The sequence below is a fragment of the Mustelus asterias genome, chromosome 11, assembly GCF_964213995.1.
Source record: "Mustelus asterias chromosome 11, sMusAst1.hap1.1, whole genome shotgun sequence".
NCBI lineage: Eukaryota > Metazoa > Chordata > Chondrichthyes > Carcharhiniformes > Triakidae > Mustelus > Mustelus asterias.
The window spans coordinates 97,815,755-97,959,933 of NC_135811.1; the positions used below are offsets into that span (position 1 = coordinate 97,815,755).

At 46.6% G+C, this 144,179-nt stretch overlaps 1 protein-coding gene across 1 annotated transcript; it reads left to right on the top strand.

Annotated features, from left to right (window-relative positions):
* The first annotated feature begins 10,308 nt into the window (after positions 1 to 10,308).
* znf385c (zinc finger protein 385C) lies at positions 10,309 to 116,126 on the top strand. The gene is made up of 7 exons (XM_078222958.1): positions 10,309 to 10,422; positions 34,388 to 34,498; positions 74,904 to 75,063; positions 98,403 to 98,729; positions 104,871 to 105,058; positions 109,792 to 109,890; positions 114,106 to 116,126. Exons 1-7 carry the CDS (start codon positions 10,309 to 10,311, stop codon positions 114,316 to 114,318), a joined length of 1,212 nt encoding a protein of 403 aa, XP_078079084.1. The 3' UTR covers positions 114,319 to 116,126.
* Positions 116,127 to 144,179: the final 28,053 nt, after the last annotated feature.

The following is a 144,179-nucleotide window of genomic DNA, read 5'->3' on the forward strand; positions in this document are numbered from 1 at the left end:
TGATCTCCTGCCCAATGTCAATCCTTCAATCAACATTACAGATTATCCAGGCACTATTTGCTGTGTATAAATTGGCTGCCAGGTTTCCTACATTACGATAGTGACAATTCAAAAGCACGTCATTGACTTAAAAGGCCTTGACATGGCCGGTGGTTGTGAAAAGCACGATATAAAGGCCCGTCTATCATTTGTTTCTACTGACCTAACTGAGGTCTGGAACTGAGAAGGTGTGTGTGTCCTCGGAGACAAACTGCAATTGCGTCGATGTCGCACTGAGCGCAAAAATACGAAAACTGAATCCTCTGGGCATTCTGCAGAATCATTCTGATGAGCACTTGAAGCCAAGGACCAAGTGCTGGAAAATGGGATTAGAATGGATAGGTGCTTGACAGTCAGCACAAACCCAGTGGGCCAAAGGGCCTCTCTTTTTGTGCTGTGAAACTCTGTGACTTCTGACTATTATAAAGAAACACAGCTCTGGAAGAGCATTTGAGCTGGAAGGGAACATCAAAAGAAATCTGCCAAGAGCTTGACTTGCTCTTTGTGAAAGGAGCAGATTAACCCCGAGGCTTGACTCTGAACTGCATCTACTATCTTCGTTTCATCGTAATTAGTTTTACCAGTCATTAACTCTGAGCGTTGGAGCTGCAAACTCATTCTGAAAATTGCCCTTCCTCTGGTATTTAGCTTCAGCACCGATAACACAGTGGCGCTTGTCTGGAGGACCACCTGCACACACAGGTATATAGTTACCAGCAAATGAGGTCCAAACAATGCATTATTGACTCCAACTCAAATCTGTGGTAAAAAGCGGTGGAAGGTATGTTACCCTTTTTCTGGTGCCTGTTTTGTGATTCCCAGCAGTGGTAAAACTTTGGTTCATTTTTATTTTTCAGTAAATTGAGGTACATCATACCACTGAAAGTTTTTTCAAACTCTTGTTTAACATGTTTTCAATCCAGTTTAAAGTTTTTTTTTTAAGTTTATTTATTATTGTCACAAGTACATTAACACTGCAATGAAATTACTATGATGTGAAAATCCCCTAGTCGCCACACTCTGCCGCCTGTTCGGGTTACACTGAGGGAGAATTTAGCATGGCCAATGCACCCTAACCAGCACGTCTTTCGGACTGTGGGAGGAAACCGGAGCACCCCGGAGGAAACCCACGCAGACACGGGGAGAACGTGCAGACTCCACACAGACAGTGACTCAAGCCGGGAATTGAACCTGGGTCCCTGGCGCTGCGAGGCAGCAGGGCTAACCACTGTGCCACCGTGCCAGCCCCCACTTCTGCATATTGCAAGTTCCTGAATTTATAACACACTTTCACAGAGAGAGGAAGAAATAAAGCTGAAGATTCTTTTAAGCCTTTGACGCTCTTGTTGTGCAGGCGTGTCAAAAGAAAAAGCCTGCCCTGTTGGGTAGACATTGGTAGAGGCTCAGATTAATAGCATGGAGCCACATGTGTTTGTGAGGTTGTGCGTGGCCCTTGAATGGAACCCATACACCAGCTAAGTACTTAATGCCAATTTCTCCAAGCAACATTAACAGAGATTTCAGTCTTTACACACTGCAGTGTGGCATGTCACAAAATCCTGTGTAAATCCCACAGTAAATAAAAGAATATCACTCTCTCTCTCTGCACGCCACTGCATACTGTTGATATTTGATCGTTAACTTAATTTGCACACTTAACCCTACCTGCCGATAAAGACTACCGGATATCAGTCCAGTCGGTTTCATGGACAGGTTTTGGTGTAAATAACAACGTGGGATAGATTCTTACTCTTTACTGACTGTAATTGTTGTGTTTCCTGGCTTGCTGACGTGCAGAGATAACACATGAGTTTCTATATCTGAACAAGTTTCATCTGCAATGTTTCTAAAATGGCCACAGTAGCCATTAGCTTCCAGCTTTTTTTTTAAGTTTCTCTTTCTCAGTCACCCATACTGAGGCCTAACTAACAGCACACAGAAACAAAGAGTCAACAGACACACATAATCAAACAACGAACAATTGACTACTACTTGACTTAATTTTAAATACCAGCATTGATTGTGAACATGTGAACACCTTCTGAAGAGATGCTTGCTCAATTGGTACTCTTAGTGAATTTAATGGTCCTCCAACAGATTCCACCCCGCCCCCCACTCCACTGCTCCATATAAGCTCCTCCAGCACTACAGAAGATCTGTGCTCCCCTAATTTCTGGCCTCAAGAACTTCGTAAGAGTTTTAACAACACCAGGTTAAAGTCCAACAGGTTTATTTGGTAGCAAATACCATTAGCTTTCGGAGCGCTGCTCCTTCTCGAAGAACTTCCCCAGTTTTACTCAAGAACTTCCCCAGTTTTACTCACTCCAGCATTGGTGTCTACACCTTCAGTTGTCTGGGCCCTAAGCTTGAGAATGCCCTCCCTACACCTCTTTGCCTCACTTCCCTCCTTTAAGATGCTGCTCGAACCCGACCTCTTTGGCCAAGCTTTTTGGTCATCTGACCTAATGTCCGAAATTCTCCCGTCTCACACGCCGCTCAGCCAAATTCCCATTCACTGCAGCAGGACCGGAGAATCCGAGCTGTGGGCAAGATCGGGGATTTCCAGCCAATATCTCCTTCTGTGACTCGGTGTCATATTTTGTTTTGTAATGTTCCTGTGAAGCACCTTGGGATGTTTTGTGTCGTTTACCAGGTGCTATATAAATACAAGTTATTTTCTTTTAGTTTGATTTAAATCATTGCAATGACAATGTCAAAACAGCTTTATTTCACTGAAAACTTCTGGCATTTTCATAACTAAAGTTTATTTATTAGTATCACAAGTAGGCTTACATTAACACTGCAATGAAGTTACTGTGAAAATCCTTTAGTCGCCACACTCCAGCACCTGTTCGGGTACACTGAGGGAAAATTTAGCATGGCCAATGCACCTAATCAGCACTGTCTTTTGGACTGTGAGAGGAAACCGGAACACCCAGAGGAAACCTGCGCAGACGTGGGGAGAACGTGCAGATTCCCCACAGTGACCCAAGCCGGGAATCGAACCGGGGTCCATGGCGCTGTGAGGCAGCAGTGCTAACCACCCGTGCCACCCTAACCATACCCCACATGTTGGAAAACCTCCGTAACATTTGAGTGCTTGAGAAATGCGAAGGAACACTGTTGAGTGCGAGTATATTCTCACAGCACTGTCAACAGAGGAGCTTGAATGGTAATGTTGAAGAAAGAGGGGTGCAGAAAGCGGCATGAAGGGTTACAATTGGTCATGCCGCTTAACCGAGAGAAGGATACAAAAGCAGATTGTTGAAGTAGATCTGTGAAAAAGCATCACTTTTGAGGCAAGTTGAATATTTCCCCCCGATTTAAGAATTCTGAGCTCATTACTCGTTGAGAGAGGGACTGCTTTGATGGGAAATATTCTCAAGTTTTGTTCATTAACCACCAACTCACATGATGTGATTCACGAGGGGCTGAAGATGCGTTGTCCAGATTAAAAAAGAAATGTTGCTTCACTTTACTACCTTGTTACCACTGACAGGATTCATGCGGGGGGAGCAGGCGGTGGCACAGCGGTTAGCACTGCTGCCTCACAGCGCCAGAGACCCGGGTTCAATTCCTGGCTTGGGTCACTGTCTATGTGGAGTTTGCACGTTCTCCCCGTGTCTGTGTGGGTTTCCTCCGGGTGCTCCGGTTTCCTCCCACAGTCTGAAAGATGTGCTGGTTGGATGCATTGACCCGAACAGGCACTGGAGTGTAGCAACTAGGGGAATTTCACAGTAGTGTTAATGTAAGCCTTACTTGTGACTAATAAATAAACCTTAACTTTGCTTTAACTGTCCCTGCTTTTCACTTTAATGCCGTATGCTACATTAGCTTATGCGTGAGGTTATTTTTCAGATTTTTGCTCTTGCGTTGTGCCTGAATAAACACGTCTGAATTTCTACACAAAGGAACCTAGAATCACAACGTGGAGTTTAAAGTTTATTTATTAGTGTCACAAGTAGGCTTACATTAACACTGCAATGAAGTTACTGTGAAAATCCCCGAGTCGCCACACTCCAGCGCCTGTTCGGGTACACTGAGGGAGAATTTAGCACGGCCGTTGCACCCTAACCAGCATGTCTTTCGGACTGTGAGAGGAAACCAGAGCACCCGGAGGAAACCCATGCAGACACAAGGAGAATGTGCAGATTCCGCACAGACAGTGACCCAAGCCGGGAATCGAACCCCGGGTCCCTGGCGCTGTGAGGCAACAGTGCCAACCACGGTACCACCGCGATACATCACAAATTATGGTGCTATTCTCTCCATAACTAACATTTAACAATAAGTCTCAGTGAACCCGGTGCAATGCTGAATAACTATTTTATAGCTTCAATAAGTCTTCAAAAACTGCTGTCCTTTAGTGTCTCAGTCAGAATGCTGTAACTTGTTGGATCATAATTGCTCCTTTGATCTTCTGATTTCATACTTCTGACATCTGAAGATGAAAGGCATAGCCACTGGAAGTGTTAAACTCAGACAGAGCTTCAAAGCCCTTTCTTTTCTGTTCTATAATACACGTGTAGGGTTGACTATAACAAGATAGTTTTGATCTTTCCTATTTGAAACATGTGCCATCTTTCCCTCTCGCTTCTGTAACGCTGCTGACGGGGTCTTTTTCCATATTAAACGACTCTTTGCCAACTTTAATAGACGTCGACGCCCAAGCAGGGAGTGTGCAACCCCACAACATACCAGCTAACCACATGTAGAATTAAAAGCACAAAAGCGCTGGAGACACTCAGCAGGTCAGGCAGCATTTGTGACGAGAGAGAGAGAGACATGTCAACGTTTCAGGTTGATGGTCTTTCACCAGATGAAAGGCGCCAGACCTGAAATTCTGGCCAGGAATTCCTTGTTGGGGTTTTCCGGTGGCAGAGGTGGGTTGCCATCGGCCGGCCGGTTCCCAGGGTGGGGGAGGGGGGGGGTACAGCCGGGGAGCCACACAAATGACCATTGACTTTGGTGGGAACGGACGATCCAGTCAAAGGCGAGCCTCAGAAAACCCGCCGCTGGGTGGGAGTAAAACACCGTCCAATATCTATTTCTCTCTTCCAGTGAATGCTGTACGAAGTTTAACAACACCAGGTTAAAGTTGGCTACCAAATAAACCTGTTGGACTTTAACCTGGTGTTGTTAAACTACTGTGTTTACCCCAGTCCAACGCCGGCATCTCCACATCAGTGAATGCTGCCAGACCTGTTGAGTATTTCCAGCATTTTCTGTTTTAATTTCTGATTTCCAGCATCTGCACTATTCAGCTTTTATATTCGAGCAGGTATCATTGCAATCCTGACAGGAGGCCATTCACCCCATCGACCCTGCACCGATGACAATCCCACCCAGAGCCTATCCCCGGAGCCCCACATATTCACCCTGCTAATCCCCCTGACATAAGGGGCAATTTATCGTGGCCAATCCACCTAACCTGCCCATCTTTTGACTCTGGGAGGAAACCGGAGCACCCGGAGGAAACCCACGCAGGTATGGGGAGAACATGCAAACTCCACACAGACAGTCACCCAAGGCCAGAGTTAAACCCGGGTCCCTGGCGCTGTGAGGCAGCTGTGCTAACCACTGTGCTACCGTGCCATTTGGTTATTTAAATTGTGCCTTGATAACCTTCTGTATAGTATTCTGTTTATTGTAAGCCTCTTTTGTAGCGTCATCAGGCATTTATGGCGACACGTAAAATCACATTGAATAACCACTGGATGCCTGATGGGAAACAAAACAATATTCAATCGCTACAAGGAACTCAAGTCAATGAATTCATGTCCAGATGAAAGGCGTAGGTAGAGGTTCTCTCCTTGCTGTGAATTCTGCCCCCAGGGGAGAGCAGACTGGTTTCATGGTAAATGGAACAGGTTTCTGTGTCTAATGAATGCTGGGGCCCTTTGACAGGTTTCTCATTGAAACCAGCCCCATTCCAAACTGCTGTTAGAGGCTGGATTAGAGCCGGAATCTATCTAAAAGTAGCTTAAATTCTGGGAGGTTTTCTTTTTTTGAAACAGTCTTGGCTTTCAGGAAACCCAACACTTGGAGAATTTGCTCACTCGGACTAATTAGAGTTAAGGCTCTTTACGCATTTCCTTATTTTGTGACTCGGTTAACCCATCCATATCTCAGAAGTTGAAGCGAGAACACAAATCGAATTACTTTTGAAGCAATTTGTGTTGGCAAAAAGGGCAACCGTTTATTGTGCACCTATCCCACCAACAGTAAGAAAATTACTAGCTCTGACAAAGGGTCATCCAGACTCGAAACGTTGGCTCTATTCTCTCTGTAAGAGTTTTAACAACACCAGGTTAAAGTCCAACAGGTTTATTTGGTAGCAAATGCCATTAGCATTCGGAGCGCTGCTCCTTCATCAGATGGAGTGGAAATCCACTCCATCTGACGAAGGAGCAGTGCTCTGAAAGCTAATGGCATTTGCTACCAAATAAACCTGTTGGACTTTAACCTGGTGTTGTTAAAACTCTTACTGTGTTTACCCCAGTCCAACGCCGGCATCTCCACATCATGTCTATTCTCTCTCCACAGACCGGCTGAGATTTTCCAGCATTTCTATTATTGTGTGCGTAATAAGATGACTGATCAGTTAATCTGCTCTCTCATTGCATTGCTTGACTCGGGTTGCCAACTCTGTTTGGAGATTTGATCTGATTTATTATTGTCACGTGCTGTGATACAGTGAAAGGTGTTGTCTCTTGCGCGCTATACAGACAAAGGATACCATTCATTGAAAACATAGAGAAGAAGGAAAAGGAGAGGGTTCAGAATGTAGTGTTGCAGTCATAGCTAGGGTATAGAGAAAGATCAACTTAATATAAGGTAGGCCAAAAGTCTGATCGCAGCAGGGCAGAAGTTGTTAAGTTGGTTGGTTCGTGATCTCAGACTGTTGTATCATTTTCCCAACGGAAGAAGGTGGAAGAGAGTATGTCTGGGGTACATGGGGTTCTAAATTATGCTGGCTGCTTTTCCGAGACAGCGGGAAGTGTAGGCAGAGTCAATGGATGCGAGGCTGGTTTGCATGATGGACTGGGCTACATTCACAACCCTTTGTAGCTTCTTGTGGTCTTGGTCAGAGTAGAAACCATACCAAGCTCTGATACATCTGGAAAGGTGCATCTGTAAAAATTGGTGAGTGTCATAGCGAACATGGCAAATTTCCTTAGCCTTCTGAGAAAGTAGAGGCTTTCTAACTAGCGTCGGCGTGGAGGGGCCAGGACAGGTTGTTGGTGATCTGGGCACCTAGAAACTTAAAGCTCTCGACCATTTCCACTTTGTCCCCGTTGATGTAGACAGGCGATGTTCTCCACTACGCTTCCTGAAGTTGATGACTATCTCCTTTTATTCACATTGAGGGAGAGACTATTGTCACCGCACCAGTTTGCCAGATTCTTTATCTTTTTCCTGTACTCCGTCTCATCATTGTTTGAGATCTGATCCACTACGGTGGTGTCATCAGCAAACTTGAAAATGGAGTTGCCGTGGAATTTGGCCACACAGCCATAGGTGTATAAGGAGTATAGTGAGGGGGCTGAAGACACAGCCTTGTGGGGCACCGGTGTTGAGGATGATCGTGGAGGAAGTGCCATTGCTTATCCTTACTGATTGCGGTCTGTGGGTTAGAAAGTCTATGATCCAGTCACAAAGGGAGCTGCTGAGCACCAGGCCACGGAATTTGGAGATGGGTTTTGTCGGGATAATGGTGTTGAAGACTGAGCTGGAGACTTGATCACATGATGTATGATCACATGATGTGTGCCCAGAGTTTCTAAAAGATTGCATTTATCTTATAACTATTGGGTTTCCTGGAACTTTGACTGAAATGTTAATTTGGATTCTCTCTCTGCAGATTCTGCCTTACGTACTGAATATCTCCAGCATTTTCTGTTTTTACTCCTCAGGGTGAGGTTCGTCCCCTACCAGTATATTCAAAGGCGGGGAGCCCATAAAATTCCCCGGATTGCCTTCCCAATGCCCTCTCTCCCTGACTGCAGTGTTATGGAAAGACAAGCCAGGCCTTGGCCAGCCCACCCATCCTTGACCCAGTTGAGGCTCTTAAGTGGCCAATTAATGATCTCTTCCACCCCGCCTCAATTTTCAAGCTGACGGGAGGGGTTCAGCAGCTGCAGGGAAGTCTGAAGGGTCACCCTGCTCAGGTCTTGGGTGGGAGGAGGGGCCAAACCTCCATCAGCAGCCTCCTTCCAACATCACTGTCCTCGTTTCCCCTCCCCGCCTCGCCCCCTCCCCCCCAAATTTTCTGCTCCCCACGGGTACTCCCTCTTCCCCGGCCTCCCTATCGACACCCCACCAACTCCACCTCCCCAATCCCTCCCCCACTTACCTACTCTTGGACACTAGAGGTGGGATTCCCCACAGTCTCGTCTGTGGCCTGGCCCGTTACGAGTGAGAGTGGAGAATTTGGCATTCCAAGCAAAACTCCATTCACTTTCAGTGACACCGGAAAATCCCAGCCGCGCACGAGGAGACGAGATTTCGGCCCAGGACTTTGACAGCGGAGACTGCTTGGAGTTCCAGCAGTGGCCACTACGATATTTCAAACACCAGAATTCAAACCACGATCAAACCCCCATGCTCATCCTTATCCTGCCCCGTGATTATAGCATCGGCAATTCCTTTCAACACATCTACTGTTCAATCACTGCATTCACCTCCCTACTGCCTGACTGTTTGCACTTCCACATATTACCAACATTCCCAAGTAAACCATTTATTTGGCCTTTATGAGGCACGGTAGCACAGTGGTTAGCATTGCTACCTCACAGCACCAGGGACTCTGGTTCAATTCTGGCTTTGGACTGTGTGGAGATTACACGTTCTCCCCGTGCCTACGTGGGTTTCCTCCGGGTGCTCTGGTTTCCTCCCGCAGTTCAAAGATGTGCGGGTTAGGTGGACTAGCCATGCTAAATTGCCCCTTTGTGTCCATAATATATATGTTAGGGGAATTAGCGGGGTAAATATGTGGGGTTATGAGGATAGGACCTGGGTAGGATGCTGTACCGGAGTGTTGGTGAGGACTCAATCGGCTGAATGGCCTCCTTCTGCACCGTAGGGATTCTATGCCACACCTACTTGCAAGTAAGAGGGTACAAAATAAACCTGCAGACCTGTTGACAGAGAGCAGATCTAATTGGCAGTTCCGATCCCCGTAACAAGGACAGTTATATTTGACCCAGATCGTCAGAATAAAATTTCCTCTGGGTTTAACCCAGAAAGCTTTAAACGTTCATGTCAATTAATGTGTCCCAAAAAAAAACTGTGCTAATTGGTATCTTGAGTAACAACCCCAGCGAGAGCCAAAAAATAATAAATCAAGTTATTTAGGGGCGGCACTGTGGTTAGCACTGCTGCCTCACAGCACCAGGGACCCGGGTTCAATTCCGGCCTCAGGTCACTGTCTGTGTGGAGTTTGCATGTTCTCTCCATGTCTGCTTGGGTTTCCTCCGGGTGCTCCGGTTTCCTCCCACAGTCCAAAGATGTGCGGGTTTAGGTAGATTGGCCATGCTGAATTGCCCTTTAGTGTCCCAAGGGTTAGGTTGATTAGCGATGCTCAAGTGCCCCTTAGTGTCAAGGGGATTAGCAGGGTAAATATGTGGGGTTCTGGGGATAGGCCCTGGGTGGGATCGTTGTCGGTGCAGGCTCGATGGGCCAAATGGCCTCTTTCTGCACCGTTGGGATTCTATGATTCCATGAAAATCATCGTCCGAGACACACACACACACACACACACGCGCACGCGCACACTCGTGGGTTTTCCTGGACGGTTTTGAAAATTGTCATCTAGTTTTAATTCAAAACGATTGTACGTTTTTCAGGAGAGGGTTGATTTTTAAGGGATTATCGCAAATGTCATTCATGCAAGGATAAAATTCAGGAATCGGGATGAGCTGTGAATTAAATTAGATTTCCCAAACCGGCAAGGTTTGGGATGATTTAGAGATGGATGGTATTTGTCTCATTCTCATCCAGTTTGGGTGAAGAAATCCTCTGTACGTTTGATTTAAATCAATGGAGCAAAACTGTCCGAATGATTTTACATTGAAAATGTATTTGGAGGGGGGGAAGCTTGGTATTTAAAGAGGGCTCTTGTAGATTTGGCACAGCAATAACGTGTGCACTGTCACAATGTTTTCAAATTAACCAGACAGTAACAAATAGGCAGCCTGAAGGTTGGCATCCAGTGAGTTGAGGCAGCGTGGAGAGGGAAACGCTGCAGCAATTGGGTCCTCAAGCGGAATGGTCGCCCGCTTCAGTGAGCAGCTCCTGGAGTTCCTTGTGGTGGAAGTAACGAAGAGCGAGGCCAGACCTCTTAGGAGTGGCACGGAGCATCAGAAGCGGCACAATCACCAGGTCTATCCATTCCCTTGGAGCCAGTCAGTTTTAACAACCCAGTGTGTGAGAGGGTTGCAAAGTGACTGCGACTGTCGCTGCCAGAAGCAGGCTGTGGCCATCACTTCACTAAGGTGTTGGACAACTGGGTATAATCTTTTCGATACACAACTCCCGTTCAGAAGACAAGATTTTTGACCATTCAAGTGGACATGTGAACATCACTGGGAAACCTTGCGACAATACGGCTGCTGATTTGTATGGACATAGATCCATTTATTATACCCGTATATAATGGGTGGCACAGTGGTTAGCACTGCTGCCTCACTGCGCCGGGGGACCCGGGTTCAATTCCCGGCTCGGGTCACTCTCTGCGTGTGGAGTTTGCACGTTCTGCGTGGGTTTCCTCCAGGTGCTCCGGTTTTCTCCAAAGATGTGTAGCTTAGGTTGCTTGGCCAGCCTAAATTTCCCCTCCGTGTCAGGGGGATTGGCAGGATAAATACAAGGGGTTACAAGGATCGGGCCTGAGTGGGATTGTTGTCAGTGCAGGTTCGTTGGGCTGAATGGCCTCCTCCATCACCGTAGGGATTCTATTCTATAATATAAATATATAGCTAGAATTTATGGATATGTATACATAATACACATTTTATATATATATTTATAAATGCAAAAATGCTCCTGGGTAAAGAAAAAAGAAAGTGAACTGAGGGGGAAATAAAAAAGCCCATGGCATGTTTCCCGACAGTGGAGTCAGCTCATTAGTTTAAGTTTATTTATTCGTCACAAGTAGGCTTACATTAACACTGCAGTGAAGTTACTGTGAAAATCCCCAAGTCGCCACACTCCGGCGCCTGTTCGGGTACACTGAGGGAGAATTTAGCATGGCCAATGCACCCTAACCAGCACACCTTTTGGGCTGTGGGAGGAAACTGGAGCACCCGGAGGAAACCCACGCAGACACGGGGAGAACGTGCAGACTCTGCACAGACAGTGACCCGAGGCCGGAATTGAACCGTGGTCCCTGGCGCTGTGAGGCAGCAGTGCTAACCATTGTGCCACTGTGCCGCCCGTGGTTGGCTGCCTCTTTATACAGTAAGAAGCCTCACAACACCAGGTTAAAGTCCAACAGGTTTATTTGGTAACAAATACCATAAGCTTTCGGAGCACTGCTCCTTCGTCAGATGGAGTGGAAATGTGCTCTCAAACAGTGCAAACAGGCACAAAATCAAGTTGCAGAATACTGATGAGAATGTGAATCCCTACAGCCAGCCAGGTCTTAAAGGTACAGACAATGTGGGTGGAGGGAGCTGTTCTGTCTGGAGACAATACACATCTCTTTAACCTGTGTTTAATGCTCCCTCCACCCACATTGTCTGTACCTTTAAGACCTGGCTGGCTGTAGGGATTCACATTCTCATCAGTATTCTGCAACTTGATTTTGTGCCTGTTTGCACTGTTTGAGAGCACATTTCCACTCCATCTGATGAAGGAGCAGCGCTCCGAAAGCTTATGGTATTTGCTACCAAATAAACCTGTTGGACTTTAACCTGGTGTTGTGAGACTTCTTACTGTGTTCACCCCAGTCCAACGCCAGTATCTCCACATCATGCCTCTTTATAAACAGCCTCACAATTGCTATTGTCCAGTGGTTGCTCCAGAAAATAATGCAAAATAAAACCCACTATAAGGTCACTGCAATGTTATTTAAAGGAAAAGGTGTTTCAATCTCCTGCGTGTTGCTGCCTGTGCCGGTATGGTCTCAGCACAATAGCCTGGAGAGCCTCAGCAGTAAAGGTCACAGCCTCTAATGCCCCAGGAAATGGACAGTTATGGGACAGTCTGTTTACATACCAATAGAGGGTATTCACCGACCCATTTCTCAAGAAAGAAGAATTCCTTTAACTGCACAGTCATTTGTTAAAAATCCAAAGCAGCCGAACGCATTTGCTGTTCTAACATGCTGAGTGAAGGGGAGAGAAGGAAGATTGGCAGGTGCGCTGCCTGAAGCCATTCCTCTGCGCCTTCAAGCTGCCAGATCAGGAGCAATGTAGCAGAAGCCTGGGAAAAGGTCATTATCCTACCCAATCATTTGGGTTTTGCTTGCAGCGGAGAGCACCCAGAATAAAAGGGAGAAAACTTTTAAAACTACAGGTAAGCAGAGAAACAAGGAATGCCAGAAAGTGGAGTTAAAATGAGGGATTGCTACAAGTGAGAGCAGGAGAAAATTCAATATCGGTCCTAATGTTTGTTTTTCAGAATACCAATGCACTATTTTGTTTTTATTAGTGTCACAGGTAGGCTTACTGCAATGAAGTTACTGTGAAAATCTCCTAGTCGCCCCACACTCTGTTCGGGGTACACTGAGGGGGAATTTAGCATGGCCAATGCACCTAACCACATGTCTTTCAGACTGTGGGAGGAAACCGGAGCGCCCGAAACCCACGCTGACACGGGGAGAACGTGCAGACTCCGCACAGACACTGACCCAAGCCAGGAATCGAACCCGGGTCCCTGGCGCCGTGAAGCAGCAGTGCTAACAGCTGTGCCACCTTGCCACCCTATCCATTCCTTAAACTTTGAATTGCCGGGTGCGAAGAATAGTCAGAAAGATTAACATGCTGCTATGGTTTGAGTCATATATTGATTGAGGCTTAAGGTTTGTAGGTATGTAGCAATAAATTAATCCCCCTGATTAACAAGAACAAAAAATGGAATTTTGGTCTGGGGTGTGCCAAATAGAGTTTGGGCGGGATTTTCCCACCTCTCTGCGGCGTGTTTCCCAGTGGCGGAAGCGGCTCAACATTAGCCACTGGTGGGATCTTCTGTTGGTCCCACCAATGTCTACAGCATTTCGCGTGGCTTGCCCATTGTGTCTCCGGGAATCCCTCCCTGGTGAGGGGAAGGGGGTTGGATTGTATGTCGCCTTCAGTGGGACCGAAAGATCCTGCCGGTGGGAATGGCCAGAAAATCTCACCCTTTTTTTGATGTGCGAAATGACAACGAGAATTGATAGTATATTGAGCAGATTGAATTGTCTCAACGTCCTGTGCTCCTGCACCAGGAGGTGGAGAGGAGCTGGAACAGCTAGCTTTGTGGAGCCAACATCCTGGATATCCTGAAATTCTGCCCTTTGTGTTTTGGAGCACTAATCCCTCAGGATCTAAAAGGAATAGAATCCAAACCAAAAGGAAATTGGATGGGCACTTGTGGCAAGTAAGCTTTGTAGGGCTACGAGCATAGAATGGTCGGGGGAATGGGAATGATTGGGTTGCTCTACAGAGAGTGAGCAGGGACTCAATGGGTTGAGTGGTCTCCTTTCTGTATATATAACAAACGCACTTTCTCAAACCTGCTTTCATGGAGAGCATAACGACAAACTTCACAACTTTATATAACAGTTCTGGTGAAATCAAAATCTTCTTTTCATTATGCTGGCTGAGCTAATTGGTTGTTGTGATACACACTCAAAAAGGTGACCAAGAAATTTGCTCCTGGAGTGTATGTAAATAGTGGTTGGCTGAGGACAGGATTGGGTTTGGTTACGATGGTTCCCACATGAAAACAGGCAAATGCAAGTCTCTCTCTCAAGACTCAGAAAAGAAACATGGCCACTTGGGTGGGGCGTCAAGGCTAGTAGAACCATGGCTCAGCATGCATGAGTGTCTTCAGGAGAGATGGACGAGGAAGAAAAATGAATATCGGAAAAGAGAAGAAGAAATATAATTTTTATCTGGCAATGTAAACCAAGAAATTTAAGAGAGAGAGCAAACAGCTTCGGTAGCCTGTTACGATACAGAATAGTCTTGAATCTTTCTTCTGCTTGGTAAACACTCATAAAGGATGGCACGGTGGTTAGCACCGCTGTCTCATAGTGCCAGGGACCCAGGTTCAATTCCACCCTCAGGTAACTGTCTGTGTGGAGATTGCACATTCTCCCAGTGTCTGCGTGGGTTTCCTCCGGGTGCTCCAGTTTCCTCCCACAGTCCAAAAATGTGTGGGTTAGATTGATTGGCCAGGATAAATTGCCCCTTAATGTCAGGGGGATGAGGTGGGTAAATATGTGGAGTAACGGGGATAGGACAGGACCTGGGTGGGGCTGTTGTCGATGCAGGCTCAGCCTCCTCCTGCACTGTAGATTCTACTCTGTTGGCTGTATATTCCCGAGAAATGCTACTAGACCACGTCTGCTGCGGTCATTTTTTTAATGACAGATAGTTGCATTTTGACGTCTCATCTTGGACACATTTGACAATTTTCAGGATAATATAAAGCCAATGGGAGATGGAGATCTTTCATCTCAGCAGGAACCTGAGTGTCCTTTCTTTCCATCCCATTTGGTAGAATGCAGGTTTTATGTTGGAGCAGTCTCCATCATTTTTCGAGGGTTTCGTTTTCTTTAAAAATCTAGCCAAAAAAGAGAAAAATTAGAAATTGCATCTTTAAAAAAAAAAGCACTCATATTTGTGGCTTTAATGGATGGCACGGTGGCACAGTGGTTAGCACTGCTGCCTCACAGCGCCAGGGACCCGGGTTCGATTCCCGGCTTGGGTCACTGTCTGTATGGAGTCTGCAAGTTCTCCCCGTGTCTGCGTGGGTTTTCTCCGGGTGCTCCGGTTTCCTTCCACACTCCAAAAATGTGCAGGTTAGGTTGATTGGCCAGGATAAATTAGAAATCATAGAAACCCTACAGTGCAGAAGGAGGCCATTCGGCCCATCGAGTCTGCACCGACCACAATCCCACCCAGGCCCTACCCCCACATATTTTACCCGCTAATCCCTCTAACCTACGCATCCCAGGACTCTAAGGGGCAATTTTTTTAACCTGGCCAATCAACCTAACCCGCACATCTTTGGACTGTGGGAGGAAACCGGAGCACCCGGAGGAAACCCACGCAGACACGAGGAGAATGTGCAAACTCCACACAGACAGTGACCCGAGCCGGGAATCGAACCCGGGACCCTGGAGCTGTGAAGCAGCAGTGCTAACCACTGTGCTACTGTAATTGACCCTAGTGTTAGGGGGGGTTAGCAGCGAAAGTGTGTGGGTTACGGGAATTGGACCTGGGTGGGATAGTGGTCGGTATGGACTTGATGGGCTGAATGGTCTCCTTCTGTACTGTAGGGGTTCTATGAAACAATGTGTAATATTCTTGTAAAGTCATAGTTTTACACCAAAGACGATATCCATTGAAAGCAACACGACCCACGTCAGAGTGAATTGTTGATCCCTTGCATTCCCTTTCAATTATTTATGTGAGGCTAGAGTCCTAGTAATAAAGAGATAAGTGTGCTGAAATAATGGTCTTGGTGCAGATTAAAGCATTTAAAGGTGATGATGTCTTCCGGCAGTATTTCACAGGGAATGGGATGTCACTGGTTGACATCGTCAGTCTCGCTTTGAGGATGTGTATCCTCTAATCTTGTGTACATAGTGGAATAGATGCTGTTGCTGATATGTACTTGGATGTACTGTATTATTTGAATGCAAGTGAAGGGTGGAAACAAAGGTCAGAAGGATTGCGATAACACAGCCAAGCCTGTCCATTTTAGCATTTAATTTTTCATTAGTGAACTGACTTTGCCAAGGCATTTGCAAAAGAACAAAGAACAAAGAAAATTACAGTACAGGAACAGGCCCTTCGGCCCTCCAAGCCTGCACCGACCATGCTGCCTGACTTAACTAAAACCCTCTACGCTTCCGGGGACCATATCCCTCTATTCCCATCTCATTCGTGTACTTGTCAAGACGCCCCTTAAAAGTCACCACCGCATCCGCTTCCACTACCTCCCCCGGCAACGAGTTCCAGGCACCCACTACTCTCTGTGTAAAAAATCTGCCTCGTACATCTCTTTTAAAACTTGCCCCTTACACCTTAAACCTATGCCCCCTAGTAATTGACTCTTTCACCCTGGGAAAAAGCTTCTGACTATCCACTCTGTCCATGCCTCTCATAATCTTGTAGACTTCTATCAGGTCTCCCCTCAACCTCCGTCGCTCCAGTGAAAACAAACCAAGTTTCTCCAACCTCACCTCATAGCTCATGCCCTCCATACCAGGCAACATCCTGGTAAATCTTTTCCGTACCCTCTCCAAAGCCTCCACATCCTTCTGGTAGTGTGGCGACAGAATTGAACACTATATTCCAAGTGCGGCCTCACTAAGGTTCTATAAAGCGTCAACATGACTTGCCAATTTTTAAACTCAATACTCCGGCCAATGAAGGCAAGCATGCCATATGCCTTCTTGACTACCTTCTCCACCTGCATTGCCACTTTCAGTGACCTGTGTACCTGTACACCCAGATCCCTTTGCTTATCAATACTCCTAAGGGTTCTGCCATTTACTGTATATTTCCTATCTGTATTAGACCTTCCAAAATGCATCATCTCACATTTGTCCGGATTAAACTCCATCTGCCATCTCTCCGCCCAAGTCTCCAACTGATCTGTATCCTCTGATGGTCCTCATCGCTATCTGCAAATCCACCAACCGTAGATTTGCAGATGTGCAAACTGGCCGTGTTGTCCTGGGATCTACCCCATTAACTTGCCGAGTTAACGGTATCATTTAAATTTTCAGTTTCTCTTTAATCTGTGTGGCGCAGACTGATAATGAAAGCTATTTTTTAAAATCTCACATGAATTGATCTTATTTGGGGGAGGCGATGGCCTAGTGGTAATATCGCTCCACTATTAATCCAGAAACACAGCTAATGTTCTGGGGACTCGGGTTCGAATCCCGCCACGGCAGATGATGTAATTTGAATTCAATAAAAAATATAGAATCCCTACAGTGCAATGGAGGCCATTCGGCCTGTCGAATCTGCACCGACAACAATCCCACCCAGGCCCTATCCCCATAACCCCACATATCTACCCCGTTAATCCCTCTAACCTACGCATCCCAGGACACGAAGGGGCAATTTAGCATGGCCAATCAACCTAACCCGCACATCTTTGGACTGTGGGAGGAAACCGGAGTAGACACGGGGAGAATGTGCAAACTCCACACAGACGGTGACCCAAGCCGGGAATCGAACCCAAGTTCCTGTGTGAAAGCAGTGTTAACCACTGTGCCACCCTGCCACCCACAGGAATTTAAGAATCTACCGATGACCATTAAAGCCATTGTCGATTGTCGGAAAAACCCATCTGGCTCATTAATGTTCTTTAGGGAAGGAAATTTGCCATCCTTACCTGGTCTGGCCTACATGTGACTCCAGAGCCACAGCACTGTGGTTGACTTTCAATTGCCCTCTGAAATGGCCTAGCAAAGCCATTCAGCTCTATGGGAAATTATGGATGGGCAATAAGTGCTGGCCCAGCCAGCGACGCCCATGTCCCATGAATGCATTAACACAAAACTCAGTCCACACGGTAAATCAATCCACAAGGTTAAACTCACTTAGGCAGCAGCAAAACTGCTAATCCCTCGCTGAGCTAGATCAAAGAACAAAGTAAACTGCAGGTTAAAAAGCTGAAATACAGTGCGGCCCCGTTATAACGCGATGGTTGGGGTCCATAAAATGTTATCGCGAAAAAAGCGGGGTCGCGCTAAATTTGCCAATCATGAGCGGAAAAAAGGGTCCAATGATTCATCGTGTTGTATCCGAATTCGCGCTAAATCGGGTCGCGTTAAATCAGGGTTCGACTTTACTTTCCAGAAGGAGGACTAAATTAAAGAGATTGGCCCTGCTACAATTTATGGCCTTCGTAAATGAAAAAGAAAAGAAATGGCTTCAGGTGGTACGTAGTGCAGTGAGTGACTGACATGATGCACAAGAGGTTCTGCTTAGGTCTGGAGACAAAACTGATTTAAATCTGCGATATTTTCCCGACTGTAAATATCACTTCTATTTTCTAATTGAAGCAGGTGTCAAGACTGGAGGTTTTGTATCCACATATTATCCACAGGATTACTGGGAGTTTAGCTTTTGATTGGGCCCACAGGTTTTGTGTTTCTCAGAGTTTGTTTTAAATGAAAATGGAACTCTTGCTTTTGAAACAAGTGCGTAAATCTTTAATAGTGGGTTTTACAAGGTTATAAAAACAAGGCGTTTAATATAAATAAGATTTGAGGTTTTCATTCGAGGGGCACTGCATGTGAGAGCAAATCTGTCATGATGACTGTACAAAATGATGATTAGGCATCAGCCTGGAGGATTATGGTTGGTTTTTGAGTTCCTCACTAGAGGAGGGTTATAATAGGCCCAGAAAAATAGTACAACAAAAAAAGATTTTCCAGGGTGATACCAGGGATAAAGGCAGTGATTTCTAAGCCCCAAATGTCAGGATGCGTTTGGATCAGATGGGAGGTTAGAATGTTTTAAATCTGAAACAAGAATAGGGGCGGCACTGCTGCCTCACAGTGCCAGGGACCCGGGTTCGATTCCCGGCTTGGGTCACTGTCTGTGTGGAGTTTGCACGTTCTCCCCGTGTCTGCGTGGGTTTCCTCCGGGTGCTCCAGTTTCCTCCCACAGTCCAAAGATATGCAGGTTAGATGGATTGGCCATGCTAAATTGCCCCTTAGTGCCCCATGATTCGATGGATTAGCCATGGTAAATGTGTGGGCTTATAGCGATCGGTCGGGAAAGATGGCCCGGGTAAGATATTCTGTCAGAGTCAGTGCAGACGCGATGGACTGAATGGCCTCATCTGCGCTGTAGGGATTCTATGAGAAGGGAGGATTGGACCAATCAGTGCCTTTATAGCACTGTTTGTGGGCCAAGGGGTGCTGGTCCTACAAGTTTACCTGTAAGCACCAACCATCTCCATAATCTCCCTCTGTACCAACTCCATCTCCAACCATTCCTTATCATCCTCAAACTACCCATCACCAGTGCCCAATCTCCCCGCAATCTCCAACCCTTCCCTTATCCCCACCCATCTCTCCCCGCAATCTCCAACCCTTCCCTTATCCCCACCCATCCCTCCCCGCAATCTTCAACCCTTCCCTTATCCCCACCCATCTCTCCCCGCAATCTCCAACCCTTCCCTTATCCCCACCCATCTCTCCCCCAATCTCCAATCCTTCTGAACCAAACCCAACACCGATCACAAACTTCCAACACGCTGCCACGATCATCCCCAACAGCAACCCAATCCAGTGATCTCGACCCCCCCCCAAACAACCACCAGCTCCTGCCAACTCTCTGGCACGGACACAGTGAACAGGATGGCTTCCTTCTGTGTAATTTGCAGTGAAAGTTCACCTGATCCTAGACGGTAGCCTTTTCCAGAGCCTTACGCTCACCTGACAGGCAGCGAAGTCTGCCAGTCAAGACAGGCTTCTAGGCGGGGCATCTGGCAAAATGCCACGGAGTCCCTGGCCTTCCAGGATTCCAAACTCACCTCCCCGTGTCTGCGTGGGTTTCCTCCGGGTGCTTCCTACTATAGTCTGAAGGATGTGCTGGTTAGGTGCATCGGCCATGCTAAATTCTCCCTCAGTGTACCCGAACAGGCGCCGGAGTGTGACGACAACGGGATTTTTCACAGTAACTTCATTGCAGTGTTAAGGTAAGCCTACTTATGACACTAATAAAGAAACTTTAAAGCTAATATCACTTTGGCAGCTAACGAAACCTGGAATTTGATAGAAAAGATATTTTCTATGTCCGTGACTCTATAGGCGGCACTTGGTGTAGAGGGGGACGGGGAAGGCGGAGGACCTCCTCGTGAACCTGCTCCTGGGCCTGTTGAAGCTTGCCATAAACTGGTCCAGGCAGCGGGCAACCGAGGGGTTGTTTGACCCGACTGTCTGCCCCTCTACCTCGGCCACATTCACGGTACGGTGTCCCTGGAGAGGGAGCATGCGGTGTCTGAGGGCACTGTTGATACCTTCCATGCCTGCTAGGCACCGCAGGGACTGGGGCATATTATCAACCCCTTTAATCACATTTTAGTTTGATGTTTTAAGCTTCCTTTCTACCTTGTCTTTTGTTTCGGGCGGCTCCCTTTTTGTGGGCTGCCCCTATTAATTTGTCCCTCAGTCAATTTGATTTAGTTTAGTCAAAAAGATTAACTCTGTGGGCAGGATTTTATGGCCTCGCTTGTCCCGAAACCACAAAATGCCACCTGAGGTCTGCAGACCTTTCTGTTGTCCGCCCCTCGCCCGCTCCGATTCCTGTGGTGGGTGGGACGGTAAAATTCCGGCCCACAACTCTACGGATCCTGGAATTTGATAGAAACGACATTTTGGGGCCAGATGACAGTGGAGAAGCAAATGGTGCATAAAGATAGGCGATGGCCTAATGGTATTATTGCTAGACTATTAATCCAGAAACTCAGCTAATATTCAGGGGATCAGGGTTCGAATCCTGCCACGGCAGATGGTGGAATTTGAATTCAATAAAAAAAAATGTCTGGAATTAAGAATCTACTGATGACCATGAAACCATTGTCGATTGTCGGAAAAACCCATGCAGTTCACCAATGTCCTTTAGGGAAGGAAATCTGCCGTCCTTACCTGGTCTGGCGTACACTACCAGAAGGATGTGGAGGCTTTGGAGAGGGTACAGAAAAGATTTACCAGGATGTTGCCTGGTATGGAGGGCATTAGCTATGAGGAGAGGTTGGAAAAACTTGGTTTGTTCTCACTGGAACGACTGAGGTTGAGGGGCGACCTGATAGAAGTCTGCAAGATTATGAGGGGGCATGGACAGAGTGGATAGTCAGAAGCTTTTTCCCAGGGTGGAAGAGTCAATTACTAGGGGGCATAGGTTTAAAGTGCGAGGGGCAAGGTTTATTGTACGAGGCAAGTTTTTTTACACAGAGGGTGGTGGGTGCCTGGAACTCGCTGCCGGGGGAGGTCGTGGAAGCAGATACGATAGTGACTTTTAAGGGGCATCTTGACAAACACATGAATAGGATGAGAATAGAGGGATATGGTCCCAGAAAGGGCTTTAGTTCTGTCGGGCAGCATGGTCGGTGCAGGCTTGGAGGGCCGAAGGGCCTGTTCCTGTGCTGTAATTTTCTTTGTTCTTTGTTTTTTTGTTCTTTCATTGTACATGCGACTCCAGAGCCACGGCAATGTGGTTGACTCTCAACTGACCTCTGAAATGGCCTCGCAAGCCACTCAATTTAAGGACAAGTAGGGATGGGCAATAAATGCTGGCCTGGCCCATGTCCCACGAATGAATAAGAAATATTTCCTGGTACAGATAGGATCACATTGACTGAGATACTGTTAGTTTAACTTGCATAATCTGTGGAGGGAGAAAGCCAGAATGAATATTTATGCGGTACGTTACATTTCAGAAATGGATTACATGCTGCTGACTGTAATTGTTTTCTTTTGTCAGGGAGAATTCAGTTCATCGCAGCATTTCCATCTGATTAGTGCAGCCTTTGAACAGAGATAGGTTTTTGGCTAATTTACTGTCAGGCTCCATTTCAGCAAATCTTTATTTTTACAGTATTTGTACTGAGGCTGCTAACTAACTTCTGGAACAAGGCTGAGGTGGGGGAGGTGGGGCGGGGGGGCGGGGGCGGCGGGGGGTGGGTGGGTGTGTGTGGTGGGATATGGCGGGGAATAAAAAAGGCAAGCGGGTAGCGAGATGCAGCCAGTCTGTAGGCTGACAATTCTGTAGTCACCTGCCCGGCCTGGTCCGAGAATGGAATTCGGAGCTCTGATAATGGTTTCACTGTGCAGACGTGTGCCTCAGAGACCGATGCACCTGCCTTTGTAATTAAAGACATTGAAAGGCAATCCGATATTGCCTATTTATGTTGGGAGGGGAAGAAAGGGGCTTGGACCGAGCAACCAAACAGATAGCCCTGTGTTCCACAGGAGCACAAAACAGTATCTGTATTGTGGGCTGCAGTCTGCCGGAGGGTGAAGGCCTCCGTAAAGGCAGCAAGTGAACGTCGGCTATTGTTAGCTTAGATTAAGGGCGGCGGTATGTTACCTTTCGCACAGGAAGTCCGAGTTGCTGCGGCAACCTGAACATTGTAGTCTGGAGCTATGGATAGATGGTAAAGGCTCTAACATGCTGTCCATCAGGTGGCTGATCCACTTGTACCACCTTGTGTGTTGGGAGGAGGTACAGGCCGATACTGTATGTGTGTCTGCTTTATTAATGTAGAGACCTTGGTCATCAAGGCCTGGAGTGAACCTTGAACCCAGAGCATAGAATCATAGCATCATACAGTGCAGCAGGAGGCCATTCAGCCCATCGAGTTTGCACCGACCACAATCCCACCCAGGCCCTATCCCCATAACCCCATGCATTTACCCTAGCTAGTTCCCCCGAGATTAACGGGCAATTTAACGTGGCCAATCCACCTAACCAGCACATCTTTGGACTGTGGGAGGAAACCGGAGCAGCCGGAGGAAACCCACGCAGACACGGGGAGAACGTGCAAACTCCACACAGACAGTGACCCCCAAGCCGGGATTCGAACGCCAGAACCCTGGCGTTGTGAGTCAACAGTGCTAACCACTGTGCTACTATGCCACCCTACACATGCTTCTGCTTCAGAAGCGCAGACACTATCCACTGCACCACAAGACTTCCTCTTATTGAGAGTGACTCGGTGTAAAAAGCAACCGTAGCACAGTCTTCAAACTCTTCTCAGATGCTTTGTTTCGTTCCCCCAAACACTTGGAGATTTTTGTCCGTGTCCGCGACCCCCGCTCCCCTCCAGCCATCCTCCCATTTCTACCTTCTCCGTGGGAAGATGTTACAGCTCCTCGCTGGGCTTGTTTCCAGGTGGCAGGGGAAACATATAAAATACAAGGGGTGGCAAGCCGACCACCATCTCTCCCACCCACGAGTTGTTCCCCCGTAACATGTAGGTGAGCTGGTGTGAAAGTAATGATCAATTGAACATGTTGCCAAGCTGACTGATTGGAATGATATGGTGTCAAGCCACAGAATAGTGGGAGTGGGCAGGGGGGAGTGGGCAAGAGGGGAGCCAGCAGGCAGGAGTGGGCATGGGGGAAGCCGGCAGGTGGGAGCAGGCAGGGGGGAGTAGGCAGGCCATTTTTTTAAAAAGGAAGTTGCTTAAAAAATGGGAAGGAAGGAGGGGAGATGACTCAAAATGTTGGCTCTATTCTCTCTCGGTAAGAAGTCTAACAACACCAGGTTAAAGTCCAACAGGTTTATTTGGTAGCAAAAGCCACTAGCTTTCGGAGCAGGCTGTCCCTTTGTCAGGTGGGTGGGGGTTCTGATCACAAACAGGGCACAAAAACACAAACTCAATTTACATGAATAATGATTGGAATGTGAGTCTTTACAGCTAATCAAGTCTTAAAGGTACTGACAATGTGAGTGGAGGGAGCATTAAGCACAGGTTACAATACACCCGACGAAGGAACAGCCTGTTCCGAAAGCTAGTGGCTTTTGCTACCAAATAAACCTGTTGGACTTTAACCTGGTGTTGTTAGACTTCTTACTGTGTTTACCCCAGTCCAACGCCAGCATCTCCACATCTGTTCTCTTTCCACAGATGCTGTCAGACATGCTGAGAGTTTCCAGCATTTTGTGTTTTTGTTCCAGCCTAAATTTATGCTGCTATTGAATGGTTCATAGAATCTACAGTGCAGAAGGAGGCCATTTGGCCCATGGAGCCTGCACTGATAATAATCTCACCCAGGTACTGTCCTTTTTCTCTGTAACCCCACATGTTTACCCTCCTGATTCCCCCTGACATTAAGGGGCAATTTATCATGGCCAATCCACCATGTTGGGGACCATGTGGTCAGTATTAACTTAAGCCTCTGGATTGCTAATCCAGTGACGTTACCCACTACACCATTACCTCCCCTTCAAGCCACTCACCATCCTGACTTGGAAATATATCGACATTCCTTCACTGTCGCTGGGTTAAAATCCTGGAACTTCCTCCCTCACTGCACCGTGGGACGTACCTACGGCACCATACGGGGCTGCAGCGGTTCCAGAAGGCAGCTCACCACCACCTTCTCGAGGACAATTAAGGATGGGCAATAAAGACTGGCCTAGTCAGCGACACCCACATCCTGTGAATTTTGTTTTAATGATATGGTGTGTTCATTGGACAAAAGATTTGGAAAGAGTCCATCGAGTAATAATTATCTGTTTCAGACTTGGTCCAGGTAGATCTAAAATGTCCACATAACTTTACAGAAATGCCTTTTGATTGTGGGATGTTTCCCATATACTTAACGTAGGTTTATGTTACAGCTTCTCCCTTCTGACATGCTTCAATGGAGAAAGAGAACCTTAGTCCTGTGGACCCAGTGTTGTTTGTAAGGATAACTTTTCCTTTTGAAGGTGGGAATCCCATCAACCTTAATTAACTCAAATATCAAAGTAACAATAAACTTTTACCCTGTGACATCATAATGTTTCCCCTGTGATTAACATACAATAGCCCAGGGTGTAAACTGGATACAGTTGAAGTGGAATCCTTTAACAAATATACAATAGTTTAATTTACAGAGGAACTGGAGTACTGAGCAGTTCACACCCTGGAGACTGCTATAAGCACCATATAGACTCATTGCATAGAGTCATAGAATCCCTACAGTGCAGAAGGGACCATTCGACTCATTGAGTCTGCACAGTCTGACTTCAGTCGACACAGACTCTCCGAAAGAACATCTGAGCCAGGCCCCCCCACCCACCCACCCTCCCTATCCCCTTAACCCCACACATTTCCCATGGTTACTCCATCTAATCTCCACATCTTGGGACATTTATTAGTCACAAGTAGCTTATATTCACACCGCAATGAAGTTACTGTGAAAATCCCCTAGTCACCACACTCCGGCACCTGTTCGGGTTACACTGAGGGAGAATTTAGCATGGCCGATGCACCTAACCAGCACATCGTTCAGACTGTGGGAGGAAACCGGAGCACCCGGAGGAAACCCACGCAGACACAGGGAGAACGTGCAAACTCCACACAGACAGGGATCCAACATGGGAATCGAACCTGGGTTCCTGGCGCTTTGAGGCAGCAGTGCTAACCACTGTGAGTCGACTGAAGTCAGCAGAATGCATGGCCCCTTCTTATTAGCCTGAGCTATTTCACTGACCTCATTAGCAAGCTAACGTAGGTTTGTCAACTCTCCAGGATTGGCCTGGAGTCTCCTGGAATTGAAGATCAATTTCCAGGACACTGCTGTGTGCAACTCTGGAGGAAAATCATCAGCAGGACATTAAAGAAGAATGATTATCTTTGTCAATTTCTTTGAGCATTTCTCTTTACTCGATATAAAAATATTGAAAATGAGGAAAGAGGCTGTATGACAGTCATCCAATTGGGTAATGAGTCTTTCCGTTTGTTTTTATTCAATCCTGAGATGTGGGCGTCACTGGCTGGGCCAGTGTTTATTGCCCATTTCCTGAGGGCATTTAAGAATCAACCACATTGCTGTGGATCTGGAGTCACATGTAGGCCAGACCAGGTAAGGACAGCAGATTTCCTTCCCTAAAGGACATTGGTGAACCAGATGGGTTTTCACGACAATCAACAATGCTTTCATGGTCATCGGTAGACTTTTAATTCCAGATTTTTTTTAATTGAATTCAAATTCCATCATCTGCTGTGGTGGGATTCGAACCCGGGTACCCAGAACATTACCCTGAGTCTCTGGATTACTAATCCAATAACAATACCATTGCGCCACTGCCTACCAATGTTGATGAAACCTCCTGGAATACATTTAATCACAGTTGGCAACCCTAAGCTGCCAGTGAGTGGGTACTGGGAGATCATTGAGAGAGGCTAGGAAATCAATTGGCCACTAAAGTAAGCCAATCAGCAGCTTAGGCCTAAAGTGTTCCCAGGGGGCAGTGCTACCCTCAGTGGGAGGGCATGTCCAGACACACAACTGTCTGTCCTGGCATATTAAATAAAGGAATTTTCAAATTGCCCAGGTCATCTGAGGCGGCACGGTGGCACAGTAGTTAGCGCTGCTGCCTCACAGCGCCAGGGACCCGGGTTCGATTCCCGACTTGGGTCACTGTCTGTGCGGAGTCTGCACGTTCTCCCCGTGTCTCCATGGGTTTCCTCCAGGTGTTCTCATTTCCTCCCACATATGCAGGTTCGGTGGATTGGCCATGCTAAATTGCCCCTTAGTGTCAGGGGTACTGGGGTAAATGCATGGGGTTATGGGAATAGGGCCTGGGTGGGATTGTGGTCGGTGCAGACATGATGGGCCGAATGGCCGCCTCCTGCATTATAGGATTCTATGATCTGTGAGTGTGTTTGTTTGATTTATTATTGTCACATGTATCAGTATACAGTGAAGAGTATTGTTTCTTGTGCGCCATACAGACAAAACATACTGTACATAGAGAAGGAAAGGAGAGGGTGCGAAATGTAGTGTTACAGTCATAGCGAGGGTGTAGAGAAAGATCAACTTAATATGAGGTAGGTCCATTCAAAAGTCTGATGGCAGCAGGGAAGAAGCTGTTCTTGAGTCGGTTGGTACGTGATCTCAGACCTTTGTATCTTTTTCCTGACGGCAGAAGATGGAAGAGAGAATGTCTGGGGTGCTTGGGGTCCTTGATTATGCTGGCTGCTTTACTGAAGGAGCGGGAAGTGTAGACAGAGTCAATGGATGGGAGGCAGAATTGCGTGATGGACTGGGTTTTGTTCAAAACCCTTCGTAATTTCTTGTGGCCTTGGACAGAGCAGGAACCATACCAAGCTGTGATACAACCAGAAATAATGCTCTCTGTGGTGCATCTGTAAAAACTGATGAAAGTCATAGTGGACATGCCAAATTTATTTTGCCTTCTGAGAGAGAGGCGCTGGTGGGCTTTCTTTAGTGTCAGCATGGAGGGACCAGGTTGTTGGTGATCTGGACACCTAGAAATTTGAAGCTCTCGACCATTTCCACTTCGTCCCCATTGATGTAGACAGGGGTATGTTCTCCACTATGCTTCCTGAAGTCAATGACTATCTCCCTTCTTTTGTTGACATTGAGGGAGAGATTACTGTCGTCGCACCAGTTCACCAGATTCTCGATCTCTTTTCTGTGCTCTGTCTCATCATTTGTTTGAGATCCGACCCAATATGGCGGTGTCATCAGCAAACTTGAAAATCGAGTTGGTGGGGAATTTGGCCACACAGTCATAGGTATATAAGGAGTATAATGAGGGGCAGAAGACACAGCCTTTGTGGGGCACCGGTGTTGAGGATGATCATGGAGGAAGTGTTGTTGCCTATCCTTACTAACTGCAGTCTGTGGGCTTGGAAGTTCAGAATCCAGTCGCAGAGGGAGGAGCCGAGCTCCAGGCCGCAAAGTTTGGAGATGTGTTTTGTAGAAAAATGGTGTTGACGGCTGAGCTGTAGTCAATAAATAGGAGTCTGACGTAGGTGTCTTTGTTATCCAGGTGTTCCAAGATTGAGTGTAGGGCCAGGGAGATGAAGTCTGCTGTGGACTTTCTTTAATGGCTTCTCCTGTTTCAGTTTTTGCTTCTAAGCTGGGAGTAGGAGCACAGCCTTGTGGTCTGATTTGCCAAAGTGTGGGTGGGCGATAGAGCGGTAGTTATGTTTGATATTTGTGTAGCAGTGATCAAGAATGGTTGGGCCTCTGGTGGAAGAGGAGACATGTTGGTGATTTCTTGGTAGGACGCTCTTGAACTTGGCCTGATTAAAGTCATGATGTGGAGATGCCAGCGTTGGACTGGGGTAAACACAGTAAGATGTTTAACCTGGTGTTGTTAAACTTCTTACTGATTAAAGTCCCCAGCCATGATGAAAAGGCCATGGGGTGTTTCGTCTCAAGGCTATTTGTGATGGTGTATATTTCGCCCAGCGCAGTCTTCACGTCTGCATGGGGTGGGATGTAAACTGCTATCAAAATAACAGAGGTGAACTCCCGCAGGAGGTAGTGAGACACATCAGGGCAATGCAGGTGAGCAGTCAGCCCCCCCACCTCCCTGGTTTTCAGACAACCTTGTGGCAGCAGTGAGTGCCAGGTGGGACATCCTAATACAAGTGGAGGCCACTCCCACCAAACCAAGAAAGCAGTGATGGCAGCTGAGGTCAGCAGGCATGACGTGCTGCGTTCACATGGATACAGTGTTGTAAAATGTTCAATGGTCTGCGCATGGCAAGAGTGAGCACTGAGTTAGCAGGGTCCAGTGTGGAGGGGTGGCCGTCCTTAGTGGTACTCAGCAGAATCGGAGTCTCCGAACACACTTCTGCCTGTATGTGTTCAGGCTGGAGATAAGACTTGGTGCTCTGGGTCTATCTAAAGGTCAGGTGTGCGGAGATATTGGGAACATCAACATGATTCGAGGGGATGGAGGGGCTGTTGGAGATGGAGGGTTGATTAAAGTCTAAAATATATTTATTGGTGTTGCAAGTAAGGCTTACATCCACACTGCAGTGAAGTTACTGTGAAAATCTCCTGGTCGCCACAATCCGGCACCTGTTCGGGTACACTGAGGGAGAATTTAGCATGGCCAATGCACCTAACCAGCACGCCTTTCGGACTGTGGGAGGAAACCGGAGCACCCAGGGGAAACCTACTCAGACACGGGGAGAACGTGCAGACTCTGTGCAGTGACCCAAGCCGGGAATCGATCCCGGGTCCCTGGGACTGAGGCAGCAGTGCTAACCAATGTGCCCCCTTTTAGCAGCGTTATACTGGAGTTTTCGTGTCACAAGCCACTGTAGCCTTAAATGCATCATCCAAATTCGAGACTATTTAGCTTTGGTTTATTGGTGATAATCAAACCACTGCTTCCTGGACTTGGCTCCCTTGGTCAGGCATTAGTGCCTTATTCTATTGCCAAAATCATGTTCTGTTCCTATAAAGTGAGGATAAGTATATGTTCCATTTCTAAGGGCACATGTGAATTTTTACCCAATATAATGTTAACCACCTACAATTCCCTTAATTAAAAGAAACATTGGTCTCGAATTTGCTGCCAAGTTTAATGGCGCTCATCATTATTTAATTTGTAAATTGCCCAGCAACTTGTGTTAATGACGTCTAAAGATGTACATTCGTCTGCTGCCAAGGAAATTCCAACCTAACGTTACCCCTGCTGACCACAAGAGGGTTAGAAATCGAGAAATAGGCCTCCAAGAGAAACAGCAGCAAGTGGTAACATTCCAGACATTGGGTCAATTCCCTATCAGCGTTAACTCCAGACCAAAGAGTTTGGATCAGTGATTGTTAGGCAGAAGGTGTCACCCCTGCCAGAATGGAGCACCCACTAAGCAGACACCATCTAGTACTTGCTGACACAAGAGGAAAGCGCTCATTTCACTGACACCTCAGGTCTTTGATCATCACACGATGAAGACCCAAGGACACTTCCAATGGCTTGTGAGAGGTTGACCCACCCCAGGACCCGCTTCGAGACCACTGGCCCATCATGGCAATCACAACCAAGCATTCCAGCAAAGTGGTGAACGGTTGCACAGACACTTAACCTGTAAGCAGAGCGGCACGGTCGTACAGTGGTTAGCACTGCTGCCTCACAGCGCCAGGGACCCGGGTTCAATTCTGGCCTCGGGTGGCAGTCAGTGTCAAGTTTGCATGTTCTCCCCGTGTCTGCGTGGGTTTCCTCCGGGTGCTCCAGTTTCCTCCTACACTCCAAAGGTGTGCAGGTTAGGTTGATTGGCCATGCTGAATTGTCCCTTAGTGTCAGGGGGATTAGCAGGGTTAACATATGGGGTTAGGACCTGGGTGGGATTGTTGTCGGTGTAGGCTTGAGTGGCCTCCTTATGCACTGTAGGGAATCTACGATTCGGGGGACTCTTGGATGGTGACGGAGGTGGCAGAGCCAATGTAATTTTTTTAGTCATTTGTGGGACATGGGCGTCGCTGGCTGGCCAGCATTTATTGCCCATCCCTAGTTGCCTGAGGGCAGTTGAAAATTAACCACATTGCTGTGGCTCTGGAGTCACATGTAGGTCAGACCAGGTAAGGACGGCAGAATTCCTTCCCTGAAGGACATTAGTGAACCAGATGGGTTTTTCCGACAATCAACAATAGTTCTTAATTCCAGATATTTTTTATTGAATTCAAATTCTGCCATCTGCCGTGAATTCGAATCTGGATCCCCAGAACATTAGCTGAGTTTCTAGTTTTTTTGTCCTGTGATAATACCACTAGGCCATCGCCTCCCCCACAATGTAAAGTAAATGCAAATGTAAATATCTTGGACATATTTAACCTGTTTTTAAAAAAAAGTAGATTGTATATTTGAGGGGTGTTGCAGTGCAATGGGTTAATAGAATAGATAGGCCAATGAGTGATATGGACAATGGTGTTTCTGTGGCTTCAGCAGTTATGTGCCACAGGCTGGAATTTTACCGTCCCGCCCGGCACAGGAATCGGAGTGGGCGAGGGGCGGACCATGTAAAGGTCCATTGACCTCGGGTGGGATTTTCCAGTTTTGGGGCGAGCAAGGCCATAAAATCACGTCCACACACTCAGTACAGCAGACATGCAGCAGGTGAATTGTCTACTCAAGAACCCATCTTGAGTATATTGTGCGCAGTGTTAAACAAAGCAGTTTTGAGAGACTACTTGGGTCAGGCTACAGTCCCCCTTCATAACTTACATAACCTCACACATCCATCAAACACACACGTGACTTGCAGATTCACAGCAATGCGATTGGCTCTTAACTGTCTTCCCAAATAGCGTAGCGAGCCATTCAGTTGCAACAAAATGCTACAGAAAAAGGCACTGTGAGCTTACCTGTGCCACTTGGACAACAGCGGATCAAAATGGTGGCTCTACATCACCTTCTGAAGAGCAATTAGGAATGGGTAACAGCTGCTGGTCTAGCCAGCTGCCTTCACATTCCAAGGACAAATACTTAGGATAAAGGGTCAGGGAAGAAGTCAGCCAGGACATGCCACAAGGTGCCCCACCCCACGGAACTCGGACCATTGGTTGCTTTAAGTGCTAAAGACCAGCTCACCAGTTGTGCCACACACTGCATTAGCAACAGTCCAAAGGTTAATTAAGTGATAAATGTATAATTAGGAATACCTGAATTTATGAGGCGTTAAATAAATAAACGTTGTGGTTCAAGGGAAAGGTATACCTCGTGGTCGGCAGCCGTTTATTGCAAAGTACATGTGGGTTTCCTCGAACACTTGTCACTTTTATATTACACGTTTCCGATTTATAATGAAGATAAATAGTGACGGACCACCTGATTTGCAATGATTACATTTTGTAAGGAAAAGAATGTATTCTGGCACTGTTGTGGCTGATCAAGGAACAAAAAGCACAACTCCAAATCTTCTTGGAAGGGCATGAGGCAAGATTTGCCCCTAGGGTGTGCTAGGAATTTCAGACAGAGCCAACTTGAGGAGCAGCCATTGCGTGCAGTGTAGAATTGAACGGTTAGCTTCCATCTCAGTACTGTGTGGGTATTATATTCGACCTTGCCGTAGCTGTTGTGGATTTTAGGAAGGGGAGAGCATTTGGGCAGTGGGAGGAAAGGCATGTTCAACACTTGGTGCCTACTTGGGCTTTACCTGAGAACTTTGGTTTCAGACCCCTCCCCCAGGACATCTGTTCTGTGGGGTCAGTTCTGTGGAGATCTGTCTTTGCAATGTCTGCTTCACAAGGCAGCCTTGTTCCGCTATTAGCCAGGACATTATTGGCAAAGAAAACCTCACACAGGGATGGCTCTTCCCACAGAGAAGAAAAATCAACCTTTTGTGCCATTGGATCTTTTCAAACACCGGTGATGACTATTGTCACATCTCATCGACCAGCAAAAAGTCCGTTGACTTTTGGGTGGGAATTGACGCTCCCACTGTGGGTGGGGCCAGAAAATCCCACCTGCAGTTCCTGTTGTAATGTAGGGAACTCAACCCCATAATGGTCAGTTTGTGTGGTGTTGTTGAAGGATAAACACTGGCCGGGACACCAGAGAGAACTCCCCTGCTCTTCTTCAAACTGGGCCCCAATGGGGGTGTGGTCTTTTACATCTACTTGAGTTGGGGTCTCGATTCAACATCTCAAATAAAAGACAGCACTTCAGTACTGCACTGGAGTATGAGCCTTGATTTGTATAGACAAATCATAGCATCGGCCTTGAACCTAGAACCTTGTGACCATTGGTGGCGCCACAGAGGTTTCTGCGCAAACACCCTGGCTGGAATTCTCCAGCCGTTCATGCCCTCAGCTGCTGCCAGCAACAAACATAGAAAATAGAATCAGGAGTCAGTCATTCGGCCCTTCGAGCCTGCTCCGCCATTCATTTTGATGGTGGCTGATCATCAAATTCAATATCCTGATCACATCTTCCCTCCACATCCCTTGATCCCTTTAGCCCCAAGAGCTATATCTAATTTCTTCTTGAAATCACACAATGTTTTGGCCGCAACTGCTTTCTGTGGTAGTGAATTCCACACGTTCACCACCCTCTGGATGAAGAAATTTCCCCTTACGTCAGTCCTTATCCTCAAACTGTGACCCCAAGTTCTGGACTCCTCCACCATTGGGGACATTATTTATTAACCTACCCTGTCTAATCCTGTATTAAGTTTGTATGAGATCCAAGAACAAGGGGGAATTTGGCACTCAGCTAAATCTCCGCTCACTGCAACGCGTCTGGAGAATCCTAACTGCAAGCGAGATTGGAGAATCCAGCCCCATCTATGGTATGGAGAATGGAGGCCCTTGAGTTTTCAACCATCTTGTGAGAAGACACGAGCAAAGCCTGGGCATTCCCATCCATTGAAGGCAGAAGTGCGGCACGGTGACACAGTGGTTAGCACTGCTGCCTCAGCAGTGAATTATACACCTGGGACCTGCCTCAGGTTCGATTCCCGGCCCGTCTGGGCGGAGTCTGCACGTTCTCCCTGTGTCTGCGTGGGTTTCCTCCAGGTGCTCCGGTTTCCTCCCACAGTCCAAAAGATTGTGCTGGTTAGGTGCGTTGGCCATGCTAAATTCTTCCTCAGTGTACCCGAACAGTTGCCAGAGTGTGGCAACTGAGAGATTTTCACAGTAACTTCATCGCAGTGTTAATGTAAGCTTACTTGTGATGAATAAATAAATATACTTTAAATTTAAGTGCAGACAATCTGTGTGGCACAGACAGGCTGTAAAATATGCAGCTGATCCAATCTATTCTATCTCCCACTGAGAGAATCAGGTTAAAATTATCCCATGGGGAATTACACCTGGGACCTCCAAGACTATCTTGGGGTCCGAGTTCTTAGGACGCTCAAAGCAGCTGTGCAGGTTGAGGCTGTGGTTAAGAAGGCGTATGGTGTACTGGCCTTCATCAATCGAGGAATTGAGTTTAGGAGTCGTAAGATAATGTTGCAGCTATATAGGACCCTGGTCAGACCCCACTTGGAGTACTGTGCTCAGTTCTGGTCGCCTCATTACAGGAAGGATGTGGAAGCCATAGAAAGGGTGCAGAGGAGATTTACAAGGGTGTTGCCTGGGTTGAAGAGCATGCCTTATGAGGATAGGTTGAGTGAGCTCGGCCTTTTCTCCTTGGAGAGACGAAGGATGAGGGGTGACCTGATAGAGGTGTATAAGACGTTGAGAGGTATTGATCGAGTGGACAGTCAGAGGCTTTTTCCTAGGGCTGAAATGGTTGCCACAAGAGCACACAGGTTTAAGGTGCTGGGGAGTAGGTACAGAGATGTCAGGGGTACGTTTTTCACTCCGAGGGTGGTGGGTGCGTGGAATGGGCTGCCAGCAATGGTGGTGGAGGTGGATTCGATAGGGTCTTTCAAGAGACTTTTAGATAAGTACATGGAACTTAGTAAGATAGAGGGTTATAGGTAAGCCTAGTAATCGCTAAGACAGGGACATGTTCGGCACAACTTTGTGGGCTGAAGGGCCTGTTTTGCGCTGCAGTTTTTCTATGTTGCTATGACTCAGCGTCTGAGCTACATGTTGCCTTTGCCAATACAGCTGGCAGGGGGAACCTCTTTCGTTGCACCTTTTCTCTCTGTTTCACTTTTAAAGTGATAACACAGTTTATTTTGTAACATTGAACCAAGTTACCATGCTTTTTTAAATCAATATTTTTAATTGCAGATGGACCCAGTTCAAAAGGCAGTGATAAATCACACGTTTGGCGTTACATTACCACCAAAAAAGAAGCAAGTAATCTCTTGCAACGTCTGCCACCTGAGGTTCAACTCGGAGGTAAGCTGCCTCTTTCTGAGGGAACCACCTGAGCTATCACCCGTGTTTGTGCAATACTGCAGTTCCAAAAAGGAACACGTTTACCAGTCAAACGCAACATGGAATAAGGGCCCTTGGGTTTGGCTCCAGGAGTAAACTACCTTCAACCCCACCTCTCCCTGGTGAAGTGGGGATTACTTTGGGCACTATCGTCAGACCAGATGCACAACATTATGCTGCTTTACCAAATTGGTCAGCTGGTTCAAGCTTCCCCTCAAACTTGTCTGCATAAACTCCAACATGCAATTCTCTGTGGAGTCGTACAGTCGGGCATCATTTTCGAATCTAACATCTTTTGGAATTCACATTTTTAAAAAATCATTGCCGGATTTGTGACCTGGTGTAGTTTAATTATTCCAACTGGAAATAAGGTTATCACAAGAAGCACGCATTTTTAATAAGACTGTCTCATTCACCCCCATGAGTAATGTTATTTTAAGTAACTGCTTTAAAAAAACTATGCAGAACCACTTAATAGTTTCATTGGTATCAGTATCTCATGGGTGTTAGTGTGTTATAAGCTAAATAGTTCATTTAAGCCTTTGAAACTTTTAAAAAGTGCCAATTAGTACTCTTGCACCTAAACAAAATGCTTAAGAGCCCCCTTAAAGGCAAGTAAATAGAGACAATTAACAGTTGTAGTTTGAGGATATGGGGCTGAAGTAAGGAGAAATACCTTCACCTAGAGATTGGTGAATGTGTGGAATTCATTACCATAGAAAGTAGTTGAGGACAAAATGTTGTGCGATTTCAAGAAGAAATTAAGATATAGCTCTTGGGGCTAAAGGTATCAAGGGAAATCAGGGGAAGGGGGGGGAATCAGGATATTAAGTTTGATGATCAGCCGTGGTCATAATGAATGGCGGAGCAGGCTCGAAGAGTTGACTGGCCTACTCCTGCTTCTAGTTTCTATGTTTTCAATAAATGCCATGCTGATGAATGTGATCTGGAAGCAGGAAACGGCGCTCCTGTTTTCGGGGAACGCAAGATCAGTGGCAGCAGCAGGAAATCCCACGGGATTTCTCATTCCGATTGTCCCTATCCCCCCGCCAATAACCCCCCCCCCCGGGCCAATGATATAACTGGCAGCGCCAGGGAGCAGCGCTGGGCTGTGTTCCATAGTAGGTGTTGGAAGGGATGGAGTTGTGGCATGGATGTGTGTTCCATGAAGGGGCGAGGAGGGGTAGGTTTCCGTGGGGTGTTCAGGCCCATCCGGGGTTTGGAGGGGGGGGATCGATTTTTTAATTTTTGTGGGCGCCCCAATCTTTTAGAACATGAGTTGCTTATGGGAATGAGTCATTCAGAGACCCCCCCCCCCCCCCCATTGCTGCCAGCATGGCGTTGTGAGACCCGCCCCTTGGAATTTTGTTTCCAATTCCCTGACAATATGATGGGGGAAACCACCTTTGGGGCTGGCCGTTTCCTCTCCGGTTTTTTTTTCCACCCCGCCCACCGCCTGTTGTTGAAAAAAATTCCACCCAGATGTAACATTACGTGTCCGACGTGACTAGTCTTGCGATAAAGAGTCACGTTAGACTCAGCATTAACTCTGTTTCTCTTTCCACAGATGCTGCCAGACCTGCAGAAATCTGGCAGTAACTCTAACCTCAGTGAGTTTTGTAATCCTAACTGTGCTAACAGAGACACCCCAGGCATGTCCTGAGGTGGCATCAGTCAGCAGAGCATTTCCTTGTCAGACAATGTCAGCTGAGGCAGTTCCATGGGCAGATGTGGATATTTTCCGATGATAGTGCAAAGTGACGGCAGCCAGTCCTGAACATTTAACAATTTCTCGTTAAGCGCTGTGCGTTAAAAGTGAGGCTATTTATAATAACACCATAGGGAACAGAATTCATTCCTCGTGTGAGCAAACCTGGCTTCCTCCCAAGTGGAATAAATTATCTCCTGCTTAGTCACTTTGCACGAAACGTCATGAATAATGCATTAAACTGAAATGTTCAGTTGATTCAGGTTCTTCCCAGGGTCCATGTCGAGGGGATATGGCAAATTAGCAGAGGTCATGATGGAGGCATGTGGAGGCACTCTGCTGCCCCGGGCATGCTCTTTTTACTTTGGAAGCATTAATAGCTGACTTCTTTCCAAATCAAGTACATAACCTATCCGACAGGAGTCAATTCCCAGCTCTTGCACTCTGTCTATTCTCTGTGATGTTCATAAAGTATCCCACCCCTAAATGTGTTCAGCCTGTTCAGAACTGGACTGTAAGAGGTACACACCCATGACTTTCCAACACATGCTGGTCACACCCCTCTCCTGGTGGCTCACTTCGCCTGCTCTTGAATCCAACTGTAGGCGGCAATTCAACCAGGGGAGTCGGAGGGTGGGGCATGTTGGGGGTGGGGGGGTGGTGGTGGTGCATGGGGGCATTGGGTGACAACATGAGAGGGGTGGGCAGAGGATGTTGAGACAACAATAACGAGAGGGGAGGGGGCATTAAGATCAACTAAAACTTAGAATTCACCTTCTTAAAGTTAAGTTTATTTATTAGCGTCACAAATAAGCTTACATTAACACTGCAATGAAGTTACTGTGAAAATCCCCGAGATGTCACACTCCCCCGCCTGTTCAGGTAGATTGAGGGAGAATTTAGCATGGCCAATGCATCTAACTAGCACATCCTTCAGACTGTGGGAGGAAACCAGAGCACCCGGAGGAAACCCACGCAGACACCGGGAGAACGTGCAGATTCTGCGCAGGCAGTGACCCAAACCGGGAATGGAACCCGGCTCCCTGGAGATGTGAAGCAGCAGTGCTAACCACTGTGCCACTGATCAAGTCACGACATCATCATTCCTCTGCTGTCTGACTCAGTCGCTTACTGACTTCGGCGCCTCCCAGGACCATTCTCCCACAGGCTGCCCGACAAGTACAGTTGGGTGGCAAGGTGGCACAGTGGTTAGCACTGCTGCCTCAGAGCGCCAGGGACCCGGGTTCGATTCCCAGCTTGGGTCACTGTCTGTGTGGAGTTTGCACGTTCTCCTCGTGTCTGCGCGGGTTTCCTCCGGGTGCTCCGGTTTCCTCACACAGTCCGAAACTTATGCTGGTTAGGGTGCATTTAGCTGAACAGGCGCCAGAGTGTGGCAACTAGGGGAATTTCACAGTAACTTCATTTCATTGTTAATGTAAGCCTTACTTGTGACTAATAAATAAACTTAACTTTAACTTAACTTATGCCCTGTCTCACCAGTGGGACAGACCAGCAGCGGTGGTGACACAGTGATATACAGTCAGGAGGGAGTTGCCCTGGGAATTGTTAACATCGACTCTGGCACCATGAAGTCTCCTGGCACCAGGGCAGACATAAGCAAGGAAACCTCCTGCTGATTACCACCTACCATCCTGACATGGCTGGTGAAATAGTACTCCTCCATATTGAACATAGCTTAGAGGAAGCACTGAGGGTGGAAAGGGCGCAGAATGCCCTTGTGGAGACAAAGTCCCGTCTTCATGTTGACGATACCCTCCATCGTGTTGTGTGGCACTACCACCATGTTAAATGGGGAGGCGGTGGCCTAATGGTATCATCACTAGACTCTTAATCCAGAAACTCAGCTAATGTTCTGGGGACCTGGGTTCCAATCCCGCCACGGCAGATGGTGGAATTTGAATTCAATAAAAGATATCTGGAATTAAGAATCTACTGACGAACATGAAACCATTGTTGATTGTCGGAAAAACCCATCTGGCTCACTAATGTCCTTCAGGGAAGGAAATCTGCCATCCTTACCTGGTCTGGCCTACATGTAACTTCAGAGCCACTGTAATGACTCTCAACCACCCTCGGGCAACTAGGGATGGGCAATAAATGCTGGCCAACCAGCGACGCCCATGTCCCAGGAATAATTTTTTTTTAAAATGGGGTAGATCTCCAACTAAACTAGTAACTCAAAACTGGGTATGTATGAGGCTCTGTAAGCAGCAGCAGAATTGTATACAACCACAATCTGTAACCTCATTATCCGGCACATCCCCCACTCTACCATTACCATCAGACCAGGGGACCAACCCTGGCTTAATGAAGATTCAGGAGGGCCTGCCAGGAGCAACACAGGCATACCTAAAAATGAGGGCTACCTGGTGAAGCCACAACACAGGACTACTTGAGTGCCAAACAGCAAAAACAGTAAGTGATAGACAGAGCTAAGCGAGTCCACAACCAATGGATCAGATCCAAGCTCTGCAGTCCTGCCACATCCAGTCGTTAATATTAACTACACAACTCACTGCAGGAGAAGGCTCCACAAATATCCCCATCCTCAATGATGGAGGAGCCCAGCACGTCTGTGCAAAAGATAAGGCTGAAACATTTGCAAGAATCTTTAGCCAGAACTGCGATGACCTATCTCGGCCTCCTCCGAAAGTCCCCAGTTTCACAGATGGCAGTCTTCGGCCAATTTGATTCACTCCTCATGATATCAAGAACAACTGAAGGCACTGAATACTGCAAAGGCTATGGGCCCGATTTTACCATCAGGTTGTGCCCATTTACAGGGGCGGAAACTTGGTAAAGTCGGGCGTGAGGCGAGTAGCGTGACCCATGCCCGTCTCCGCGCTGGTTCCCCCTTTACCAAGACCCGAAAATGGCCATAATCAGGACAGTGCCCGAAATGGACGCGATGGCCATTTGCATGCATTTAAATTGACTTAAAGGACTTCACGCCCAACCTTACTGCCACTTCCCCCTTTACCACCACGTTCGCCCATTCAGATTGGTGTGAAACAGATATGCTCTACAAAAGTCTGGTTCAGGCGCTCCAGTTAGTGAGGAGGTAAGTGGCGAGCGTCCAACGGCTCCCTGCTTGAGATCGGTGGGGGGAGGGGGGAGGTCTGCTGCACTCTGCCTGAGATCGGTGGGGGGAGGAATGGGGGGGAGGGACCCGCGATCAGTCTGGGTGGTGGAGGGGGATAAGGGGTCAGTGATGTTTTGGGGGTGGGGCAATGTCTGTGGGGGCCAGGGGGAGGCATTATCCGGCCCGGGAGGAATGTGGCAGGCGTGCGGCATTCTATCATTTTTTTTCTGCGCATGCGCAGTTGGAGGCGCCAATCGGAGCTGCAGGGTTTTGGGCGTGTTAAGCCCCGCCCACAGGCTTGTGCAGCGCAATTCGGAATCGCTGATATTTTTGCAGGCAGAGTGCGTATGAGCGCGCCTGAGAACGGGTCTAAAAGTGGGATCTGAAACACTCCCAGTTTCAAGTCCGCCCAGCACTTAGAATCAAAATGGTAAAATAGGGTTCTATGTGTCCGGATAATATTCCATCAATGGTACTGAAGATGTGTGCTCCAGAACCTGTGGCACTTCAAGCCAAGCTGTTCACTACGGCTACAGCACTGGCATCTACCCAGCAATGTGGAAAACTGCCCAAGTATGTTTTATACACAAAATGCAGGACAAATCCAACCCGGCCAATTAGCGCCCTATCAGCCTACTCTCAATCATCAGCACAGTGATGGAAGGGGTTGTTGACCGTGCCTTCAAGCGCGCTTGGTCAGCAACAACCTGCTCACTGACACTCAGCTTGGGCTTGACCAGTGCCACTTAGCTCCTGACCTCACCACAGCCTTGGGTCAATCATGGACAAAAGAGCTAAGCTCAAGGGGTGAGGGGAGAATGACTGCCCTCAACACCAAGGCGACATTTGACTGAGTGTGGCATCAAGGAGCCTCAGCAAAACTGAAGTCATTGAAAATCGGGGAGGGAAAATTTCCACTGATTGGAGTTATAACTAGCACAAAGTAAGATGGTGGTTGGAGATCAATCATCTCAGTTCTAGGAGATCCTCAGGGTGGTGTCCTCGGCCCAACCACCTTCATCTGCTTCGCCAATTACCTTCTCTCCATTATAAGGACAGAGGTGGGGATATTCACTGATGATTGCACAATGTTCAGCACCATTTGTCACTCCTCAGATATCGAAGCAGTCCATGACAATGTGCAGCAAGACCTGGACAATATCCAGACTTCAGCTGATCAATGGTAAGTAGCATCCGTGCCACTCAAATGCCAGGCAATAATCATTGGCAATAAGAGAAAATTCAACCATTTCCCCTTGACATACAATAGCATTATCATTGCTGAATCCGCCACTATCAACATCCTTGGAGTTATGTTTAACCAGAAACTGAACTGGACCAGCCGTACAAATACGGTGTCTACAAGCTCAGGTCAGAATCCAGAAGTTCTGGGCAGAGTAACTCACCTCCTGACATCCTAAAGCCTGTTCACAATCCACAAGATACAAGATAGAAGTGTAATGGAATATGCTCCACATGCCTGGATAAGTTCAGCTCCAACATTCAAGAAACATCTAAACCATCCGAGAGATAGCAACTCGGATTGATTGGTGCCCCATCCAGCACCTTCAACACCCAGTCCCTCCACCACAGATGCACAGTGGCAGCAGTCTGTGCCATCCACAAGATACATAGCAACAACTCACCAAGGATTCCTTCAACATTACCTTCCCAGATCCACGACTACTGCCATCTAGAAAGACGAGTTCAGCAGACGCGTGGGACGTTCCCCTCCGAGCCACACATCATCCTGAATTGGAACTATATCAAGGTTCCTTCACTGTCACTGGGGCCAAAACCCGAGAACTTCCTTCCTAACAGAATTGTGGGTGTACCTGAACCACAAGGACTGCAGTGGTTCAAGATAGAAGCTCATCACCACCTTCTCCAGGGCAATTAGTGATGGACAATATAAACGCTGGCCCAGCCAACAACATTGGCACAGGCTGGCACCAGCAAATAGCCGGAGATGGGCCACCTACAGGAAGATGGCCCAGAGGTGGGGATGCATTAGCCTGCCAACCCAACGCCAACATCTGTGAAATTCATCTCCAGCCTTTCTTTCAAAACGAGCCCGGGAAGATTCCTCCTCTCCTGTTTGTTGCCCGCCACGAACAGGCACTCCGGAATTTCAAACCACCAAGTATATTTCCAAGAGCTTTCATACTTACTTGTGCCAGTGAACATGTAACTGTGGAACACCAATTGATACGGCTGCAGAAATCTCATTTCTTAAAGAAAAGTAGGGCAGGAGTTTATTTCAGCTGTGTATAAGATGCAATTGGGGCTTTTTTGTCCCCTGTTAAATACTAGGCAATGTCAAATAAAGTCTTGATGAATCCTACTGAGGCCATTCTGATTCTAAATGAGAATGTCGCTGAAAAGCAGCGAGTTCCATTTAACCTTTTCGAGTAGAGATATTTTCGGACGTTGTTTTAATAAAGCTAGGGGTTATCGACTTCTTTTAAACAGGGGACTTCCCCCAACCCAGATAAGCAGTTCATGGGCTAATGGGACGCAGCTGAATTTCTACCTGCCGAACGCCCTTTATTCATTAATTTTATCCTTTATCTTTTTCTTATTTTATTCCCCTTGTTTTTCACAGAATCATAGAATCCCTACAGTGCAGAAGGAGGCCATTCGGCCCATTGAGTCTGCAACGACTCTCCAACAGAGCATCTTACCCAGGCCCTATCCCCGTAGCCCCACGTATTTACCCTGCTAATTCCCCTAACCTATACCAAGGGGCAATTTAGCACGGCCAATCCACCTAACCTGCACATCTTTGGGCTGTGGGAGGAAACCGGAGCACCTGGAGAAGACCAGCGAGAATGTGCAAACTCCACGCAGGCAGTCACCCAAGGCCGGAATCAAACCCGAGTCTCTGGTGCTGTGAGGCAGCAGTGCTAACCACTGTGCCATTCTTTTAGGGTTGCTAGGCCACTCGCCCTTGAGTGTCCCAATGCCTTAAATAATTCCTGGATGGGATGGCATGCCGCTGGCACCCAAGTCTTTGCCGGTGCCGCACAGTGTGAGCCTGACAGAATGCTTGGGACCAGCACGGAGATGTATCTGCCCCTCTGATTTCATTCCCTTGCATGCTGTGGAGCATTACCTTCCCTCCCCTGATTCCCCAACAAAATCACAAGCTTTGTTCTCCAGGAACAAAGAGCAGAACCTGACATGTTCCTAACTCTCTAATATAGTTTATCAGCGTGCCAGAATGAATTATTGACCACCTCTGTTGCAAAACCTGACTTCATCCACTTGTTCTCAGTGTTCCTCCGACAAGTGTGTTCACTGGAACATCATGTAGGAAGACAGACTGTTCCACATCAATAAACTCCAACATTTTTACTGTGGACAACACCAGAGTGCCCATGATGGGTGACATGGAGGGTGGAATCTTCATTGTCTCCTGATCAGTCACATGCAATTGTTCATGAACATTATGTTGTTTTGCATGATAATATAACCAGTATTAAAAGCATGGAAAATACTACAATTAATTTAAAGGCACAACTTCGCCATGAAGTCCTGCTGGATGGACATTTATGATGTTTACAAACCAGGGGCGGCATGGTGGTACAGTGGTAAGTGCTGCTGCCTCACAGCGCCAGGGACCCAGGTTCAATTCCGGCCTCAGGTGACTGTCTGTGTGGAGTTTGCTCATTCTCCCCGTGTCTGCTTGGGTTTCCTCCGGGCGCTCCGGTTTCCTCCCACAGTCCAAAAGATGTGCGGGTTAGGTTGATTGGCCATGCTAAATTGACCCCAGTGTCAGGGGATTGGCAGGGTAAATATGTGGGGTATGAGGATAGGTGTTGGGTGGGATTGTTGTCGCTGCAGGCTCAATGGGCTGAAATGGCCTCCTTCTATACTGTAGGGATTCTACGATCTCCCTCCCAGATGCTGGATATACACCTTCTTTTGATGTCAGCCTTACAACTGAAGCAATAACAGGAATTACACAGAGACACAGGGCGGAATTTTCCTGTCCCGTCCACCACGGGAATCGTAGCGGGCGGGACACAGGCCATGTAAAGGTTCGTTGACCTTGGGCAGGATTTTCCAGTCTTGGGGTGAGCATGGCTGGAAAATCCTGCCCACAATCTAACATGAAGTTTGTAGCTGCCCTCGATACCAGCAAGTCCGTTTTAGGTATTTTTGCCTTTCCCATCACATAAAACCAGCCCTCCCATCCATTGACTCTGTCTACACTTCCTGCTGTCTTGGCAAAGCAGCCAGCATAATTAAGGACCCCATGCACCCCGGACATTCTCTCTTCCACCTTCTTCCGTCGGGGGAAAGATACAAAAGTCTGAGGTCACGTACCAACCGACTCAAGAACAGCTTCTTCCCCGCTGCCACCAGATTTTTGAATGGGCCTACCTCGCATTAAGTTGATTTTTCTCTACATCCTAGCTATGACTGTAACACGACACTCTGCACTCTCTCCTTTCCTTCTCTATGAACGGTATGCTTTGTATAGCGCACAAGAAACAATACTTTTCACTGTATATTAATACATGTTACAATAATAAATCAAATCAAATCAAATCACAAACCCTATACAGATTTAACCTGGTGGCTTTGAAGCTTTCTGTTAATGTGGCCATGAGCTGTTCAGAGTTAGCCGGGAGAGTGAGTGAAACAGAGAAAGAGACAGACAGTGCTACTGATCCCTTGTCTTTGGGCATAACTTCACTCACCGTCTTTGGGGAACAGTGATGCAGTGAAAATTGCTTTTATGAGTCGATCCATTTTTGTCTTATTGAAGTTCCACGGTTAAACTTGCTGTAGAATTTGCATTTTAATGGTGCAAATTAAATTTTGTGGAATTCTAATAAAATCTGATGAAGTGGAGCGACAAAAGAATGAACGGGCAATGGGATAAAGAATGTCAGGAATCTGTTTCACTGAACTGTAGTAAATTTAATGACAATAACTAAAGTGAAAATCATTAATGATTTCTATCTTTCACTGGGAAGAAAATTGTGTTCATTCTTGACATTTGCAAGATATAGTGTTACATAATTTCTTTTTCGTGTTTCTCAATCTACTATTTGCACAGTCAGTTATTCGATATCAGATTTTTAAAAATGAACATGCCCCCCAACATCTAAAACTCCATGTAGCTTAATGGAGCAAGATAAATATAAAAACAAGGTAATGGAGGCGAGGAACCTGATGGTGAGCTAAAATTGGAAACTAGGTTAGGAGATAGCAAGGGATATTAAAATATTGATCAAGAATTCATGGAAAACATGAATTAAAGGTAATAGTGAGGACATTGAAACTAATGTTATATCTACAAAGGCGGCACAGTGGTTAGCACTGCTGCCTCACAGCGCCAGAGACCCGGGTTCGATTCCCGGCTTGGGTCACTTTCTGATTTGATTTAATCTATTATTGTCACATTGTTATGAAGCGAAGGTGGATCTCTCTCCCCCGCTCCCCTCCGAGAACCAACGCCGAACCTCTCAAAGAGGAGTACCTCTTGCTCAATGCCGCAAGAACATGTACTGGCATATAGTGAAAAGTATTGTTTCTTGCGCACTATACAGACAAAGCGTACCGTACATAGAGAAGGAGAGAATGCAGAATGTAGTGTTACAGTAAAAGAGCTAGAATAAAGTTTTAGAAACATAAAACAAGAGTAAAAGATAGGATTAGAGGGTATGCTGGGCACAGCTTGCAAGAATCATAGAAACCCTACAGTGCAGAAAGAGGCCATTTGGCCCATCGAGTCTGCACCGACCACAATCCCACCCAGGCCCTACCCCCACATCCCTACATATTTACCAGCTAATCCCTCTGACCTACGCGTCTCAGGACACTAAGGGGCAACTTTTTAGCATGGCCAATCAACCTAACCCGCACACCTTTGGACTGTGGGAGAAAACCGGAGCACCCGGAGGAAACCCACGCAGATGCGAGGAGAATGTGCAAACTCCACACAAACAGTGACCCAAGCCGGGAACCGAACCCAGGTCCCTGGAGCTGTGAAGCAGCAGTGCTAACCACTGTGCCACCGTGCCGTTGCCTCGCTCCGGCGCCATCTTGGAAGAGACTTCACAAAGTCTGCACGTTCTCCCCGTGTCTGCGGGGGTTTCCACCGGATGTTCCGGTTTCCTCCCAGAGTCCGAAAGACGTGCTGGTTAGGTGCATTGGCCATGCTAAATTCTCCCTCAGTGTACCCGAACAGGCGCCGGAGTGTGGCGACTGGGGGATTTTCACAGTAACTTCATTGCAGTGTTAATATAAACCTCCCTTCTGCCATCAATCTGGTTGTAGGCCCATCAAACAAATTCCATCTTCCACTGAGGAACCCGCAAGCCAAGGGAAAGGCCATTGACAGTGGCGGCACCATAAGATCCCGCCACTGCAAAACATACTGTGGGAGGGCGGGGACTGTGGCCTGGACACCTGCTGGGTGGGAGGAAACCATTAATTGGCCAATTGATTGCAATATAGGCCCTAACTGATGTACAGGTGAGTGAGACCCCCAAACCTCCCCCAGGGTTGGCGGAATACCAGCAGCAATGGGTAGATGATGGCATGACGCCACAGCAATGGTGCTTATTTTTGTTAGACCTCTCCTACCGGCCAGCACACTCCTGAGGGAGGGGAGCGTAACCTTCCACCCTGAGAGAGTATAGTTATAGTGTGATTGCAGGTTGATGCAGAGCAGCTTGTGTGTACATCATAGGAGAAATGGCAGCACAGGGTGAAAACTGCTTGCGTCACTCATGTCATACACATGGTAGAGAATTTTCACCCTCCCTGCCTGCTGTTTTCCAACTGTGATGGGCAGCAAGCCAGCTCGTTCTCCTGGACCACACTGAGAGGAGCAAAGCAGGAGAGCGATTAGCCCTGTACCTCGGGAAACCAGAGGATGCACTGAAGTGTGAGGCCATCTCACATGGGTTTGAGTTCACACCAAGTGCAAGGGCAATCCCAGCACAGCAACACAGAGTAAGATTCACACTGCAGCTGAGCATCTCAGCCAGAGGAGCAGCACTGAGCTGTAAATAACATACAAAACAGGAACAGGAGTGGATCAGAAAGATGGGCGGCACGGTGGCGCAGTGGTTAGCACTGCTGCCTCACAGCGCCAGAGACCCAAGTTCAATTCCGGCCTCGGGTCACTGTCTGTGTGGAGTCTGCATGTTCTCCCTGTGTCTGCGTGGGTTTCCTCCAGGTGCTCTGGTTTCCTTCCACAGTCCAAAGATATGCGGGTTAGGTGGATTGGCCATGCTAAATTGACCCTAGTGTCAGAGGGATTAGCAGGGTAAATGTCAGGTTACCGGAATAGGGCTTGAGTGGGATGTGTTTGGTGCTGACACGATGGGCCGAATGGCCTCCTTCTGTACTGTAGGGATTCTATGACTTCACCACTTCTTATTTTGTTTATTGATGAACTTTTTCTGTGGGATATAAATATCTACTTTCTTCTGCTTACAAAGTTCCTTTTATTTTGCAGGTAATCTGTTTCTTCAGCTCCCTCTCTTTGTTTCAGCAACTTAATTTTCATTCTATATTGCAACAGTGACTACACTGCAAAAGTACTTCATTGGCTGTAAAACATTTTGGGAAGACGGTTAGTTGTGAAGAAGCTGTATAAACACAAGTCTTTTTTATTGGCTTTTGAGGAACCTTTCTCTCCAAGGTGACCATTCAACTGCATATACCTGACTTTTTACCCTTCCAAGTAATCCCCTTAACCTGCCCTTTCCAATCTTCTTATCTGGAATGCATTTGGTCTTGTCAGTGTTTTAGCCCATCGTCCCGTAACTCAGTTTTACAGGGATTGCGACAGTCATCTTCAGGGTGGTAAATACTCTAAGTGGAATTTTCCCCGTCCCCCCGCCACGGGAATTGTAACGGGCCTGGGCGGACCTTACGAAGGTCCGTTGACCTCAAGTGGGATTATCCAGTTTTGGGGAGAGCGCGGCCGGAAAATTCCGTCCCTGCCTCACGTGAATGAAATTCCAATGGGGAGCACTGCATTGAGCCGGGGTGAATATTATGGCTGGACAGTGGAACACAGTAAGAAGTTTAACAACACCAGGTTAAAGTCCAACAGGTTTATTTGGTAGCAAATGCCATTAGCTTTCGGAGCCCTGCTCCTTCGTCAGATGGAGTGGATATCTGATATGGACACTTGAACATAGACACTTCAGGATTGCAAAGGATGGATATTTGTGGAGATAGGTGAAAGGGAAAGAACTTAAAAAGCAGATATGAATTTCATCCGGTTCACGGATCATTAAAACCAAGTATTAAAAAAAGGCAAATTCTACTCTTGCATTCACATGACACTGGGGTGTCTGCTGATTTATTTATAGAGCAAGTTCGAAGTTATCCTGGAAAAGCAATAGAGGAATTAATTGTATATTTAAAACATCAACTTGCATTTATATGGTGCCTTTAATATTGCAAATCATCACAAGGCATCTCATAGGAGGATTATGGAACAAATTTTGACACCAAGCCACAAAAGGTGATATTAGGACCATAAAGCTCGGTCAAAGTGGTTGTAGTGTTGTTATAATGATATAAAAACATCAATCACTCAAAAGGGATTGGGTAAACACGTTGTCGTTCGTTTATTGAGACTAGGCACATGGGTACCTATGTACAGAGGTATCAATCTTGAAGACGTCATCAGCAGAGCTGTGTGCTGCTCAAAATTGCAACTAAACAAGGGTTGTGTGAACTTCCCTGCAAGTTATGTCATGTGCAACCCTAGGGGATTTTCACTGCAACTTCATTGCAGTGTTAACATAAGCCTACTTGTGACACTAATAAATAAACTTTATTCTGAGAAACTCTTTGCTGCAGAAGGCTGTTGAGGCCAAATCATTGAGTGTCTTTCAGACAGAGATAGATAGGTTCTTGATTAATAAAGGGATCAGGGGTTATGGGGAAAAGGCAAGACAATGGGGATGTGAAAAATATCTGCCATGATTGAATGGTGGAGCAGACTCAATGGGCTGAATGACCCATGTCTTGTGGTCTTATGGTCTTTAAACTTAAAGGCATTTTACAACAGTGGTAGGTCCTAAGGTGCTTCCTAAAGGAGAAGAGAGCGGGAGCGATTCACGGAGCGAAGTTTAGAGTTCAGTGCCCTGACAGTTCAAGGTATGGCCACCAATGGTGGAGTGATGTAAATCAGAGATGCACAAGAGGCTAGAATCAAAATCTGAGGATTGTAAGGGCTCTAGGAGGTTACAGATGTAGGAGGAGTGAGCCCATAGAGAAAGTTGAATACAAAGATGAACATTTTAAAAGCAAGGCATTGCCAAGCGGAGAGTCAGTGTAGGTCAGTGAGGGCACATGTCTTGTCATGACAATTACTCTGTTTGATAACCCTGGTATTGCCGAATCTTACAGCATCTTGGGAACGTGCTAGCTGATCGCAAAAATGCTGATTTCAGCAATGAAATTAAATTTAGCCTCAAATCAAATCAAGATTAGCTGCAACTGCTAAGGCTAATAGTGCAGTTTACTTTAGTTTAATCATTGCAAATCATAATCAGGCTTTTGAATCTAAATACCACTGGGAGCTTTTTTAATTAATGATGCTCGTTAGCTATTAAAGCGTATCACTCCCCATGGAAGGATTTTTCTGTTGTCTGCAGGATTTGACAACTTAGGACAAGGTTCAATAAAATCATTGGAACACAGTACAGGATGCGAATTACTGGATAAATAACATTTTATGCCCTTTAAAATCTTTTGAAGATTACTCGGTCTTTTATCCTGACTGTGTGGAATTTTCCAGCACTTCTGGGAAATCCAAGGATTCTGGCACAAATCAAAACTCTCATCTCAGTGACACAGAACGATGCGAGAAGCAGCATTGAAGGGGAAAATCACCAAAACCCTCCAGATAAGACCAGCTAAAGGAGCAAAATTAGGCCATTCAGCCCATCGAGTCTGCCCCACCATTCAATCATGGCTGATAAGTTTCTCAACCCCATTCGCCAGCTTTTTCCCCGTAACCTTTGACCCTCAGACCAATCAAGAACCTATCTATCTCTGTCTTAAATACGTTCAGTGACTTGGCCTCCACAGCCTTCTCTGACAATGAACTCCACAGATTCACCACTCTCTGGCTGAAGAAATTCCTCCTCATCTCGGTACTAAAGGGTCGTCCCTTTATTCTGAGGCGGTGCCCTCAGATCCTCGTCTCTCCTACTAATGGAAACACCTTCCCCACGTTCGCTCTATCCAGGCCTTTCCATATTCTGTAAGTTTCAATGCAGTTCCCCCCTCATCCTTCTATACTCCATCGAGTACAGACCCAGAGTCCTCAGACGCGCCTCATATGTTATGCTTTTTGTAAATTCCTTCACGGGGTCACTGAATATTTTTAAGGCAGATGTAGATGGATTCTAGTTGGGCCAGGGAATCAAAGGTTATCAGGGGTAGATGAGAATGTGGAATTTAAAACATAAACAGATCAGCCATGAATGTAGGCCCCTTACAGTCAGAAATGGAAGAATTCATAACGGGGAATAAAGAAATGGCTGAGAAATTAAATTGTGCTTTGCTTCAGTCTTCACAAAGGAAGACATGAATAATGTACCAGAAATGCTGAAAGAAACATGTTTAGTGAGGAGCTGAAGGAAATCAGCATTGGTAGAGAAATGGTTTTGGAGAAATTGATGGGATTGAAGGTGGATAAATCTCCAGGTCCTGATAATCGTCATCCCAGAGTACTTAAGGAAGTGGCCCTGGAAATAGTAGATCCATTGGTGGTTATTTTCCAAACTTCTTTGGACTCTGGAATAATTCCTACAGATTGGAGGGTAGCTAATGTAAGCCCACTATTCAAAAAGGGAGGTAGAAAGAAAACAGGGAACTATAGACCAGTGAGCCTAACGTCGGTAGTGGGGAAGTTGCTAGAGTCCATTATCAAGGATTTCATAACTCGGCATTTGGAAGGCAGTGGTATAATCAGACAAAGTCAGCATCGACATATAAAAGGAGAAATCATGATTGATGAATCTATTGGAATTCTTTGAGGATGTAACTAGCAGAGTTGACTGAGGAGAACCAGTGGATGTGGTTTATTTAGACTTTCAGAAAGCTTTTGACAAGATATCACATAACAGACTACTATGTAAAGTTAAAGCACATGGGATTGCAGGTAATGCCTTGAGATGGATAGAAAGCTGATTAGCATGATTGGCAGTCAGTGACTAGTGGGGTTCTGCAGGAATCTGTGCTAGGACCCCAACTGTTTTCATATAATAATGATTTGGAAGAGGGAGCTGAATGTATTATCTCCAAATTTGCAGATGATACGAAGTTGGGTGGGAGGGTGAGCTGTGAGGAGGATGCAGAGATGCTTCAGTGTGATTTGGACAGGCTGAGTGTGTGGGCATCTGCATGGCAGATGCAGTGTAATGTGGATAAATGTGAGGTTATCCACTTTAGTAGCAATAATAGGAAGACAGATTATTATTTGAATGGGTGTAAATTGAAAGAGGTGGATACTCAATGAGACCTTGGAGTCCTTATGCATCAGTTACTGAAAGTAAGCACACAGGTAAAGCAGACAATAAAGGCGGCAAATGGTATGTTGGCCTTCATAGCGAGAGGATTTGAGTGTAGGAATAGGGATGTTTTGCTGCAATTGTATAGGGCTTTGGTGAGGTCACACCTGGAGTATTGTGTGCAGTTTTGGTGTCCTTACCTGAGGAAGGATGTCCTTGCCATAGAGGGAGTACAGCGAAGACTTACCAGGCTGATTCCGGGGATGGCAGGTCTGTCATATGAGGAGAGACTAAGTCGGTTAGGATTATATTCACTGGAGTTTAGAAGAGTGAGAGGGGATCTCATAGAAACTTATAAAATTCTAACAGGGTTAGGCAGGGTAGATTCAGAAAGAATGTTCCCGATGGTGGGGGAGTCCAGAACTAGGGGTCATAGTTTGAGGAGAACTGAGGTGAGGAGAAATTTCTTCACCCAGAGGGTGGTGAATGTGTGGAATTCACTACCATAGAATGTAGTTGAGGCCAAAACATTGCCTGCTTTCAAGAAGAAATTAGATATAGCTTTTGGAGCTAAAGGGATCAAGGGATATAAGGGGAAGGGGGAATCAGGATATTGAATTCGATGATGGAGCCATAATCAAAATGAATGGCAGAGCAGGCTTGAAGGGTCGAATGGCCTACTCCTGCTTATAGTTTCTATGTTTCTATGAGCTTATTGAATGGTGAAGCAGGCTCGAGGGGCCGAATGGCCTACTTCAACTACCTATTTTGTTTGTTTGTCTGTGGGCATTCCTGGCAAGGCCCGTATTTGTTGCCCATCAATAATTGCCCTTGAACTGAGAGGCTTACTCGGCCAATTCAGAGGGCAGTTGAGAGTCACCCACATTGCTGTGGGTCTGGAGTTACATTTAGGCCAGACCATGTAAGGACGGCAGATTTCCTTCCCTAAAGGGCATTGGTGAACCTGATGGGTTTTTAAATAACTGATGACGGTTTCGCGGTCATCATTCCAGAGACTAGCTTCATTTTCCAGATTTATTAATTACATTTTTAAAAAATTCCACCAGCAGCTGTGGTGAGGTTTGAAGCCATGTCCCCAGTGCATTAGGCTCAGTTTCTGGGTTACTAGTCCAGTAATGTTAGAACTACACCATCATCTGCCCTTAACTTTCGACTGAGGCCTCCACCATAGGGACTCTGGAGAATCTATCTGGCATTTAAGTGTGTAGTCTGCTTGCTGCCCATTCAGTTTGACATTGATTCCTCCATTGCGCTCCCTTTGAAATAGGAGTGGGAAATAATGCCCAACCTGTCACTCCATGGTCCAATGCCAACAGATAGTGCAATCACTGCTTGTGCATGGATCAAATTATTAATAACCTATTGATGGAAAATGTACAGCTTGGCTTTTCATTGATGTGTAAGTGACAGCATAGGGCTGGATTTTAACATGGTAGCCTGGCAGTCTATTGACTTCTGGGTTAACTGATGGAGAGGTCCCGCGGGAGGGAAGTGGGGGCAATCCAGAGCAGGAGGGGTCAACCTTTATTAAAAACATAAAATGCTGGATCAACTCAGCAGGTCTGGCAGCATCTGTGAGAAGAGAAACAGTTAACGTTTCGAGTCCAAGATGATGCTTCTACAGAGGGATAGAACTGTTAATAACTCAACCTTTCCTTCTGCCTCGCAGAGGAAAGCTTCAGACCTACCAGAAGGGCCTCTGTTGCTTCTGGACCATCTTCACCCTTGGGAGGAAGCTGCTGTAATCTCCCAGCTCTAGCTTTGGTTTAAATTTCAGTGTAGTCTTAGTTCTTTTTAATACCTTTCGGTACTTTATTTCTAATCAAAAAATGCCAATTCAGATCAAGTCCAATCATGGTCCCCACATGAGGGGATATACCAGATCAAATCCAACAAAACAAGACTTTGCATCCCATCTTGGGCTTGATCAAACAAGACCCAAGCTGACAGGATGAGGCATTGCACCCCCTCCCGGGCTTGATCTAACGCTCCATCTTAACCAAAAGGCCGAGGTGGCTTTAAAAAATTGCATCAGTATTGGCGTAAAGATGTTCAGGTTGATGCGCGATTGATTCACACGGGAGGCTAGGATGTACCCGGGAATAAAGGCTTTTATTCACAACAAGATTGGAGCACACTACTTAACAATATTATCCCAGACTAAGGGCTACTAGGAAGTAGCAGTGACCTTTATACTCCGAAGTAGCAGTGACCTTTATACTCCTGTAAGAAGGCGGAGCCGAACGGAGTGTACCACATAAACAATAATAACAGGTGGAACACCCAAACCCTAACCCCAACAGTAACAAGAGTAACATATGTACAAGTACCCATAGTGGTAACCATCTATGGTTCACCACATTCACCCCTCCTTTAAAACCAAAGGCCGGTGGGGTAAGGAGACAATACGAACTGTCCACATGTTCACAAGTTCAGCCGTATCGGGGGTCCACACCGTCTCTGCGACCTCCGCAGCACTGGCTCCAGTGCCGGTTCTGGTGACCGTGGTGATGACCCTCTCTCCGAGGTGGTGTCCACTGACTCCTCCAGTTCCTCACACGCCTGTCGACCTCGAGGTGGCGACAATCTCCTGGACTCAGGCAAGCTGTACACGGGAGTAAGAGGATTAAGTTGAGGTCCCGATGCTGCCCGCGCCGTGTCAGGAGGGGAGAGAATGGGCAAAGGAATCCTAACCAGGGGTGCAGGAGTGACGGGGGTTTCCAGGTCCCCTGCAGGCGCCAGATCTCTGATAGAGACCGTGTCCTCTCGCCCGTCAGGATATGCCACATAGGCATATTGAGGGTTGGCGTGGAGGAGATGGACCTGTTCAACCAAAGGGTCGGACTTGCGGGCCCTTACATGCTGCCGCAGGAGGACAGGTCCTGAGTACGTCAACCAAGACGGCAGTGAGGTCCCAGAGGAAAACTTCCTAGGGAAGGTAAACATCCGCTCATGTGGGGTAGCATTGGTTGCCGTACACAGGAGGGACCGGATTGAATGGAGCGCATCAGAAAGTACCTCTTGCCAATGGGTGACTGGAAGACTCCTAGACCTTAGCGCCAGTAAAACAGCCTTCCAGACTGTAGCGTTTTCTCTCTCGACCTGTCTGTTACCCCTGGGGTTGTAACTCGTAGTCCTACTTGAGGCAATTCCTTTAGAGAGCAGGTATTGCCTCAAGTCGTCGCTCATAAACGACGAACCCCTATCACTGTGGATATAACTGGGGTAGCCGAACAGGGTAAAAGGACTCCGCAGGGCTTTGATGACCGTGGCAGAGGACATGTCAGAACAGGGGATGGCAAAGGGGAATCGGGATATTCGTCAACCACGTTGAGGAAATACACATTCCGATCTGTCGAAGGAAGGGGCCCCTTGAAGTCGACACACAGTCGTTCAAAAGGGCGAGTGGCCTTAATGAGGTGTGCCCTGTCAGGCCGATAGAAGTGCGGCTTGCACTCTGCACAAACCTGGCAGCTTCGAGTTATCGACCTGACATCCTCTATGGAGTAGGGCAGATTCCAAGCCTTTACAAAATGGAAAAACCGAGTGATCCCCGGATGGCAGAGATCATTGTGGAGGGCCTGTAACCGGTCCTCCTGCACTCTGGCACATGTTCCACACGACAGGGCATCTGAGGGCTCATTGATATTCCCCGGACGGTACATGATATCATAGTTGTAGGTGGAGAGTTCGATTCTCCACTTCAAGATTTTATCATTCTTAATTTTTCCCTTTAACGTGTTGTTGAACATGAACGCCACAGACCGCTGGTCCGTGAGCAGGGTAAACCGTTTGCCAGCCAAATAATGGCGCCAATGCCATACGCCCTCCACAATGGCCTGAGCCTCTTTCTCCACAGAGGAGTGCCGAATTTCAGGGCCTTGGAGGGTGCGAGAGAAAAGGGCGACGGGCCTGCCCACCTGGTTAAGTGTGGCGGCCAGGGCGAAATCAGATGCATCACTCTCCACTTGAAAAGGGATGGACTCATCAACAGCGTGCATCGTGGCTTTCGCGATGTCGGCTTTTATCCCTGCAAAGGCGAGGCGAGCCTCTGCTGTCAGGGGAAAAGAGGTAGATTTTATGAGCGGACGGGCTTTGTCCGCGTAATTGGGGACCCACTGTGCATAGTACGAGAAGAAGCCTAAACATCTTCTCAGTGCTTTGATGCTAGTGGGTAGGGGAAGTTCAAGGAGGGGACGCATACGGTCTGGATCGGGGCCGATGACCCCGTTTTCCACCACATTTCCGAGGATTGCTAGGCGGTGTTTGCTAAATACGCACTTCTCCTTGTTATAGGTCAGGTTCAGGAGAGACGCAGTGCGTAAAAACTTCTGGAGGTTTGCGTCGTGGTCCTGCTGGTCATGGCCACAGATAGTGACGTTGTCCAGGTACGGGAAGGTAGCCCGTAGCCCGTTTTGGTCCACCATTCGGTCCATCTCACACTGGAAGACCGAGACCCCATTAGTGACGCCGAAAGGGACTCTTAAAAAGTGGTAGAGACGGCCATCTGCCTCAAAGGCCGTGTATTTGCGGTCCTCTGGGCGAATGGGGAGCTGGTGGTAGGCTGACTTCAAGTTGATGGTGGAGAACACCCAGTACTGCGCAATCTGGTTGACCATGTCAGATATGCGCGGGAGAGGGTACGCGTCCAGCTGCGTGTACCTATTAATGGTCTGACTATAGTCTATGACCATCCGGGGCTTGTCTCCAGTCTTAACCACCACAACGTGTGCTCTCCATGGGCTAGTGCTAGGTTGAATGACCCCTTCCCTGAGGAGCCGCTGAACCTCAGATCTAATAAAGATCTGATCCTCAGTGCTGTAACGCCTGCTCTTAGTCGCGATGGGCTTGCAGCCTGGCACGAGATTTTCGAATAGGGAAGGCGGGGTAATTTTGAGTGTTGAGAGGCCGCATGTGGAGCGCGCTGGGCAATTTGGAGGCTGCTGTTCTCCCACTGAAAGTGGAGGGAGTGGCCCATCGTACTGCAGGGTCACACTCTTCAGGTGGACCATAAAGTCTAGCCCCAGGAGTACCGGAGCGCAAAGGTGCGGTAACACGAGGAGCCTGAAGTTCTCGTAGACTGTGCCCCGCACCGTTAAGGTTACCACACAGCTCCCAAGAACGAGGACGGATCGGGACCTCGACGCCATGGAGATTGTCTGCCTGACAGTTTGCACACGGAGAGCGCACCGTTTTACTGTATCCGGATGGATGAAGCTCTCCGTGCTCCCGCTGTCAAACAGGCAATCCGCCAGGCGCCCGTTTACCTCTATGTCCATCATGGACTTGTCGAGTCTGTGAGGCTTGGCCTGGTCCAGGATGATTGACGCCACTGTTGGATCCCGAGCGTAACTGCAGGCAGCTGAGATAGCCGACGACGAGGACCCCTGCTGGTCTTCTGCGGCCGGTGTCGACCAATCGCACGTGGTCGATGATGTTGAAAACGGCGGCACGCGCAGGTCGCACGTGGCTTGCGTCATCATCATAGGAAATGGCGGCGCCCATGGATCGCACATGGCTGAAGACATCGACGAGGCCGGAGACGAGGAGATGGATCCTGGGGAGTCACACGCAGCACTGCTGGGCTTGGAAGGGGTCTTTGCTCGGCACACTTTTGCATAGTGCCCTTTCTTTCCACAGGCGGAGCAAAACACCGTCCTGGCCGGACATCTCTGGCGAGGATGCTTCGCCAATGCCCAGAAATAGCACCGTGGGCCTCCAGGAGCTGCCGCAGCCGTCAGGTCTGAAGTTGGGAGCATTATCGCGCAGTTCCGAGGAGCCGCCGAGTACAGTTGAGGTGGTGGCTGTGCTTGCCACGCTGTTCCCACGTGGTCGGTGGGGTAGGTTTCGAGACTTCTGGAGGCCGTTTCCATTGCATCGGCCAATTCTACCGTCTTAGCCAGGCCCAGGTTACCCTGCTCTAGCAGCCGCAGGTGAATATAGGATGAGCCGATTCCCGCCACGAACGCATCCCGAATAAGGTCGTTGGTGTATTGAGTAGCCGACACCTCCTTGCAGTTGCAGGCTCTGGCTAGCTGCTGAAGTTCGCGCAGGTACTGTCCCGTAGTTTCGCCGGGCTGCCGCCGTCGAGTGGCGAATAGGTGACGAGCATGAATTTCGTTCGGCTGTTTATTATACAGCTTCTTGAGTAATTCGATAGCATCTTTGTAATTTTGGGAATCGTGAATTGTTGCATACACAGTGTCGCTCACCCTGGCGTGGAGGACCCGCAATCTATCGGCGTCGGACTGGACTGCTGTCGAGGCCTCAACATAATCCTCGAAGCACTTCAACCAATGGTCGAAAGTATTCGACGCCCCAGCGGCACGCGGATCCAAGGTTAGCCGATCGGGCTTTAGCATCTGCTCCATTTTTTTTTTGAACAAAATTTTCAGTGTTTTGTTGTGAATAAAATTGATGCGCGATTGATTCACACGGGAGGCTAGGACGTACCCGGGAAAAAAGGCTTTTATTCACAACAAGATTGGAGCACACTACTTACCAATATTATCCCAGACTAAGGGCTACTAGGAAGTAGCAGTGACCTTTATACTCCGAAGTAGCAGTGACCTTTATACTCCTGTAAGAAGGCGGAGCCAAACGGAATGTACCACATAAATAATAATAACAGGTGGAACACCCAAACCCTAACCCCAACAGTAACAAGAGTAACATATGTACAAGTACCCATAGTGGTAACCATCTATGGTTCACCACACAGGTTAGGGGGCTTGGCCATGCTAAATTGCCCTTATATGTGCAGATTAGGTGGATTGGCCATGCTAAATTGCCCCTTAGTGTCTCAAGATGTGCAGGTTAGGTGGATTGACCATGCTAAATTGCCCTTAGTGTCCCAAGATGTGCAGGTTAGGTGGATTGACCATGCTAAATTGCCCCTTAGTGTCCAAAAATGTGTAGATTAGGTGGATTAGCCATGCTAAATGTGTGGGGTTATGGGGATAGAGCAGTGGAGAGGGTCTGGGTAAGATACTCTGTTACAGGGTCGGTGCGGACTCAATGAGCCGAATATCTTCTTGTGCACTGCAGGGATTCTATGAGGACCTCGATTGAAATACAAAGCTCAGCTCTGCATTAGGCACAGGCACCTGCAGGTTAACATTGCAAGCAGTCAAAAATGGTCAGGATCTGAATAATGAAGTAAATTGCTCTTTTTGACTTGCCACATCAGCACAGGTCAGGTAGGCTTAAAACCCGACCACCCCCCCCCCCCCCCCCCCCCCCCCCATGTATTGATCTGAACAGTTAATCACTATCGGAAATGGCAAATTGCTGCGGCTATGACCTTAAGTAGGTCAACCATTTAAAGTCCACTATCCTGATTCAATCTGCCCTAAATGCAGCAGTACAATACATTCAGTCACACCACAATAAGCAATTACTTTATTGGATTGTCTGACCACCACCTGGAAAGTGGTATTTACAGCTAACTGTTGAAGATGGTGCATCTCATCATCATTCATTCCCCACACATATACACACACGCACACACATATATACATGTGCACATGCACACACACACTCTCTCTCACACTCGCTCACTCACTCACGCACACACAAATATACATGTGCACACACACACTCTCACACTCACTCACTCACCAAAATGTACAAATAAAATATAATAATGATGTAACCTATCCATTGAATTAATATTAACAGTTGGTGATGACGACCATAGTGGTAATAGCTATTCTTAATCTCTTCAGCACAAGGCTCTGTTATCTCAAAGGAAATAATTCAATTGATTCTAACCCTTGGCAGGACTGAGGTGGAGTTTGGGGCAAGGGCAATGTGAATAATATTTAAAAGCTTATCGCTCACTCCTGCTGCAACTGAGCTGGCTGCTATTTAAACTGTTCCCTGCAGTTTGGTGGCTGAGATGCCTCCCGATTGTATGGAACTCAGGATCCTGTGATGGAATTAGCACGCCAGTGTGATTTTAAACTGACTAGGTAGCGTGCAGGTTCAATTCCCGTACCAGCTGAGGTTATCCATGAAGGCCTTGCCTTCCCAACCTTGTCCCTCACCTGAGGCGTGGTTATCCTGTGGAGCGGCACGGTGGCGCAGTGGTTTGCACTGCTGCCTCGCAGCGCCAGGGATTTGGGTTCGATTCCCGGCTTGGGTGACTGTCTGTGTGGAATCTGGACATTCTCCCCGTGTCTGCGTGGGTTTCCTCCGGGTGCCCCGGTTTCCTCCCACAGTCCAAAGATGTGCGGGTTAGGTTGATTGGCCGTGATAAATTGCTCCTTAGTGTCAGAGGGATTAGCAGGGTAAGCACGTGGGGTTATGGGGATAGGGCTTGGGTGGGATTGTTGTCGGTGCAGGCTCGATGGGCTGAATGGCCTCCTTCTGCACTTCAGGGATTCTATGATACTATGATCCTCAACCTTGCCCCTCGCCTGAGGTGTGGTGATCCTCAGGTTAAATCGCCACCAGTCAGCTCTCCCCCTCAAAGGAGAGAGCAGTCTATGGTCATCTGGGACTGTGGCGACTTTACCTTTAGTGGGGCCCCCTCCTGCCGTGTAAAAACCTCACGGAAATTGGCTCCTGGTACTGAATGATTGAGGAGGTCCTAGGCGTGGAGAGCCATTTAGGAATTCTCTCCCCCAGCAAGCAGTGGAGGCTGGGCCATTGAATGTATTCAAGGCTATTGTTAGATTGATAATAATAAAAACAGAAAATGCTGGATGGACTCAGCAGGTCTGGCAGCATCTGTGGAGAGAGAGACAGAGTTAACGTTTCAGATCTAAATGATCCTGCTACAGATTTTTGATTTCCAAGGGAATCATGTGTTATGGGGTGGGGATAGAATCATAGAATCCTACAGTGCAGAAGGAGGCCATTCGGCCCATCGAGTCTGCACCGACCACAATCCCACCCAGGCCCTATCCCCATAACCCCATGTATTTACCCAGCTAATCCCCCTGACACTAAGGGGCAATTTATCAAGGCCAATCCACCTAACCCGGACATCTTTCAGACTGTGGGAGGAAACTGGAGCACCCGGAGGAAACCCACGCAGACACGAGGAGAATGTGCTGACTCCGCACAAACAGTGGCCAGAGCTGGGAATCGAACCTGGGTCCCTGGCGCCGTGAGGCAGCAGTGCTAACCACCGTGCCACCATTCCGTGTTCTTTCCTCCTCCCCCCCCCCAACCCACCCTCTCCCAAACCCACACCCCCCCCTCCCCCCCCCACCCTCTCCCAACCCCCCCCCCACCCTCTCCCAAACCCAGATGGGGGCTGGCAGGAAAATGGAGCACATTGGGAGGGGTAGGGAAGGTTAGACAGTTGTTCAGTGGAGGAGGGGGATTGAGAATTTTCAGCCAGGGTTGGGGGAGGGATTTTGAGAGCTTTTAGCGAGTGTGGAGGTAGGTGGACATAAGAACATAAGAAATAGGAGCAGGAGTAGGCCATCTAGCCCCTCGAGCCTGCCCCGCCATTCAATAAGATCATGGCTGATCTGAAGTGGATCAGTTCCACTTACCCGCCTGATCCCTATAACCCCTAATTCCCTTACCAATCAGGAATCCATCTATCCGTGGTTTAAACATATTCAACGAGGTAGCCTCCACCACTTCAGCGGGCAGAGAATTCCAGAGATTCACCACCCTCTGAGAGAAGAAGTTCCTCCTCAACTCTGTCCTAAACTGACCCCCCTTTATTTTGAGGCTGTGCCCTCTAGTTCTAGCTTCCTTTTTAAGTGGAAAGAATCTCTCCACCTCTACCCTATCCAGCCCCTTCATTATCTTATAGGTCTCTATGAGATCCCCCCTCAGCCTTCTAAATTCCAATGAGTACAAACCCAATCTGCTCAGTCTCTCCTCATAATCAACACCCCCTCATTTCCGGTATCAACCTGGTGAACCTTCTCTGCACTCCCTCCAAGGCCAATATATCCTTCCGCAAATAAGGGGACCAATACTGCACACAAGACAAGTTGTGGGAGGGGGGGAGTCATATCCACCAATTAAAAAAGCACGGATGTTTAAAGGGATCGATGCAGTTGTCAAAGCCCAGGCCAGCCCCATGAGGCTGATCCAGAAGTGGTGGCCCCAACATCCTGTCCTGTCGCGACCCACAGTTTGGGAACCCCTGACCCAGAACTGGCACACACACAGGGCCTTGGAGAGAAGAGAAACAATCCCGACTTATGTTCTTATCCCATACAGGATAAATTACTGCTCTGTGAATTTACAACCCTATCATCAAATCTGTATTTCCATGGGAGCGCCTGCGACATTGCATGCCTATATATCTTTGTTATCAATGGGCTTCTTACCTGTGCAGACTCGCATTCTGCCTGTTCATCATCGTGAATACAAGAGGGAGACGTACCTTGTTTATATATTGTTCAGACTAATGGATCACGATGGGATGAATCACAGGCCAGTAATTCATTCCATGTAATCTGTTCAAATTTCACTTTGGATCACATTTGCAACGTGGATTTACCTCCAACTTACTGTTGCTGTGATGGAAGACACGGGTGATGCAGTAGGCCGATCTGTCACATTTCGTGGTCGCACGAGCGACAGCGTTATCCCTCGCGATGCAAGCTGCATCCATTGTGGTGTGCTGACACTGAACCCTGCAATGCAATGCTTCCTAAAAGGGAATGATTCGGCTCCCGAAGGTGTTCCCTCATCCAGTCTGCACTCAAGGCCATCATTCCACCCAAATCCCTTTCCCATTTGCAAAGAGACAAGAAGCCGCAGTCAAAAGGTACTCAATAATGTCTTCGATGGTCTGCTTCACTGAGTGATGATGATGTCACTGACCCGTAGCAAGACTGGCAGAGATAGGGCACGGTGCTAAATCTTCTGCTGGCCTGATATTAACTGTACTTGCCGCTCCAGACACCATCCTTCCCAGAATGTTCATTTTTCCTTCTGTTTTTAATTTCACTGGCTGGGATTTTATGGCCTCACGCGCCCCGACATGGGAAAATCCCGCCCGAGGTGAACGGACCTTGCCATTGTCCACCCCTCGCCCTCTTCGATTCCCGTGGCGGGCCGGGCGGTAAAATTCCAGCAATTGCATCTGATAAGCCTCACTTCATTTTCCTGTAAATATATTAGCGGGAGGCAATTAATACATTTTTACTGCGCTTATTCGGACTGAGGGCGGCACGGCGGCACAGTGGTTAGCACTGCTGCCTCACAGCGCCAGGGACCCGGGTTCGATTCCCGGCTTGGATCTGAGAGTCGTCTGCACGATCTCCCCATGTCTGCGTGGGTTTCCTCCGGGTGCTTCGGGTTATCATTAATGTCCCAGTCTGTGTCTATAGATATCACTCCATTCTTCCAGTTCCAGATGTCGGAATTCTCTCAGACTAAAGACCTTGGTGCTTATCTGTGAAGATCTTTTTTTGTCTCTGATAGCAACTTATGTGATATTTAAACTTATCTGATTATTAATCCTTTCACTCTGAATCTCTGTTCTGTGAAATTCACCATCACTCCCCTGCTTTCCCACAGTCCGAAAGACGTGCTGGTTAGGTGGATTGGCCGTGCTAAATTCCCCCTCAGTGTACCCGAACAGGCGCCGGAGTGTGGCGACTAGGAGGTTTTCACAGTAACTTCATTGCAGTGTTAATGTAAGCCTAACCTGTGACACTAATAAATAAACTTTAAAAAACTTCAAGCTGAAGAACGTTTGAACATGACCCCAAATTGTCCGACCTGCATTTTCAAACTTTTGCAGTCCTCTGTCTGTCAAATTCACGCAATACTTCTGTGTTTAACACGTTATCTTTGGACTGCACAATCAATTTTGTATCTTCACATTTTATGCTTGCTCCCATGCGAAGCGCAGTTATGCATATAAATCATATAAAGAGCAGGCATCGATGTGATAAAATATGTCATTTCAGATATTACTTATGCATCAGCCGCACATTGTGTGCTTTTGGTTAGTATTCAGTGCTGACTGCGAAAACATTTTTCAAGAGCAGCGCTGGTCAGTTTGGTACCAGATGTCCTTATCGCTGTTTCCAGCGCTGCGTGTTTATAATTATGGTATCAGTCATGTTTTGTGCATGCTGAATTTTTAAACAACACACTGCCTCGGTAAGATTTATTGAGAAGATGAAACTGAGATTCTCTGAATGACCACCCATTTTTAATATGCGTTAGCAGAACACAAATCAATACTGCATCATATCCACGATATGTAAAATATGATGTTGGGCAGAATTTATATGAGGTGTTATCAACTTTATGCAGATGGGCAAGTTCTCAGCGCGAGGTGACTTTCCATTAAAACTCATTCCAAACATGCTTTGAAACTTGGGTGCAGTCAGATTTGAGATGCAACAGAGCAGGGCAAAACGAAATAAGCAAACCTGAAATCAAAGTAAATTTCATACAAGTAGTGAATAACAGTGCAGTCAACAAAATAAGATAATGTATCCATTCAACTTGTTCCCATTCATGATTCATAATGTCCCCGAGGATGGTGACCTAGAGACAGTGGAAAACCAATTAATTTCACAAGTTATAGAGGAAACTGACTTGCTTCCAGTTCTAGGAATTGGAATTCAAGTCGGGTTGGTGAAAGATACTCTGATAAATCTCATTCAATCCGGCCGGGTGCCCTCTCAATCACTCTATCCAGGTAAATTCTCACACAATTTATCCAGGTATATTCTCAAACCCTCTACCCAGGTAAATTCTCACTCACTCTATCCAGGTAAGTTCTCGCTCACTCACTCTATCCAGAATTCAGAAATACACAAGCAGTTGTAGTTTCCAATTTGATTACAGGTAATTAGCATATACCAATCAAGGTATAGGAGTTATCTCTATCCACTCATTAGTAATGATTAAGGTTACATCATTCATAAGGTACAGATAATTAGGGCGGCACGGTGGCAGAGTGGTTAGCACTGCTACCTCTCAGTGCCAGGGACCCGGGTTCAATTCCGGCCTCGGGTCACTGTCTGTGTGGAGTTTGCACGCTCTCCCCGGGTGCTCCGGTTTCCTCCCACAGTCCAAAGATGTGCGGGTTAGGTTGATTGGCCGTGCTAAATTGACCCTAGTGTTAGGGGATTAGCTAGGGTAAATATTTGGGGTTACGGGAATAGGGCCTGGGTGGGATTGTGGTCGGTGCAGACTCAATGGGCCGAATGGCCTCCTTCTGCACTGTAGGGATTCTATTATTCTATGATATTAATATAATTCACACTCACCTCACATTTATTTGATTATGATATCCAATCAGCATGAAAACTTAATCATGTTAGCTGACCTAATTCATCATTGTTACAAGTTATCACTGATGCCCCAGTTTGTGTCTGTGGATATCACTCCCTTCCAGTTCCAGATATCTGAATTCTCTCAGATTAAAGGCCTTGGTGCTTATCTATGAAGACCTTTTTTGTCTCTGATAGCAGCTTATGTGATTTTTAAACTTATCTGATTATTAATCCTTTCACTCTGAATCTCTGTTCTGTGAAATTCACCCCCACCCCTCTGCTTTCAGATATTGCCCCAAGTAAAAATCGGCTGTCCAAAAATCTTTGTGACTGATATTGGAATCCACCAGCAGTGCAAATAGGCTGCTAGTGAATCATCAGTTGAATTTGCACCTTGCCCAATCTTCTGTCCACACTGAGGTTGACTGAGATATAGTTCAAATTTGTTTAAAAGCAAAACGCTTTGGATGCGAGTTCTGTAGAAGGGTCATATGGACTTGAAATGTTAATTGCGTTTCTCTCACCACAGATATTGGCAGGCCTCATAGAGTCGTACAGAAACAGGCCCTTTGGCCCACCATGTCTATGTCAACCATCAAATACCAACCTATATTAATCCCATTTACCAGCACTTGGTCCATAACCTACTATGCCTTGGCGATTTTAAGTGCTCACCCAAATGTTTCTTAAATGCTGTAAGAGTACCTGCCTCCACCACCCTCTCGGGCAGCACATTCCATATTTCCGCCACCCTCTGGGTGAAAAAATAATTCCTCAGATCCCTCCATACTACTTACTCCTCACCTTAAACCTCTGCCCTCTGGTCTTGGACACCTCTGCTCTGGGGAAAAGATTCTTATGATCTACCCTATCTATGCCTCTCATAATTTTATAGATCTCTATCAGATCCTTCCTCAGCCTCCTCTCCTCAAGGAAAACAAACTCAACCTATCCAATCTCTCCTCATAGCTGAAACTTTCCATCCCAGGCAGCAGCCTGGTGAGTCTCCTCTGCACCCTCTCCAGTGCAATCACATCCTTCCAATAGTATGGCGATCAGAACTGCACACAAAATTCCATCTGTGACCTAACCAATGTTTTATAAAGTACCAAGATCTCCCTGCCCCTATATTCTATGCCCTGGCTAATGAAGGCAAGCATTCCGTATACCTTCTTCACCACCCTATCTACCTGTGCTGCCACCTTCAGTGATCTATGGACTTGTACACCAAGGTCTCTTTGTTCCTTAATACTCCCCAGTGACCTACCATTCATTGTGTATATCCAACTGTATTAGACCTCCAAAAACCTCACACTTATCAGGATTAAATTCCATCTGCCATTGCTATGCCCAACTTACCAGCTGATCAATATCAGTCTGTAGCCTCAGACTATCCTCCTCACCGTCATCAACACCACCCATTTTCATGTCATCTGCAAACTTACTAATCACACCTTCTATATTCACATCCAAGTCATTAATGTATAGAACAAACAGCAAGGGTCCCAGCACCGATCCCTATGGTACACCGCTGGTCACAGGCTTCCAATCACCAAGGATCTCCCTTTGCCTCCAATAAGCTAATTTTGGATCCAATTTGCCTTGGATACCATGGCCTCTAATCTTTTGGACCAGCCTTCCAAATGGAACCTTGTCAAAGACCTTACTGAAGTCCATGTAAACCACATCTACTGCGCTACCCTCATCAATATATTTATTTACCTTTTCAAAAAACTCAACTAAATTAGTTAGGCAGAATCTCCCACCAGCAAATACATGCTGATTATCCCTGATCAATCCCTGTCTTTACTGATTAATCCTGATGTGGAGTTGCCAGCGTTGGACTGGGGGGGCACAGTAAGTCTCACAACACCAGGTTAAAGTCCAACAGGTTTATTTGGTAGCACGAGCTTTAGGAGCGCTGCCCCTTCAACACGTGAGGCAGGTGACAGGCACTCACCTGATGAAGGGGCAGCACTCCAAAAGCTCGTGCTACCAAATAAACCTGTTTGATTAATCCTGTTCCTCAGAATTTTATCCAATAGTTTCCCGACCGCTGGCATTACACTAACTGGCCTGTAATTACCTGGCATATCCTTGTTGCCCTTCTTGAATAAAGGTACCTCATTAGCTATCCTCCAGTCATCAGGCACTTCACCTGTGGCCAGCAAAGATTTAAATATCTCCGTCAGGGCTCCTGCAATTTCTTCCCTTGCTTCCCATAGCAGCCTGGAATATATCTCATCAGACCCTGGGGATTTGTGCACCTTTGTGCTCACTAAAACATCGAATACCTCCTCCTTATTAATCTTAACATGCTCTAGAACTTCACCGTCCCAACTGAAATCTCCAGCTACAATGTCTTTCTGCTTAGTGAATACAGGTGAAAAATATTCATTTAAGACCTCGCCCACATCCTCTGGCTCCATGCACAGATTGCCCCTTTGGTCTCTAATGGGCCCCACTCTTTCCCTGGTCATTCTCTTGCTCTTAACATATTTATAAAATACCTTGTGGTTTACCTTAATTTTAACTGCCAATTCTATTTTGTGGCCCCTCTTTGCACTCCTAATTTCTTTTTTAAGCACCTCCTATACTCCTTATACTCCAGAAGGGCCTCCCCTATTTTCAGTGCTCTATACCTACCACATGCTTCCTTTTTTTTCATTATCAAGCCCTCAATATCCCTTGACACCCAGGTTTGCCTGGACTTGCCGCCCTTGCCCTTCACTCTTAGAGGAACATGTTAACCTTGAACTCTCACTATTTCACTTTTAAAAGACTCCCACTTTCCAAATGTAGATTTACCTGTTAGAAGCTGCTTCCAGTCTACATTTGCCAGATCCTGTCTAATGATATTGAAATCGGCCTTCTCCCAATTCAGACACCCGATTTCTGGACTATCCTTATCCCTTTCCATAGTGACATTGAAACTTACAGTGTTATGGTCACTATTCCCAAAATGCTCCCCCATTGACACTTCAACCACTTGCCCGGCTTCATTCCCAAGGATTATGTCTTGCACTACCCCATCCCTAGTAGGACTATCTACGTACTGGCACAAGAAGCTCTCCTGAACACGCTTTAAAAATTCCACCCTGTCTAATCCTTTCACACAAAGATGAGTTCAGCTAATATTGACAAAGTTAAAATCCCCAACTGCTGAGTATATCCAGCATTTTCTGCTTTTAGTTCTAACTTGTTGTTGGAGACTCGTTCCCACGTCTCACTGTCCCTTTTACTTGGTTAGAAATTAAAAATTTTGACAATATTTCCAAGTCAATGGAAAATAAATACCAGTGGGGTGAAAAGTCAGCTGCCAATTCAGTTAGTTTCGGTCTGCTAATGGAACCAGTTTTAACCAGTTTTAGCTCCTTTATCCGTCTGTCAATCACCTAATAAAGAAAATATTTTTTTAATTCATTTGTGGGACATGGGCGTCGCAGGCTGGCCAGCATTTATTGCCCATCCCTAGTTCCCCTTGGAGGGCAGTTGAGAGTCAACCATATGGGGCGGCACGGTGGCACAGAGATTAGCACTGCTGCCTCACAGTGCCAGGGACCAGGGTTCGATTCCCAGCTTGGGCCATTGTCTGTGTGGAGTCTGCACATTCTCCCCTTGTCTGCGTGGGTTTCCTCCGGGCGCTCCGGTTTCCTCCCACAGTCTGAAAGACGTGCTGGTTAGGTGTATTGGCCGTGCTCTAAATTCTCCCTCAGTGTACCTGAACAGGTGCCAGAGTGTGGTGACTAGGGGATTTTCACTGTAACCTCATTGCAGTGTGAATGTAAGCCTACTTGTGACACTAATAAATAAACTTTAAACATTGCTGTGATGTAGGTCAGACCGGGTAGGGACGGCAGATTTCCTTCCCTAAAGGACATCTCGTCATCTAGAGACGAGTCACTCACTATAAAACCTTTAAGGCTGTACAGAAAATCTCATGACTGTTATCATTTTCTCTGATGTGGAGATGCCGGCGTTGGACTGGGGTAAACACAGTAAGAGTTTTAACAACACCAGGTTAAAGTCCAACAGGTTTATTTGGTAGCAAATACCATTAGCTTTCGGAGCCCTGCTCCTTCGTCAGATGGAGTGGAAATCTGCAGATTCCACCCTGTTTAATCCTATCTGCAGATATCCGCTCGGATAATCACCTAATTCTGCTCCTATATCTTATCGTCTTACATTTATTGTGAAAAACTGCAGTTTTCACAATAATACCACTCGGCCATCACCTCCCCGACTTAATGTCTGCACGAAGAGTATTTTATAAATGTTGAATTATAGCTGAATCCAGCGCTAATGCTCCTTTTCTTCATGAGTGTCGAAAGGAAACACAGGTGGCTTGCCCCTTACCATTTCAACACACTCAATCTCGCCACAGAGAAAAACATGAGAACTTGCCTCGAAGTTTGGACTGATTTGACGTATCGCTGCTAAGTTACAGCATGATAAAAAAAATCGCCAAAGCTCCTAACGAAGCAAATAATAGAGGTTGTTTGGAGAAGTGAGGCTGGAAATGAAGTCAGTCATTGCCCGAAGGGGCTTGAGTTTCCAGCCAGCAGCTGCAGAGGACTGGCAACTCTTTATTTTGAGGACTCGCCCTCTTTCTAAACTCCAAATTGTTCTGTGGAGCTCTGCAAGGCAGTGCAAGGAAAGGAAACAAATAAGATGTTCAAATGAATCTAAACCCTTTGTTGCCGATTGTAAAAAGGGCAGTAATGGAGAAAGGGCATTGTCCTTGTGGAATGTCTCACACTGGGTGCATTTTTTGCAAGAAGGTGCTGGAGTTTCTGAAAGGATCTTTTGAGGATGTGCTGTGTATCCTGAGGGTATCCGTCTAATTTGAGTCCAGATCAAAGCGACTCGGCTGATAGCTCGGCACTGTATTTCATCTTGGAGCTCCAGGGTTTGAGCGAGATATTGCATGTCAACAAATAGGAACTGCTTATTTATGGAGTGCAAAGAACAAAGGAGTTAAATTGTATTCTGCAGAGGTACCAGTGAAATAGATATCCCTCAACAAGACCTGAGAACTCTAGGCTTGCACTTAGCTTCCTGCACTGATCTATCACAATATATTTGTCCTTTGTCTCAACTTGAAATGTAAGACTATAAGATATAGGAGCAGAATTAGGCAATTCGGTCCATCAAGTCTGCTCCGCCATTCGACCAGGGCTGATGTGGGAATAGATTAATAATAATTTTCAATTATCTACTTCTAAAAAGAAAATGAATTCCTCTCTGATAAAAGTACCTTTAAGAAAGATAGCCACTTGGTTCTGAGCTTGGTTCAACAACACATGGATAGATCAGGCAACTGAGCTTGTGCTTCCTTTGTGGCTTTCTCTTCAGCTTTTAATATGAAGCAACCGTTCAAGCTTATTGAGGAACTGAACACTCTTGGGGCAGAATTTTCTTGGGTGGGACACGGACACGCAAAGGTCCGTTGACCTCGGGTGAGATTTTCCAGCCTTGGGGCTAGTGTGACCGGAAAATCACACACTTGATGTCAATCCCACTCTCCTACTTTGGATTCCCTTCGCAATAGGACCCAACAGTGATCTACTACGGAACCCAACAGGGGTCTACTGTGGATCCCAACAGGGTTCTACTGCAGATCCCAACATGGATCTACTGCAGATCCCAATGTGGATCTACTACAGAGCCTAAACAGCCTAATCTACTGCAGATACCAACAGGGATGTACTATGAATCCCAACATGGATCTACCGTGGATCCCGACATGGATCTACTGTGGATTCCAGCATGGATCTACGGTGGGTCCCAACATGGATCTACTGTGGATCCCAACATGGATCTACTGTAGATTCCAAGATGGATCTATTGTGGAGCCTTAACAGCCTAATCTACTGCGGATCCCAATAGGGTTTTACTACAGATCCCAATAGGGATCTACTGCTGAGCCTAAACTGACTAATCTACTGCAGATCCCAACAGGGATCTACTGCTGAGCCTACATCAACAAGTACTGGATCTCCTCAGGGCTGTGTACTTTCAACTTTTTATCCTCTACACAATCAGAGCACAGTGATATGCTGATGATACAGTGCTTGTGGGTCTCATAAACAATGATGATGTAAACTATCAGTCAAGTGGGTTATTTTTAATTATAAAAGGCACCATTTTGTTCCTGATTCACAAGGCACAGGTTGGGAGGACTTCAAACTTCGATGCACAAATGATTCAGTGGCGAGATTTGCAAAATGGTGCAATAACAATTCTCTTAAACTGAACGAAGAGAATCAGTTATCGACATTATGAAAAAGCCAATTAATGGTACTGGTCGGAATTCTCCAACCACTCCCATGGCTGGGATTCTCCGATCCTGTTGCAGTGAGTGGGGATTTGGCTGTGCGCCAAATTCTCTGTTCTTGCTGGCGACGGTGGCAGAGTGTACGACATCGGAGAATCCCAACCTTTGTTCCTGTGAAGATTTATGGGGCCGTGCCTGCACTCACCCCGAAACCAGAAAATCCCGCTCGAGGACCTTTCCATGGTCCGTCCCTCATCCACTCTGATTCACGTGGCGGGCGGAACGGGAAAATTCGCCCCATGATGTGGACTTTGAAATAATTACTAGCCACAAGTATCTAAGTATCTAAGGTTGGTGGGGTTGTGGATAGTGTAGAGGGATGTCAGCAGTTGCAACGAGACATAGATAAGATGCAAGACTGGGCGGAGAAGTGGCAGATGGACTTCAACCCAGATAAGTGTGTGGTGGTTCAATTTGGCAGGTCGAATAGGATGGAAGAATATAATATTAAGGGTAAGATGCTTGGCAGTGTGGAAGAACAGAGGAACCTTGGAGTCCCAGATAGAGGCTGTGGTTAAGAAGGCATATGGAATACTGGCCTTCATCAATAGAGGAATTGAGTTTAGAAATCGGGAGATAATGCTGCAGTTGTATAGGACCCTGTTCAGTCCCCACCTGGAGTACTGTGCCCAGTTCTGGTCGCCTCATTACAGAAAGGATGTGGAAGCCACAGAACGGGTGCAGAGGAGACTTACGAGGATGTTGCCGGGATTAAGTGGTATGCCTTATGAGGATAGGTTGAGAGAGCTAGGTCTATTCCCCTTGGAGAGGCAAAGGATGAGAGGTGACCTGATAGAGGTGTATAAGATGTTGAGAGGTATTGATAGAGTGGATTCTCAGAGGCTTTTACCCAGGGCTGAAATGGTTGTCACACGGTAGCACAGTGGTTAGCACTGCTACTTCACAGCTCCAGGGACCTGGGTTCGATTCCTGGCTTGGGTCACTGTCTGTGTGGAGTTTGCACGTTCTCCTCGTGTCTGCGTGGGTTTCCTCCAGGTGCTCCGGTTTCCTCCCACAGTCCAAAGATGTGCGGGTTAGGTTGATTGGCCGTGCTAAAATTGCCCCTTAGTGTCCTGGGATGTGTAGATTAGAGGGATTAGCGGGTAAAATATGTAGGGATATGGGAGTAAGGCCTGGGTGGGATTGTGGTCGGTGCAGACTCGATGGGCCGAATAGCCTCTTTCTGTACTGTAGGGTTTCTATGATTTCTATGACAAGAGGTCACAGGTTTAGGGTGCTTGGGAAGTAGGTATAGAGGAGATGTTAGGGGTAAGTTTTTCACTCAGAGGATGTTGGGCGCGTGGAATCGGCTGCCGGTAGTGGTGGTGGAAGCAGATTCGATTGAGTCTTTTAAGAGACTTTTGGATAGGTTCATGGAGGTGACTAAGATAGAGGGTTATAGTTGAGCCTAGAAGGTAAGGAAATTGTTCGGCGCAACTTGTGGGCCGAAGGGCCTGTTTGTGCTGTAGCTTTTCTATGTTCTATGTCAAAGTGGATGATATGTAGAATTGGAATGAGCTGTGTACAAATGTGGTGGCCAAGGGATGTACATGATCATACAACTGCAGGTAATTAAAATCTTTCTGAGGAGCTCCTGGAACATGAAACTCTTCTGGATGACTGCAATTGAGAATGTTATCCTTTTTGGATGTCTCTCCCAGAAGAGTGGCCTTAGTAGCAGACTCTTTATCAATACAGAGATAATTGAACCAGCCAGGAAGGGTGTTTTATAGAATCCCCACAGTACAGAAGGAGGCCATTCGGCCCCATCGAGGCTGTACCGACCACAATCCCACCCAGGCCCTCTTCCCGTAACCCCGCCCATTTACCCTGCTAATCCCCCTGACACTAGGGGCAATTTAGCATGGCCAATCAACCTAACCCGTACATCTTAGGACTGTGGGAGGAAACCAGAGCACCCAGGGGAAACCCACGTGGACACGGGGAGAACGTGCAGACTCCACACAGACAGTGACCAAGGCCGGAATCAAACCTGGGCCCCTGGCGCAGTGAGGCAGCAGTGCTAACCATTGTGCTACCGTGTGGATCTTCCTTCACGAATTTTGATCAAAGTAAAGATCGTCATAAACAATGAGAATCACCCCGTGCCTTAGTATTAATAGTTGATCTGTTCAGGGAAAAGGCAACAATCTCTCAGATACAGAATAAATTGGTTCTGGAACTCACTCCTTCTCTGCAAGAGCTTTTCACAAGTGTTTAATGTGCGGATGAGGATAAGAACTCGGGGTGGGATCCACTGTCTGGTTATTTTAATGCATTGGAATAGTTTTAATACACTTTAATTAAAGTTATACCTCTATGATAGGGTACTTTTTCTTCCTTTTTTATTGTTATTATTCACTTAAATGTAATTTTGAATGAACAAGCAATATACCCGCAATTAATTTCCTCATGTACAATAAAATGAAATTGAATTGAATTAAATTGACTTAATTATTTATCTATTAAATAAGATTGAGCCCAAATGAACTCAGAAAATGTTGAGTTTCAAAGGAATTCATTACCACATGGAGAAAAATATTTATTGTAAGTCTGCTTTCATTGTTATTCCAATAACATCAGTAAACAGTGGTTAGCACTGCTGCTTCACAGCGCCAGGGACCCGAGTTCGATTTCCAGCTTGCGTCTCTGTCTGTGTGGAGTTCGCACATTCTCCCCGTGTCTGCGTGGGTTTCCACCGGGTGCCCCGGTTTCCTCCCACAGCCCAAAGATGTGCAGGTTAGGTGCATTGGCTATGTTAATTTGTTAATTTGGGGGCCAGTGGAGGGTTGCCCCAGGCATTGCCCCCTAGCACTGCTCAAGGGGCAAAGTGCCAATGCCCAGGGGGCATCTTGGCACTGCCCAGGGGGCATCGGGCAATGACAAGGGGGTGGGGCCTAATGGGCAGGGCCTGTTGGGGGCGGGATTCAAATCCAGGTCCCCAGAACATTAGCTGAGTTTCTGGATTCATATTCTAGCGATAATACCACAAGGCCATTGTCTCCCCAATGTATGTTATGATTGACGTATATCAGCTTGAAGATTTGTTTGCCAATATCCCCTAGTGGTTCCAGAATCATGCCTACAGCAGGAAGTCGCATTCCTCCAGGCCCACAGAGTGGTGTATCTGTTTTTTTGAACCAGAGGTCTCTCAGCCATGATTCTTTGTCCAAGAGGACCATAACACTGGCTCCGGTGTCCAATTTAAGATTTGTGAGATGACCATTAACCGATGGATGGGATGGAGGACTGACATATGAGGGGAGATTTGTCAGTTAGGATTGTATTCGCTGGAGTTTAGAAGAATGAGGGGGGGGATCTCATAGAAACCTATAAAATTCAAACAGGATTGGACAGGGTAGATGTAGGAAGGCTGTTCCCGATGGCGGAGGAGTCCAGAACCAGGGGTAAGTGTAAAGGTACAAGGTAAACCTTTTAGGACTGAGATGAGGAGAAATTTCTTCACCCAGAGAGTGGTGAGCCTGTGGAATTTGCAACCACAGAAAACAGTTGAGGCCAAAACATTGTGTGTTTTCAAGGAGTTAGATATAGCTCTTTCGGTAGGAGGGGCTCAAAGGATATGGGGGAAAGGCAGGATCAGGCTATTGAGCTGGATGATCAACCATGATCATACTGAATGGTGGAGCAGGCTCAAGGGCTGAATAGCCTACCCTAGCTCCTATTTTCTATGCTTCTATGTTAAGTCCACCCCTTCTAAGATCTGTGGACTCTGCAATCCGTGAGTATTCAACATGGACCTCCACCTGATCTCTGGAGTCCTCAGCCGCACAGTGGAGTTTTCTCCCTCTGCCCTCTGTTTCCAATTCTGCAACGGAGCTTCTCTCGGGCAATCTCTCTCTCTCTCTGTGTCTTCATTTCAGCTTTCAGTCAGGTCAGAATGCTGCTCCCACTATTTTCCAGATTTTGAATTTCTGCTCCAGTTTCTTTGAGGTTTTGGATTTTTCCACGAGTTACCACCATATTGTAGGATGTTGGATACCGTTCAGTGGGTATTAATGAAGTTTTTGTAGATTAACCATATATATTTATTAACGACATGAGTTCCGTGCATGTATGCAGTAAAAGGGTTCAAGCTGGGAGCTGTCTCCATGCTGGCTTGTGCGCACGGCTCTGTCCAACACTCGACTGACCCCTAGGTGTGGGTCATGTGTTCTCTTACATCAGTATATGGGCGTTACTGTACTCAGTCCCACGTTAACCTTGTATGTGCCAGATCCTTTTACTGCAGGTGGGATGTGAGCGGATGAGCTTTGAAAAGGCTTGTTGACTTTTATGTGACTTTGTTTCCCCTTTCAATATTGGTGCTAATACTTTAAAATAGCAACTTGAACGGTTTGTGAGCGATGCCGCTATTTGTACTCATCTTTGAACAAAGACTAAATGACCAACGAAAGAATTCTGATCAAGTTATTTTCATCGTAATTGAATGGTTCCTTTTTCCCTCTGTAGAACCAGGCTGAGGCCCACTATAAAGGTCACAAACACGCCCGAAAGCTCAAGGCACTGGAGGCTCTGAAAAATAAGCAGAAAACTGCAGCATCCAAGGAAGATGATACGGCGCAATCCATTCACAACACTGATGATACCATGAGTGATCCAGAGAAAACAGGTTAACTGCCCAATTCCTCTTAGCAATGGCCAACTTCGTGCTTCTGATACTTTTAAATCTTTTGCCTAATAATTGAAATGTAACAAATGGTTTAATGGAATTAATTAACCATTTCATTTCGGAACTAGCAAAATGATCTGTTGAAAATACATTTGTTTCAAGTTTATTTATTCGTGTCACAAGTAGGCTTACATTAACACTGCAATGAAGTCACTGTGAAAATCCCCTAGTCTCCGGCGCCTATTCGGGTATCACTGAGGGAGAATTTAGCACGGCCAATGCACCCTAACCAGTACTGTCTTTCGGACTGTGGGAGGGAACCGGAGCACCCGGAGGAAACGCACGAAGACGCGGGGAGAACATGCAGACTCCGCACAGACAGTGACCCGAGCCGGGAATCGAACCCGGGTCCCTGGCGCCGTGAGGCAGCAGTGCTAAGCCACTGTGCCAAATTGAGAATGCACAACAGGCATCGCAGAGAAAGATTGCAGCTGTGACTTTGTGGGCTGAATTTTACGGCCCCGTCACGGGAGGGGATGGGGCTGGAGAAAGCGGCGAGCCAATCAAAAGTCCATTCACTGGGGCGGGAGCGGAAAATCCCGCTGGCCGGAAATTCCATCCTTTGCGTTTTATTCAGTGAATTGCAGCAGAATTGAATCTGAAGCAGCGCATCTTCAAATGTTCACGTTCCAATTACTGGTATCCAGATTCTCACTCCCCTGATAGAATATTCAGCAGAGCCCAGGGCAAGGAAACTATTGAGGATCAGAGAGCTGTAAGTAGTTTATTTCCAAATGTTCAGCTCTCCGCTTAGATGCAGGTATCAAACCATTGCCTCCAAACAGAAGTTTTGCAGGAGGTTCCGTTTTGAATTGGCAATGATTTGATATTTGCACTTGGTAAAACACCAAGTAATACATTTTTAAAAATTCATCCCTGGGATGTGAGCATTAGGAACATAAGAATTAGGAGCAGATGTAGACAAATTCAGCCCTTCGAGCCTGCTCAATCAGATCATGACTGATCTCACCCTGGTCTCAAATCCACCTCCCCACCTGTTCCCTATATCCCCTTATCACTTTTTTTTATCAGAAACATATCTATCTCCTTCTTGATACCATTCAACGATTCAGACTCCACCGTGCTATGGGGCAGCGAGTTCCACAAATTCACCACCCTCTATGAGAAGTACTTCCTCCTCATCTCAGTTTTAAATTTCAACCCATACCTATCACCTCTTGTTCGAGATTGCCCCATAAGAGGAAACATTTGGTCTACATTTACTTCACCAGTCCCTATTAAATCCCAATCCCATTGCTGGCAAGGTCAGCCCTTTCTGCAGCTTCCTTAATTGCCCTTGAGAAGGGAGCAGTGAGCTGCTTTCTTGAACTGTTGCAGTCGCTCTGGTGTTGGTACACCTACAGTGGCCCCACCACCCTCACCCCGCTCCAAGCCCAATCCCTTAGTCTGAAGCGCGGACTCCCATGAAGTTGAGTTCAGAGATTGTGCTCTACATTGTTTTGCACAATTTTTTGTATTGATGTTTTTAATTTTGCACAAGAACGCAAGGTATAGGAGCAGGAGTAGCCCACTCACCCAGCTACTCACCTCCATGTAGGTGGCAGATAGAGCAGAGAGATAAATGGCAAAGGCAGAGAGTGGGCGGCAGGGTGGCAGAGCGGTTAGCACTGCTGCTCACGGCACCAGGGACCCGGGTTCAATTCCGGCCTCGGCTGACTGTGTGGAGTTTGCATGTTCTCCCCGTGTCTGTGTGGGCTTCCACCGGGTGCTCCGGTTTCCTCCCACAGTCCAAAGATGTGCAGGTTAGGTGGATTGGCCACGCTAAATTGCCCCTTGTGGTCAGAGGGATTAGCAGGGTAAATATGTGGGCATTACGGGGATAGTGCCTGGGTGGGATTGTTGTCAGTGCAGACTCAATGGGCTGAATGGCCTCCTTCTGTTGGGACTCTATGAGTGATTCCTTTGAGACAGTTATGGACAGGAGAGAGAGAAAGTGAACTTCTTTACCCTCTCCTCTGTCTGTCAATTAGCAGACGTGTTTTGTGCTTTTTAAGTAGTTTGAGGCGTGTTACTCAAAACCCCCAGTTGTGTGTTCCAATTTAACCAACCACGGCAAACTCACGATGTGATTAACGCCAAAGGTTACGTTAGTCACATTCAAACCTGGGGAAGGAGGGGTGGGTGTGGTGTTCACACACACACACACACACACTCATGACATACACACACTCGTGGCACATACATGCGTACATATGCACACACACGCGTGCACATGCACGCACACATGCACTCACATGCGCACACGCACACACACTCGGACACGCACTCATGCACACGCTTACACACGCACATACATACAGAGGATAGATAGGGGAAGATTTACAACTATGGACAACAACAGTAAAAGAACTCCAAAGATGTGCGGGTAGGTTGATTGGCCATGGTAAATTGTCGCTGACTGTCAGGGGGATTAGCAGGATAAATACATGTGGTTACGGGGATAGGACCAGGGTGGGATTGTGGTCGATGCAGACTCGATGGGCCAATTGGCCTCCTTCTGCACTGTCGAGATACTATGAACAACAGAAATTAAAATGAATAGTTCATGTGATTCCAAAGTCAGGGGAGTCAAAGTCCAGAGAATGTTTCCTTTGTAGCGGAATTCAGTCCAGATGAATTTCTGTCGGAGACAAGGAAACAGGAGTCCTTGAAATGAACGATGATACAACCTGATGGAGTTTCTGTCCTTAGACTGCTTGGCAGACAATGATCAATGACTTTTTTAAAAATCAGACAGGCTTGAAGGAATTGAGGGATGGTTACCGGCTGTTTGCTCAGCCAGGGTTTGCTGGACCACTTTCCAGTTGGTGTTAAAGCAGCATCCTGAAGGTGTCTCAGTTCTCAAAGCGATATAGAGATTTCAAAATGGTCACTCGAGTCATGTGACATTCTTTCACTGCAATGAGGTCAAAAGGAATGTTGTGTTCTTTGGAATTGGCTTTTGGTTTCGGGATTGACAACGTTCCAGCCAATTAGCTTTCGAAAGAGCCACCATCCACATTGAGGTTTCTGTGCCAAGAAGCCATTATCTAGGCAGGCTTTATAACTCCACGAGACGGATAAGTCTATCATGGTGCAAACTATGTCCTTTGTCCCCTCAAAGATCCCTTTCTGAAATGAACCTGGACAGTTCCATTTGGCCCATGAGATGAGTCTGTTAACAGCTCTGCAGGTATTAACTTCTTGCTAATTATGAATTTACAGTTGTGATTATATAAACTGGTGAGATTCGTTTAGGATCCAATCTCTTAAATAGTTTTAGAAAGTCAGTTTATTGAATTGATTAAAGTCTATTTTTCATTCGTCCATGGGACGTGAGCATGCTAGCAAGGCCAGCATTCTTTTGCCCATTCTCAATTGCCCTTGAGAAGGTGTTGGTGAGTCACCACCTTGAACTGCTACAAACTTTGCGGTGTAGGCCAGGCTGGTGGGCCCTGCAGAGAATGGTGGGGGCAGGGGGGTTGGGATCTTCAGGGAACGAGGGGAGAATTACCTTGGTGGGAGGGGGCCCTCTGATGGGCAAAGGGGACCCGAAAAGGAGACACCCTCCCTAACCCAGCCACAGTCTGCCAGGCTTCCCCTATGGGCTGGACACTTGACACCGGCCCACCCTGTCGTGGATAAAATCCCAGCAGCTGGAGGGAAGAGGCCTTGATGTTACTATGATTGGCTGAGCCACTCCATCCTCCCCCACCTCTGGTAAAATTGGGCAGAGGTGGGTAGGCATGGTGTGGTGCCACTGCTTTCACCCCATGCCTATCCCACACCTGCCACCTTGCCCCCGAGGGACCATAAAACATCCCGAGCCAATCAGAAAATGAACACGTTCTTTATGGCTCAATTGGATGATGCTTGACTGTCAAATCTTTGTTTTTTTAAATATTTAACTAATAAACAAGTATCTCAATGATTTTGTTTTAAATGGCAAGAGCGTTTAAAATACTATCATTTTTCTCCTCGAGTTTCATAGAATCCCTACAGTGCAGAAGGAGGCCATTCGGCCCATCGAGTCTGCACTGACAATAATGCTCTTTCAGAGAGTCGGTGCAGACTCAATATGTCTAATGGCCCCTTCTGCAGTGTAGGGATTCTATGATTCTATGAAAAGTCAATATTAATTCAAGAAACAGGAAAAAGAAACCATGGTTAGGTAATTGGGTAAATGGAACATAAACAGTTGGTACAGTCCACCTGCGCAGACCACAGACACTAAGAGGTCCTGTGGAAGCTCTCCATAGAAAGCACAGAAAGGTTTAAAGATTCTTATCACCTCAGATTTTTATTGTTTGCCATCCAGATATTGGCCGGGATTTTCACACGCGCAAATAACAACATGGGCGCAAAATCCCACGAGAGTCCAGAAACAAGAATCTCACCGGCAGGATCTTGTTTTCAGATTTTTCACGCAGCCCCACCCCTCCCCAACTCCCCGACTGGTAACGAAATGTGGTTCCCTCCCAGAAAGGTCAGGAACCTCATCTAAATAAATTATAATGACATTAAAGGGTTTTCAGGCCATATCCTTCCCCCAAGGGCAAGGTTTCTAACTGTTCTTTAAAAATGGGAACAAGGTGGAGGGAACCCACCGGGGGCACGCAGGTATGTGTAGTCCCTCAATGTCCCTGGGGGCCATGGTGATGAGGGGGAGGGGGGTTGCGATTCGTGACGTTGCCAGCTTTTTCCAGACCCATCCTGCCAGCCTGGTGGCATGGGCCACGCCTCAATTTTTTGCTTTAGCACAGAGTGCATCACAATGTGGTGCGAAAAACCGGCTGTGTAGCTGGCGAGCTGCACACTGCTCTTCTTGCCTCAGCCAGCACTCTGTGATTAACAGAAAATCTCACCCATTGTGTTTGATGTCACATCAGAGGTGCCTACGTCAAAGACCATCGTTTTATGTGCAAGATCATTTATGGAGTCATTTCTCACAATGGCAGCTGGAGATCATAGAATCATAGAATCCCTGCAATGCAGAAGGAGGCCATTCAGCCCATCAAGCCTGCACCAACAACGATCCCACCCAGGCCCTATCACTGTAACCCTATATATTTACCCTGCTAATCCCCTTGACACTAAGGGTCAATTTAGCATGGTCAGTCCACCTAACTCTCACATCTCTGGACCATGGGAGGAAACCGAAGCACCCGGAGGAAACCCACGCAGACATGGGAAGAATGTGCAAACTCCACACAGACAGTGACCCAAGCTGGGAATCGAACCTGTGAGGCAGCAGTGCTAACTACTGTGCCACCCTGGCACGATGTTGAGATTGATGTTGGGGTCGAGGGACAGGGGGGTCAACCCAAAAGTGTGCAGTCCACTGCTACCCACCCGCCCATCATACACACTAAATCAAGTAAGTTGTAGCCAATTATCACCAATTCTAGCTGCATAGAAGTTTTCTTTTAAAGTTTAGTTATTAGTCACAAGTAGGCTTACATTAACACTGCAATGACGTTACTGTGACTATCCCCTAGTCGCTACACTCTGGCGCCTGTTCGGGTACACTGAGGGAGAATTTAGCATGGCCAATTCACCTAACCAGCACGTCTTTTGGACTGTGGGAGGAAACCAGAGCACCCGGAGGAAACCCACGCAGACACGGGGATATCATGCAAACTCCACACAGACTGTGACCCAAGGCCAGAATTGAACCCGGGTCCCTGACGCTGAGAGGCAGCAGGGCTAACCACTGTGCCGCCCCAAAAGCTTGCTTCCCATACAAATCCTTCTCCTTGCTCCCTCCCAAGTTTGCCGTTCTGAACAGGACAACTTACTCGTGCCTGTTTTTAAAGGCCACACTATGGCAAGCTCTTGGGGACTTGAGTTAATTTGAGAAATAATCCAGTGTTGAATGTTCTTCACAGCTACATTGGCATTGTGCCATGAATAACACCTTGGTGTGAGGGCTCTGAGACTTGGCACCGCAGGCTAGTCCATCATGTGGCAGAGGGTTAATGCCGCATTCACGGCTAGCGTTGAAAAGGCCCCTATTCCCAGAATCAGCTGTTCATCATTTTGAAGGTGCAGAGAAAGATCATTCAGAAACTGCCATTAAAGTTCCACAGACATTGCCACCCTCCCCAGCAGAATGTCCGCTCAACCATGGTCCTGATGGCAGGCCTTGTCTGCTGCCCTTGTGCGACCTTGTTTTAGCTGGCATGAAAGACTTCCAAACTTTTTAAAATCCGACGCCTGAAAAAATACAACATAAAATTGAGGGCAGTTGGGTTATTCACAAGCTTAATTAGTTTCTTAAAAATGGCGGGCAAGCTGCCAATCTTGGCATCCACCAACTTCTGTATTACCAGAGGCCAGGATGATGATAAAGGCAAAAGATTGCGGATGCTGGGATCTGAAACAAACTCCCCTCCACCCCACCTTCATAGTATGAATCATATCCTATTTTCTTTGTCAATAGAAGGGTCATCCTGACTCAAAACATTGGCTGTCTTCTCTCTCCAGAGTTTTTCCAGCGTGATGATATTAGGTTGGTGACCACACTGTACATACGCGCTGGGTTTCACGTAAGTGTGGGGAGGGAGCAGAGCATCCAATTTCCAAACATAACATTCATCCCACTGAGATGATCAGAAACTAATTTGAACACCGTTAGGAGCTGCCTTCATTATTGGAGACAATAATAGAAGAGAATTGGGGATGAAATTGGACATGGACAAGGTCACAGAAAAAGGCAGCATGACACTTGTGATCTGTCTGATATTCCTTCTATTCACATCTTTGGAATGCAATATTGGGCAAGACGTAGAACTGACAAACTAAAATAATTTATTATGTCAGCTACAACTCTCACCAGCTTTTACAAATGCACCATAGAAAGCATTTCTTTCCGGTTGTATCACAGCTTGGTATGGCTCCTGCTCTGCCCAAGACTGCAAGGAACTACAAAGGGTCGTGAATGTAGTCCAGTCCATCATGCAAATCAGTCTCCCATCCATTGGCTCTATCTACACTTCCCACTGCCTCGGAAAAGCAGCCAACATAATTAAGGACCCCACGCACCTCGGACATTCTCTCTTTCACCTTCTTCCGTCGGGAAAAAGATACAAAAGCCTGAGGTCACGTACTAATCGACTCAAGAACAGCTTCTTCCCTGCTGCCATCAGACTTTTGAATGGACCTCACACTAAGTTGATCTTTCTCTACACCCTAGCTATGACTGTAACACTACATTCTGCACTCTCTCCTTCTCTGTGAACGGTATGCTTTGCCTGTAGAGCGCGCAAGAAACAATAATTTACACTGTATACTAATACATGTGACAATAATAAATCAAATCAAAATATAATACCACCCATTTAACATTAAACCCCAAATTGAATTTCAGCGACACTTAGAATGCAAAACTAAAGATAGACTTACTGGGCGGGATTTTCCGGTTGCACTCACCCAAAAGCCGGAAAATCCCCCCGCCCCGAGGTCAACAGACCTTTGTATAGTCCGTGTCCCGCCGGCTACAAGTCCCGTGGCAGACGGGGCGGGAAAATTCCGTACCCTGTGGTGTTTTTTTAAATGTTTTAAGAAAGGTAGCTTCATAAGTCGAGAGATGGTAAAACTTATTAGCCAATGATTTGCATTCATGATTATGTTTGGGAGGAAGTTGATACAAAAATATTGCGCAAGTCTCTCAAAGAAGCAACGTACTTTCATAAAAGGACATTTTTTAAAGGCTTGGCCTGTCAAACAGCAATGCAGCATTTCCTCCTGCTTGCCTCTTATTTGTGTTTTAAACAGACAATAAGTAGAAAGGTGTTGGGAGGAATAGTGTAATGTATCTGGATAAGCTTGGAATAGAGTGACAAAATGATGAACTGTGAAAATATAAGGAAATCCTGAGTACAAGGAAATAGTTTGAGTCAAACCACTCTGTCAATGATGTATTTAAACAAATGTGTGTACATAGAGTAACATCAGGTATTGATCAAGCATGCCTTGCCCTGCGGCAGATTTTTAAAAGGAGTCTCTGCTATACTTCACTGGTTGTTATGCTTCTCAATTCTATCAGGCAGCAGGGCAGTGTCATGGGATGGTAAACATTACATGATGAAAGCTGTATGAGTGATAACATGAATGGCTTTGCTGATATTGAATCGACACGGGACAGCTGATGGCGGATTGTGCAGGGTTAGAGGCAACCTTAGGATATAGAACCAGTGACAACCTAGAAGTGGGGCCACCTGAGCACATCGAGGCCTATATGACTTGAGGGGAATTTGGAGACGTGGTGTTCCCACAATTGCTCTTGTTTCTTTTGATCCTCGAAGTTGCAATTGGGAGGGAATAGCTATTGAAGTATTCTAGGTAACGTGCTGTAGTGGATCCTGTAGATCATATATAGGGCAGATGTTGATGGTCCAAACATTGATTGCAATCGCAGGGGCACTGATCAAGCAAACTGTTCTGTTCTGGCTCATGTTGAGTCTCTTAAGTATTATTGCGGCTAAATAGTGAACTTATATCATGGAATCATAGAATCCCCACAGTGCAGAAGGAGGCCATTCAGCCCATTGAACCTGTGCTGACAACAATCCCACCCAAGCCCTATTCCCCGTAACCCCACATATTTACCCTGCTAATCCCCTTTGACACTAAGGGGCAATTACGCATGGCCAATCCACCTAACCCGCACGTACATCTTTGGACACTGAGGGGCAATTGAGCATGGCCAATCCACCTAACCCGCACATCTTTGGAGTGTGGGAGGAAAATGGTGCACCCGGAGGAAATCCACGCAGACACAGGAAAAACGTGCAGACTTTGCACAGACAGCAGCAAGAGGAGGCCTCGTGGCACAGTGGGTAATGTCCCTATCTCTGGACTGGAAGCTCTGGGTTCAAGTCCAACACCAGCACTTGTTGACTATGGAAGGAGCACTTAACACAGTTCAGTGGACTGATAATCAGCTCGGGAATCCTTCTATTACTTCCCCCCACTGTTCTCCAATGAAAAAAAAGGTGTGTGTGTGTGTGTAAAGATAAAATTTTTAAGAAGGGCGACAAGAATGGGAGAGGTTTTTAGCCAGCCATTCTTGAGGCAGAGTGGTGCCTCTCAAGCCATATAGTTCCAGGGAATATGAGGCATGGAAACGGGCATAAGCATGTCCTTCTTGCGTGTCTCGGTGTAGGAAGTCTTTGAAGTCTTCCTGGTAGAATGGCTTATTGAACACAGGATATTGTAACCAATCAGACTTTTGCTCTTTTTGGGAAGAATTGGAGAACAGGATTATTGAGTGAAGAGAATGTAAATAGTCTGGATTTTTTAAATTTTTTAAGTTTTTAAAGTTTATTTATTAGTGTCACAAGTAGGCTTACATTAACACTGCAATTAAGTTACTGTGAAAATCCCCAAGTTGCCATACTCTGGCACCTGTTCGGGTACACTGAAACGTGCTGATTAGGTGCATTAGCCATGCTAAATTTTCCCGCCATGTACCCACGTGTTATCTATATACCGGAATTGAACCCGGGTCCCCGGTGCTGTGAGGCAGCAGTGCTAACCAAAGTACCACCGTGCTGTCCCTAGTCTGATGTGCCATCAGACTTCTAATATGAGCGTTCAAGAAACTACAAAAGGTTGTGAACATAGCCCAGTCCATCACGCAAACCTGCCTCCCATCCATTGACTGCCTCGGGAAAGCAGCCAACATAATCAAGGACCCCAAGTACCCCAGTCATTCTCACTTCCACATCCCACATACAAACCGGCTCAAGAACAGCTTCTTCCCTGCTGCCATCAGACTTTTGAATAGATCTGACATATATTAAGCTGATCCTTTTATTCACCCTATCTGTAACTGCAACATTACATTCTGCACCCTCTCCTTTCCTTTTCTCCTATGTACTCTATGAATGGTATGTTTTATCTGTATAGCGCACAAGAAACAATATTTTCCACTGTATCCCGATACATGTGACAATCATAAATCAAATCAAATTAAATTGTAGATGGTAATCTCCCTTCCAAACGTTATTCATTGTGGACAGCCAGTCTGTTTCAGTGCACGGTACTTTAAGTTTTCTTGCTTTGCTGTGCATATGCAGTATCTTAGAAGGGAAAGTTTGCAAGTAGCCTGTGTGGTATCTTCCAGGTTCTAAGCTCTCCCTCCACCACCGGTGTACAGTAGCAGCAGTGTGAACTAGGGCAGTACGGTGGCACAGTGGTTAGCACTGCTCCTCATAGTGCCAGGGACCCGGGTTCAATTCCAGCCCCGGGTGACTGTCTATGTGGAGTTTGCACGTTCTACCCGTGTCTGCGTGTATTTCCTCCGGGTGCTCCGGTTTCCTCCCACACTCCAAATATGTGCGGGTTAGGTGGATTGGCCATGCTAAATTGTCCCTTAGTGTCATAGGATTAGCAGGGTAAACATATGAGGTTACAGGGATTGTTGTCAGTGCAGTTTCAATGGGCCAAATGGCCTCCTTCTGCACTGTAGGGATTCTATGATTTTATTGTATGATTCCATGATATACAAGATGCACTGTAGTAAGTTATCCAGGGCCCTTTAACAGCCTTCCAAATCCTTGACCTCGACCGCTTAGAAGGATAAGGGTAGTAGCCACATCATAGAAATCATAGAAACCCTACAGTACAGAAAGAGGCCATTCGGCCCATCGAGTCTGCACCGACCACAATCCCACCCAGGCCCTACCCCCATATCCCTGCATATTTCCCGCTAATCCCTCTAACCTACGCATCTGAGGACACTAAGGGGCAATTTTAGCATGGCCAATCAACCTAACCCGCACAGCTTTGGACTGTGGGAGGAAACCGGAGCACCCGGAGGAAACCCACGCAGACACGAGGAGAATGTGCAAACTCCACACAGACAGTGACCCAAGCCGGGAATCGAACCCAGGTCCCTGGAGCTGTGAAGCAGCAGTGCTAACCACTGTGCTACCGTGCCACCACCTGCAAGTTCCCCTCTATGCTACACACCATCCTGACTTGGACCTATATCACCATTTGTTCACTGTAGCTGTTAGGATACCAGATCAGAAACCCCAAGGTGTATTATGAGGCCAGACTAGACCCCAACAATTTTCTATTTTGGCATTAATATGAGGATACAATGTTTCACTCCAGGTGTGATTCCACTGACAAACTAGGGAGCTGATATCAAAACAATTTTTACTTAACAACACTGTTTAACTATAACAAATGAATTAGCTTCACATTTAACAGTTGAACAGTACTAAAACAAGACAAGATACAATTCTTAACAGCTAAACTATCATCATGAATTTCAATCAAGCAATATTCTTATGTCAGACTCCTATTTATTGACTATAGCGCAGCCTTCAACACTATTATCCCCAAGAAACTCATCTCCAAACTCCGTGGCCTGGGCCTCGCCACCTCCTCTGCAACTGGATCCTGAACTTCCAAACTCACAGACCACAACCAGTAAGGGTAGGCAACAACACCTCCTCCACGATCATCCTCAACACCGGTGCCCCACAAGACTGTGTTCTCAGCCCCCTACTATACTCCTTATACACCTATGACTGTGCGGCCAAATTCCCTTCTAATTCGTTCTTCAAGTTTGCTGATGGCACCACTGTAGTGGGTCGGATCTCAAACAATGACGAGACACAGTACAGAAATGAGATAGAGAATCTGGTGAACTGGTGCGGCAACAATAATCTCTCCCTCAATGTCAATAAAACGAAGGAGATTGTCATCGACTTCAGGAAGCATAAAGGAGAACATGCCCCTGTCTACATCAATGGGGACAAAGTAGAAAGGGTCGATAGCTTCAAGTTTTTAGATGTCCAGATCACCAACAACTTGTCCTGGTCTCCCCACGCCGAAACTATAGTTAAGAAAGCCCACCAATGCCTCTACTTTCTCAGAAGACTAAGGAAATTTGGCATGTCAGCTACGACTCTCACCAACCTTTGCAGATACGCCATAGAAAGCATTCTTTCTGGTTGTATCACAGCTTGGTATGGCTCCTGCTCTGCCCAAGAACGCAAGGAACTACAAAAGGTCGTGAATGTAGCCCAATCCATCACGCAAACCAGCCTCCCATCCATTGACTCTGTCTACACTTCCCGCTGCCTCGGCAAAGCAGCCAGCATAATTAAGGACCCCACGCACCCCGGACATTCTCTCTTCCATCTTCTTCCGTCGGGAAAAAGGTACAAAAGTCTGAGGTCACGTACCAACTGACTCAAGAACAGCTTCTTCCCAGCTGCCGTCAGGTTTTTGAATGGACTTACCTTGCATTAAGTTGATCTTTCTCTATACCCTAGCTATGACTGTAACACTACATTCTGCACTCTTTCATTTCCCTCTCTATGAACGGTATGCTTTGTCTGTATAGCGCGCAAGAAACAATACTTTTCACTGTATGTTAATACATGTGACAATAATAAATCAAATCAAAATTCCTCTTATAGACTCAAACCTCCCTTTAAAATTAATTAGCAGAACACAGGTATACTTGCTGTGACTTAGGTTACCAGGCTTTGGAGCTTTCAGGAAGCCTTTGGAGAGAGAGACGGAGAGCTCCGGTTTTCTTCAGGCAACCCAGGCAGCAACTGCTTGTATTTTTAAAAATTAAACTCAAACCCTTTGTTTCCTGCAAGTTTAGCTCCTCCCATTAATCACATGACTCTATCAATCAACCTAATCAAAACTCTACTCTGAAACCCCAGGAGAGCCTAAGTAAACACAAATGCATCAACTCTGCTTCAACAAACACTCCATGTCTAAAATGAGTATTTAGCTTGTGCTCCCAGCTACTAATTTAAAGGTTTTCCTAGACAAGGCATATGGCATGCTCGCCTTTTTTGGTCGGGGCATTGAGTACAAGGGTCAGGATGTCATGATGCAGTTTATAAAACTTTGGTTAGGCCGCACTTAGAGTATTGCGTCCAATTCTGGTCGCCACATTACTTGAAGGATGTGGAGGCTTGGGAGAGGGTGCAGAAGAAGTTTACCAGGATGTTGCCTGGATTAGAGGGTATGAGCTAAAGGAGAGGCTGGACAAACTAGGATTGTTTTCTCTGGGGTAGCGGAGGCTGAGGGGCGACCTGATAGAAGTCTATACTATTAGAGGCATAGATAAAGCTGACAGTCAGAATCTTTCTCCCAGAGTTGAAATGTCTAACACTAGGGGGCATGCATTAAGTTGAGAAAGGGAATGCTCAAAGGAAATGTAAGGGGCAAGTTTTTTACACAGAGAGTGGTAAGTGTCTGAAACATGCTGCGAGGGCTGGTGGTGCAGGCAGATATGCTCGGGGCGTTTAAGGGGCTTTTAGATAAGCACATGAATATGCAAGGGATACGGACCAAGGGCAGGCAGAAGGGATTAGTTTAATTTGGCGTCATGTTTGACACAACATCGTGGACCAAAGGCCCTGTTCCTGTGCTGTACTGTTCTATGTTCTGTATCCCAAGAATGCAGAAAAGACAGCTCATGGAGTACTTTTGTAGTGTAGTTACTCTTGTAATGTAGGAAAAGCAGCAGCTAATTCTCAAACCCACAAACAGCCATGTGATAATGTCCAGGTAATATCTGTTCTTTTTTGATTGATGGATAAATGTAGGGCAGGACACCAGGGATAACACCCCCCTCCAACCCCCCCGTTCATCATTGAAATAGTACCATGTTCATCTGACACTGTAGATAGATCCTTGGTTTAATGTCTCATCTGAAAGACAGCACCTCACACAGTTCAGTATTCACACTGCTACAGAAGATATCAGTCCTCATACCTGCGCTCATGTCCTGGACTGGGACTAGAACCCACCCCTGCCCCTGCCCCCGTCCCCCCTCCCCCCTATCATTGGACTCTGAGATGATGAGAGTGCTACTAACTGAGCCACAGTTAACTTGGTTCTCCTGTATCCACATTATGTTTTTAAACTTGCATCATGTGCCCCTCCCATTCATCTTTTCTTTTGTGATGGCAAATTCAATCAACATAACCCAGAAAGGCTAAAATAGCGGTGGACAAATAGGGGCGGCACGGTGGCACAGTGGATAGCACGGATGCCCCACAGCGCCAAGGAACCGGGTTCAATTCAGGCCTTGGGTCACTGTCTGTGTGGAGTTTGCACATTCTCCCCGTATCTGCTTGGGTTTCCTCCAAGAGCTCTGGTTTCCTCCCACAGTCCAAAGATCATAGGCTGGAATTTTACCACCTGGGGAATCGGAGCGGGCGAGGGACGGATCATGGAAAGGTCCATTGACCACAGGCGGGGTTTTATGGTTTCGGGATGAGCGAGGCCAGAACATCCTGTCCAGTGAATCCCTACAGTGCAGAAGGAGGCCGTTCAGCCCATCGAGCCTGCACCGACAAGCCCACCCATGCCCTGTCCCTGTAACCCCATATATTTACCATGAGGGCCCGATTTTACCATTTGGAGTCTAAGGGCCGGATCTGGGCGTAATACGGATCCGAGCCCGGAATCCTCTTTGCACTGCGCCCATACGCTTTTTGCCAGCTCCGGTCCGATCCGCGCAGTGGGCGGGGCTTAGCGCTGCCGGAACGATCGGAGCTCTGAACTGCGCATGCGCAGTTCGAAAAAAAATCTGAAGCCCCGACGGGAAAGAAAAAAAAGCAGAGAGAGCGGCTCTCTGACACATGGAAGAGTTGGCAATATTATACCTGCTCTTGTTAGAGAAAATATTGTTCTAACAATCTGATAACGCTATTAAACTCAAAGCTTTTGTCGAAAGATTACACTTGTATCTATTTCAACTGTCTACTTTTGTCTCAGTAATGAATGTGAGCTGCTTGGGTTATTTTGGGCTGATTGTGTCGACTTGCAGGGCTCAAGTGAAGAATAAAATGTGAATTTCTGAGAATCTTCGACCACACAGAACAAAGTACATCCATATCATTTTGAGTGTCTGTTTATTCCTGTTGTAAGAAGTTTAACAACACCAGGTTAAAGTCCAACAGGTTTATTTGGTAGCAAAAGCCACACAAGCTTTCGGAGCTGCAAGCCCCTTCTTCAGGTGAGTGGGAATTCTGTTCACAAATAGAGCATATAAAGACACAAACTCAATTTACATGAATAATGGTTGGAATGCGAATACTTACAACTAATCAAGTCTTTAAGAAACAAAACAACGTGAGTGGAGAGAGCATCAAGACAGGCTAAAAAGATGTGTATTGTCTCCAGACAAGACAGCCAGTGAAACTCTGTGGGGGTTGCAAATAGTGTGACATGAACCCAATATCCCGGTTGAGGCCGTCCTCGTGTGTGCGGAACTTGGCTATCAGTTTCTGCTCAGCGACTCTGCGCCGTCGTGTGTCGCGAAGGCCGCCTTGGAGAACGCTTACCCGAATATCAGAGGCCGAATGCCCATGACTGCTGAAGTGCTCCCCAACAGGAAGTGCTCCCCAACAACAAGTTCCATCCCACCATCAGACTCACCATAGACTACTCTCCCGAATCGGTTGCATTCTTGGACACACACATCTCCATTAAGGACGGTCACCTCAGCACCTCACTGTACCGCAAGCCCACGGATAACCTCATGATGCTCCACTTCTCCAGCTTCCACCCTACACACGTTAAAGAAGCCATCCCCTACGGACAAGCCCTCCGTATACACAGGATCTGCTCGGATGAGGAGGATCGCAACAGACACCTCCAGACGCTGAAAGATGCCCTCATAAGAACAGGATATGGCGCTCGACTCATTGATCATCAGTTCCAATGCGCCATAGCGAAAAACCGCACCGACCTCCTCAGAAGACAAACACGGGACACAGTGGACAGAGTACCCTTCGTTGTCCAGTACTCCCCCGGAGCGGAGAACTACAGCATCTCCTCCGGAGCCTTCAACATGTCATTGATGAAGACGAACATCTCGCCAAGGCCATCCCCACACCCCCACTTCTTGCCTTCAAACAACTGCACAACCTCAAACAGACCATTGTCCGCAGCAAACTGCCCAGCCTTCAGGAGAACAGTGACCATGACACCACACAACCCTGCCACAGCAACCTCTGCAAGACGTGCCGGATCATCGACACAGATGCCATCATCTCACGTGAGAACACCATCCACCAGGTACACGGTACATACTCTTGCAACTCGGCCAATGTTGTCTACCTGATACGCTGCAAGAAAGGATGTCCCGAGGCATGGTACATTGGGGAAACTATGCAGACGCTGCGACAACGGATGAATGAACACCGCTCGACAAACACCAGGCAAGACTGTTCTCTTCCTGTTGGGGAGCACTTCAGCGGTCACGGGCATTCGGCCTCTGATATTCGGGTAAGCGTTCTCCAAGGCGGCCTTCGCGACACACGACGGCGCAGAGTCACTGAGCAGAAACTGATAGCCAAGTTCCGCACACATGAGGACGGCCTCAACCGGGATATTGGGTTCATGGCACACTATTTGTAACCCCCACAGAGTTTCACTGGCTGTCTTGTCTGGAGACAATACACATCTTTTTAGCCTGTCTTGATGCTCTCTCCACTCACGTTGTTTTGTTTCTTAAAGACTTGATTAGTTGTAAGTATTCGCATTCCAACCATTATTCATGTAAATTGAGTTTGTGTCTTTATATGCTCTATTTGTGAACAGAATTCCCACTCACCTGAAGAAGGGGCTTGCAGCTCCGAAAGCTTGTGTGGCTTTTGCTACCAAATAAACCTGTTGGACTTTAACCTGGTGTTGTTAAACTTCTAACTGTGTTTACCCCAGTCCAACGCCGGCATCTCCACATCATTCCTGTTGTCACAGAGACATCTCCCCATCAACATATTGTAAAATAAATATATAGTAAACCCAGTACTTGTAGCATATATCCTGAAGCAACAGTTCTTTAGAAGAAATTTCTAGTCCCAGGAACATCTAGGATATACGTAAACAGTGTCAGAAGTTTAATATTTTAGATCAAATGAATGTAATGGTAGTTTATGCAGAAAAATTAGTTTATTAACTTTCTAAAGTGTAACAATATTTTGAAAAGAGATGCGTTTTACTGTTAAAGGATAGGAATTAAAACATTCAAATGTTTCAATTCCTATCCTTTAACACTAAAGATAATGAATGGTTTACGTGCCTGGAAAGGTTTATGTCCTCCCCCCCGCCAACCAGAGATCCATCCTCTCCCCCACCTCCCCCCCCCCCGCAACCAGATATCCATCCTTCCCCCTTCCTCCCCCCCCAACCAGAGATCCATCCTCCCCCCAACCAGAGATCCATCCTACCCCCCTCCTCCCGCCCCAACCAGAGATCCATCCTCCCCCCCCAACCAGAGACCTATTCTCCCCCTCCCCAACCAGAGATCCATCCTCTCCCCCCCCAACCAGAGATCCATCAGCCCCCCCGCCTCCCCCCCCAACCGGAGATCCATCCTTCCCCCCCCTCCAACCAGAGATCCATCCTCCCCCCTCCCCCCCCCTCCAACCAGAGATCCATCCTCCCCCCCCCCCAACCAGAGATCCATCCTCCCCCCTCCCCCCCCCCCCCCCCAACCAGAGATCCATCCTTCCCCCCTCTCCCCCACACACTCGCAGAGCCACCACCGACCCGGGACGGCGGAATGGCTGCGACTACAAGACACCCGTAAGTACCGGAGAGCTTTCGGACGCCATGCACCTACATCCTCGCCAACCCTCACTGAGGAAGTGCCGGCTTCCGACTTTTATTTAGCAGGTCGCTAAAAGCGCGGATCCGGATTGGGCCGCGCGGTGGTAAAGTGGGATTTGGCGGTAGAATTGGACGGGCAGTTCATTAAATTGATTTAAATGCATGCTAATGCATTTAAATCGTTGGGCCGCCCGATTCAGGCGCGGACCCGGATCCGCGCCCGAATCGGGTGTCGGTAAAGCTGCGATCTGCTCGATGCCCGAATTTACCGCGATTTGGGCGCGAATCTTTGGTAAAATCGGGCCCTAAGAGTCAATTTAGCATGGCCAATCAACCTAATCCGCACATCTTTGGAATGTGGGAGGAAACTGGAGCACCCAGAGGAAACCCATGCAGACACGGGGAGAACGTGCAAACTCCACATTCACAGTCACCCGAGGCCGGATTTGAACCCGGGTCCCTCGCGCCATGAGGCAGCCGTGCTAACCACTCTGCCACCATGCCGCCAATGTGCAGGTTAAGTGGATTGACCGTGCTAAATTGCCCCTTAGTGTCCCAATATGTGCAGACTAGATGGATTAACCATGGGAAATGTGTGGGGTTATGGGGATGCAATGCTCTGTCAGAGAGTCGGTGCGGACTCGATGGGCTGGATGGCCTCTTATGCACTGTAGGGATTCTATGAATCTATGATTGTGTGACAAGAGCCACAGCTCATTCCAAGTGCGACAGAACGATCGCAGTGCTGCTTAGAGCTCATGCCAGGACCATTAACGGGGTGGATTTCTAAAAGCCCTTCTCATTTGCCTGGCAACTTCTGTTTCACGCGGTGTGCCAAGTCTAGCTGAAAATCTTGAAGTCCGAAGTAATCAATTTAATGTTATGTTTAGTCACTTAAAAAGTCATCAAACTGCACAGAATCTGCACACAAGTATGTACCTTCCTAATAGCTTGAAAGATTGCTGGTTTTAACCTCGTGGTGGTTTTCAGAATGGCAGGTGCAGGGGGTGGGGGTGGGGAGGGGGATGTGATTGCTTAATCCTCTAATTGCTCCCGTGCTCCCGACAGCCAGCTGTAAGCTGCTCCCCTTGAGAGGAAACATGACAATCACTCCCATGGATTTCAGATACTTAATATTTTTATTGCACATCAAAATACACAAGATCATTTGCGCATAATTGCGGAGCGCCTTTATCTGCACGGAGTGATATATAACATCGCACCTGGTATGAAATTGGACTTGCAATGTGCAACTTTAAATTGAAAAGGAAATTTACATTTTGCTTGAGAGGTAACAAATAATAAATTGTCTCCCATTACACCACATAAACATTCTGCTACTTTCTGAATCTCTGCTCAAGTGCGGCAGTAAAGAATGGCACCATAAAAACATAACATGAGGCTCTTCACAGGTTTCTGTGATAATAGATTTTTTGCCTGCATCCTCACCACCCCCACCTCACCCCGCCCCGCTGTTTCATTTCTCTACATTTCTGCTGTTTTCTCAGAGCTAAAACAAGTCTGGAGTAAGCAATTTGATGTTTGTTTTTGAGAATATTCATAGATAGGTTGGGTGGTCAGAGGCTTTTTCCCAGGGTGGAAGGGTTGACCACAAGAGGGCACAGGTATAAGATGAGAGGGGGGTAAGTTTAGGGGAGATGTGCGGGGGGGGGGAAGTTTTTCACACGGAGGGTGGTGGGTGTCTAGAACGCACTGCCAGCGGAGGTGGTGGAAGCAGGCACCTCAGCAACGTTCAAGGTGTATCTTGATAGGCACATGAAAGGAAAGCAAACAGAGGGATAGAAACAGTGTATGGGCGCAGGTTTGGTGGGGCAAAGGGCCCGTTCCGGTGCTGAATTTGTGGTAAACCACTGTTAGCTTATTGCCTGTGTGTGTGTGTGTGTGTGTGTGACATGCCTGGGCATGCCCCTGCCGGCCCTGCCTGAGACTCCTCCTCCCCGCTGGTCCAGGTATAAAGGTGACTGCTCCCACACCCCCCCTGCCTCAGTCTATAACCAGTTCAGCAGCATGGGTGTGCTCCAAGTCTTTTGCGAATAAAAGCCTATTTGTTCTTGCATACAAACTAGTCTTTGCTTGATTGATAGTGCATCAGTATTGTTACTTGATTTGAAACGGGACGGCACGGTAGCACAGTGGTTGGCACGGCTCCCTCACAGCGCCAGGGATCCGGTTCGATTCCGGCCTCGGGTCACTGTCTGCGTGGAATTTGCACGTTCTTCCCATGTCTGCGTGGGTTTCCTCCGAGTGCTCCAGTTTCCTCCCACACTCCAAAGATGTGCAGGTTAGGTTGATTGGCCATGCTAAATTGCTCCTTAGTGTCAGGGGGATTAGCTGGGTAAATGAGTGGGGTTACGGAGGTAGGGCCTGGGTGGGATTGTTGTCGGTGCAGGTTCAATGGGCCGAATGGCCTACTTCTGCACTGTAGGGATTCTATGATTCTACTAATTAACAGTTATAATGACAGGATGGAGGATCTCTCATTAACGTAAAAATATAATAAAAGCCATAAAATCCAAACTATTTGCGTACTCTTTACTCAATAATCCTGTTCTCCAATTCTTCCCAAAAAAGAGCAAAACTCTGGTTACAATATCCCGTGTTCTATGAGCCATTCTGCCAGGAAGACTTCAAAGGTTTCCTACACCTAGAGACACATGAAGAACATGCTTATGCCTGTTTCCATGCCTCATATTTCCTGGAACTATATGGCTTGAGAGGCACCACTCTGCCTCAAGAATGGCTGGCTAAAAACCTCTCCTGTTCTTGTTGCCCTTTTTTAAAAAAAAAATATTTTTACACACTTTTTTCTTCTTTGGGGAACAGTGGAGGAAGTGGTGGAAGGATTCCGGAGCTGATTATCAGCCCATTGAGCCATGTTGAGCGCTCCTTCCATGGCCAAGAAGTGCTGGAGCTTCCAATCCAGAGGTAGGGATGCTACCCACTGCGCCATGAGGCTTTCTCTTGCTGCCCACATATTGGGAGGATTTGCAGTTTAATGATCAACCTGCTTGGCCATGGAATGAACACATCTTCCCTGGTCATCAAGTCCTGGGGGGTGGAAATTGAGCCCATTACTTCCAGTTCAGAGTGAGGGACACTACTCACAGCACCACAAGACCTTGTTCCAAGAGAGTGACTTGTTTCATAACTTAAGGTTGCACACAAGTGTGGCAGTAACAGATGTGGTCAAAATATCTCAGGGTTTGTTTGCACCGGCAGGTACTGGCTCCTCACAAACGCCTTTCCACATTTCAATTATCTACCAGTTTCCAAAGCTCCAGAGGGATCTCCAGCTTTTCTTCTGTGTCAAAACCAATAGAAACAAAATCTGAGGTCACGAACCAACTGACTCAAAAATAGCTTCTTCCCTGCTGCCATCAGACCTCTGAATGAACAAAGAAAATTACAGCACAGGAACAGGCCCTTCGGCCCTCCAAGCCTGCACCGACCATGCTGCCCGACTGAACTAAAACCCCCGACCCTTCCGGGGACCATGTCCCTCTATTCCCATCCTATTCATGTACTTGTCAAGACGCCCCTTCAAAGTCACTATCATATCCGCTTCCACTTCCTCCCCTGGCAGCGAATTCCTGGCACCCACCACCCTCCATGTAAAAACATTTGAATGAACCTACCTTATATTAAGCTGATCTTTCTCCGCACCCTAGCTATGACTATAACACTACATTCTGCACCCTCTCCTTTCCTTTTCCCTATGTTCTCTATGAACGATATGCTTTGTCTGTATAGCGCGCAAGAGACAATACTTTTCACTGTATCCCTGACAATAATAAATCAAATCAAATTGTAGATGGTAATGTCCCTTCCAAATGTTATTCCATTGTGGGCAGTTAGTCTGTTTCAGTGACTGCTATGATTGTACTGTTGGCGGCACAGTAGCACAGTGGTTAGCACTGCTGCTTCACAGCTCCAGGGACCTTGGTTCGATTCCCGGCTTGGGTCACTGTCTGTGTGGAGTTTGCACATTCTCCTCGTGTCTGCGTGGGTTTCCTCCGGGTGCTCCGGTTTCCTCCCACAGTCCAAAGATGTGCGGGTTAGGTGATTGGCCATGCTAAATTGCCCCTCAGTGTCCTGGGATGCATAGATTAGAGGGATTAGCGGGTAAAATATGTAGGGATATGGGGTGGGATTGTGGTTGGTGCAGACTCGATGGGCCGAATGGCCTCTTTCTGTACTGTAGGGTTTCTTTCTATGATTGTAACACTATATTCCGCACCCTCTCGTTTCCTTCTCCCCTGTGTACTCTATGAATGGTATGCTTTGTCTGTATAGCGCAAGGAACAATACTTTTCATTGTATCCCAATACAAGTGACAATAATCAAATCTTAGTACTGTAGAGGATCAGAAAGACCTTGGGGTCCGGGTCCATAGGACTCTAAAATCGGCCCCGCAGGTGGAGGAGGTGGTTAAGAAGGCGTATGGTGTGCTGGCCTTTATCAATCGAGGGATTGAGTTTAGGAATCCGGGGATAATGATGCAGCTATATAAGACCCTCGTCAGACCCCACTTGGAGTACTGTGCTCAGTTCTGGTCGCCTCACTATAGGAAGGATTTGGAAAAGATTGAAAGGGTGCAGAGGAGATTTACAAAGATGTTGCCTGGATTGAGTGGCATGCCTTATGAGGATAGGCTGAGGGAGCTCGGTCTTTTCTCCTTGGAGAGACGAAGGATGAGAGGAGATCCAATAGAGGTGTATAAGATGTTGAGAGGCATAGATCGGGTGGACTCTCAGAGGCTTTTTCCCAGGGTGGAAATGGCTGCTACGAGAGGACACAGGTTTAAGGTGCTGGGGGGTAGGTACAGGGGAGATGTTAGGGGTAAGTATTTCACACAGAGGGTGGTGGGCGAGTGGAATCGGCTGCCGTCAGTGGTGGTGGAGGCGAACTCAATAGGGTCTTTTAAGAGACTCCTGGATGAGTACATGGAGCTTACTAGGATGGAGGGTTATAGGTAGATCTAGAAGGTAGGGACGTGTTCGGCACAACTTGTGGGCCGAAGGGCCTGTTTGTGCTGTAGTTTTTCTATGTTCTATGTTCTAAATCAAATCAAACCCATCAGTCCACAGTTTATTTAGAACTTGTTCCAAATAAACTTGTTGTTTAAAAGCTTAAATGTAATACCTCAGTTTTCAGTAGAAAACTGAGGTAATACATTTAAGCTTTTAAACTTCAGAATTTTAATACGGGTTCCCTGGTTTATCAGTGTTCACATTACTACTTGTAATTTAGGTCGGGGGGGATTTGCTTTCAGTAGAAGATGCTGACTTTGCGATTTTGCGGCACGATATTGAATTTGTCGCTTCTGACATTTACTTTCTGAAGAACCAATCTCTTCCAGTTAATTTACTTTTCTATATTAACAGTGCTCAGAATCATAATGTAGCAGACAGTATTCCATAATAAGAACAAGGGAATATCATTGCCATGTTTTGTAATGTCTATAGATTAGAGAGGAGGAGGATTATAAATCTACAGTGATTTAAATCAAGTCTTCTTGCATTAATCCATCGAATACCTGACAATAATCCAATTTAAATTCTTCCGCTTCTTTTCTATCAAAAATATAGCGAGGTGTAAAGGGATGTAAGTTCTCAACCTATCTGTGTGCTTTGCTTGCTTTGCAGAGGATTTATCTACCACACCAACAGCTGAGAAAACAAAAGGTAATACTACCTCATTGGTTCATGTGTCGAAAGTGTTTATGATGGAATCGTCCAGTACCAAGACGTCCGCCACCTTTTCCTGTTCAGAGGCCACTAACGGCAGGTCAGAAGAGGACATTGCGACCTCTGTTGTGCACACCGCGGAGATCGTTCGAAGCGAGGGCACCGACAGTGTTAGCTCAGCCCCTGAGAGCGAGAAAGAGGGAGAGAAGTCGAAACAACAGCTCTACTGCGCAGTTTGCAAAGTGACGGTGAACTCCATGTCACAACTCGAGGCACACAACAATGGTGAGTGTCCTTATCCGGGTGTGTATGTTAAATTGAGATTATGACATTGAAACAGGCCATTCAACCCAGCTGGTCCATGCTGGTCTTCTTATTCCACACGTGCCTCCTCCAACTTTACTTCATCTTGCCCTGCCAGCATAACCTTCTATTCCAGTGTTTCCCAAACTTTTCAAGCTGTGGAACCCTCTAGTGATCTCCCAAGAGTATCGGGGAACTCCCAGCCTTCTCGTAATGTCAACGCCCTTTTTTTGTCACAGAATAAGTTCGAACACAGAAATCAAATGTAAACAAATCTTTTCTAGCTATAACTATACATATATTAGGAATTAGGAAGTGGCGCACAGTCACAAATACATTCCCAGTTAAATGACCCCCTCACGTTAACCCATGGCCAAGCCAGCCTCCCAGAATCACAGAATACTACAGTACAGAAGAGGCCCTTTGGCCCATCGAGTCTGCACCGACGCGTGAAAGGCCCTGACCTACCCACCTAATCCCACTTGCAGCACTTGGCCCATAGCCTTGAATGTTATGACGTGCCAAGTGTTCATCCAGGTATGTGAGGCATCCCGCCTCCACCACCCTCCCAGGCAGCGCATTCCAGACCATCACCACTCTCTGGGTGAAAAAACTTTTCCTCAAATATCCCCTAAACTTTTAACTTGTGTCCCCTCGTAACTGGTCCTTCAACTAAGAGAAACAGCTGCTCCCTAATACTAACCCCTGGAAGCAGAAACCCACTTGACATCTGTGAAACAGAGCTATGTATGTTGGCAATAATATGAGTGGGCAATGCTTATAATGCTGGCAATTTGGTAATAATTTTAAAAGTTCTCTATTAAAAAATACTTAAGTCTTAACTTTGTCATTTTTAATGGGGGGAATGAGGCTGGAAAGCCGATTCACAGATCAGGCACACACACACCTCGCTCCCTCTCTCACACACAGTCATGTCTCTCTTTCTCACATTCACACAAACACATACTACACACTCACCCCCTCACTCACACACACTCAACTCCCTTTCACAGACAAACTTATCCGTCTCTCTCTCACACACACCCACACACACGCACACACACACACACATCCCCTCACTCATACACATTCACACTCACCCACTTCCACACATACACACACTGATCCCCCCCACACACACACACTCACCCCCCTCTCTCTCACACAGACACACAAACTCACCCACCTCTCTCTCTCACACACACACACACACACACACACACACACTCCCCCCTCTCTCTCACACACACACTCAACCCCCTCTCTCACACACACACTCACCCCACTCTCTCACACACACACTGCCCCCTCTCACACACACACTCACCCTTCTCTCTCGTACACACTCACCCTCCTCTCTCTCATACACACTCCCCCCTCTTTCTCACACACACACTGCCCCCCTCACACATACACTGCCCCCCTTCTCACTCACATAAGCTCACCCCCCCTCACACACACACACACACACTCATCCCCTCACTCACACAAAATATTACCCTCCTCTCTCTCGCACATGCCTCTGCTCTCTGAGGCCCAAACCCCCTCCCCCATCCGTTCTCTCACACACGCCTTTCCAAGGCTTAAACCTCCCCCCAGAGTCTCACTCTTGCGCCTCTCTGCCTTATTGTTGCCTCCGGCTCCATCCTCAGGATCAATCCTTGCTGTTGGCTTCTCTGCTCGGCCCCACTTAGAAACCTACCAGTGGGGAAAAATTCTGGCCATTGTTCCCCCTCCTTGCCGGGGTTAGTGCCGAGTGTGAGGGAGGACTGATACAATCCCATGCAGAACGTGGAGTTCAATCAGAGTTTTGGTTCTGTTCACTTAAGTATGAGGACAAGAATTTCTATTTAGAAATTGAAGCATAAACTGAAGCAAATGGTGGAGCCGCCGCTGGGAAGTGGAAAATTCCACTGAAACAGAAATAAAGGAAAGAATGACTTGCACTTATAGAACTTTCACAACCTGAGGAGGTCTCAAAGCACTTTACAGCCAATGAAGTGTTTTTGGAATGTATTCATTATTGTAATGTAGAAAACATGGCTCAATAAAACAATCTAAGCACAGCAAGCTCCTGCAAACAACTATGTGATCGTGATGAGATAGCCTGTTTTCATTAGTGATGTTAATTGAAGCATCGATATCGGCCAAGACACTGGGAACAATTCCCCAGCTCTTCTTCAAAGTGCCTTGCTATTTTCCATCTTGGCACAGTGGTTAGCACTGCTGCCTCACAGCGCCAGGGACTCGGCTTCGATTCCTGGCTTGCGTCGCTGTCTGTGTGGAGTCTGCACGTTCTCCCCGTGTCTGCGTGGGTTTCCTCCGGGTGCTCCGGTTTCCTCCCACAGTCCGAAATGACATGCATTGGCCAGGCCACATTCTCCCTCGGCGTACCCGGACAGGTGCCGGAGTGTGGTGACTAGGGGATTTTCACAGTGACTTCATTGCAGCGTCAATGTACCACAACCCCAGGTTAAAGTCCAACAGGTTTATACGGAATCACGAGCTTTCAGAGCGCTGCTCCTTCATGAAGGAGCAGTGCTCCGAAAGCTCGTGATTCCACTTTACTTCCACTGAACTTTAACCTGGTGTTGTGAGATTTCTTACTATGCCCGCCCCAATCCAATGCCAGCATCTCCATCTCCACCTCAGTGTTAATGTAAGCCTACTTGTGCCACTAATAAACTTTAAACTTTGGGACGAACGGGATCAAAGGTTATGGGGAGAAAGCAGGATTAGGTTACTGAGTTGGACGATCAGCCATGATTGTAATGAATGGCAGAGCAGGCTCGAGGGGCCAAATGGCCTCCTCCTGCTCCTATCTTCTATGTTTCTATGTTTAGACATAGTCTCCATTTGACATCTCTCCAAAAGACAGCACCTCTGACAGTGCAGCTGTTTCTCAATGCTGCATTGGCATGTCAGCCTAGAATTCTGATGCCAACAGAAGTTCTATCCAAAAGTATAATTGTTCATATTGAATTGTTGGACTGAGTATCTGATGGGATATTTTTGTGTGTGTTTTAATAAACTGAGTAGAGTGAGAAAATAAACGCTTTCTCAAGAGAAAAGAATGATTGCTGCTAACAGCTGCGGGCAAACAGTTAACATGTTCATTGTCATGGCACTATTCTAACAGAGGCATTTAATTACCCAGTTTAATACCCCCATTAAAGCAGCGTGTGGACAGATGTCAAGTAAATGCATTTCTCTGCTATTATTGGAAATAATAATTTTCAGCTTGTCTGGGGTGGAAAAGGAAACAAATAAAACATCTCTGGATGCCCCAGTACACTTTACAGCCAATCGGTCATTGTTGTTATGTCGAGAACTGCAGTCCCCCGACTTATTCTGGTCTCCGTCACCTCTATTCTGGAAAAACAGTTCACCCTCACGGTCACTTCTGCAATGATTGATAGAGAATCGGCCAATGCACTGATTGGCTGATGTGGCACCTGGGCAAATATTCAGCTGACATCCAGTTCACGGCGCAGCACGGTGGCACAGTGGTTGGCACTGCTGCCTCACGGCGCCAGGGTCCCGGGTTCGATTCCCGGCTTGGGTCACTGTCTGAGTGGAGTCTGCACGATCTCCCCGTGTCTGCGTGGGTTTCCTCCGGGTGCTCCGGTTTCCTCCCACAGTCCGAAAGACGTGCTGGTTAGGTGCATTGGCCATGCTAAATTCTCCCTCAGTGTACCCGAACAGGCGCCGGAGTGTGGCAACCAGGGGATTTTCACAGTAACTTCATTGCAGTGTTAATGTAAGCCGACTTGTGACACTAATAAATAAACTAAACTATCATTTACCTGAGGTTTCCACAGAGGATAGAGTGGACGATTTGGAGATCGCCACCCCTCTCCGCCGCCAGTCCCAAACCGCCCCCCCCCACCATGCCCCCGTCATCCCCCAACACCCCACCATCACTGATCATGGATTCCAAGCCATTCAGTGAGGTATGAATTATACGCAAGTCTTTTTCTTGATGGTTCCTTTATTTACAGAATGTAGCGTTTCATATCTCTGCACTTTTACCTGCCAACCCATTGTCCCAGCAATCCTTATTTATACTCTTTATAAAAATAAAACAAAAATCAATACAATAAACTGACAAGGAGGCATATGGGATACTTGACTTGATTAGCCGAGGCAGGGAGGTCATGATGGAGCTGTATAAAACGCTCGTTAGGCCACAGCTAGAGTACTGTGTGCAGTTCCGGTCACCACGTTAAAGGAAGGATGTGACTGCACTAGAGAGGGTGCAGAGGAGATTCACCAGGATGTTACCTAGGCTGAGGAGAGGCTAGTTGGGCTGGAGTTGTCTTCCTTAGAGCAGAGCAAGCTAAGGCTGATTGTGGAGTACAAAACTATGAGCGACGTAGATAGGAAGAAACCTTTCCCTTTAGAAGAGAGAGCCGTAACCAGGGGGCATAGATTTAGGGTCGGGGCAGGTGATTTGGAGGGGATTTGAAGAAAAACGTTTTCACCCTGAGGGAGAACTCACTGCCTGAAAGGGTGGTAGAGGCGGGAACCCTCACAACATTTGCGCCACACAGGCACCAAGCAATGACTATCTCCAACAAGAGAAAATCTAATAATCCCCCTTGACATTCAATGGCAATATCATCGCTGAATCTCCCACTATCAACACCCTGGTGGTTGCCACTGACCAGAAACTGAGCTGGACTAGCCATATAAATACTGTGGCTACAACAGCAGATCAGAGACTGGGAATCCTGTGGGAGTAACTCATCTCCTGACTGCCCAAAGTTTGTCCACTGTCTACAAGGCACAAGTCAGGAGTGTGATGGAATACTCTCCACTTGGCTGGATAAGCACAGCGCCAACAACATCCAAGAAGCTTAACACCATCCAGGAGAATACAGCCCACTTGATTGGCACTCCATCCACCACCTTAAACATTCATTCCCTCCCTAAGAACATAAGAATTAGGAGCAGGAGTAGGCAATTTAGCCCTGCACGCGGGCTCCACCATTTAATACGATCACAACTAATCTCATCTTTGCCGCAACTCCACTTTCCTACCCGTTCACCATAGCCCTTCAAACCCTTATTAAAAATCTGTCAGCCGCCAATACATAATAGCAGCCATGTGTACCACCTACACGACGCACTGCAGCTCCTTTGACAGCACCTTTCAAGCCCGTGACTTCGACAACGTAGAAGGACAAGGACAGCAAATGCAGGCCAACTTGAAGATCCCCTCCAAGTCATACACCATCCTGATTTGAAACTGTATCACCGTTCCTTCAGTGTCACTGGGTGCACCTCTTGACACTCCCTCCCTAACAGCACTGTGACTGAACCTACACCACAGGGCCTGCAGCGTTTCAAGAAGGCGGCTCACCGCCATCTTCTCAAGGGCAATTAGGGATGGACAATAAATGCTGGCATAGCCATCGTTACCTACATTCCATGAACAAATTTGAGAAAATGTTGTGCTGTGGAAATGTCCAACAGAACCTTTACTTACTTTCCCTGCAAAACCTCCAAATTTTCACCTATAAAGCAAGGGACATATCTAGTTCCAAACAAAATGAGGGCCATAACTCATTACTAGTTTAAAGTTTATTTATTAGTGTTACAAGTAGGCTTACATTAACACTGCAATGAAGTTACTGTGAAAATCCCCTAGTCACCACACTCCGGCACCACACTCGGGTACACTGAGGGAGAATTTAGCATAGCCAATCCACCTATTCAGCAAGTCTTTCGGACTGTGGGAGGAAACCGGAGCACCCGGAGGAAACCCACGCAGACATGGGAAGAAGGTGCAGACTCTGGACATACAGTGACCCAAGCTGGGATTCAAACCCGGGTCCCTGGCGCTGGGAGGCAGCGGTGCTAATCACTGTGCCACCGTGATATCAGTGTCTTCCACATATTCTGATAAAATAATCTGCATTCTAATCAGGAACAATCTGTAGTTACCCGAACTGCTATTTCAGTCAACTCATAGTTAATTGAGTTTGAAGAGCTGGCTGTTGAATGGTTCTGTTTGATCTTGTGTATTTATAAAACCTTGGTGGCCAGTGTTGCTGTAATTAAAAAGAACATTGTTAAGTCTGATGTGTTGCAACATAATGATCTGGTTCTTTCTGTTAGGGTCCAAGCACAAGTCAATGCTGCAAGGGCAGAACAGTCACAGCAGAAGAAGCAGACTGAGACTCTTCCCCCGGACTTTGTATAAAACCAAACGCATTGGTAACAAAGGGAGCATTGGCCTGCAGAGCAAGGCTTTTCACTGTAATATCTGTGAAATATATGTCAACTCTGAAACACAACTCAAACAGGTGAGTTAAAGTTAGAAATATTCCTCCGGGGGCCTAAGGAAGTTAAGGTCTCAAATTTTACTTTGTGTGTTCATCAAAAGAATCTCATTACTTGAAGACTGATTGATATGGATCGGTGGTTGGTTGGGTAAGTGCCGTTTCTGAAGCAGCCCCTACAGTAAAGTTCTTATGCTCAATGCTTATGTGAAATCAGATGCAACATGCTTGACTTAATTCCAAGCAAGCAGCTTTAGTGCAGCGAATGTTCCAATATCCATTTACAGTCTGTTCTAATCCAACACCTCAGCATGCGTTGTTTGTATAAAACAGGCTTTCGGGCAGTCACCATTTTACGCACTATGTGAAACATGCACCCTCTCTGAATGTCTGCTGTTGCCACTCCTCCCCCAACCACTCCACTCATGGTAGAACAAAGAACAAAGAAAAGTATAGCTCGGAACAGGCCCTTTGGCCCTCCAAGCCCGTGCCGATCATGGTGCCCTAACTAAATTTTAAAAAACCCTTCTGTCCTTACTCGGTCCATATCCCTCTATTCCAGATAGGAGTGGGGTTTGCCAGCCCTAAAAGATTTGAGACCAGAAGATGCAGGAGCAGAAGTAGGCCATTCGGCCCATTGAGTCTACTCTGCCATTCAATGAGATCATTACTGATCTGATGTGAAGAATCCTCAAATCCACTTTCCTGCCTTATCCCCATAACCCTTGGTTCGCTTACTGATTAAAGATCTGTCTATCTCAGCCTTGAACATACTTAACGACCCAGGTTCTCCAACTGCCCAACAAGGCTCCTCAGGACATTTTATCATGGGGAAGATGCCATCAAATGTCATTCTGGTGTAAATAATTTAAAATATTGGGCCATTGCATGTCTTCATTTACTTACCGATGACAACCAACTCCAACCCTTCAAACTTATTCCTTAATTCCCCCCAAACTAAACTTAGTTTTGGGACGGCACACTACCTCACAGCGCCAGGGACCCAGGTTGGATTCCCGGCTTGGGTCACTGTCTGTGTAGACTCTGCACGTTCTCCCCATGGCTGCGCGGGTTTCTTCCAGGTGCTCTGGTTTCCTCCCACACTCTGAAAGACGTGCTGGTCACGTGCATTGGCCATGCTAAATTCTCCCTCGGTGTACCCGAACAGGAGCCAGAGTGTGGCGACTAGGGGATTTTCACAGTAACTTCATTGCAGTGTTAATGTAAGCCTACTTGTGACTAATAAATAAATAAAATAAATTAACTACTAACCTCAGCAACACTGTCTTGTATGGCCAAGGATGTCTTAATTGTATAAGATCCTAAATACACACAATTTCAATAACTCAATATCTAGCAGTATGTGCTTGCAAGCCACTGTTCAAACAAGATTATTTACAGTGGGTGACTCATCAGTGCATACCTAAAACTTTCAACAAAAATATACATGCTGCTTTAACTTGATATCTACACCCTTCGGCTATGTTTCTGTCTTTGAGAAACATTTGGCCATTCAGCGGTAAGGAATAAACACATCTGGCCACAGGAAATATTCACCATGGATCTATACATCCTTAGAAACTTGTTCATTTCTGGGTTGAAGTAATTTGTACACATTCGCTGTGTTTAATAAATTGGGCTAAAAAATCAGCTTCAGGATTTATTGGTGTAGGGTCTGAGGTTCAAACAAAGGTGTTGTGGCACGGTGGTTGGCATCCCTGCCTTTAAGCTGAAAGCTCTGGGTTAAAGGCCCACCCCAGGACTTGGTGGCCAAGGAAGGTGCGTTCATAATGCTGCCAAACTGGTTGGGTATTGACCTGGAGCCCCTTCCCAAGCACGTCACTGAGCAAAAGGCGAGATTCCTGATCGTGTGATGGAAAGAACATTGGGGCCGCTATCATCCTGACTCATAGCTCCAGCATGTAGAAGGTGCATGTTGCCATGATACCTCAGACTCCCTGAGTGAACAATAACTCCACCAACACCACAAGGCTCAAACTGTGCTTACATTCACTCTAACCCTCAATTCTGCTTTAATAGTTGAAGCTATATCAGCCTCATCCAAGGAGTTTTTCTTTTATTCATTCATGGGACACGGGCGTCACTGGCTCGGTCAGCATTTATTGCCCATCCCTAGTTGCCCGAGGGCAGTTGAGAGTCACCACATTGCTGTGGTTTTGGAGTCACATGTAAACCAGACCAGGTAAGGACGGCAGGTTTCCTTCCCTCACCCTAATAAGGACAGTAGTGGAATGTATCCCTCGAGAGCGGAGAAAGATGGGCTGCATTTCCTTCACTTTCCACAGTTAGCTAACAGCCAGAGGAATTCCTCATCATTCGGAATGCCAATTCAGAGTGTCAACGTTTGCTGACACATACAGGGCAGAATTTACCAGCCTGTCCACCACGGGAATCAGAGCGGGCGAGGGGCGGGCAATGGAAAAATCCGTTGATCTCGGGCTGGATTTTATGGTTTCGGGACGAGCGAGACCATAAAATCCTGCCCATTCCCTGCAAACACATGGTGAAGCAAAAACCTTTACTGGTAAATTACCAAGGCGATTCCTTGTTTTATTCATTCGTGGGGTGTCGCTGGTTGACCAGCATTTATTACCCATCCCTCGTTGCCCTAGGAGGGCAGTTGAAAGTCAATCACATTCCACCATCTGTTGTGGCGGGATTCAAACTCGGGTCCCCAGAACATTGGCTGAGTTTCTGGATTAATAGTCCAGCGATTATACTACTAGGCAATCGCCTCCCCTCTGTTGACTCAAATACAATAGAGATTCGCCAGGAAGTTGCAGGTCTAAAGCAGTCCCTGGAAATCCACTGGTAGGATTTCTGTTTTAAGTAGTTGGCGTACAAAAAGACAAGGGTTACTGACTGGCTGTCCCAGAAACATTGCATGTCATCTACACTGAGCAGAACCCCAAAGAAACTGGGGTTTTTCAGAGCTTTACCGCGGGGAGTTTTTGAACAAGCACTTAAATATCCTACCGTACTTCTCAGTCCCACAGAGGCAGGCAGATGGAGCAATGTAGAGGCCTCCTTGGACACTACAATCTGTCTTGAGTTCTATGAGAAACAGCTTGTGAGGAGTGAGATGAGAGGTGAAAGCCAGGTACTCGAGACTGAAGGATTCAGAGAATCTCGTGTGACAAACTAACTGGTTGATTCCGATTGAGTAAAACCCAAATCGTAGATGGTACCTGAGCTTTCCATAGGTGGCAACTGCTGAATTAAACCACAGAACAAAGTGAGGCTGCACATGGCAGCTAAAAAGCAATACCTTCACTTATGAAATTGCAGCTTCTCCTATGTACTTCTGTCAACCAGGGGCGGCACGGTGGCTCAGTGGTTAGCACTGCTGCCTCACAGCGCCAGGGACCTGGGTTCGATTCCCGGCTTGGGTCACTGTCTGTGTGGAGTTTGCACGTTCTCTCCGTGTCTGCATGGGATTCCTCCGGGTGCTCTGGTTTCCTCCCACAGTCTGAAAGACGTGCTGGTTAGGTTGCATTGACCCAAACAGGCACCGAAGTGTGACGACTAGGGGAATTTCACAGTAACCTCATTGCAGTTTTAATGTAAGCCTTACTTGTGACTAATAAATAAACTTTAACTTTCAACCAGTATATTGGTCCTGAACATTAGCTTTTCACTAACCTTGAAGAAAGCTATCCACAATGATCTAGCTTATCTCTATGGTGCACAGCTCCCTCTCTAACATCACTGGGGGTGTCCCTACATCACATGGACTTGCAGCAGTTCAAGAAGATGGCTCACCACCACCTTCTCAAGGGCAACCAAGGATGGGCAATATAAAAATGCTGACCTCGCCAGCAACCCGCAAGTCCCATTAAAGAGTGAAAAGAAATTCCTCTTCTCACAGCAGTTTAAATCCACATGCAAGTGGATGTCACCAAGCAGGGTAAGCAGCAAATCACATTGAAGTATTCTCACAGACAGTAAATCAGGAAGTCAAAACCACTTTTACTTCCTTCACTTTTAATTTTAAGTTTTACAGAGAGTGAAATGGATGTTTGGGACATCCACATGGGATTTAGGTAGAAGCTAAAAGATCACAAACATTTTTTAAATTAAAAATGCATATAATTTTTTATCAAAGTAGAAAAATTCATCATTCAACGTATATAAAATTACTCTTTTATGGTCAGTGGGAGTGTTTAGCAATAATTATGAATTTATTATGTCATTAATTTCATCGTTACATTCTCTTCAACAAAGTGTAACTTTTTCAAGGGTTTTTACAGTGAATTTAGCAGCATTAGGAATGGAAGTTCTTATCAGTTTGTAGATTTCCCATTGATCGCAGTCTCGGGGAACCTCGGCAGTGCCCCCTCCAGAGAAGTGTGGAATCAATGGCGACAACTTGTGGATTTCCGTGTTTAACTGCGCATGTGCGGATTCCAGAAATTGCTGTCAGCTTCAGAGAAGTAATGAGGGTGGCAGTCGCGCTGTCATTACTACCACAGAATCCAGGCTGTCCCAGTTAATGTGGGGTCTGATGGATAAAGTCATTTTGAGGCTTTTGCCCTTTTACAGCAGATCTCTTTAACAGATTTAAGAGTTATGGCAAATGTTATCTAAAAGTTGCATGAAGACAAAGGGCTAGCAATATTAACTTAATATACTGTTGTTATACAATGTTAATATTGTGCTTTCGCCAAAATGACTGAACAAAGTCTTTCTTTCAAGCACTCTTGTTTATTTTTAAGTCTGCTTGATTTCCAATGCAGCATATGACTAGTAGAAGACATAAGGAGAGACTTACAGGAAAGCCATCTAAGCCCAAGTACAGTCCATATACCAAGCTTCAACAGACTGCGGTGTTGGCGGTGAGCACTCTAGTCCGGGTTTGTTTATTGACATCTTTGGAGGATTGGGTAATGACTGCACAGTTTTATTAACCATGTTGACTACTTCTTTCATAGAGGCACCAACACATTCTGAGCGTATTACTCCAACTTGGCTGGCTTCTCCAAAGAATGAATGTTGTCACATACAATGAGCAGCCCAGTCTATGAAAGTTTGCTATATCACGATATTGCATTGAGCAAAAGCATTATCAGACGTACATTGGTTCTTCCAGCAAGCACAATCATCCTGAGGGGTCAACAAAAATGATTCAAATGAGATGAAGGCAAATTGCTGCGGATGCTGGAATCTGAAACAAAAACAGAAAATGCTGGAAAATCTAAGCAGGTCTGACAGCATCTATGGAGAGAGAGTGGAGCCAATGGACAGGATTTTACAGCCTCGCTCGGGTGAGATCATAAAATCCCACCCGAGGCCAACGGAGATTTCCATTCTGGGTCATCCAGACTCGAAACGTTGGTTCTATTCTCTCTCCAGTAGATGCTGTCAGACCCGCTGAGATTTTCCAGCATTTTTTGATTTAAATGAGAACCGTACTATGCAAAAAGAATTAAGCAACACTTGATTCTATTGTTTACTTGGCATTCCTGTTCTTTTGAGCACAAATTCTCTCTCAACACTTTTTAAAGTAATTCCGTCTCGGGGGGGAGGGGGGGGGGGTGGGGGCGGTGTGGGGGGGGGGGATGATTCAGAATGAAAACCTGTCCCATAAAAACTCCACTGAGCCAGGGTTAACAATGATCCTCGCTGCAACAAGCTGTTTGTGTCAATGTGATGGATTAATAAAGTCATGATGTGGAGATGCCGGCGTTGGACAGGGGTAAATACAGTAAGAGTTTTAACAACACCAGGTTAAAGTCCAACAGGTTTATTTGGTAGCAAATGCCATTAGCTTTCGGAGCGCTGCTCCTTCGTCAGATGGAGTGGATATCAGATGGAGCAGATATCCACTCCATCTGACGAAGGAGCAGCGCTCCGAAAGCTATTGGCATTTGCTACCAAATAAACCTGTTGGACTTTAACCTGGTGTTGTTAAAACTCTTAATGGATTAATAAAGTCAGACTTCGAGATTCCACAGGGCAAAGCGGCAACAACAAAAAATTAAAAACGTAATTTAAAGTCAGGAAGATATGAGAAAAGAAGCAGAAATAAACATGGGGATCAAAAACAGTGCAACAAACTAACTTGAATGTAATGAGCAGTGCCCATGAGATGCTAATTGCTTTATTTAGAAAGTAACCTTTGCAGAATGTCAATTAAAGATGAAGCCATAACTCATGATGCACATAAATGTACCTTCACTTTACCAAGTTTTCATTCTCCCTCCCCCCGCCCCCGGCCTCCCCATAACACAGTTTGAGGTTTGAAGATGAATTAAACTGCAGCACAAATCTACCCTGGAAAATGTCATTCATGTTAATATTTACACACAAACTTGACTAAGTTATACTTCTAAAGCACAATGCAGGGCCACTAGATGTAGAGCAATTATAACTATGCCTTGCTTAGAACAGCGAAGTACAAAGTACTTGGACAATATATATTGTACCTAGAACATAGAAAAACTACAGCACAAACAGACCCTTCGGCCCACAAGTTGCACCGGTCGTGTCCCTACCTACCTAGGCTTATAAATAGACTTATCTATAACCCTCAATCCTATTAAGTCCCATGTACTCATCCAGAAGTCTCTTAAAAGACCCCATCGAGTTTGCCTCCACCACCACTGATGGCAGCCAATTCCACTCACCCACCACCCTCTGAGTGAAAAACTTACGCCTGACATCTCCTCTGGAGCTACCCCCCAGCATCTTAAACCTGTTTCCTCTCGTAGCAACCATTTCAGCCCTGGGAAAAAGCCTCTGAGAATCCACCCGATCTATACCTCTCAACATCTTGTAAACCTCTATCAGGTCACATCTCATCCTTCGTCTCTCCAAGGAGAAAAGACCAAACTCCCTCAACCTATCCTCATAAGGCATGCCACTCAATCCAGGCAACAACCTTGTAAATCTCAACATCCTTGTAAAATCTCAACATCCTTGAAACCTAACCAGGAAGTGATCCAACTTCCCAATCTAATATCCCATGAGGAATCGTAGAATGCCTACAGTACAGAAGGAGACCATTTGGCCCATTGAGTCTGTACTGACCACAATCCCACTCAGGCCCTATTCCCATAACCCCACACATTTACCCTGCTAATCCCCCTGACACTAGGGTTAATTTAGCATGGCCAGTCAACCTAACCCGCATATCTTTGAACTGTGGGAGGAAAGTGGAGCACCCGGAGGAAACCCACGCAGACACGGGGAGAAAGTGCAAACCGCACAGACAGTGACCTGAAGCCAGGATTGAACCCGGGTCCCTGGCGCTGTGAGGCAGCAGTGCTAACCACTGTGCTACCGTGCCCACCCTAAATATGTGCGCAGCACAACATTGACCAACTTCCCTCAAGAAGGCTGGAACTCTAAAAAGAGGAGCTCAGATGTTTTTAAATATTGGTCCTTTAAGTTACACCATATAAAGTGTGAGGAAAAATACAAGCAAAAGGGACAAAAGAAAGCTTCACTCATATACTGTATTATTGTAACAGTAACATGGGGCAGCACGGTGATATGGGTGGCATGGTGGCACAGGGGTTAGCACTATTGCTTCATAGCACTGGGGACCCAGGCTCAATTCCTGGCTTGGGTCGCTGTCTGTGCGGAGTCTGCACTTTCTCCCTATGTCTGGGTTTCCTCCGGTTTCGTCCCACGGTCCGAAAGACGTGCTGGTGAGGTGCATTGGCCGTGCTAAATTCTCCCTCAGTAACTTCGTTACAGTGTTTAATGTAAGCCTACTTGTGACACTAATAAATAAACTTTAAAACAGACTCCAGCTAGGATGACACCAGTGAAAAGACCCATGAGGAAATCTTGTTTTATTGAGACTCCTTCCATAGGAGCAGAGAAGGCAAAGTATAAAATTGGAGGTTTTTAAAAATAATGTAGGCTTTACTTTGTCGGGAAAGGTTATTGCCTCTGGTTAGCATGTTGGCGACAAAGGTTTATCAATTTAAAATTGTCACTGGGAAAATGAGCAGAGCTTGGGAGAAATTGCTTTATAGAGTAGTTAGAGCATAAGATAGTTTGCCACTGCGTTTAGCTGAGGCAGAGGGCATAGCATCCTCTGAAGGCAAAGTGGTTAAATAATTTTGAAAGGAAAAAGGTGTAGCCAGAAGGAGGACTGGACAGTGTTTTGGACATTGTCATAAAGAGTCAGTACAGATACAGTGGGCTGAATGGCCTCCTTCTGTGCTGTAAAGAACATACAAAACAGGAACAGGAGTAGATCATAAAGCCCCTCAAACTTGCCCAGCCATTCAGGAAGGCCGTGCCAGATTTTCTACCTTAACTGCACATCCCCATATCCCATAGCGTCCAAAAAGCCTTCTCTGGTTCTAAGTAGAATTAATAACAGTGAAATATCTGAGACAAGATTACTTCAATAAATAGCAGTATTGAAAAAAAAATTTAATGAATGTAGTGTGTCGAGGGTCTTGGTGAGGACTTGATGAAGGCGGCACGGCAGCACAGTGGTTAGCACTGCTGCCTCACAGTGCCAGGAACCCGGGTTCAATTCCAGCCTTGGGTGACTCTGTGGAGTTTGCATGTTCTCCCCGTGTCTGCATGGGTTTCCTCCGAGTGCTCCGGTTTCCTCCCACAGTCCAAAGATGTGCAGGTTAGGTGATTTGGCCGTGCTAAATTGTCCCTTAAGGCAGGATTTTCTGTCTCTGCTCGTTCCAAGTCCGGAAAATCCCGTCCGAGGTTAACGGGCCTTTGCACGGGAATTGTAGCAGGCGGGACAGGAAAATTCCACCCTTAGTGTCCCAAGATGTGTAGGTTAGGTTGATTGCCCATGCTAAATTATCCCTTAGTGTCCCAGGATCTGTGGGTTAGGGGGATTTGTGGGGTAAATGCATGGGATTACAGGGATAGGGCAGTGGGTTGGGTCTGGGTCAGAGGCTCTGTCGGCGAGTCTGTGCAGACTCGATGGGCCGAATGGCCTGCTTCTGCACTCTAGGGATTCTATGACTAGGCTGAGGAGAACCATAAGAGGAGTCTACTTTGGGCCAGCATTAGCAGGAACGGTTGGGACAACTTAATCATTTTCATTTGTTTTCTTCCGTCAGACAAAGATGGCTTTTCAGAAGCACCTCACAAAACCATTGGCGACCGGGTTCTTACCAAATCCTCTAACAGCAGCGGCTGTCTGCGCCATGCCAAACCTCGCCCTTCGGCCGGCCACGCTCTTCCAGACACCATTTCTTGGACCAGCTTTCTTCAGAGCCACTCCGGGTCCTCTGAGAGCGACACATGCGCCATTTCTTTTTGCACCATACTGACTTCAGGGCTCAAATCATCACGGACATTTTGGAAAATAAAAGGGAACTATGCAGTCATAAATGTGAACGTTAATAAGTTATGCATGGCAGAATTCTGCCTCCTTGCTTTAACATCTATAATCAGCAGTATTACACTGCAAATATATTTAGATGAACTTCATATTCAGAAAATATGGTTTCAGTTACAAAGACAAATGCAGAACTGATGTAGATGTGTGTAGATTTCTGGTAGAACAACGGGTTACCAGTCTATTTTGCACAATATTTTTGTGAGTTCTTTAACATGTGTCAGTCATTAGTAAAGGTATTCTGTGTGAGGGCGGGGTTTTTTTATATACAGAAAAAGAAACAAAAATCCGAAAAAAGAACACTTTGAAGAAGAAATGATTTTGAAACCAAAACGGTTGATGAAAAATCAATAGCACATCACAGGACATGCTGTTCTCCGTGGGAAGAAGCATGAGCCCGTAGCGCGTGTGTGGCCCTAGTTCAGTTGCCTCGGTTGGGTTGATAACGTGGAGGAAATGAAATGCCACGCACCACCCCACCACCACCCCCAACCCTAACCCTAACCCACCCCCCTCCATTTCAGCCAAGAGTACCTTTATTACTATAGAAGTTCAGGAGGCAACTTGAAGGCAATGCCAAGAAGTCCTGCATTACAACTGACTTTCTTGTACTCGACCATCATCCATCAGTTATCATCGCCCATCATGCACAGAGCTGCACAAATGTCAAGCCCATGTCCAAAGGCTGGAAATGGATGGATCGGAATATGCCCTGAAGCTTTGCAGGGCAGTAGCCAATTTGATGATAATTGGAATAATGAGCACACTGTCGACGTGGACCGAGTTTATTGCTAACTGCTCTCGAAGATCTGACAGGAAAATAAGACAATATCAGATAACCATATATGTTCCAACAATTCAGATTGATAGGTTACCACCATTTTTAATAAATTCTATTTAAAACATCTTGATAACATTCAAAGCGAATTATTTGCTTAAGACATTAATATCTGGTTTATGCCACACAAGCCATTTAGTTTTTCTGGCAGAGTTCAGAGTTTTTATGTTTTAATGTTCAATGTTTTCACAAACCTGCCTCGTAGAGGCACATTCTCTGATTACAAGTGCCAGCATTTTGAGCAGCTTTGAGACTAAGCGAAACACTTTGGGTAATGAATTGTGTTTATAGCAGTTGTTGTATAAGCAAAGCCCAATTAAATCTGGAACAAATTATTTTCCAGTTAGACCAAAAGTCATTATTCGGTACTCGCTGTTTTGCCTCAAACAGCTTGATTTGTTTGAGGTTTAGATTTGGACATTCCATGTCAGCATTAAGGCTATCCAGGATTTAGCATATGCATTTTGCCAAAGGAAGTAACTTTTTATTTGTCCAACATGGTCTTCCAACCGCACTAGTTTCGTCGTCCGGAGAAGGGTTGACTCACTGGGAGCAGCTGCCGTTCTGTCTGATTTAACAAATGAAAATGTCGCAGAGTTCCATCGGCCTCAGAAGTTCTGGAACGCCCTACGTTCTATTTGCCTACTCCATTTTGCTTGGCTTAGGATAGAATCTCAGCAGGGAAAGCAGCTTATAAATACTTCCATAGAAACTATTGTACTGTTTTGCTATGTAGTTTATGTGGGGTGGGGCATTGGCCTTACTAAGGTTCGTTTTGCAAAGTAATTTTTCTGGTGGCCTCCACTGTTGATATTCTGCAATGATCATTCTGTTACCCCTATACAAATGTGTTATAAAAGCTGAACTGACCATTAGTTTCATATAGAAACCAATTGCTTTCATAGTACTCATCATTTTAATGTTGCATTTGTGTGAAACCATGCAAATGTGTGTCTATTAAGTGGCAATCCCTTCAGTTCTCATACTTTCTCTACAGTTGTTTCAAGTAAACACCCCCCAGATCCATCTCCAGCTTTCTCAATGTGAGATTGAAACAAATACTGTGAATATCATCCTCATGATCTCAGACTTCCCACTGTGAATATCATTTTACCAAAAACCTCCAAATGTCATCGGTCAATGGACCATAGTTCTTGTGTCTGTCAGTTGTTAACTATTTGGAGTCATGTGAGCACGTACCTCCATTTGGTTAGAGAACAATCAAGGATTGAAGACAAAATGCTGGAATGTTCTCCTTGGGCTGTCACTTCTGTGAAATTTGAAATATAGAGTAACTGTTGAAAAGTATTTTGATAATAGCTATTTTTCTGTCGATGCTGGCTGCCACCAGTCCATCAATCCCCCGGAAAGGGTCTCGTCGTAGAGATGAGTGAACACTTGGATGAAAATGTAACATTTCAAGTTTAATAAATCAAAGGCTGGTCTTCCACAAAAGTCACCTTCATTTTTATGTGCAAGAATAAGATTACAGTGAAACCTGGAAGTTTACATGTTTTCTGACCCTGCTGGTTTTGCATCTTAACCCGGCGCATGTGGCGATGTGACGCAGGGGGGACATTAAGGTCCCAAATTTCCTCGGGACTGAGCGTAATCGGCACAGCCAGGGATTAGTGGTAAAGGGATCCAACCTAGTTGGTGAAGCCGAAACCAGGACATACAGTGGGATTTTCCATTCTCGCCTACCCCAAGACCGGAAATTCCCGCCTGAGGCCAATGGATGTTTCGATGTTCTGTCAAGCTTTCCGTCCCGCCCGTGACAATTCCCGCAGGAGGCAGGACCAGAAAATTTACCCCTTAGAGCGTTTCTTTATTGAGAGGGTTTATTGACTTATCCTGCCTCATAACGCCCCTCCCACTCAGCCCAGTGTCCCAGCTATCACCTATTTATACGTCCTCAAGGACTATTAATACCCATCAGCATAGAACCATAGAAAGGATGTGGTGCAGAAAAAAGCCATTCGGCCCATCGTGCCCCTGCCAGCCAAAAACAGAAAAAGGAAACTAGCGCTCATTTTAATCACATTTTCCAGCACCTGGTCCATGGCCCTGCAGGTTACAGCACTTCCGATGCAGATTAGAATAGAATATAATTCTTACAGTGCAGAAGGAGGCCATTCGGCCCATCGAGTCTGCACCGACCATAATCCCACCCAGGCCCTATCCCCATGTATTTACCCTAGCTAGTCCCCCTGACACTAAGGGACAATTTAGCATGGCCAATCCACCTAAACCACACATCTTTGGACTGGGGGGAGGAAACCGGAGAAAACCCACGCAGACAACGGAGAGAATGTGCAAACTCCACACAGACAGTGACCCAAGCCGAGGATTGAACCCTGGTCCCTGGCGCTGTGAGGCAGCAGTGCTAACCACTGTACCACCGTGCCGCCCACTAGGTACATTTTAAATGAGTTGAGCATTTCAGCCTCAACCACTAACTTGCACAGTGAATCCCAGACACCCACCACCCTCTGGGTGAAAAAGATTTTTCTCATGCCCCCTCTAAACCTTCTACAAATAACTTTAAACCTGTGCTCCCTGGCAATTGACCCCTCAGCTAGGGGGAAACAAGTCTTCCCTGTCTGCCCTATCTACGCCCCTCAGAATTTAGCACAGCTCAGTTACATCACCCCTTAGCCTCCTCCGTTCTAAAGAAAACAGCCCCTGCCTATCCAATCTCTCCTTCCTGCAGTTTTCCATCCCTGGCAACATTCTTGTCAATTTCCTCTGTATTCTCTCCAGAGCAATTATGCGCTTCCTGTTATGAGGTGACCAGAACTGTACACAAAACTCCAGCTGTGGCCTCATCAGTATTTTATACAGTTCCAGCATTCCATCCCTGCTTTTGTAATCAACCCACGCCCAATAAAGGAAAACATTCCATTTGCTTTCTTGACCACCTTGTCCATCTGTCCTGCCACCTCGAGGACCTGTGGACAAGCACTCCAAGGTCTCACTTCTTCAACCCCTCGCAATATCTTCCCATTTATTGGGTATTCCCTTGTTTTGTTTTCCCTCCCTAAATGCAATTACCTCACATTTTTGGATTGAATTCCATTTGCCGCTCCTCTGCTCACTCAACCAAAGTAAGAAGTCTCACAACACCAGGTTAAAGTCCAACAGGTTTATTTGGTAGCAAAAGCCACTAGCTTTCGGAGCAGGCTGTCCCTTTGTCAGGTGGGTGGGAGTTCTGATTACAAACAGGGCACAAAGACACAAACTCAATTTACATGAATAATGATTGGAATGTGAGTCTTTACAGCTAATCAAATCTTAAAGGTACAGACAATGTGAGGGGAGGGAGCATTAAGCACAGGTTAAAGAGATGTGTATTGTCTCCAGACAGGACAGCTAGTGAGATTTTGCACATCCAGGCAGGTTGTGGGGGTTACAGATAGTGTGACATGAACCCAATATCCCGATTGAGGCCGTCCTCATGTGTGCGGAACACTCAACCAAAACCATTGCTATCATTCTGGAGACTGTTTCTCTTAACATTAACAATGTAATTGACATGACATTGACAGCTAGCAGGAGTGGAAACAGAGATAGGATAAATCTGCACTTGGTTCTGCTGCGGGAACATTTCCTGCATCCACGCGCCCTTTCCAGATAGTGAAAGAAGAGACAGGAAGGTTGGAGTCACATCACCCACTGGATCTCCTGCCTGTCCTATTTCTGGAAACCCCCAAAACTTTATGTAAGTGGGGATTAGGGCTGCGCTTATTGCCACAGAAGACTAAGAAGGGAAGTTTTAGCCTTCCTGTTGCTGAATAGGGACTACTATCCTCTTGGAATTTAGATGTTGAGTCAGAATTTCTGTCCAGAACAAAAATGATACACATTGGCCTGAGCTCCAGTGGGAGGGAATTTCACATATCTGCTTGGTGATTTCTCACTCTGTCCCCACTCAGACTGTTGCTGTGGGAATTCACAGCTCAGGACATTTTGAAGCCACATTCCTCTGTTTTACCAATCAGTGATGCACCGCACTAATGCACCAGTGAGCATTGCCGACGAGATCAAATTGCAATATTTATTGGAAACTGCATGCATTCTTCCAAATGGAATTTTTCAGCGGATCGAAGAGAGCCAGATAATTGTATTACTATTTTCCCTTCCTTCTTTTGCTCCATTTCTCTGTCTTCATATCTCCATCATCCACAAAGAAGAGACATTCCAGATTGCCGGTTTCTCCATGGGCAGCATCCATGATATTCTCCATCTGATGATATAGGTTTGTACAGATTTTGTCACTGAATTATCTTCTCCTTGATCCAGCACAGTGACTGAGCATCAGCAAAGATCTCTCACTTAATGGACGGCACGGTGACACAGTGGTTAGCACTGCTGCCTCACAGCGTCAGGGACCCAGGTCCAATTCCCGGCTTGGGCCACTGTCTGTGTGGAGTTTGCATATTCTCCCCGTGTCTGCGTGGGTTTCCTCCGGGTGCTCCGATTTCTTCCCACAGTCCGAAAGATGTGCAGTTTAGGTGGAGTGACCATGCTAAATTGCCCTTTAGTGTCAGGGGGACTAGCTAGGATAAATTCATGGGGTTGTGGGGGTAGGGCCTGGGTGGGATTGAGATCAGTGCTGACTCGATGAGCCAAATGGCCTCCTTCTGCACTGTAGGATTCTATAATTCTATAAAGGGTACTCAAGGCTGAGGTCCAAACTTGGGCCTTCCCAATGGGAGCCAAACTTGGCCCAAACTTGTGCAAAACATTTGCTTTTTACTATTTGTAGGCAAAACACGTTTTCAAAGTGGATGTGAATTGGCTATATGGGGGAAAAGGGAAGGACACTATCTATAACTCACCCAGGCTTGAGCAGTATTGGAATAGATTCGTGCTCAGAATTCCAGAAGTTAATGTTATATATTTAAATAGTTGCAGGTTGCTTTAAGAGCTGATCACATGACTTGATGTGATGTCGTTGGGGTGTTGCAGCGGCAGCTGTTTTGCTTTCAGTTTGTACTCTGTGCAGGCGAGAGCCCCTCAGGCAAATCAGCTGTTGTTTGTTTGAATCTAGGTATGAAGACCACATTATTTTCTTTTTGTTTAAAACGCACAACCCTGAACTGGGACATTACAAAAAGAAAATTAGTAATGAGGGTGGGATTTTGTTTCATTGAGAACATTGAGAAAATATCCTAAGTGGAAGAGAAAAACATTGTTGTGGATCCTCACACTTTGAATATTGGAAGGCTGGGGAGAAAGCAACGGCAGGATTAAGGCTGGAAGTACCAGTGCAGGAAGACAAGTCCTCATTCTGGCAATCTCATTCATTACATCAGTTTGTCTGCTGCAGTTGCCATTTGCTTTTCAAGAGATCAGAATGATTTTGCAGGTTAAAAGGGCCAAATCCAACTGTTCAGTGTTTTTTAAAAATAATTCAGAATAGTTCTTATTGAACTGATGTCCTCTGTATTGCCAGAAGCAGATTCAACTCACAGAATCCCTGCAATGCAGGAGGAGGCCATTCAGCCCATCGAGTCTGCACAGATCACAATCCCACCCAGGCCCTATTCCCATAACCCCACATAATTTACATGATTTAATTTACCCCACATACCCCTGCTAATCCCCTGACACTAGGGTCAATTTAGCACGGCCAATCAACCTAACCCGTACCATCTTTAGTCGGTGGGACGAAAGCGGAGCACCCGGAGGAAACCCACACGGACATGGGGAGAACGTGCAGACTCCACACAGACAGTGACCCAAGCTGGGAATTGAACCCAGGCCCCTGGCGCTGTGAGGCAGCAGTGCTAACCACTGTGCCACCGTGCCATCCCACAAGTCTTCGTGGAACATGACAGTGCCTCCACTCAATTGTTGATATCCTTTCATAGCTTACTTTTCTTTAAGCTCAAGGTGCAAAAACTGCAGATTAGTTTCAGTGGAAAGAAGCTGTGGACAGAAACAAGTAAGTGGTTTAAATTTATATATCATTGATGTTAGCAATCCTAAATATTAGTCAAGTTTGAGTTGTGTAGGAGTGTGATGGGATACTCCAGAGATAGCAGCTGCTGCGCTGATCAAACCCTCCTTTAATCCTCTAGCAAGAGGGCTCAGTTGGGGGTACCTCACTTGTCTCTGAATCAAAGGTTCAGGGTTCAAGTCCCACTCGAGGGCTTGAGTACAGAAATCAAGGCTGATGTTTCAGTGCAGTATGGAAAGTGCATTGCTATGTTAGAGGGACCATCTTTGGATGAGAATCTTAAACCAAGATCTCTACCGGAATTTTACCGCCTTGCCCGCCCAAGGCTCATAAGATTCTGCCCGAGGCCAACGGAGACTGCCGTTCTGCGAGCCTCACCCACCCCGATTCCGGGACGGGTGTGCCGGTAAAATCCCAGCCCTCGTGTCAGCTTGTTCGGGTGGATGTAAAAGATCCCGGGTCACAGGTTCAAAGAAGAGCAAGAGTGTCATCGCTGATGTCCCGGCCAATATTTATCCCTGAATCGTCATCACAGTAACAGACTATCTGGTCGTTATCACATTGCAGTTTCATTCGTAAATGTTGGCGGAGGGCGGATGTTCGTCTGCACTACCGACACAACCAAAACAGAAACAGAAGCAGCTGTCACACATATCATTGCAACAGTGGTTTTCCAACTGGAGTACGCAGACCCCTCGGTGGGGACTGGGGGGTGGGGGGTGGGGGGACCGGTCCTTAGAGACTTACAAGGGGGGTTCGAGAAATAATCTGAATTTGCTCATGGTAGAGGCCAGAGACAGTCTTAATTGGAACTGGGAGTGGAGTATGGCCAGCACGTGGGAGGTTAGCCAAAGAGAAAATGCTGGAAAATCTCAGCAGGTCTGGCAGCATCTGTAAGGAGAGAAAAGAGCTGGCGTTTCAAGTCCAGATGATCCTTTGTCCTTTGGAGATGGGAGGTTAGAGTGGGCTGGTTAACTCCACTGAGAGAGGCAACACTGATAGTGACATCAAAATCTCGATATCTGTAAGGAATCTGTAATTATCTAACTGTAAGTGAATACCTGTTTACATAAAAGCATCATTAAAACACTCTTTACCTGTAACACTTCCATTTTATGAGTATTTTATAGTATAATTTAGACGCTGGGGGACTGGTTTGCTGGAAATGTGATTATTAAACGGTTTGGAAAGGAAACCTTCAACTAAGAACAGAAGCACAGCTTTTCAGAATTGGCCCTGAACGTAAAAGAAGATTGAGGCTGCAATTCCTGTCAAAATCCCAGCCAAATAAGCACATGAAGGAGAAAGGAGCAGACAGATAGACCAATGTGGTTGAGTGAAACTGGGTGAGAGAACCACATGGAGCATAAACGTCTGCTCAAACCAAAAAACAGAAAAATGCTGGAAAATCTCAGCAGGTCTGACAGCATCTGTGGCGAGAGAATATAGCCAACGTTTCGAGTCTAGATGACCCTTCGTCAGAGCAGACTGTTAAAACCAGTTGGGCCGATTGGCCTGTTTCTGAGTTGTAGACACTTTGGGCCAGATCCGCAAGAGGCTATGGGTTCAAGACCCAGTGTGGGCAAGAATTAAAAACCATCGTCCCGGGGACCTTCTCCTGAAGCCTCATGGACAGGAAAGTGCTGACAGGGCAAGGGTTGGGGGTACACAGTCGCCATTAATTAACAGCCCCTTAATCTTGTTTTGAAGCTCATTGAGAGACTTGTCAGTATAAGATTGGAATTTTAAAATGCTTTTCTGGTGAGCCCAAGCAATCCTGTGCACAGCTTACGGGTACACCGGGGGAACCCTGGTAAATTGTTTAGCATTCGTTTTTAAATCCACTCTGTAGCTCCGACCAGTACAAATGCTATGTGAATTATAGAATCCCTACAGTGCAGAAGAAGGCCATTCGGCCCATTGAGTCTGCACCAACCACAATCCCACAGCCTCATGCATTTACCCTAGCCACCCCCCCCCCCGCCCATCCCCTGACACTTAGGGACAGTTTAGCACAGCCAATCCACCTAACCCGCATATCTTTGGACTGTGGGAGGAAACCGGAGCACCCGGAGGAAACCCACGCAGACATTGGGAGAAGGTCCAAACTCCGCACAGACAGTGATCCAAGCCGGGAATCAAACCCGGGTCCCTGGCGCTGTGAGGCAGCAGTGCTAACCATTGTGCCACCGTGCTGCTCCTACGCATCTCATTCAAGACAGTTTCTGCCTGAAGGCGCTGCCTGCCCGAGTCAAGGCAGCAGCGACAGCCTCCAACATGGCTGCCGTCTGCCACTGGCGCCAGACAGGCAGCTCCCAACTCCTGGGGGTGCTCAGTGCCACTAATTGGGTGCCAAGCCCACCTCCCAGCCATTGAGGCCATTTTAATTTTAAAATAGTTCCCGGAGAGTGACGCAGCTCGGGCACAATGGTTTGGCCTGGAATTCAATTTGAAAATCTGGTCAAATGTAAGAATTGAGGCTTCCAGATGCAAGAGTCAAACGCTTGCGAGTTTAATAAGAGTTACATGAACACACTCATAGACAACACTGTGATTCCACACTGGAGAAGGTCACTCATTATAGTTGATAATTTCAAGATTCTAGACCCTTCTACCTCATCTTCATGCTTCATATCACGATTCTGCCATTTCTGTATTCTAACTACACCATTTGACATGATCTTCAACTTTGCACCAGTTCTCTTCAACCCTCATCACAAAATTCCAGAAACTCTGAACATCTTCCCGATGGTATCTAGCTGGTCTTTATGCTACAGCAAGGCATAACATCAGCTCTATTATGGATCTCTGACAGGTTAAAATGAGTCCTTTGGCATGTATTTATTGTAAGTAAATGTGATCAGTGTGTTGCTTAACCTCAAGATCAAGCTGTTTGTAACCTCTGCGAAGATTACGTTCTGCTGGCTTTTAGCATTAGGACCTTAATACAAAATTGGGTGCCTTACCTACCAAATGGATCCCTTACTTAACAGCAAAATGGATTCTTTACTGACACTCAACTCTTTAACACTGGCGTATACATATTTTTGTGTTGTTAATGTCCAATTCGCACCCAGTGAAGATAGAATCCTTCAGTGCAGAAGGAGGCCATTCGGCCCATTGAGTCTACACTGACCACAATCCCATCCAGGCCCTATCCCTACAAACCCATGCATTTACCCTAGCTAGCCCCCCCCCTAAGGGGCAGTTTAGCATGGCCAGTCCACCTAACCCGCACATATTTGGACTGTGGGAGGAAACCGGAGCACCCAGAGGAAACCCACACAGACACGGTGAGAATGTGCAAACTCACACAGACAGTGACTCAAGCTGGGAATCGATCCCGGGTCCCTAGCGCTGTGAGGCAGCAGCGCTAACCACTGTGCCACCGTGCTGCACTTGCATTGCATAACTTTGAAACCAGGTAAGTGGTTGAAGACTCAAAATAACAAATGAAGTTTTTATCTGTATCGACAAGTGATCAGTGTGACTGCAGTGAGGTTAAAACAGCGAAATGAGTGTCCCTGACCATTCGGAGTCAGAACAGGTCAACAGCTGCTAAAGGGCAGCAAAGGAAAACAGGTGATAATCTCACAGGCACCCTCAGAAACCACCATCTCTGATTGTTTAGAAATGGGAGGACTAACGAGGGGGTGCTCCAGAATGGGATCGTTTGGTAAGAGTTACCTTCACTGGGTAGTTTTCCAGAGTAATCTTGACTAATCGCGAGGATCCTCATTCATTGAAAGGTGCTTCCTGATGTTCATGAAGTATAAATGAGAGGACAACTATACTCCAACACATGTCTACAAAGAGGAAGCCCTTCATCCCCTCAAGCCTTTCTCACCATTCATTAAGATCATAGCTGATGTTGTTTGTGAGGTTATTTTCGTTCAAATGGGGCAAGCTGAGGGGAGGCCGAATGGCAGTGGACAAGATTATAAGGGGGGGTCAAGGGAGAGTGGGTAGAAGGGTCCGTAAAAAGAGGGGCATGAATTTAAGTTTAGGTTTTTATTAAGTTTAAGTTTATTTATTATTGTCACAAGTAGGCTTACATTAACACCACATCGAAGTTATTGTGAAAATCCTGTAGTCACCACACTCCTAACGCCTGTTCAGGTACACTGAGGGAGAATTTAGCATGGCCAATGCACCTAACCAGCACGTCTTGCAGACTATGGGAGAGAACCGGAGAAGCAGCAGGAAAACTATGCAGACACTGAGGAGAACGTGCAGACTCCGCACAGACAGTGACCCGAGCCGGGTCCCTGGCACTGTGAAGCAGCAGTGCTAACCACTGTGTGGTAAGAAGTGAGGGTTTCGAGGGGATTTGAGAGGAAATTCTTTCGGCCAGTGAGTGGTGAGAACCTGAAGGTCTCTGTGTGAAAGGGTGATAGACGTTACCTACAAGGTTATGATCCAAAAGCAGGAGTAGGCTGGACGGCCACCTGTCAACCGGTGGGGACGTGATGGGCCAAATGGCCTTAATACCATGAGTTCTAACTCCATCTCCCTGCCTAGGTTAAACAGTGTTTAATATCTCACGCAAAAAGAAAGTCTTGGTTTTGACATTGTAACAAACATGACCTTCTAGCTAATCTCCCTGCTCAGTCGAAAGTCCGTGCCAGGATTGGTCAGCTGTAACAGGAGCTGTCAAGTTGTGGCATGCACAGAGAACAAACAGTTGAAGCGTCTCAGCTGGAACAAGCAGAGGTGAGTCGATGATATGAATGGAAACATTGATTTTTAATTCCAGTTTTTGATATCAGATTTCATTGGTAATATGATGACTATATTTTTATGAAAGACACTGGGCCCGATTTTACCATTGCGTCGCGCCTGTTTTCGGGCGTGAAAACGTGGTAAAGTCGGGTGTGAGGCCATTAACGCGATCCGCGCCCGCGTCCGCACAGATTGCCACTTTACCGAAACCCGGGAATGGCGGTGATTCGATTCGTGCCCAAAACGGGCGCAACGGCGATTTAAATGCATTTGCATGCATTTAAATTGAATTAATGAACTGCCCGCCCAACTTTATCAGCATTTCCCCCTTTACCGCCGCGTTTGCCAATCCGGAACCGCGCTTTTAGGGACCTGCTGAATAAAAGTCTGAATCGGGTGCTCCAGCCGCTGAAGGGCGCGTTCAGAGTTTCCAACGGCTCTCTGGCTCAGATCAGTGGTGGGGGGGAGGAGGGAGGCAGGTCAGATCATTCTCTGGTTGTGGGGGGGGAGGGAGGTGAGGCCAGATCGTTGTCTGGGGTGAGGGGGAGGGGGGGGGGAGGAGGAGGCGGGTCAGATGTATCTCTGGCGGGGTGGAGGGGGAGAGGGCCAATCATTGTCTGGTGGTGGAGGGGGGGGAGGCGCTGAATGTTGTCTGGTGGAGAGGGAGGAGGAGGCAGGTCAGATGTTCCTCTTGTGGGGGGCGGGGGGGGGGGCGGTGAGTGAGGCCAGATCGTTGTCTGGGGGTGGGGGGGGAGGAGGGAGGCGGGTAAGTTGTATCTCTGGTTGTGGGGGGGGAGGCCTGATCACTTGCTGGTGGGGGGGCAGATGGATCTCTGGGGGGGGGGGGGGTCAGATGGATCTCTGTTGGGGGGGCGGGTGGGTCCACTACCACTCTGCGGGTGATCCGTGGGGGGGTAGGGGGAAAGGGGTGGGGATCGGTCTGGGTAGTGGGGGGATGGATAAGGGGGACAGCGATGTCCGTGGGTAGTGGGGGTGTGGATAAGGGGGACAGTGATGTCCGTGGGTAATGGGGGTGTGGATAAGGGGGACAGTGATGTGTGTGGGTCATGGGGAGGTGGATAAGGGGGACAGTGATGTGTGTGGGGACCATCGCTCCCGCTTTTTGCTCCTGGGCCGCTTTCTCCGCTTTCTGCGGCCCGGGAGCGATCTGACACGGGCGCGCTTTTTCAAATTTTTTTCAAACTGTGCATGCGCAGTTCAGAGCTCCGATCGTTCCGGCCGCGCTAAGCCCCGCCCACAGCGCGAATGGGACTGGTGACTTTTTTTTCAGGCTGAGTGCGTAAGGGGGGGCGCCTGAAAGCAGATTTCTAAGTCAGATCTGCATTACGCACAATTTCAGCACTTAGAATGAAAATGGTAAAATCGGGCCCTCTGTGTCACAAAAATGCACCAATTCCGGACTCATCCTGGCATTCAAACATGACCCTGCCCCTCTTCTCCATCTCACTCAAACCCTACACCTGCACCTCCATGAATAAATGCATGAACCCCCCCATGGCTTTGTCACTAAATGAAGACCATCCGTTCAACTGTCTCGGTTCATCACACCCCCACCAACCCCTCCCCCCACCATTTCTCCTCAAGGTTCCCCTGTCCTATCCCTAAGCTCACATCCATCTCTATTTTCCTTTGAATCTTCATTCATGTCCTAGAATCATAGAGTAGATCATAGAATCCCTAAAGTGCAGAAGGAGTCCATTCGGCCCATCCTGTCTGCACCAACAATAATCCTACCTGGGCCCTATCCCTGTAAACCCATATATTTACCCTGCTAATCCCTCTGACACGAAGGGGCAATTTAGCACGGCCAATCCACCTCACCTGTCCGTGATCATCTTGTCCATGAGTCCCACCTCCTGCTCCATCAGCCCTATTTTCACCAAAGTGCTGACCACTCAACTCCTTTCTCAGCCGGTGTGTTTACTGGTCTGGTTCTCTACCTCCTCAGGTATGAACCCCCCTCCTTCCTTTTCAAACCTGCTGCCATCAGTTGTTTAATTGTCCACCACCATTCTTGATTGGATGTAGCAGGACTGCAGAGTTGTTTAATTGTCCACCGCTATTCTTGATTGGATGTAGCAGGACTGCAGAGCTTAGATCTGATCCATTGGTTGTGAGACCGCTTAGCTCTATCTATCACTTGTTGTTTTTGCCATTTGACATGCAAGTAGTCCTGTTTGGTAACTTCACCAGGTTGACACCTAATTTTTAGGTATGCCTGGTGCTGCTCCTGGCATGCCCTCCTGCACTCTCCATTGAACCAGGGTTGATCCCCTGGCTTGATGGCAATAGAGTCATAGAGTCATAGAGGTTTACAACATGGAAACAGGCCCTTTGGCCCAACTTCTCCATGCCGCCCTTTTTTTTTAACGACTAAGCTAGTCCCAATTGCCTGCGCTTGACCCATATCCCTCAATAGCTATTCTACTCATGTAACTGTCTAAATGCTTTTGAAAAGACAAAATTGTACCCACCTCTACTACTGCCTTTGGCAGCTTGTTCCAGACACTCACCACTCTTTGTGCGAAAAATTGCCCCTCTGGACCCTTTTGTATCTCTCCTCCCTCACCTTAAACCTATGCCCTCTAGTTTCAGACTCTCCTACGTTTGGGAAAAGATATTGACTATCTAGCTGATCTATGCCCCTCATTATTTTATAGACCTTATAAGTTCACCCCTAAGCCTTCTAGGCTGCAGAGAAAAAAGTCCCAGTCGATCCAGCCTCTCCTTATAACTAAAACCATCAAGTCCTGGTAGCATCCTAGTAAATCTTTTCTGCACTCTTCCCAGTTTAATAATATCCTTTCTATAATAGGGTGACCAGAACGTACACAGTATTCCAAGTGTGGCCTTACCAATGTCTTGTACAACTTCAACAAGACATCCCAACTCCTGTCTTCAATGTTCTGACCAATGAAACCAAGCATGCCGAATGCCTTCTTCATCACTCTGTCCACCAGTGACTCCACTTTCACTGAGCTATGAACATGTACCCCTTGATCTCTTTGTTCTATAACACCCAACACTCTACCATTAACTGAGTAAGTCCTGCCCTGGTTCGATCTACCAAAATGCATCACCTCGTATTTATCTAAATTAAACTCCATCTGCCGTTCGTCAGCCCACTGTCCCAATTGATCAAGATCCCATTGCAATCCGAGATAACCTTCTTCACGGTCCACTATGCCACCAATCTTGATGTCATCTGCAAACTTACTAACCATGCCTCCTAAATTCTCATCCAAATCATTAATATAAATGACAAATAACAGTGGACCCAACACCGATCCCTGAGGCACACCACGGGTCACAGGCCTCCAGTTTGAAAAACAACTCTCTACAACACCCTCTGTCATCTGTCATCAAGCCAATTTTGTATCCATTTGGCTTCCTCACCCTAGATCCCGTGAAATTTAATCTTATGCAACAACCTACCATGCGGTACCTTGTCAAAGGCCTTGCTAAAGTCGATGTAGACAACATCAACTGCACTGCCCTCACCTACCTTCTTGGTTACCCCCTCAAAAAATTCAATCAAATTTGTGAGACATGATTTTCCACTCACAAAGCCATGCTGACTGTCTCTAATCAGTCCTTGCCTCTCTAAATGCCTGTAGATCCGATCTCTCAGAATAACTTCTAACAACTTACCCACTACAGATGTGAGACTCACCGGCCTGTAGTTCCCAGGCTTTTCCCTGAAGCCCTTTTTAAACAAAGGCACAACATTTGCCACCCTCCAATCTTCAGGCACCTCACCTGTGGCTATCGATGATTCAAATGTCTCAGCTAAAGGACCTGAAATTTCCTCCCTGCCTCCCACAATGCCCTAGATACACTTCATAGGGTGGATTTATCTACCTTCATGTGCTTTAAAACTTCCAGCACTTCCTTCTCTGTTATATGTACACTCCTCAAGACATCACTATTTATTTCCCCAACTTCCCTAACATCCATGCCTTTCTCAACAGTAAATACTGATGAAAAATATTCATTTAGGATCTCACCCATCTCTTGTAGATCCGCACATAGATGACCTTGTTGATCCTTAAGAAGCCCTACTCTCTCCCTTGTTACTCTTTATGTATTTGTAGATTCTTTTTGGATTTTCCTGTGCCTTATCTGCCAAAGTAATTTTGTGCCCCCTTTTTGCCCTCCTGATTTCTCTCTTAATTCTACTTCTACACTTTCTATACTCTTCAAGAGACCCATTTGATCCCAGCTGCTATGCATGTCTTGTGCCTCCTTCTTCTTCTTGACCAGGGCCTCAATATCCCGAGTCATCCAGGGTTCCCTACTTCTACCAGCCTTGCCCTTCACCCCAAAAGGAATGTGTTTCCCATGAACCCTGGTTAACACACTTTTGAAAGTCTCCCACTTACGTCCCTTTGTCTGCCAACAGACTCCCCCAATTAACTTGTTACAACTGAGTGGCTTGCTAGGCCATTTCAGAGGACAGTTGAAAGTCAACCACATTGCTGTGGCCCTGGAGTCACATACAGGCCGGACCAGGTAAGGACGGCAGATTTCCTTCCCTAAAGGACATTAGTGAACCAGATGGTTTTTTTCTGATAATCGACAATGGTTTCATGGTCATCAATAGATTCTTAATTCCAGATATTTTTTATTGAATTCAAATTCCACCATCTGCCGAGGCGGGATTCAAATCAAGGTCCCCAGAACATTATCTGGGTTTCTGGATTAATAGTCAACCGCTAATACCACTAGGCCATCGCCTCCCCATTTTGGGAGGACTAACAAGGCAAGGGGAGTACACAATGAATGATTGCATTTTGGTAGATCCAATTCAGGTGGGAGCTATACAATGAATGGCTGAACCATCAGGAGCAATAGACACAGAGAGATCTGGGAGTACAAGTCTACAGATCCTTAAAAGTGGAAAAGGTGGTGAATTTGGTGGGTTATGCTGCAACTGTACAGGACCTTGGTGAGACCACATTTGGAATATTGTGTGCAGTTCTGGTTACCTCACTACAAGAAGGATGTGGAGACACTGGAAAGAGTGCAAAGGAGATTTACCAGGATGCTGCCTGGTTTGGAGGGTAGGTCTTATGAGGAAAGGTTGAGGGAACTTGGGCTTTTCTCTTTGGAGCAGAGGAGGTTGAGAGGAGACTTGATAGAGGTTTATAAGATGATGAGGGGGATAGATAGAGTGGACGTTCAAAGACTATTTCCTCGGGTGAATGGAGCGGTAATTAGGGGGCATAACTATAGGGTTCATGGTGGGAGATATAGGAAGGAAGTCCGAGGTAGGTTTTTTACTCAGAGAGTGGTTGGGGTGTGGAATGGACTGCCTGCAGGGATAGTGGAGTCAGAAACTTTAGGAACATTTAAGAAGCTATTGGATAGGCACATGGAGTACTTCGGGATGATGGGGAGGAAATAGCTTGATCTGGGTTTCAGACAAAGCTCGGCACAACATCGTGGGCCGAAGGGCCTGTTCTGTGCTGTACTGTTCTATGTTCTATGTAAAGCATATGGCATGCTTGCTTTCATTGGCCAGCACATCGAGCAAAAGAGTTGGCAAATTATGTTACAATTATATAAAATGTTGGTTAGGCCATATTTAGAATACTGTGTCCAATTCTGGTTGCTGCACCACCAGAAGGACATTGTGGCTTTGGAGGCTTACCAGGATGGTAAAAGGTTTACCAGGATGTTGCCTGGAATGGAGGGTATTAGCTATGAGGAGAGATTGAATAAACTGGGATTGTTTTCCCTGGGAAGATGGAAGCTGAGGGGCGATCTAATAGAAGTCTATAAAATTATGAGGCGCATAGATAAGGTGAACAGTTGGAAGCTTTTCCCCAGGGCAGAAATGACAATTACAAGGGGGCACAAGTTTAAGGTAAAGGGGGAAAGGTTCAGTAGAGATGTGCGGAGGTGTAGAGCACGAGAGTAAAATTGCAGAGAACATAGAAACTATCCGTAAAAACTTCTATAAATATGTGAAGTGATAAAGGTTTGTAAAGACAAATGTAGGTCCCTTAAAGTCAGAAACCAGGGAAATTATAATGGAGAACAAAGAAATGGCAGAAACATTGAACACACAGACGTTGGTTCTGTCTTCACAAAAGAGGACACAAATAACATCCCAGAAATGTTGGGGAATCAAGTGTCTAGTGAAAGGGCAGAATTGAAGACATCAGTATTAGTTTAAAAAAATCATGCCGGGGAAATTAATAGGGTTAAAGACTAACAAATCACCAGGGCCTGCAAATCTGCATGCCAGAGTATTAGAACCAGGGGACACAATTTCAGGATACGGGGCACACCATTTGGGACTGAGATGAGGAAATATTTATTCACTCAAAGTGTAGTGAATCTGTGGAATTCTCTACTACAGAAGGCTGTGGAGGCCAAGTCACTGAATGTATTCAAGAAAGAGATAGATTTTTAGATTTTAATGGCATCAAGAGGTTTGGGGAGGAAGCAGGAATATGTCATTGAGATCGAGGGTCAGTCATGATCGTATTGTATGTCGGAGCAGGCTCAAAGTGCCGATTGGCCTACCTTTTCTAAGTAGTCTAGTTTCTAAGCGGGCAGAGGAGGAGGGGAGGCGATGGCCTCCTGGTATTATCGTTAGACCATTAATCCAGAAACTCAGCTATTGTCCTGAGGACCCGGGTTCAAATCCTGTCACAGCAGATGGTGGAATTTGAATTCAATTTTTAAAAATTAAGAATCTACTGATGACCATGAAACCATTGCGGTTACAGAAGATCTTTACCAGGATGTTGCCTGGTCTGCAGGGTATTAGCTATGAGGAGAGGTTGGATAAACTCGGTTTGTTCTCACAGGAATGATGGAGGTTGAGAGGTTAGAGGTCTACAAGATTATGAGTGGCTTGGACAGAGTGGATAGTCAGATGCTCTTTCCTAGGGTAGAAAAGTCAAGTACTAGGGGACACAGGTTTAAGGTGCGTGGGGAAAAGTTTAGAGGAGATGTGCGAGGCAAGTTTTTTACACAGAAGGTGGTGAATGTCTGGAATGCGCTGTCTGGGGAGGTGGTGGGAGCAGGTACGATAGCGGGATTTAAGGGGCAACTGGAGGAATACATGAATAGGATGGGAATGGAAGAGTACAGTCTCTGTAAGTGCATAAGGTTTTAGTTTAGGCAGGCATCATGATTGGCGCAGGCTTGGAGGGCCGAAGAGCTCTTGTGCTGTACTTTACTTTGTTCTTTGTTCTTTGATTGTCGGAAAGACCCATCTGGTTCACTAATGTCCTTTAGGGAAGGAAATCTGCTGTCCTTTCCTGGTCTGGCCGACATGTGACTCCAGACCAACAGCAATGTCGTTGACTCTCAACTGCCCTCGGGCAACTAGGGATGGGCAATAAATGCTGGCCCAGCCAGTGACGCCCATTCCCCTTGAATGAATAAAAAAACAGCATGCCCAAGTTAGCTCCACCAGATATTGCGCGGCCTAACAAGTGCAAACTTCAAATTCAGCCTAGCAATTTTTAGAGGGAGAAATGTTAGGCTGAATCAAAACCTGAGTGTCCTACATACTTCCAGCCTGTTCTCAACCCCCTCACACAACCGCCCCCCCCAACCACCCCGAGCACCGGCTGCCCCAGTTTAACCCCACACTGACCATTCCCCCACCATCACCAGGCCTAGCCTGGCAGCCATATACCAGCCTTCCTGTTGAGATGTTGCAGAGCACAATATTTGGTGCCCATAGCTTGTTGGTTAAATTCAAATGAGGAATTAGCCCGAGGGCTTGTTGGATCTCTTCACAATGGCTTTCAATGAGTGCCACTGATGCACTATCATCTCAATGTCATGTCCGATTTGGTCTGAACTGAAAAATGACCTTCAAATTCCCTTAAACTCATTTTTTTTAATTATACGGCTCTGACAAAATCTGACAGCATAATGGCTCATGAAAAGATTGAGTCTGATGCACTTTTTGTTTTGAGAGATTAACCTGCGCCCTTGAGGGACCATAGACACAGCCCATGAACGATGGGTTTACTATTCATAAAAGCTTTGTTGCCTGTCAAAATATCCAATACTTATTTCTCCGCTTCAATTTAGATTATCAGGAAAATGAATCCAAATGAGAAGAAAGGGGGCCCGGCCGCGTTCGAACACCAACCGGGCTCTCTTTCTGTCTCACACACCCTCAAATAACATACATTAGCAAGGAGTTGCACAGTGCTGAATAAAATCAATCATACTCTTGTCTCACGAGCAGCTGACAAATTCCCGCAGTACAAAATAATTCTTCAAAACTGAATCTTCAGCTTTGCCCTGTCTAACCATCTTCCATCGGGTCATTCCCATGAATCCAAAATGTGGCAGCCATTGATCACGGTGTTGTCCGCACGGCAAGGAGGGAGAACGATGAATGCTATAAAATGTAAATATTCCATAATTGAAAAGGAAAAGCGATGGCGCAGGAATCATTTGAAAAATGTTGACACAGCGAACACTGCTAATTAGTTTTCCTCCTTTTAAACACCCGTTACGATCAGCTCGTCAAAGGCCAAGCCTTGAAGGAGAGATGTTGCCATTTGAAGTGGCATGGGTTTTTACTTGCACTACATCCTTCTCGCCTCAATCATAGGTTCTCAAACTGAGGATCATCAAGGTCATCAAAATTCTGTCTGGACACAATCAGATTTGTGTATTTTTCTCCACTTGTTGCCTTTCTGCATTGTTTATCTGGGAATGGCTGACACTCTCTTTTGACATTAAGGCTGCAGTTCCCGACAGCATTTTAATATATGCAGCGAGTCTCCCACGTAGAAAAGATTGAGCCCAGACTTTGCAGAGTGTACACTCAAATACTGTCAGGCATTTTCTACTCGACCTGGCAGCACAGTGGTTAGCACTGCTGCCTCACAGCGCCAGGGACCCGGGTTCAATTCCGGCCTCGGGTCACTGTCTGTGTGGAGTTTGCACATTCTCCCCGTGTCTGCGTGGGTTTCCTCCGGGTGCTCCGGTTTCCTCCCACAGTCCGAAGATGTGCGGGTTAGGTTGATTGGCCATGCTAAATTGCCCCTTAGTGTCAGGGGGATTAGCAGGGTAAATGTGTGGGGTTACGGGAATAGGGTCTGGGTGGGATTGTGGTCGGTGCAGACTTGATGGGCCGAATGGCCTCTTTCTGCACTGTAGGGATTCTATGATTCTAAAAGGAACACTGGTGAGGTGGATAGCTAGAATCGTAAAATGCTTACAGCGCAGAAGGCCATTCGGCCTGTCACGCCCCGATGCTAGAGCAATTCAGCTACTCCCACTTCCCTGCCCATTCCCCGTCGCCCTTCCCAGTGTTTGCTCTACAGTTGCTTATCTAACCCCGAGTTGAACCTGCCTCCAGTACACTCTCAGGCAGTGAATTCCAGATCCTAACCACTTGCTGCATAAAAAGACACATTGTTGGTGTTGCTTCGGCCAAACACCTTAAATCGGAGTCCTCTGGTTCTCAACCTTTCTACCAATGGGAACATTTTCTCTATCAACCCCCCGCACCCGCCATGATTTTGAACGCTTCCATCAAATTTCATAGCAACCTTTTCTCTAAGGAGAATAACCCCAGCTTCTCCAGCCTATCTCTGTCCCTCACCCCTGGAAAGACTCTTCTCCATCTTTTCTGCACTCTCTCGAAAGCTTTTACACCCTTCCTAAAGTACACTGCAGAAAATTGGAGACAATTCCCCAGTTGAGACCAAACAAGTGTTTTATTGAGGTTCACCGTGAGGTTTTTCCTTTTGCACACTCTGCCACTATTTACAAAGTCCAGGATCTCATAATTCCCTCCCTAGTGGCAGAGCTGGATTTAGGCATAAGCTAAACAAGCTACAGCTCAGGGCCTCACAATCCGCAGGGGCCTCACAAAATTTCAGAAGGTTTACAATGAAGAGAACATTTAAGAGCGGACACCAGAAAAGGAAAAGAAAGCACCAGCTTGAAGAGCAACTCAAAAAATTACCAAAATTACCAAACTCTATGAGAGAGATCAAGCCAGCCAAATGATAAATATGTAATCAGTAAATGCATTCATTTGAAAATAATTTGTATTTTTCACTTTAAATACCTTGCTATTAAATAATTAAAAGGCATAATTATGTTTTCAATTTTTTTGTGGCGACCCAAGGTCCTGTTTTGGGACGCACCTTTGTGAGACCTTTTGGTGTAACTTTTTAACAAGGGGCCTCCAGGCTTTATATAGCTCAGGGCCTCACCAAGTCTAAATCCGGCACTGCCTAGTGGCATTGAGGGTCAACCCACAGAACATGGACTGCAACGATTCAAGAAGACAGCTCACCACCACCTTCTCAAGGGCAACTAAGGATGGGCAATAAATGTTGGCCTGGCCAACGAACCCCATCTCCCATGAATGAATAAAATAAATAGCCTTTTAACTACTTTCTCACCTCACCTGGCCACCTTCAACAGTTTATGCACATTTACCCCAGGTCTCTCTTCTCCTGCAGTCTCTTCAGAATTGCACCCTTTATTTTGTATTGTCTCTCCTCCTTCCTACCAAAATGTACCACTTCGCACCTCGCTGCATTAATTTAATCTGCCATGTGTCTGCCCTGTGTTTGAAAATGTTTCCTCCTGTCATTTGCGGTTCCAACTGAAAAGATAAACTGATTGTAAAATTTACACTCATACTCTAATCAAACTTCTCTTGATTAAAATATAAGACCTCTGATCTACACGGTTTCAAAATTCAATGCCAGCGTTGCCTAATCATTGCATCTTCCTCGTCAGCCTGGTATTAACCCTGGTGAAGCCTAGCACTCGAGCCTTGGACCTCAGCGAGATTTTTCTTTCCTTTTGAAAGATAATATTCTGCAATATCCTGCTCCAGGTGAAGGTCTCAAGCAAATAATAACTGGAGGAATTAACATGTTATTTTATGCAAAGTGCCTGAACATAGGTATGGAAGAAATAGGAGCTGGAGTAGACCATAGGGCCCCTCAAGCCTGCCTTGTTATTCAGAACTATCATTGTCAATCTCCTACCTGAACTTGAGGTTTTGATTTGAACTTTCCCTCCCACTCCCTATATTCCTTTGTTCCCTAAGCCTTAGTCAACTCAATGAACCCTCGAGGGTAGGGAATTCCAAGGATTCCACAAGACATTTGCCGAAATCTTGCTGTCGTTCAGGCTGGTGGAATTTTACGGTCCCACCAATGGCGCACCGCCGCCGTGGGTTTCCCAGCAGCGAGGGGTGCATACTAAGGGAAACCCCGTTGACAGTGGCGATACGGTGGCACAGTGGTTAGCACTGCTGCCTCACAGCACCAGGGACCCAGGTTCAATTCCTGCCTTGGGTCACTGTCTGTGTGGAGTTTGCACATTCTCCTCCTCCTGCGTAGGTTTCCTCCGGGTGCTCTGGTTTTCTCCCACAGTCCAAAGATGTGTGGATTAGGTGGATTGGCCATGCTAAATTGCCCTTTAGTGTCAGGGGGACTAGCAGGGTAAATACGTGGGACTACAATGATAGGGGCTGGTGGGATTGTGGTCAGTGCAGAATCAATGGTCCTTCTGCACTGTAGGGATTCTATATGCATCCCGCTGCCACCACGCAACCTCCACGAAACACGCCGCAGTGAGGGGAAAAAATCCCGCCCATTAAGTGAAGACATTTCTCCTCATCTCGGTCCTAAATGATTGGCCCCTTATCCTGAGGTTCACAGCCAGGGAAACAACTTCTCACTGCCTAATGTGTCAAGGCCCCTTCAAAATCCTGCAAGTTCCACTGATATCACCAAAATCCAGAGAGCATCGGCCCAACTTGCTCAGCCTCACATCTGAAGATAACCCTCTCATCCCAGGAACGAATCTAGTGAACCTTCACTGAACCACCTCCAATTCAGAGATATCCTTCCTTAAATATGGAGACCAAAACTGTGCACAGTATTCTAGGTTACACTGTTTTTAACCCCTGTGGGGAATGGTGGGAGGAAGTGATGGAAGGATTCCCGATCTGATTATCAACTCATTGAACTGCGTTGAACGCTCCTTCCTTGGCCAACAAGTCCTGGCGTTGGACTCAAACCCGGAGCTTCTGGACCAGTGGTAGGAACGCTATCATCAGAAGGATGTGCAAAAATAATATTTTGAACTAGGAACATACGAATAAAAGTAGGCCACTCAGCCCATCGAACCTGTTCTGCCAGTCAATTCGATAATGGCTGATCATCTATCTTTCCTACGCTATTTCCATATCCCTCAATGTCATTAGTCTCCAGAAATCTACTGATTTCTGTTTTGAAAATGCTCAACAACTGAACTTGCACAGCCCCCTGGGGTAGTGAATTCATAGAATCATAGAATCCCTACAGTGCAGAAGAGGCCATTCGGCCCATCGCGTCTGCACCAACTCTCCAACAGAGTATCTTACCCTCTCCCCTGACCTATGCTTGTAACTCCACACATTTCCCATGGCTAATCTGTCTAACCTACACATTTTGGGACACTAAGGGGCAGTTTACTATAGCCAATCCACCAAACCCGCGCATCTTTGGACTGTGGGAGGAAACCAGAGCACCCGGAGGAAACCCACGCAGAAACAGGGAGAACGTGCAAACTCCACACAGACAGTGACCCAAGCCGGGAATCGAACCCACATCCCTGGCACTGTGAGGCAGCGATGCTAACCACTATGCCACCGTGCCGCCCCTTTGGGACACCTGGTGGCTGTAGAGAGGCGCCATATAAATGCAAGTTTTCTTATCATCTCGAAAGAGGCGGCGGTGTCGCATAACCACAATCTTCAGGGGAAATAATGTCATAGCAACAATTCAGGTGACCTAAATAAGTAAGGAAACAGTGCCTTTACCAGAGGGTTTAGATGGAGCTGAGAAACATTTGCGGTAATGAAATGGATAGAAAGATGAGGAAGGTAATGAAAAGGATTACTACACCCTCTGGCTTTTGACATATCCAAGGAAATAAAAACTGGAAAAGAAAACTGCTTATGTTTAGTGTTGTGAATTGTCAACCAATCAGTGCTGTGATTGAAGAAGCTACCGTTTAATTGCAATGCTGCTTGGGGCAAAAACCTATTACCAATACGCTATTTGGCTTAAAACATTTGCCAGTGTTAATAACTTTTAAATGAATAAGCAAATTAAAAGGTGAATGGAGCTAGTAATTCTTTAAACTGTAACAAGCTCCTGGTCCTGGGAAGACATTTGCGATACACTTGTATGTCCTTACATGTGATGCATCAAGAACCATTATTTAAACAAAATACAAAGTGATAAGCAATTGACAACTTGCAATTTCTTTGATGACAGCAGCCATTATGGGGCAATCATTAGTAGATGTATCAGTTCATGAACTGCTTTTTAATGGGGATGTTCATGTAAAGGATGCTGAGGACCTTGATTAGCAGATATCCATTAGTAGGGATTTGTCATTCAAAGGTATCTCACTAATGGAGATATTCATTCAAAGGTTGGGGATTGTCTGTTAATGGCATTATTCATAGAATCATAGAATCCCTACAGTGCAGAAGGAGGCTCATCGAGTCTGCGCCGACCACAATCCCACCCAGATCCTATCCACGTAACCCCACGTATTTACTCTGCTAGTCACCCTGACACTAAGGGGCAAATTTTCCTGTCCCGCCCACCACAGCAATCGGAGCAGGTGAGGGACGGACCATGGAAAGGTCCGTTGACCTCGGGCGGGATTTTCCAGTTTCAGGGCGAGCGCGGCCGGAAAATCCCACCCTAAGGAGCAATTTAGCACGGCCAATCAACCTAACCGGCACATCTTTGGACTGTGGGAGGAAACCGGAGCACCCGGAGGAAACACAGACAGACACGGGGAGAATGTGCAGACTCCACACAGCCAGTCACCCGACGCTGGAATCGCATCCAGGTCCCCGGTCTATGTGGCAGCAGTGCTAACCACTGTGCCACCTATTTCAAACGATACACATTGACAATGGATGTTCATTCAAAAGTCACATGTTAATTGGGATTTTCATTCAAATGAACACCTCCTCAAGACACTGATTAATTCCCCATGCATTCACCAAGGGAAAATAGCTATTGAATAAACCAGCCGTTTTGTTTGATACAGAGATATTACCATTTGTACACATCTGCTTTAGGGATCATGACTAAGGATATTGGAGGTACATTTGCAGATGGAGGAAGGCTTGTAAACTGAGTCACTGCCTGATAGGAAGTGAGCTTGTGACCATCATTTCCCATCCAACGAGTTTGCAAAGATTTTTATGTCAGGCTGTTATCATGAAATGAGCACCAATCGCTTATACAGGAATGCGTAAACACGTTGTGGATTAATTTATTTTAGACTAGGCACTTGGGAAGGTTCTTACAGAGGGAAAGGGAAAGAAGTCGCTAGTGGGAGCGGTCTACAGGCCCCCGAACAGTAATCACTCTTTGATGGAGTTACATGCGCTGTGGATAAAGGTGAGCCTGTCGATGTGCTGTACTTGGATTTCCAGAAGGCACTTGATAAGTTGCCACATCGAAGGTTATTGCAGAAAATAAAAGCTCATAGTGTAGGAGGTCACATGTTAGCCTGGATAGAAGATTGGCAAGCTGGCAGAAGGAGGGTATGCATAAATGGGTCTTTTAATGTTTGGCAGGATGTAATGAAGTCATGCAGAGGTCTGTGTTGAGGCCTTTTATATTCATTTGTGGAACATGGGTGTCGCTGGCTAGGCCAGCATTAATTGCCCATCCCTAGTTGCCCTTGAGAAGGTGGTGGTGAGCTGCCTTCTTGAATCGCTGCAGTCCACACGCTGTGAGTTGACCCACAGTGCCGTTAGGGAGGGAATTCCAGGATTTTGATCCAGCGACTACGAAGGAATGGCAATATATTTCCAAGTAAGGAGTTTAACAACACCAGGTTAAAGTCCAACAGGTTTATTTGGTAGCAAACGCCACTAGCTTTCGGAGCGCTGCTCCTTCGTCAGGTGAGTGGGAGATCTGCTAACAAACAGCAAACAGGGCATATAAAGACACAAACTCAAGTTACTGAATAATGATTGGAATGCGAGTCTTTATAGCTAATCAAGTCTTAAAGGTACAGACAATGTGAGTGGAGAGAGGATTAAGCACAGGTTAAAGAGATGTGTATTGTCTCCAGACAGGACAGCCAGTGAGATTTTGCAAGTCCAGGCAAGTCGTGGGGGTTACAGATAGTGTGACATGAACCCAATATCCCAGTTGAGGCTGTCCTCATGTGTGCGGAACCTGGCTATCAGTCTCTGCTCAGCGACTCTACACTGTCGTGTGTTGTGAAGGCCACCTTGGAGAACGCTTACCCGAAGATCAGAGGCCGAATGCCCGTGACCGCTGAAGTGCTCCCCAACAGGAAGAGAACAGTCTTGCCTGGTGATTGTCGAGCGGTGTTCATTCATCCATTGTCGTAGCGTCTGCAAGGTTTCCCCAATGTACCATGCCTCGGGACATTCTTTCCTGCAGCGTATCAGGTAGACAACATTGGCCGAGTTGCAAGAGTATGTACCATGTACCTGGCGGATGGTGTTCTCACATGAGATGATGGCATCCGTTGTCGATGATCCGGCACGTCTTGCAGCAGTTTCTGTGGCAGGTTTGTGTGGTGTCGTGGTCACTGTTCTGAAGGTTGGGTAGTTTGCTGCGGACAATGGTCTGTTTGAGGTTGTGCGGTTGTTTGAAGGCAAGAAGTGGGGGTGTGGGGATGGGCTTGGCGAGATGTTCGTCTTCATCAATGACATGTTGAAGGCTCCGGAGGAAATGTCGTAGCTTCTCCGCTCCGGGGAAGTACCGGACGACGAAGGTACTCTGTCCACTGTGTCCCGTGTTTGTCTTCTGAGGAGGTCAGTGCGGTTTTTCGCTGTGGCGCGTCGGAACTGTCAATCGATGAGTCGAGCGCCATATCCTGTTCTTATGAGGGCATCTTTCAGCGTCTGGAGGTGTCTGTTGCGATCCTCCTCATCCGAGCAGATCCTGTGTATACGGAGGGCTTGTCCGTAGGGGATGGCATAAGTCAGGTTGGTGAGTGGCTTGGAGGGGAACTTGCAGGTGGTGGTGTTCCCGTATATCTGCTGACCTTGTCCTTCTAGATGGAAGTGGTCGTGGGTTTGGAGGGTGCTGTCTAAGAATCTTTGGTGAGTTGCTGCAGTGCAGCTTGCACTGAGGCTCCACCACCTACTGAGCATCGGTGGTGGAGCCTCAACATTTTACAATTTATATCAATGTCTTAGAATGGAAGAGTGAAGGCAATGGTAGCTAAACTTGCAGATAACACAAAGATAGGTAGAAAAAGATGTTGTGATGAGGACATAAGGAGGTTGCAGATACAGATAGATAGGTTGAATGAGTGGACAAAAATTTGGCAGCTGGAGTATAAGGTGGGAAAAATGTGACGTTGTTCACTTTGGCAGGAAGAATAAAGCAGCAGAGTGTTTCTTAAACAAAGAACAGCTGCAGAATTCTACGTTCAGAGAGATCTAGTGTTCTCGTGAATGAGTCACTGAAAGTTAATATGCATGTACAGTAAGTAATTAAGAAGGCTAATGAAATTATACCATTTATTACTAGAAGAATTGAACGTAAAAGTAAGGATGCTACACTTCAGTTTTATGGGGCATTGTTGAAACCACGCTTTGAATACTCTGTGCCGTTTTGCTCTCCTTATTTAAGGAAGGGTGTAAATGCATTGGAGGCTGTTCATGGGAGGTTTACTAGATTGCTACCTGGCATGAGCGAGTTTTATTACGACCAAAGGTTGGACAGAATGGCTTTTATCCACTGGAGTTTAGAAGGGTGAAGGGTGACTTAACTGAAGTATAGAACATCTTGACAAGGTGGATGTGGAAAGGGTGTTTCCTCTCGTGGGTGAATCCAGAATGAGGGATGTTGCTGTGCTGGCCAGTGAGCGGGAGGCTGGCAGTGCGGGGCTGCTCCGCTTCCGCCAATCTCCGCTGTGACAGATTGTCACACGCGCAGTGGCCCGCTCAGCGCTATGCTGCCGGCCTCTCCAGCGGGAATAGGCCCCGCTCCCTTATTTTCAGCGTGAATCTCTCTGACGCACTCTGCACAGAGTGTGGGAAATTCATTTTGAAAATCCCGCTGAAAAAGAAACCAGCGGGAGTTACTCCGGTTTTTACACAAATCCGGCACTTAGAATTTTTTTGGGAGAATCCTGGCCCTTATCCTTTGGGGATCTCTTTGCTCTTCTGCTGTTGATCCTGATGTGTTCAGCTTGTGTTGACCTTCATTCCCAATCGCAAGGTGAGTTTCCATGGCTTCCTTGTCTGGTTCAGACATACCTGAATCAAGAAACCACGGATCTGTGCACTGTTTAAAATGTTTGAATTTGGATATTAGGAAGAGTCATAGAGGTTTACAGCATGGAAACAGACCCTTCGACCCAACTTGTCCATGCTGCCCTTTTGTTTTAAAAACCCCAAAGCTAGTCTCAATTGCCCGTGTTTGGCCCATATCCCTCTGTAGCCATCGTACCCATGTAACTATCTAAATGCTTTTTAAAAGACAAAATTGTACCCGCCTCTACTACTACCTCTGGCAGCTCGTTCCAGACACTCACCACCCTCTGAGTGAAAAAATTGCTCCTCTGGACACTTTTGTATCTCTCCCCTCTCACCTTAAACCTATGCCCTCTAGTTTTAGACTCCCCTACCTTTGGGAAAAGATATTGACTATCTAGCTGATCTATGCCCCTCATTATTTTATAGACCTCTATAAGATCACCCCTCAGCCTCCTACGCTTCAAAGAAAAAAGTACCAGTCTATCCAGCCTCTCCTTATAACTCAAGCCATCAAGTCCCAGTAGCATCCTAGTAAATCTTTTCTGCACTCTTTCTAGTTTAATAATCCCAATTCATACTGGGTAATTTTGTGGACATTTTAACAATATCCCTTTGACCTTCCTTCTCCTGTAGTACCTGAAATGAGTGCAGCTGTAACCACTTTCACACACATTCTTCCACAACTCTGCCTGTTATAATCTTAAATTTCTCTGTCCCAATTTTTATGACATTTTCGTTGTTGTGTTTGACTCTCACTCGTTATTGATTAAGTCCACGGCCTGGTCACTTGCTTGCTCCAACTGAGCTCACCCAGAGGAACAGAGATGATTGACCCCAACAGCTGTTAGATTGGAACCAGTGACAACTTTGTATTGGATGTAATGTGACCAATGGGAACAAGATGTAAGGGTCAGCTGACCCAGTAAACCATGGAACCAATTACAGAGTGATGTAATAGTC

Coding starts and splice junctions, on each gene's coding strand:
- znf385c (XM_078222958.1), top strand. CDS start 10,309: ATGGTCGCCCGCTTCAGTGAGCAGCTCCTGGAGTTCCTTGTGGTGGAA. Junction 10,423..34,387: donor AGAAGCGGCACAATCACCAG/GTCTATCCATTC, acceptor TTTTAATTGCAG/ATGGACCCAGTTCAAAAGGC. Junction 109,891..114,105: donor AACAGACTGCGGTGTTGGCG/GTGAGCACTCTA, acceptor TTCTTCCGTCAG/ACAAAGATGGCTTTTCAGAA.